This window comes from Schistocerca serialis, chromosome 2 (assembly GCF_023864345.2).
Source record: "Schistocerca serialis cubense isolate TAMUIC-IGC-003099 chromosome 2, iqSchSeri2.2, whole genome shotgun sequence".
In the NCBI taxonomy this organism is placed as follows: domain Eukaryota; kingdom Metazoa; phylum Arthropoda; class Insecta; order Orthoptera; family Acrididae; genus Schistocerca; species Schistocerca serialis.
The window spans coordinates 540,919,583-541,063,761 of record NC_064639.1 but is presented as its reverse complement, the minus strand read 5'-3'; the positions used below and the strand labels follow the sequence as shown (position 1 = coordinate 541,063,761).

At 43.4% G+C, this 144,179-nt stretch overlaps 1 protein-coding gene across 1 annotated transcript; it reads left to right on the top strand.

Moving 5' to 3' along the window:
• Positions 1-51,480: 51,480 nt before the first annotated feature.
• Positions 51,481-118,787, top strand: LOC126456191 (brachyurin-like). Its single transcript, XM_050091945.1, has 7 exons — positions 51,481-51,525; positions 60,555-60,630; positions 68,991-69,132; positions 75,674-75,852; positions 90,322-90,420; positions 98,170-98,312; positions 118,532-118,787. Exons 1-7 carry the CDS (start codon positions 51,481-51,483, stop codon positions 118,703-118,705), a joined length of 858 nt encoding a protein of 285 aa, XP_049947902.1. The 3' UTR covers positions 118,706-118,787.
• The last annotated feature ends 25,392 nt before the right edge of the window (positions 118,788-144,179 follow it).

Below are 144,179 nucleotides of genomic sequence, written 5' to 3'. Positions count from 1 at the left end.
GCCGATTTCGTAGATATGAGTCAATTGGAACAAGGGCTTCAAACACACTATTGGTCTTTGATACATATTCCAAATCCACCTGGGCACTGGTTGTGAAGGTAAAGACAGGGAAGCAAATCGTGTAGGTGTTTCAACACTTGCGCACAGGGCTGAATCGATGTCGTGACAGTCTTTAAATTGGAGGTGAATTCTACAATAGGCATTTCAAGCGGGAAGTGGAAAGATACGGAATAAATGAATGCTCAAATTTCTCCCACATTCTGGCGAGTATTATTGAGCTTTTCAATAGGATCATAAAAAAGCGGATGCTGATGAAATTTAACCTTCAAAGATCGTACAAGTAGCTAGATATTCTCCCACAAATGATTGAGCAATACAATCAAAGTAGATAAGGGCAGATTAAGAGGAAACCTATTGATGTACCTGATATTGGAATTCTGACTACAGTGTTCGATCTTATTAAGATGATGGATCTATACCAGTAAATATGATCTGGTACATACTTCAAAATACAAAGCTGCGATTGACAAGTCTTACTTGCCGAACTGGTCAACAGAAATATTCATAGTTTTCAAAGTACAAAGCACAAATCTGAGAACTACATCTTAAAGGAGGGTAAAGATAAAGAAGTTGCCAGAAGTCTTTACACTCAGGAATTACTGAAGAACTCTGATCCACTTGTGTTTCTAATAAAGCTTATTGTAAGACGTCGAGGGAACAAACTATTTAAGCGGCTAGACTTCCCATCAAAGAACAACAGGCATACAAACAGATCACATAAACCTCAAACCATACAACAGCGTAACATGAGTACTTGGAAGCACGTGTTACTCTCAGTAAATTACCAGTAGAACTGCATTTCCCTGGATACAACACGTGTTGTTCTGCAATGAAGCTGAAAAAAGTATCCATCATGAAGATAAGGGAATTACTGTATTAGTCAACACCTGCAAGGATCAGGGTACTGCTTACACAACAAATAAAGAACATCAGACTGCAGATCGAATATTAGCTGATCAAGCCAGGCAAATACGTTTAAGTCAGAGGCTGAAATCATAGTTGATAAAGAAATATATGCCAAGCTGAAACCATGTACATGTACGATATGTCTATCTTTTAAAGTGTCTGTATGGTTCTATGCAGTGACCTTCAGACATCTATGCGTATCTGGATTAGCAGACACTGCTGACAGTGTAGGCTAGTGGTGTGCTGGACTAACTTTCGAACCAATTATGAAAGAATCTTATCGTACACTAAAGAAAAAGAAAAGAACTGCCTATAGTCAGTGCCGACAGCGGCTAAAAGTGTTTTGAAGGAGAAAGAAAGGAAAAAATCTTGTTAAAATGTCTAGGAGTCTAACAATACCTAAGACACCTAGTGGAACCTCCAGCATTGACTAGAACATCGGCTGTCGGCTCTCTGGCTGCAGCATCTACTGCTATAGCCCGAACAGCTAAGACTACATCAATTGTAGAGGAGCACTTCAGAAATCTCAAATGCATGATAGGGTGATGGAGGCCATTGCTGCCGGTAAAGGACTATATTTAGAACTACACAAGAAATGACATGGACTGTTTCTAAAAAGCAGTTCCCTTACTGTACTAATAGGCAGTCAGCTTACAAATATACATTTGCTTAAATTTGTCGAGAAACCCAATCTGTAGCAAGGTGTTTGAACAGAATCTGTTACGAAAGACGTTGTGGCAATTCAAGGAATGAGACATTGTCACTACAGGTGTTGCAAGTTGATAAAAAAAGAAAAAGAAACAAATACAAGAAACCAAATACGATCTACTACTTTGACTGTTATGATTTGACACCAACTGAAGAACTGTGTTGAATCTTTGCCGACAGGAATCAGGTGTTGTACAAATTTCGACACTACCAACACTTCGATGCATTGGAATTATGTAGACTCTCAAAATATACATTCTGCATCAACTTCAGACCTGAATGGATTAAAAAAGTCAGGATGGGTCATAGATGGATCGATAGATGGTCTCTTTAGCGCCTGTCTCTCATTCAGAATGTTAATAAGCTTCTTTGACGATAATAAACATGTCTTTATGAATGCCAAACAGGAGCTGCCTCTAGTTCAAGGTGCCACAGATAATAATTCAAATGTTCAGGGAGCCCAGAAGAAGTGAATAATACTATGCTGGATAAATTGATGTGGAAAGTTTCCGTGTATCAGTGCACCTGACACTTTTGCATCTGTTAAATGCAGGTGCTCAGCTAACACTAACTTTCCGTTCACGAGAGATTTTACGAGTATCTAGTTCTTCCAGTGACATCCAGATAATCATGGATGATCAAGACAGCTGTTCAACTAGAAATGCGTCGTTTTATAATTCTAGTATTGCAAAACAGTAGGAAGGGGAATCCAAAAAAAGATTTGAGCCTATTTGTTGACTGTAAACTAACCACTGCTAAAGTGTACTTAAATGCTGAGTATTTTCCATATGATAGCTTGCAGCTTGACTGGCCCAATAACAATGTTGGTCTACTGTATGCTATGTATGCAAGTTTTCGTTCTTCTTATTAGGAGGGGAATGAATTTGGCTTTGTACTCAGCGGTCAGACGTTTAAAGAAGTAACGCTCATAAGGTGATGGACTGCTCAAAGCAAAATGAGGTCATCAAAACTGGAACTATAGAGCATGTATTGAATTTGAATCATCACGAAACTTCCCTACAGGTATCTCAGTCTATGCATTATTGTAACACAACCATACTGTAGGTTACTCACCTCTCACAGGAATCGCAAAACATGCACTATAGTCTTAAAGATATTACATCACAAGCACCATATCTTACAATGGCTTACTTCATTGTGGATATACAGAGGTTTCATGACAAGTCTTAGCAGTTTCTGTTTAAAAATGCATTCACTGTATTTTCTAGTTCCGAAGAAGTATAAACGAAGTATTCCACAATCGTCGTTTCGCCCAAACCACTTAGTACGCTGTGCTAAGACTCATCACACCACTACATGGCTGACTTGCTATCATCATGGAAAATGGAGGGAGCATTGTATGAAAACATGCCAACACCACTCTGAACCTATTATCATAAAGAGACCATAGTTTATATGAAAGACCATAGAAAAGTGTTGTGGCTGCATATTATCTTCAAAAGAATACTGAAGAAGCAAAAAGTGCATGATTTTCAGTGTAATATTCTATATGCTTATTATGCATGACAACTTTCGTTCACATGTGCGACGAAGTGCCAGTGGTAAAATACTAGGTGTTTCTCCCACACCTGTGAAAAAAACTGCATTATCTGTTGGTATAGTATTATATTTGCTTATTACACGTGACAGCTTCCACCCAAACGCACAACGTAGAGATGGTGGCGAAATAGTAAATGTTTTTCAGACACACACTGCTGATATGCACAAGCTGGTAGTTTCACCATTGTCATTACTCTAACGGAAAGTCGGAACAGGCATTGAAATAGTATTATTTGCTTACTACATACGAGGGTCACTCCAAAGGAAATGCACACTATTTTTTTAAAAATCCATCTTTTATTCTACATTTTTGAAAGTTTTACAGTGTGTAGATACATCCTTTAGGAACATTATTTTCATTCCTCTACATAATTTCCATCCCTCTTAACTGCCTTACGCCATCTTGGAACCAGCGCCTGTATACCCGCACGGTAAAATTCTGGACCAACCTTTTGGCAGCGTGCACAAGGGAGTCATCATCTTCAAACCTTGTTCCACGAAGAGAATCTTTCAGTTTCCCAAAGAGATGATAGTCACACGGGGCCAGGTCATGACTATAAGGCGGGTGTTTCAGTGTTGTCCATCCGAGCTTTGTGATCGCTTCCATGGATTTTTGACTGACATGTGGAGTTGCATTGTAGTGCAACAGCAAAACATCCTGATTTTGCCGATGTGGTCGAACACGACTCAGTCGAGCTTGAAGTTTCATCAGTGTCATCACATATACATCAGAATTTATAGTGGTTCCACTCGGCATGAAGTCCACAACCAAGAGTCCTTCAGAATCGAAAAACACCGTAGCCATAACTTTTCCAGCAGAAGGTGTGGTTCTGAATTTTTTTTCTTGGGTGAATTTGCATGATGCCATTCCATTGATTGCATCTTCGTCTCTGGTGAAAAATGATGGAGCCACGTTTCATCACCTGTCACAATTCTTCCAAGAAATTCATCTCCACCATTCTCGTACTGTTCCAAAGGTTCGCTGGAGACCGTTTTTCTTGTTTCTTTGTGAGCCACTGTCAACTTCCTGGGAACCCACCTGGCACAAACCTTTTTTAACGCCAACACTTTCAGTATTCTGCAAACACTTCCTTCCCCTATCCCAACGTAGCGTGACAATTCGTTTACTGTGATGCATCTGTCAGCAGTCACCAGTTCGTTAACTCTCTGCACATTGTCTGGAGTGTGTGCAGTGCGAGGGCTGCCGCTGCGAGGACAATTCTCAATATTGCCGTGCCCGCTTTCATCACGTAACCTGCTTGCCCACCGACTGACTGTAGTGCAATCGACAGCAGCATCTCCATACACCTTTTTCAACCTCTCAGACATTTTGAAGTCTGGATATTTCCCATTGTCTCGTTTTCACAGCACAGGAATTCTAAGACAGCACGTTGCTTCTGACGAACATCAAGTGTAGCAGCCATGTTGAAGACATGCTGTGACGGGGCCACTCACGGTAACAGGTTGAAATATGTTTGAAAACAAGCGGGAAGGATGTATCTATACACTGTAAAACTCTCACACATGCAGAATGAAAACTGTATTTTTACAAAAAAGTGTGCAATTATTTTGGAGTAATCCTCGTACATTTATCTCTCTACCAACGTCCGACCAAAAGACTATCCACAAGCAGGAAGTTGCATCATCAGTGTCATACTACTAGCAAGTTGCAACAGGAAAGCAGGGGCCACCTACAAATAAACCACATTGAGCAGCTCCCGTCTACTTCAGTCTGATGATCACTGATGGCTATTAATATATCAATATGAAGTCTCAGTCTGAGTGCTGTAATGGTGCTCTAATCATGTCTTAATTTATCAAGTGATGACAACATACTGTCTCAACTCTTTGACGATCAAAGTGAAGTGGATGGGTGCCAGGAGGTGCCGTATTAAAATTCGGCCGAGCTTTACGAATCGTTTATTCATTTCCACTAAAGTGCTTCGTTGACCTCGGTCCGCGTCACACGCCCCGCAGTGCTGTGACCACTGCCCCAGCGACCTGTGCAACATAACGCTCTGTCGTGCCGGCCTTGTTCGCCAGCTGTAGAGTCCCGATTACGTCAGGATGGCTGCGCCCGCAGCCGACTCAGCGTCCACCATCCACGTTGACGCCGCGCTGCCCCGCCGGGAGCTGTAGGCCGGCCCCGTTGCTGCCTCTTCCTCGGCTGGCGTAGCTAGGAACGCGGCAGCAATGACCGCCCGCGATCCGGCGTTCGAACTTGTGGCCCTCGTCTCGGGAGTCTCCGGCATGTGCCGGGAGCAGAGACGACTGCCCGCAGTAGCGACCCGAAGAGTGGCCTGCCCTGGCTGGCTGCGGACCCTGCTTGGCCTCAGAGGGTCGAACCAGTGACCCGCCGTGGACTGGGATGCTGGCGCCCCATCTGCTGCCGTGTGTCGCCGGTAGTGTGACACGCCCCGCCATCCAGAAGAGCTGTGACACTTAAATGAATCTCATTAGAAAACAACACCTATTTATACTCGGATGTGCACTTCTGTTTCGCTAACACATTGCTCCAAGTCATGTACGCCCCGTACCCCAGTTGCGCCAGTGTGCCCCCTTTTTCCTGTAACTTGCAACATGCAAACCGCTGCGTTTACGCTTTTCAGTGGTACGATGGCCACTGAGGCCTCCATTCCACTTCACAACCACTGTTCAGCGTAACTTACTGCAATCCGGTCTGCACCTGGCTGTAACTTGTGCGCTCCAAAATATTGCACCAAATCTAACTGCCCTATCTTAAACTGTGGTGCCGCTACATTATTCCCCTCTTTGGAAAGACCCAGACCCTGGGTCGTCCTTTAACTAACTCTTAAACTTGTCTGGATTGGCACTTACGACATACTTACTTACCACTAGAAAACTTAAATGTGGTCTCGTGCCCCCTTAAAATCAACACGTAAAGCAGAACGTAAAAATTTCTTACTGGACGACCACCGCTTCATCCACCCCTTACCTACTCGTCTCACGCCCTCGGTATCCAATCCACTGGGACTTGGACTACCCTCGGATCCCTCTGGGAATTGGCTCTCAGCCTGATCAGAAAGAAAACAACTCATGACAAAGTTAAGGCTGCGATGACACTTGGCACAGAGGTGCTCAAAATGATCGTTATTTGCCTTTGCCTTTGCCTTTCCCTATACTGCACGACATATTGAACAAGCTGTTCGGCTGATATGCGTCCCTCTTGCTCTAAAACGAACTGGTTTATGGATCTCAACAGACCTGGATCCAGAGTTTGATTTAACAAGGTCAGATTCTGCCTTGGCAAAAACTCTAAAGTGGTTTCTGGCCAGTACAGCTATGGCTGAATAACATTCAATTACGTGACTCCTGAAATTGACGCTGGCATATGGAAGGTTGGTCGTTATGTTACACTTAGTCCCACTGATTAAAATGCCGCTCCCCTCGAGCTTTATACGTTTCGCTTCCGTAAACACTCCTTGCTCACAACAACTTCCTGCTACTACCAAATTCTCGTAGGTGGAGAAAATCCAATGCATGCCGACCCCTTGCAAGCTCAATTTTGTCTCCACGTTGACCCTTGGACAGTCTATTCTTTTTCCCCTAGCTAAAAATAACTACACCGTGCATGTGTCCCATATTTGTAGCTTCACAGGTTTTCCTCCAACATTCACTATTTTTGATCCAAAGTCAACATCGATTGTGTAACTACTTTCATCCTTAAATTTTCATTATATGAACTGGTGTAATAAACACGACTTTTCTGACCCAGCACTGTACATTTAAACAGGGAATCGTACGACTCTGACATCGTCCAACACATATTTATTACGGCTTTGTCGTAAAATTTACTCCGACGCATTTATCTCTCCAGAACTGCGGTTGATCTCTCCTCCAATACTGCACATACGTCCGACGCTACACTTCCCTTTTCAGTGTCCTGAGGACAGGGATCACCATCACCCTTTCCCCCTCTTTAAAAAGACTGCTGCCCCTAGGAGGCTCACAATACACGAAAACACATACAAAATACAATGCCTAATTACTCTACACAAACCCAATGATACACATAACAAGAAAATAAAAAACAAAACTACAAATACTCTACTACTTTCTAGATCGTAAAGCATACGGTACTTCATGCTGTACTCTATCTTCCTGGTTTTCTCTATGCTTAGCACCTCTCTTCACACTCTCTACCTTCCTCTTTCCTTCCTGTGACACGCCTGGAATCATATCCGGGCAACCCTTAAATTGCCGTAATCGCCCAACGTGTACTATCGTCGTTCTGTTTGGCAGCTGAAGCTTAACATTAACGGGAGATGTGGTTTCAACAACTTGGTATGGCCCTTGATACCTCATGAGAAACTTCTTCGTTTTCCCTTTTTGCGTATAGGGGTTGGACAGCATTACCCATTGCCCCACCCTATACTGCAGTAAACTTCCTTTCCGCTTTACTGCGTCTTCCTGCCTTTCCAAACCCTTTGTATTCACCTTTTGTACTCGTTTCCAAACATTCATAATTGTTCTCTCGAATTGATGTATAGATTCACCGGTCCTTCCTTTCTGTAGCTTCAGTAAATCAAACTGTGACGGCATTTTTCTCCCGTACACTACCTCATATGGAAACAAACCGGTAGTTGTACGGACTTTTGCAATGTATGCGCATACAATATGCTTCAAATACTCCTCCCACTGATGATGATGAGAATCCACATAAAAACTCAGCATCTTCCCGATTGTTCTATGTACCTATTCTGTCCTTCCGGTGACCTGTGGATGCAACGCTCTCGTCCTCAACTTCTTTACGTTCAACAATTTACCAGTTCCTTCATTAAATCCGACAAGAAGTTGGTCCCTTGGTCAGTAATTATTGTCTCTGGTACACCAAACATCAAAATCCAGTTGTGTACTAACGCCTGCGCGACCATTGCTGCCTCTTCATTTGGAATAGCCACCATCTCCACATACCTTGAAAAATGGTCTATCTGTTCCCAGATGGTGTTCGCCTAAAAGGTCCTAAGACATCCATCCCCAGGAAAGAGAATGGACATGTTGCTTTCGGTGATTGTTGTAGCTGTATCTGTTTCCGACTCAAACCTGCTCTCTGCGCACATGGTATGCAATTCTTGACATACTGATCCACTTCTCCTTTCCTACCTCTCCACCAATACCTCTCCGCCGCTCTCCTATTCGTCGGTCTACACCCTCCATGACCGGATAACACGTGATCATGTGCTTCCTTTAAAACCTCATCCCTCAACTTCGCTGACACTACTACCCTTTGCCCTAACTTCGTTTCCCTGCACAGAAGACCGTCGTACAAATTAAACTGTGGCTGTGTCCGATACAATTTACAATAGTTGTCCGCGTCCTGTAATATTTTCCATACTGCTAGGTCATAATCTGTGGTGTCACCGCCAGACACCACACTTGCTAGGTCGTAGCCTTTAAATCGGCCGCGGTCCTTTAGTATACGTCGGACCCGCGTGTCGCCACTGTCAGTGATTGCAGACTGAGCGCCGCCACACGGCAGGTCTAGAGAGACTTCGTAGCACTCGCCCCAGTTGTATAGCCGACTTTGCTAGCGATGGTTCACTGACAAATTACGCTCTCATTTGCCGAGACGATAGTTAGCATAGCCTTCAGCTACGTCATTTGCTACGACCTAGCAAGGCGCCATCATCATTTGCTATTTATCTTGTGATGCATGTACCGTCAGACCGATGTTCACCAATTATGGATTAAAGTTAAGTATTCCAGAAACTACGTACCTTTTTTGCTAGGCTCAATTCCTTGTCATTTTCCAGACCTCACGCCAGCCTGCGTGAGCTTAAACGCGTGCCTTTCGGCTACCCGTCATTGTGGATTGGCTGTCTTGCCAGTCCACAACATAACCTATGACTTCTACTTTCGCCACCTTCCTACTTAGTGCATTCGCATTACCGTGGCTTTTGCACCACCTCGTAGTCGAATTCACTAAGCCTCACAGCCCGTCTAGCGAGTCTAGTGGACGGATCCTTTGAACCCCAAGAACCACTTCAACGCAGTATGATCTGTCGCTACCCGAAATCTTCTCCCATATAAATAACATTTAAAATACGTGATTCCATAGATTACGCTAAGCATCTCCCTCTATGTTGTCGAGTAATTCTTCTCTGCTGCATTCAAATGCCTAGACGCATAGGCTACAGGATGTTCTTTCCCATCAATTTCCTGACTAACAACACACCCTAATGCTTGATTCGACGCATCGCATGCTAGTATAAACTCCTTTTCCAAATCTGGAAACACAAGAACCGGACTTGATGTTAACACTTCTTTCAGTTTGCCAAACGCTTTCAAACACTCTTATGCTCTTATGCGTTAACTATTATGCTCTATAATACCGTCAGCAAGCTGCTGATCAATGAAATCTTCCACAATCGGCTGCAAATACCTCGGTATCATGTATGGTTCACGGTAAACCGGTGCTTCATTACCAGTTAGTATGCTATGCTGAACTAATGGAGTTGTTGGTAACGGCCCTTGTCGGAAAAACAAATCCTGAAATTCCCATAATAATTCTTCCATATTCTCTCTTTCTTCTCCTTTCAAATGCTTAATTTTCTCACGCAATTCAGGTCCATCGGTAGTTAGTGGTTGTTCACTTCGCTTTCGTCTCGAACACCAGTCTTCATCATGTGGCACATCCAAATTTGCTGCTAAAACTTCTTTCGTCAAATTCGCGTCTACAGAGCTAAAATTATTTACGTTCACGGGGACTACTCGCCCGTCGTTGCCCTCCTGTGCGCGTACAACACTACGTTTTACAAAATAGCCCAGTGAACCCAAATCTTCATTATCCTCCAATGGTTCAATAACACATATTGTACCCACAAGTAGATTCTGCTTCACACTTACCCAAAGCGACTTCCCGATGCCACTAGACACACACTCATGCGAACTAACCTAAGTACATCACACAGATCCATACCCGAGGCAGGATTCGAACCTGCGACCGTAGCGGTCGCGCGGTCCGAGACTTAAGTGCCTAGAACCACTCGGCCACACCGGCCGGCTCATGCGAATTAAGCCTTAATGCTAATGTAGTGGTTAAATTGGTTTTTTCATTACGTTTAACGCCCCTCGCGACAGCTCTGCATTGACAACAGTTTCCCCTAGCTGAAGTAACATTCCACCAAGTTCCACAGTTTGTTGTCCAAGGTCAATTTTGGCATGATGTTGATGCAAGAAATCTACTCCTAGGATCATTATGTAGCCCTCGCTCACCCATGGTACTATCTCCATGTATGCATTAAATCGGACTTTCCCTATCCGAAAGTCAACTGTCACCAACCCCAAAGGCGTGACCTCCTTATCCGCATTCCACGTAACATATAACGTGGTGGTTCTAACTTCCTATGTCCCATTATATTCTTAGTAGCCACTGACACTTGCGCCCCTTTTTTCAATAAAATTCCTACGGATCCTACCACTGAACGTTCCACCTCTGCATGCGTATTCGTAGCATTGTAATTAAACGGGAGCTCCTTTAGGTGGGTCTTGGGCCCCCTCTGTGAATTAACGCTTGTCCACCTGTCCTATCTCCATTTCTCCATCATCCACGCTGCTGATTTCCACCCCTTCCTCTATTCCTTGATGACTGGCTGCATTGCCTCTGCGCATGTCCCGTACGATCACACTTACAACATTTTATGCCCGCTGCAACTACTGTTTGCCTCTCGCGTACTCCTGTAGCCACGTCTATTTCCTCACACTGAATTGCCAGCTGAATGGCCGAATACAAATCTTTCAGAGTCCCTTCACGCACTTTCCGTGACATATGAGCCCGTAACCCTCTCAAAAATATATCAAGTGCCCTTTGCTCGGCCTGCTGCAAAAGAACACTATTCGCTTCATCGCTCTGACCCAACTCGTAAGTGTACTCATTAATTTCCCTTATCCTATCCACAAATTTCTCCACCGTGTCCCCCTGTCTCTTTGTCATTGCACTTAACCTCTCACTAATGTACCGAGCGCTATTCTGTTTCTTGTACCTTTGTAAAAGACCTTCCTTTAACTGCTTAAACTGTCCTGCCTTCCTTAAGGCCTCAGAACACCTTACATATGTTTTCGCTTCACCCGTTAATCTAATCTTGTCTATATGTAACATCTGCTCATCAGACCAACCATTCATCACTGCTGAAGTCTCCAAGTCCTCCACAGAAGAACGCACATCCTCAGATGCCTTGCCAGAAAACGGAATAATCAAACTTGCGGCGGCTGAATCAATCCCCTGCACCCTAGGCAACAACAACTGATCAGATGCGGTTTCCCGATCACTTCTAGATGTTAACTCATTTCTCAACTGAGTATTGTCCGCTATCAATTGTGTTACCTTTTCCATCAAAATCCGCACCGTTTCTGGTTCCGACACACCTTGCGTCCTTGAGTCCGCCATTGTGTTGCTTTCGTACTCAGTTAGTCGTTTTGTTTCAGGACTAAGTACAAGAACAATCTGACTTCCTACAACTCCGTATCATCATACTGAGTAACATCATATTAAAATTAACACAAAAGTAATTAAATGCCACGAAAAACGACGTCTTACTGTCCCAAATACACTAATACTTATTCTGACAAAATAAATAATAAGTATACGCAAAACATCTAAAATGAGGCTTCGGGCAAGCCATAATCAAAACAGCAACAAGACAGAAAACGTCTAACACTCAAAAGAAAATTTTTAACAGCACTCACCACATGTTGTGACTGTACTGTAGGCGGTGGGATCGAACGTCGTACTGGACAGACGACGTCCGTTATTCTTACACCAAATGTAGTGGATGGGTACCAGGAGGTGCCGTATTAAAACTCGGCTAAGCGTCTCAAATGATTTATTCGTTTCCACTACAATGCTTCATTGACCTCGGTCAGCGTCACAGGCGCTGCAAAGCTGAGGCCACTGCCCCAGCGACATGTGCAACGCACCACTGTGTCATCCCAGCCTTTTTCGCCAGCAGCAGAGTTCCGATTACATTGGGACGGCTGTGCCAGCAGCCGACTCAGCAACCACCATCCCCGTTGACTCCGCGCTGCTCCGCTGGGAGCGGTAGGCTGGCCCCACTGCTGCTTCTTCCTCAGCTGGCTTAGCTTGGAATGAGGCGGCAACGACCACCCGCGATCCGGCGTCCGAACTTGCGGCCCTCGTCTCGGGAGTCTCCGGCATGTATCGGGAGCTGAGACGACTGCCCACGTAGCGAGCCGAAGAGTGGCCCGCCGTGTCGGCCTCAGAGGGTTGAACCAACGACCCGCTGTGGACTAGGACCCTGTCGCCCCATCTGTCACTGCCTGTAGCCTGACAGTGCGACACATGCCGCCGTCCAGAAGAGCTGCCACACTTGAACCCCCGCATTGGCCTTAGAGGGTCGAACCAGTGACCCACTGTGGACTGGGACGCTGGCACCCCATCTTCTGCCATGTGTTGCCGGTAGTGTGACACGCCCCGCTGTCCAGAAGAGATGTTACACTTGAATAAATCTTGTTAGAAAACAACACCCTGTTTATACTCAGTTGTGCACCTCTGTTTTGCTAACACATCGCTCCAAGTCAGGTACACCCCACACCCCGGTTGCGCCAGTAGGCCCCTTCTTCCTGTAACTTGCGTCATGCAAACTGCTGCGTTTGTCTTTTCAGTAGTTTGATAGCCTCTGTGGCCTCCATTCCACTTCGCAACCGCTGGTCAGCATAACTTACTGCAATCCAGCCCGCACCTGGCTGTAACTTCTGCACTCCAAAATATTGCACCAAATCCAACTTCCCTATCTTAAACAGTGGTACTGCTACAAAAGTGATGCTTTATAATACTTCCATGTTATGAATAATTTATAAAAAAACACTGTAGTAATTGTTTATTGGACGCTTTCCGTTATGGATGATCTGAATGCTCTTACAGACATATGTAAGTATGGCATGGCATCACTACATCTTGGTGATGGAGCTATAGCTTTCCTGCCACTCAGAGTGGCCAGGCGGTTAGAGGCACCATGTCACAGATTGCGTGGCTCCTCCCACCGGAGGTAGGAGTCCTTCCTTGGCCACGGGTGTGTGTTGTTCTTAGCGTAAGTTGGTTGAAGTAGTGTGTAAGCCTATGGACAGTGGCCTCAGCAGTTTGGTCCCTTAGGAATTCACACACATTTGATTTGCTGGAGGGCAAAAACAAGTATGCATTTTATGTGTGTCTTAATTTTTTTATTCATACTTCGATGCAGTACTCACATGTTCTCATGTTTTCTATAGGTGCATCTACATTGAGCTGTCAGGTTGTCAAACATGCTGTGCCCCTTCACCACAGTCTCATATAATACACAAGGTAGCCGCATCTATACAGGCTGGTACGTCACACCCACTTCGGTCCTTGCATATGGAGTGGTGAAACCAAATCGGACCATCGAACTGGCATGGCCCATCAAGTGTAGCAAGTTTGCCATGATCATCGTGTATGACACTGTCACGCAAACCTTGATAGTCACCTTTACTGTGCTCAGTTTGCAGTCGGTCACTACTTACTCCTTGAACTATACAAATTATTTAAGCCAAAACCACAATTTGAACATTTTTATGGCTCTGCCTGACATTAATTAATTCTGTGTTGAAGCTTGTGTGTGTGTGTATGTGTGTGTGTGTGTGTGTGTGTGTGTGTGTGTGTGTGTGTGTGTTTCGAGTCAATTACACTGTGTTTCACTCATGTTTTATTTTTTTCTCATCTATTTCATTGTGAAGCACTATATATTGAGATGGCACTATTGTTGTTTCACTGTCTACAAGCTGGAAAAACAAAGATGGTGGACAGTAGCACAGTTGAAAGTGTAAAAACAAGATGGCTGACAGTGGAAGAGTTGAAGGTGTTTCTGGTAGTTGTTCTGAAAATGTTAGAGGTGTCTGTGCATTTGGTGTGCATGTGTGTGTGTGTGTGTGTGTGTGTGTGTGTGTGTGTGTGTGTGTGTGTGTGTGGTGGTAGTGGAGGGAGAGCTCTACAGGTTGGTCTTACCTAATAATTCTTTGAGGCCAGAGAATAGGGTTCCACTGCAGAGAGCTTTGTATTCATTTATCACTTGTTTTCCTTCCACTATGACTTTTTGTATTTTTTGTGGGGGCTGTTGTTGAGTTTGAGAATTTTCAAGTTAGTATTGATGTTTGTTGCGTCATGTTTCTTGTCCATAAGGTGTTCAGCAAATGTGGAATGACAACTGTTACTTTTTAATGTTCTTATGTGTTCTGTGTATATGGTATTAAAGTTTCTATTTCTCTGTCCTATATAAACTGATTTGCAGTCCTGACACGTTAGTTGATAAATACCAGATTTGTTGTGTTTGTCTGTGCTTGTGTTGGCTATCCTTAGTTTCCTCTGTGTGTAGTTGTCTGTCCTGTAGGCTACTTTTAGCGCTTGTTTTTTTGAGTATGTTACCTATTCTGTGGGCTGCTTTGTTGTTGTAGGTGAGAGTGAACCACTTGTGTGTCGTTGTGGGTGTTTCTTGCTCATGTGTGCTCATATGTGTGTTCTGAGTGTTTGTAAGTTGCTGAGGAGGTTTTTGTTTTTGTGTGTTGGGTGTCCTTTTGAATTTTGTTTTAATTTTGTCGTTCAGTTTATCTACAGTATTTGTGTCATATCCAATTTCTACAGCTATTTGTCTGACTGTCTGTAATTCATTCTTGTAGTTGTTTCCAGTGAGTGGAGTTTTGCTTAGTCTGTGTAGCATATATTGGAATCCAGCTAGTTCGTGTGCAATTGGATGATTAGAATGTTTGTGAATGGTTGTGCTGGTGGTAGTCACTTTGCTGAATATAGAATTGGTGTTGGTTATTGTGTCTGTATATTGTGAGGCCAAGGAAGTTTAACCTTTTCTCCATGTTCTGTTTCTCTTGTGAATTTTATTTTTGGGTGTTCTTTGTTTATGTCATTGTGGAGTTGTTGAATGAATCTAGAAGACATATGATGTCATCTACATAATGGCATCAAGACATTATCTGGTATTGCTTGGGTCTTACTATTGTTTCGAATATTTTATTTTCAATTTTATTGAGAAAAATGTTGGCTATTAGTCTACTAACTTGTGACCCCATTGGAAGCCCATATTCTTGTGAGTAGAACTGATAGTCAAATGCAAAAGAGTTTTCCTCTATGCTTAGTTTTATGAAAGGTTTGGGAATTTTTGCTTGTTCTTCTAATTTGTGTTTGATAATGTTGATTTTTCTCTGGTGGGGATATTGGTGCACATAGATGTGACGTCAAATGATGTGAGTGTGGGTGTTGTGGATATGTTGATGTCTTTGATTTGTAGTATGAGCTCTTCGGTGGTGTGTATGATTCTGTTATTTGTGTATATGTAATGTTTCCATAAGTATGTGCGCATTTCTCTCGCTAAACGGTATGTGGGTACACTATTGAAATTGACAGTTGTTTGTACCATAATGCCCTCCTTGTGCAGCTTCAGTAGGCTGTTCACTGTGGGAGCCTGGAGGTTCTTTTGTTTCAGATTTGTGAATATCTGTGTGATATTTTTTAGAAGTGTTAGTGTGTTTTTGTGTATCTTTGTGTGGGGTCATTGGTTGGCTTTGTTATGTTGTTATCTTCCAGAAATTTTAAGGCTTTATCCTTGATTTCATCTTGTTTTATTATCATAGTGCTGCCCTTGTCTGATCTCGTAATGACTGCCTCATTGTTTTTAAGTTTGTCCTTTATTATTTTCGAGGGTTTTTCTTCTTCAGTTTTTGTTACAGTCCATATGTACTTTTTGTTTTCCTTTATGATGCATATTATTTGTTCTCAACTAATTCTCTTGTCAAACCTGCATTGAAGTTTGAGTTACTGTTTCTTTCTTGTTGTTTTATGATGTATTCACTTTCAGTGATAAGATTCTCCACTGTCTTGTGTGTGTTGACATTGTATTTTGGGCTTTTTCTGGAAGACTTTTTTTTGGTTAGTTAGGTGTATGTCAGTAAGGCTGAACATACGTTTGTAGAATGTGTGGCTTGTTTCCTTTCTATTTTTATGTATAAAGATTTTATTTTGTTTCTAAAGAATGTTTAGTTTTTGGTGTTGTTTATCCGTTTTGTTTTTATTTGTGTTTTGTTTGGATGTTTCATGATATCACTAAATATTTCAGAGATTTTGTCGTGATATCCATGTTCCAGGTGATTTTCGATTAGTTCAGCATTGGGTTACTGCTTTTTTTGTATGTAGGTATCTAATATCTTGCTTCAGCCACTCGATTTCGGCTTTTTGTTTGACATGTCAGTCATCAGGTAACATACTGTTTACATTTACATGTATATGTTAAGGTATTGAGTTAAGTGAAAGACAAATTCTATTGAATTTTTTATTTAAAATAGTTTGATGTAACTTCACTGTGGTGTTCTGGAATTTGTTGCAGAGCTCACTCGAAAATGCATGGCAGGGCATCAAAATACTCATCTTTGGGTTCTAGCTCTTTTTCCTGTGTTTGTTTTAACATATGTTATTGGATAGGCTCCGCCTTTATCAAAACACAATTTTGTTTTTTAACCCAAACTTGTGTCACTTCAGGGGACTTTTATTTCTTGGCTGTTAAAGATAAATAATGTTCTTCACTGTTTGTATACATGTAAATATTAGTTTTTAAAACTCGTAATTACAGATATTTGAAGTAAACACGTAAAATTATCGGTTCATACCTTTTAACTACAGGGTGTGGTTTTCTTCATGTATTATGTTTCTAAAGTGACTGTTTTGTTTCACAGTTTACCGTCTCATTCACTTAAACCTTAAAATAGATAAATTATTTAAGCCAAAATCACAATTCGAAATTTGTTATAGTTCTGCCTGAAATTAATAAATTGTGTGTGGAGGCTTTTGTGTGTGTGTGTATGTGTGTGTGTGTGTGTGTGCTTGTGTCTATTTACATTATGTTTCACTTACACTTCCTTTTTTCTCATCTTCTTCCCTTTGAAGCACTGTATATTGGGCTGTCACATGTCATTATTTCACTATTTACTAGTTGTAAAACAAATATGGCGGACAGTGGCACAGTTGAAGGTGTGAAAACAAGATGGCTGATACTGGAACAATTGACAGTTGAAGGTGTTTCTGGCAGTTGTTCTTAAACTTTCAGAGGTGTCTGTGCATTTTGTGTGTGTGTGTGTGTGTGTGTGTGTGTGTGTGTGAGTGTGTGTGTGTGGTGGGGGGGCGAGAGATCTATAGGATGGTCTATAAAAATAGACACACACACACACAAACACACACACAAAATATACACAAATAACAGAAGAATACACACCACCAAAGAGCTGATATAACAAATCAAAGATATCAACATACCCACAACAGTCATACTCACATTATTTGACAACACATCCATATACACCAATATCCCCACCATCAACATCATCAAACAACAATTAGAAGAACAAGCAAAAATTCCCTAACCCCACATAAAAGAAATAGCAAGCATTCTAAAACTAATCACAGAGCAAAACTATTTCTCTTTTGACAGTCAGTTCTACTCACAAGAAGACAGGCTACAATTGGGGTCACCAGTTATGGATTCATAGTCAATATTTTTCTCAAATACGTTGAAAATAAAATATTTGAAACAATAGTAAGACCCAAACAATACTGAATAATATATTGGTATCGTTATGTAGATGTCATCATATGAATTCTAGATGAAACACCAAGTCACTTCCAACAGCTCCACAGTGATATAAATAAAATACACCCAAAAATAAAATTCACAAGTGAAACAGAACACAGACAAAAGGTTTAGCTTCCTTGGCCTCCCCCACAAAAAATACAAAAAAAAGGTCATAGTGGAAGGAAAACAAGTGATAAATGAATACACAGCTCTCTGCAGTGGAACCCTGTTCTCTGGCCTCAAAGAATTATTAGATAAGACCAACGTGTAGAGCTCTCCCTCCACTGCCACCACACACACACGCATGCACAAACACACACACACACACACACACACACACACACATACACACACACAAAATACCTCAAACTTACTGTCTCTCTCTCTCTCTCTCTCTCTCTCTCTCTCTCTCTCTCTGTCCCTCTCTATCTCTCACACACTCTCTCCCTTTCTACAAAAACAAAAAATGTAATAATAATATTAATAATGAAAAATCCTCAAACATAGTCCCTCTCTCTCTCTCTCTCTCTCCACACACACACACACACACACACACACACACACACACACACACACACAATGCACAGACACCTATGCAAGTTTCAGATCAAGCATCAGAAACACCTTGAACTGTTTCACTGTCAGCCATCTTGTTTTTACACCTTCAACTGTACCACTGTCCGCCATGTTTGTTTTTACAGCTGGTAACTAGTGAAACAACGAAAGTGACAGCTCAATATATAGTGCTTAATAATGAAGTAGATGAGAAAAAAGAAAAAACTAGAGTGAAACATAATATAAATAGACACAAACGGACACACACACACACATGCACACAGAATTAATTAATTTCAGGCATAACCATAACCATTTTCACATCGTGATTTTGGCTTAAATAATTTGTCTACTCTAAGGTGTAAGTGGTAGCAGAAGACAATCTGTGGAACCAAACAGTCACTGTAAAAACGTAATACTTCAAGAAAACCACACCATGTGGTAAAAAGTTATGAATTCATAATTGTAAGTGTTTTCATCAAATATCTATAATTACGATTTTAAAAACCATTATTTAGATATATACAAAAGTGAACAACATTCTTTATCTTTAACAGCCATAATATAAAACCTCACTGAAGATGCTGATACTGCAGTGGAATGTGTTTGGGTTATAAAACAAAACTGTATTTTGCTATAAGTGGACCCTATCCAAAAACATATGCATTGTTAAAGCAAACACGAGAAAAAAGATCTTCAACCCCAAGATGATTATAAGGAAAACTATCTATATGCATTGAGGGTAAAAACTTTTTACAAAAGATACTTCCTCTGCACTACTACTCTCCCTAGGGATTTTAGCTTCACCCACGTCCTGCACCCCATCTAAAATCAAACAATTAAAATATGTGTAGTAATCCTATGCCCACTGTTTGTAAATCACTTCATTGCTGGACTCCTTACTTCTAAACTCAAAGAAATTGGAAGATTTTAGTCTGCCAGTACTTTGTGACTGACCATTGCCACAATAATAGTAATTTGTGTAAACTGTCATATGAGCCATTATGTTGTTAGTGTTGTGTGGTCAGTTCCTTCAAGAAAGGACAGTTTAATACCAAAGCTTCTGATCGTTTATTGGCTGACTGGTTTCAGGATTTGCTTATTTTCACAAGCTATCTATTACAGAGAAGAGCATTTGCTACGATTAGATGAGTAAAATGTGGATAATGAAGACATCAGTGTTAAAATGATTCATATGGTAACTGCTTACGTATCAGTATGTAAGATATGGAACTAACGATGAATCTTTCTCCAATGGGGAGTTCATCATGACGCTTTTTAAATATAACCCACATGTCCTGTGGATACACCATATATTCCATTAATGCAGTGGTTTCAACTGCCTTATGCATCACTGCTGATTCTTCCATCTTTTAGGGACAGTTTCCTACCACAAGAGCAACAAAGTACCCTGAACCTCTGTCCGCTCCCCCCCTCTCTTTGACAAGGCTGTTGTCAGTACGAGAGTGACTTCATATGCCGGAAGTCTTCGGTAGCCATTGTTGATAATTTTTATTCAGGAGGGAAATCGTGTCTAGGGTGGAAACAGGGACCAAAGATGTTTTAATTGATACTCAAAGAAGCTATCCCTAGACCCTGTACTCGTAGATAATACTTCTTGAGCATTTATGTCACAATTGTATCATGCGAGAGAAGTTTATGTAACTGAAACTATTAAAAAAAGGGATTTGCTATTCGATGAATGTAAAACAACTAGCAATAATCTCATTTTATTAACTGAAAGAACAGTTTCAAATCAGATTGTCCTCAACGGCGTTATTGAGAATTTCACTAAAATAAGAGCACAAAATCATCTAGTGCAAAAATATCAATAATAAATGCTATCTCGTATTAAGCTTACTAAACTAACTGATATTACAACCGTACAAGTTTTGTTTCCAGACGTATAACATAATAAGTAACTTTCCTATCCCATTCTTTATTCTTTCTTTGCATTTACCCGATGGTCGCTGTGGTAAATGCTGATTCGTATTCTGACTCATCTGGATCTTGAAGTGTGTATTTTACAATTACTAGAGCACATGGCACACACATTATAAATGACTTTTTTTGTCAGCCATTACATCTATATCACTCATTTTTTACAAAATGGATACTAGAAATAGATCAATATCCAAGCAGATCGGGGGCCTCATTTACTTTCACCATCCCGGACCTCCGACTGTCGTAGTGTGCCCTTGATAATACTACCCAAGAAATGTGCTGGTCTGCAATATCCTCGACTTCCTTCATTACCTTCGTAGAGCGGTAATCTCTATAACTTTTCTTTCGCAGACTCGGAAAGGGCGTAACCACAATGGAAACATTGTAGCTTACAGCCTGAGACATTCGCTTACGTCGAAATTCCACAACTTTACGCCATAGGACAGGAAGTAGCAAAATTCTGTACATAACAATAATATCTGAATACCCAAAGAGAGTACTAAAGAACGGCGAAATTCTCTCCAGGCATTCCGAATCAGCAGCTCCTTGAGCGCACTTTGCGACACTTGACTTGCGCAGGATTATCTCGTGCATCAAGACACCTCCCTTTCTTTCTCGTGAGTGTTCTGCGAATATATGACGATAGTTTATGTACTCCAAGAACGCACCATCCTCACAGGCCTACGACGTAAATCAGACGTAACTCCACTTTCGACGCAACAGCTGCAGACCACATTTTACATTTTTTAAGAGAGAGTGGTTGCTCCAAAGCAATTGCTCATCACAAATTCTTAGGGAGTGAGCACCATTTCGTGGTACGCAAACTACGATAAGCCGTCACCTTTTCTGCGGTCTGGCACCGATGCGTACTAATACTTTTTATTCATAAGAGCTACACATTTAATTCTCTCAACATACTATACTGTTTTAAGCTTGTCCGCATATGCAGGGTACCCCAAGACGAATCATCAATATGCAGTGATATCTCAGGAAAGATCTAATAAACATTGGCTCTAAAATGCATGCCTCAAGAGCTGCCAGCATTTTTTCATCTCTGGTACTGTGAAACAAATCTCTTCTATTGCATTCTCCTTGCTATCCATGTTTGAAGAGTTGGTGGTATGAACAAAAGGAAACAAAACCTAGTAAACCTGGCATCCAAAGTGCTGTGAGCACTTGTTCATTTTCGATACTGTGAAATATGCCTTCGACTGAGGGAGTGCATATAGCTCTTTGCGGTGTGCATTTTAGGGCCCATGTTTACTAGACTTTTTTTCTTGTTTTGGTCCCTACTACCTCTTCCCAAAAGCTGGAAAGTAAAGAGCACGCAGTAGAAGAAATTTCTTTGACAATATCGAAGATGAACGAGTGCTCAAGGCTCTGAAAGGCCCACGTTTACTGGACTTTTTGCTTCGACTGATCGTTCCTGTCACATCCCTGAATATTGACCATTGCTTCAAGGTCTTTCTGTATACGAGGGTGGATGAAAAAGTAATTGAGCCGTGTGTACTTCCATCTTTCCACGGCTCGTTTCCTGAGCGTTGTGTGGAGCCAATATTTTGGGTAATCGACAGTGTTTGGGCACGATCGGGCTCTAGCATCTCGTTGCTGTCTTTTATTGCTTCGCTTCTATTTCGTTTTTCCGCGGTTGTTCAGCGTTGGTCTTTTATGAAGCTCTTTTGTTTGAACTCCAGCCCGTAGTGTTCCCACTATCGATTACGAGTTCTGTCTTTGGTGTACTTAGACACCGTAGGTTGATAACACGAGCGACTCACGTGTTTACTGCAGCAGACTCTTTGGCCTGTACTATTTATAGGCGAGCGCGGTCACGCTGGAGGAGGTTGTCGCGCAGTGGACTTCGCGTCTGCTCTGATGACATTCTGCCTTCCGCGTACGGGTGTTGTCATCGAACCCGCACTTCTACCCGTGGAGGAACGCCGGCCTGGTTGGGCCCTCTGTCCGCTCTTCCTGGTTGTCCGCGGGAGGCGGATGGCAGTCTAATCATCGCCTGCGTCGAAGAAGGAAAACAAACAGTAACCATCACGGGGCGGTGGAGCCGCCGTTCGGCGAGGGTTTGAGTCCGAGAGCAATTCGGCTAGGTCGGTGTCTGCCGGGACGGCTCAGAATTGTGCGCAACAGTCCCGGACAAACGACGAAGTGCGCCGAGGGAAAGGAGAAAAGAAGTGTGAATGTTTCAAGTTGATCGTCCTTTGGGATTGAGTCCATCCAGTCGTCTTTCCCGCCTTGTGGCCACCGCTGTGGCAACCCTCTGTTCTGTTCACTGGTGCAATTCTGACAGTGCAGATTCCTCCACGCATCGTTGCTATCCGGTGTAGTGGTGTATTTTGGTAGTTATTTGTGGATGTTTGCACTTCTATGTTTTGGTAGTTCATCCTCCCACCCTTTGGTTGCAGAGTTTCGGGTGGGAAGTTAGTTCCTTGTCTCCAAAGATCTAGTGCTGTATTATTAAGGTTATTTCTAGTGCAGTCTAGTGTTCTGTTAATCCCTGGGTACGTGTCCACCATATTATTTACGCTGTTTTTATTCTAAGTGAGTTGCACTGACAGTAGTTGGGGGTTCGAGTCCTGTCACGGAGCTGATAAGGGGTCACATTGGTTTCGGCTTGTTAGTTGGAGGGTGTTGCCTTAGATGTTTGTTAACATTGGCATGTCAGCGTTGTCTAGCGCTACAGGGACCTATAGAAGAACATTGTGCTGATTAGGGAATGTGGTTACTTATTCTTGTTTTCATTTCGATACCTGTATTTGCGAAGGCAACCGCATGAAGTAAGATCTGTTCTGAAGCTGTGCTGGATCTTGCGCTCTTGGGATTTTTGGTTTTGTTTTGATCCCGACTATTTGGGTGTCAGGAATATGGAACTATGTTGTTAATGTTTGGCTTGGACAGCGGATACGCGGCTAGTTTAGTACGTGTGTGGTGGCATGGGGTCCTCGTGAAGGCGTGCCCGCTAGATTGCTATTGCGTCTCTTCAGAGTGTAATTTCCACCTTACTAAAACCCCCTTGTAAAAAGAGAGGAAAAAAACTTAAGAAATACCTTCAGTTTGCATGAACTATCTTACCTGTCGCTTAAGTAAATATCTGCTCAGTGATTAAGCTAATGGGAGCACCTATCCTAACAGCAACTAGCGCACTTCTGTTATGGTGGCCCTCGTGCCTATTTTGGTCCGAAAGATTGTATAAACAGGCTTACATGTTCCGTATCGAACTTCTGATGTTGTTTCTTGAGTGATTGTGGATTATTAAAATTGATTATAGTGCGAACGTTGTGTGTTACCAATCGAGCTTATAAGTTATTAATGTGGTTGGCTGGAATGTAATAGGAAAGTTTAAGGACCATAGGTTGTCCAGGTAGAAATTTTGAAGGCATGCTGTGTTGTGAATTCATGTATTTATGTTTTACATTGCAATGAGAATTTAAATGTGGTAAACCCACGCTTTGTGATTAATAATTAAAGGTTTAAGTGTGCGTTCACTTAGCGCTTACTTATGTGTTGTGTTATTATTTTTAAAATTTATAATAGGCGTTTTAGTTTCTTAAATTAAAGCCTTTCCAATTCGAAAGTGGTGGCCCTCCCACTTTGGGCAATTGTAAGCATTGAAGCAGGATTTACGTGGTTGGTGTTATGTATTTTATGTTATGAATAAATTATTTATGTGATAAATCACGTCTGATATGTCAATTCCTCGCCCCGTCCACACCTTGGTCGTAGTCTTTCAATATTAAATGATCAGACCACCGTTCCAGTAATATCTTCTGTGTCATAAAAAACATAATAATGACAGTCTAGAAAGAAACAACATCAAAGAATCAGAAATAGCAGGAATAAACCGTTTTAAAAATAAAATACTAAATTTGGAAGGCTTTCAAAGAAGAAGAAATAAAAAAATCGGGAACATGGACAGAAGAAAGGAAAAGACTTCATAGGGAGAAAATGAGGGAATACTGGAAAAATAGGAAACAACAACAAAGGAAGAAGAGGAATTGAAGTTATTAACGTCATCCTAGTTGGTTAATACGAATGTAAAAAAAAAAAAAAAAAAAAAAAAAGTCACAGCGGGACTCAGACCACAGAGTGAACTGTTCTCCACATGCTACTACTTTTCAAAATAGTTACTGTGTATATAGGGTGAAGAAAAAATGCTGCACTTGTAGGTCGGCACGCAATTCTTCATCCAGGTTCAAGATTAAAGTTTATCTAGGAAAATGAAATTGCGTAGCTGTTGAAAACACATGTATGAAAACAAGGATCTGGCAGCAGTCACATCGTGCAGCCTGTCAGAATGTGCAAATGAAAGTGTATCATCCCACACTACCCTACCAGCCGTCGTAGCTCACTGAACCCCCTCCACGTGACAAGCTAGTAGTTTGTCCTAGTTCCACCTTCTCCGTTTTTCCCGTTCAGTGTCGCGTGAGTTATTGTGCGCGTCGCATTGCTGTTGCCTTATAGTGTCTGGTGTTTGTGCATCGCTTCCTGACGCTATTGATGTCCAAAATGCTTACCATGTTTATTCCACGTACAGGTACTGTCAGCTTCAGCTTTGACGAATCCACACGGCGTGTGCAGAACACATCTTCAGAGATATGCGACTGTTTGGTGGACGAGATTAGGGTCACTATACATCAAGTGCATTCTGCATACTTTGACTCAGAATGATACGTGCTTCTCGTTAAATTTCTCGACCCGCTTCAGGTTGACATAATATTGTTACAACATTGCTATCATGTCCCCTTTAATCATGATTATGGTTCGTCTAGGATGGTTCTTCTTGAGAGTGTAGAAGTTGCCTATACAAATGTTCGGGTTTGTGATCTTCTGCTCGAGGTAGGTGACAGTTTTCTGAGATCCATCCTTCTCTCTTAAGGGAATACACGACATATTCGGAAGGAATGCTGGCCCCCTCCACACCGCTTACAGGTCGGTAGGGAAATTCGGTCAGGAGAAATGGTGATTAAAAACGTATTCCCTCTCGCTTACAGGTATGTGTTTCTTGATTTCATATTACTTATACCGGCCAGGAGAGAACCTGCTTTACTTGTAATCAGAGCACCACCTCTGTACCAAATGTCCATATAATATAGTGGTATTAAGATCCGCTTACGAACAGCGTTAAGAATTGACCAGCTGAACTTCTCCCACGGGTTTCTTCATCTGAGCCAACCCCAATTATTGAGGGTCAAAGCGGACCTTTGAGGGATAATGCTCGTGATTTTGTCCTGCAGTTGACAAGCCTTTTTCCTTGGCTCACCCTTCGAATAGCTCTCGATTGAAGCGCGCTATTCTCTGCCCTGGGTTGTGGGTGAAGACGCCATGGAAGCTTCTGCACCGGACCACAGTGTTACTGATAAATCACCTGATGATTCTTCTGTTATCGAAGCCAACCCGTCGGTGCCGCCTGTTAAGGGACCTGTTTCAGAGCCCCACTTGTCCCCTCCGGCTCTGTAGGATACCTCTCCTGTTGTCTCAACTTCCCAAACTATTTCTGCCCATTCTGTCGCAGCCTCTAGGTCACAACCTCATATTGAACATAACTTGATTGATTCCCTCTCAATCTGAAACAGACTTTCTGTGTCACCCACACACACGACCGCATGAGGTAGGGGCAATTACAAGGAGCCATAGTAAACAACGTATCCAGCCTGAGAGAATCGCATCACGGAAGAAGGAAAAACAGTTTGAAGTTGGGTAAGATGTTCACACTTCTTCTCCCTCCATTTCGTCCATTGATTTTGCCATCGATACAGGTCCACAGCTCCGTCATATTATGGTTCTGTAATTTTGTAGTTTTTCTTCCGGTTCAATTGTCTATGCAAGCATATACTTTTCTCACTTTAAATGTTAACAGAAATGATTCTGAAATTCGGCTCGTCGCTTTGCAGTAGTTTATATATGACTCTTGTCCAGATGTTACTTTTTTGTAGGAAGTATTGTTTGACCAGTTTTCAAGTCCTGGTTTCTCAACCTCTTTTAATGACGTTTCTGATCTTTCTACTGGCATTGCCTTCTTTTACAGGGAAAGAATTGCATTACTAGATATCCAAGTCTTCGAAAATGGTAAGGGTATAGGATATACCTTTTGTGCTCTCACTTCACCTCTTCTTTACGTCCCTTCTGGCTCTGGTCCCTTCTATGGAAAGCTCGCGTTTCTATAAAGGGAAAGTAATTTATCTGTCTCTAAATCCCCTTCACCGAGCGAGGTGGCGCAGTGGTAGCACACTGGACTCGCATTCTGGAGGTCGACGGTTCAATCCCGCGTCCGGCCATCCTAATTTAGGTTTTCCGTGATTTCCCTCAATTGCTCCAGGCAGATGCCGGGATGTTTCCTCTGAAAGGGCATGGCCGACTTCCTTCCCCGTCCTTCCCTAATCCAATGAGACCGATGACATCGCTGTTTGGTCTCATCCCCCAAAACAACCCAACCCAAATCCCCTACAAAATTTTTGTTGGGTGGTGATTCTAACGGTGTTTCCCAGCCGGTGGATCAGACTTTTTGTAAAGAGCTTCCTCACATGGTGTACTCTTTGCACCTACATGAAGCAGTATTCTACACTTGTCCGATACACTTATTTTACTGCCACACCTACTAGTCTACTTGACCACACTTATCTTTCAGAATCTTTATGCGGGGTCAGCTTTTGGTCACTGACGTGACACCCGCCATTTTTACTGATCATTGTACCGTAGCCTTCACCTTTAAGTATGTGCATTAGCCGGTAAGTTGTTCCGTCTTGCCTGGATTATCAATACAGTCTATCTACGAGGCCGTTCTCTTGGTGTTTGTAATTCATGAAGTATGGTTCCCGTTCCCCTGTGCTATAGAAAGGCACTCGTCTATTGTGGAATGGCTTACACTGCATTCCAAACCAAAAATTCGAAAACCTCTCATGCGTTTGTGTGTCGTGAAAGCGGGAGACGTCCGGCAGACACAAGAATTCTATTGTTCTGTATTACGTAAACTTTACGATACCGGTAGTCAAGCTCCTCTATGAATTACGGATGTACTACGAATTAAAGGCAAATTACAATTTCAGATGGAGTGACTCCGGACGAGGTGTCAAACGCGTTCCTTTTTATAAGACGAATTGACTTCGCCATCTTATCCGCATGCGGGCGCGCAGGCAACGCTTTTGCGCTGCATCCTTTGCTAACGCCGATGGTCGAGTGTCAACATCCCACTGTGACATTTTCAATTTTCTATTTGGCTACTTTACCGTATTGTAAGATGTCTTCATTCCGACAGGAAACTTTCCTGATGAGTTATACCCTTTGCTGAATTGCGTCGTCACCCTGAGTTAATGAAATTTTTGAGTGATTTCCGCAAGGACAATATATATTATGTTACCGGATCTCAATCATGCAAGTCACCTGGGTTGGATGGTGTTCCTAAAGGATGTTATTTTCATTTTTGGCCTCTCATGGGTGGAACAATAATGTCGGTGGCAGAGAAGTGATGTTGGGTGTCTCGCTTCCTGCTAAATTCAGGGAAGGTAAAATGGTACTCATCTCGAGAACCACGGGTCGACCTGATCTTGACTCACTTCGTGTGATCACTCTCCTAAACTTCGACTACGAAATTGTTGCTCAATCTGTAAACACCCTTCTCTGTAAGTCTCTCGACAAAATCATTGCCGTTCACCAAAGTTGTGTGCCTGGACGCACGATATCGACTTCTGTTATCGAACGTCGAGATGTCATTTCGGTGGCTGTGGCCACTAATGTCTCAGGGGACCTGCTTTTCTCGGCTTCCACATCGCATTTGGCCATGTCAGCAACAGTTTTTTTTGATCGTTTTCACTGCTTTGTTCTCGAAACCCGGGCTTCACCATATTGCCATGCAACTACGCAGCTGGATTTTACTGGGGGAACGATTTCGGGGCCGAGTATAGGCCGATGATGTTATGGTTTTATTACGAAATGATGACGACATTTCTCGGCTCATGGATACCTTGGATTCCTTTTGTCGCCTTGCTGCTGGCCACATGGAGGCACTAAACTAGCGAGACATTAAGGATCGTGTGTAAAGAGTGATTTGTGAACAAGAACGCTGTTCCCTTAGCCTCCTTCACAAAGTGTGGGTCTTAGACTCCTATATTTTCAGTAAAGTGTATTACATAGCACAGATTTTTCCGCTTCCCGTGATGATGGCCACAGACGCTAACTATCCGATCACTTCTTGTGGCAACGACACATCTTCGGAGTTCAATATGAAGTGGTGGCCAGGCCCTGAAAGGTCGGAGGATTAGGTATTCCTGATATGGAAGTGAAGGCATCCATCTTGTCTGTACGATGCATTGTCTTAACATGTATACGGGAGCCGTATCCATTACATTTCGTTTACTTTCTTGTCTCTTTCTGGTCAGTCTGTCTCCTCCCCTAGATGTTGAACGGATTAACAGTAAACTGCGACGTATCTGCGAATATTTTATACTTGTCAGTTTCTTAGCTGCTGATACCCTTTCAAAGACGCACCTCACTACTGGACTCTTATTATCCCATTGGAGTAAACCGTCTTGCTTCTCCCCCGTTGAAACAGCTCCACTCTCAACATCCTGGGAAACTATTTGGTCTCATTTTAGTCTCCCTATATTACCGATGGAGATCGCTTCGCCAATGTATAGGAGTGAACCCTGCCCACTCATCCAATACAGGGTGCCTAGGAAGTTGTTTCCTCGGATACTTACTAATGGAGTTTATTACAATAAGTTAAATTGACAATACTTCAGTTTGGGTCGCAAGCAAATGACGACATGTAAATAATCAATGTCCATCGATATATACAATGTCCATGCAAGCAGATCACATAGTTTTATAAGTCACTGCTACAGAGTTTATACCTCAGCTCGTTTTCTGGCTCTTCTAGTGCCCGTCTTCTAGTGCGTCTTCTAGTGCGGCAGAGGCTATCTAGAGCGGCGATTATATTCTCTTCGTCTCCTGTCATGGTGCGATTCTAGCGTACCATTGGCTGACTTCGTCCCACAGCCTTCTCAGCTGTTACGTTTCAGGCCGACCTGTCGGAGCTTGATGTTATGCCGGAACATTCCTCTCCACCAAAGCCATGGACCGTCGTCGCGTAGGAAGCGCGACAACGGCGGGGGAGGTTGAAGGTGGACGCTGCGCTGGACCGGAAGCTGTGGCTGCAGGGGACGTCAAGCTTCCAGCCCTACCCCGCCATCCGGCCTCCGCTCTAGCGGAAACGTCCCATGGAAAATGACCAGAAGGGTACGCCTCCACCTTCGGAGGCCAAAACCAGGTGGGGTAGGTGTCGGTTGTTACGGTATGGGCGGGTCCAGCTCCATCCGTAGGACGAGAGGAGGCGGAGGTGGCGAAGGCTCCGTCTCCATGGGGTCGTCCCGCTGTGTCGTGATGACACCCACTGCTGCTGTGGCCGCGCTGTCCTTTGGATCCATTAATCTGGGGGATTAGACGCAGAAATATCATCGGTCACGTGACAGCGTTGAAGGTGACTGTGATGTCGACGCTGCAAGCCATCAGGACCTGAAATAAGATACATGCAAGCACCAACTGACGGACGATCTCGTATGCTGCCACTAAAAGCCCTGTAAAGGACAATACTATGGGGCGCAAAGTGATACTTGCTGCCTTCCTTCGGCACCTTATGCTGAGGAGGGTGGAGCAGGTGGAGCAGTGTCCGATGGCGGCGGCCGTAAGCAATTCCGCCGGCGAAGGTCCCTTTCGTGGGTGAGAACGATGGGAGGCAAGAAACAGTTGCAATGCTTGATCTCTGGTGTGTGCGGAGCGAAGTTTGGCCATCTTCTGCTTAAAGGTTCTGACAAAACGTTCCGCTTCGCTCTTTGACAGTGGATGGAACGGTGCACTAGTTAGATGTTGTGTGCCATTACGTTCACAGAATATTTCAGATTCATTTGACGTGAACTGAAGGCCGTTGTCTGACACTATGACTTCAAACCTTAGAGGCAAAATATAGAGGGCAACATCTGAATTGTGCTACGTGACGTTGTCGGGTTCCTTAGCACAGCGAAAGTAAACTTGCTATACGAGTCAACCACAACCAACCAACGAGTGTTCCAAAAAGGTTCTGCAACGTCTATGTGCACTCTTTACCATAATGATTGCGAGTTAGGCGAAGCAGAGAATTTTTGTGGCGGAGCGGATTGATTTTCCGCACATGCGTGACACTGTGACGTCATCTGTTCTGTTTGGTTGCCCATATCCTACCAAGTACAGTGTCGACGTGCTAACTGTTTCGTACGAACAATTCCCCAGTATCCTTGGTGAAGAAGCTGCAACACTTCTTTTTGCAAAGCTTTCGGGATCAACACACGTGACTGTCTACTGTCCTTTTGAACAAGAATCACACCTTTCTGTGCAGCGACGCTACGCCGACGGGCAAAATATCGGTGCACCACAAAGTTCTTTATGCTACGCAAGGAACGAGGCCAAGGTGTGCGAATGTATGTTAGCAAAATTTTCAAATCTGAATTAGCTCCCGTGGCCTGAGCCCTATAGTTTAACAGAAAAGACTGAAGCGGTTCAGTAGCCTGAGCATCGATGTGACAACAAGATGCAGCCGAAGCGTCAAAATTGGTATCAGGGCCAATCGGAAGACGTGAAACTACATCCGCATTACCGTGTTGAGCTGTCGGGCGATACACAATTTCGTACTGATATTAAGACAACAACAAAGTCCATCTTTGATATTTTTGGGCAGTTCGTACAAGAACCGGTTTCGTCGAATGAAACAAGGACTGCAAAGGCTTGTGATTCGTTACTAACGTAAGTAGAATTTTCTGCCACACAAATAATGGTGGAATTTGGTGACACCATACACAACAGACAAAGCCTCTTTCTCAATTTATGAATAGTTACACTGAGCTTCGGACAACACTTTTGATGCGAAAGCAGTAGGCCTGTCTTTATCACCTATTCTTTGCGAAAGCACTGCACCGATTCCGTAAGAGGAAGCGTCAACTTGCAATACAACTGGTTTGTCAGGATCAAAGTGTACTAAACATCGATCAGTAAGCAATGCATCTTTAAGTTTTTGAAAAGCTACTTGGCACTCATCTGTCCAAACAAAGGGGACATCTTGTGACACAAGCGATGCAATGGAGCTGCGATTTGTGTAGCACTCGGTATGAAACGAATGTAATAGTTCATTTTCCCTAAGACTGACTGCAATTCTGTGACACTGCGACCAACTGGCAAATCTTGTTTGGCTTACAAATGCGACTGAAGATAATGTACACCTTGACTGTTTATGACATGACCAAGATACTGCAGCTCAGGTTTTAAAAAAATCACGCTTGTCCAGTCTACTCTTTAGTCTTGCATTAGGTAACACACGAAATAAAGAAAGCAGATTTGCAATATGTTCTTTTGGTGGACGACCCGCTGCGACAATATCGTCCAAATGGTTTGAACAGTTTGATACTTGCGTAGTCAGTTGTTCCAAATACCATTGGAAAATAGCGGGTGCGGAAGCACTACCAAAAGGAAAACGCAAGTATTTAAACAAGCCCAAATGAATATTTTCTACACACACTTTTTGAGATTCTTCATCGAGCTGCTTTTGAAGATCCGCTTTTCGAAAATCAGTTTTTGAAAAGTAGCGATCTGCGCCTGATCTGTCCATGAGATCCTCTGGTCGTAGCAATCGATAGGTATTAATCACAGTTTGTCGGTTGACTGTAGACTTAAAGTCATCACAGAGGCGAATGAGACCTGAAGCATTGTGGTACAAAGCCCATTGACTAGCTTGTGTGGGCGCAATAGCTCCGCTGTCTTGTAATTCTGTCAACAGCGACTTTGTCCCGTAATGCAATGGGTTCTGGCTCGGCAAAATTTTGGCTGAGCATTGTCTGTTATTAGAGTAGTAAGGGCAACAAAATTGTTAGCTTTGCCTAAACATTAAGAGAAAAGTTCTGGGAATTCTTTTAGCAAGCTAGCTACACTGTATTTTGCATGGAATGCAGACACTGACAACACATCATCCTGAATGTTAAAGCAAAACAGATCAAGCGAATCAAGACCAAATATGGTCTCACAATCGGTGACTGGTGCACCGTAAAAGTCACTGCTCGCATATGTCAGCTATACATGGCAGGCAAACAACATTTTCCGAGAACGGCAATGTATTGCCCATTATAAGCCGTCAGTTGCATGCTAATGTGAGACAGTCGTGGGGAGCCTAACAGTTCATATGTGTGACGATTTAGCAATGTGACAGGGGCACCCGTCTCCAACTGAAATTTCGCACGTTTCCCACAAAGGAGCAAATGAATAAAAAGTTTGTTGGACTGGCGTATCACTGAAGAAACTGTACGCTTCCTAGTTTTGAGCCGGCCGCGGTGACCGTGCGGTTCTAGGCGCTCCAGTCCGGAACCGCGTGACTGGTACTGTACGGTCGCAGGTTCCAATCCTGCCTCGGGCATGGATGTGTGTGATGCCCTTAGATTAGTTAGGTTTAAGTAGTTCTAAGTTCTAGGGGACTGATAACCTCAGATGTTAAGTCCCATAGTGCTCGGAGCCATTTTGAACCTAGTTTTGATAATGCCTTTCGCAGACTTTGAATATACTGCATTAATGACATGGGCCTTGTGACTACATTTTTATGAGTGGTCCGAATTATTATGTTTATTCCGTTACAAACATATGAATTCTACATGTCCTTTCTTGCCACAAGCGTAACACTTAGTTTCTCAGGAGGAGCAGTCTTGATGCTTGTGCCATGAATAACACCGAGGGCAAGACTTAATTCTGTTCATCTGTGTAGATTACGTGGTGTGGAGAGGTGCTTATGCTGTGTGGCGAGTGCAAGCTGCCACTGAATGGGCCAGTCGCAAACAAGGGATTCAACCTGACAAATTGATGGCTGCTCAAATTTATCAGCCGACAGGGCACCTGAATCATACTGATCTAGTATTTGTATTACTTGCTGAAATGATGGATCGGACTGTTTCAAAATCTGTTCTCTGATTTTGACATCAGGTACCTTGTACATCATCACATCACGCAACATAACATCTGAATATAAAGCACCACAAGCCCAGTTGAATTTTCATTTCCTCGTCATACCCTGCAAATCTGTTGCCCACTCGTGATAAGTTTGTTCTGACCGTTTTTTACAATTAAAAAATTGATACCTAGCTGCTACCACATTCACCTGTTGATCATAATCTACAACCTGATCGTACGAAAGTTCACATGGAGTGGCGTTAGGGAGCAGTTTATGTGTTAGGAGGAACACTGTACTTCCTACTGTTGAGAGGAAATAATGGCTTTCCACAGTACCTGGTACATTGTGAGCGATGATGTAGACTACAAACTGTTGCAGCCACTCGAGCCACTAGCTAGTCGATCTACCCATCTAATCTTTAGCATTCTTTTGTAGTACCACATTTCAAAAGCTATTTTCTTTTTGTGCAGACTGTTTATCGCTCACGTCTCACCCGCAGACACAGATACACTGCTGACAAATACCTTCAGAAAAAATTTACTTCTATATTCGATGTTAGCAAGTATCTCTTCTTCAGAAACGCTTTTCTTGTTTTCTTGTCATTGCCAGCCTACATTCTATATCCTTTCTACTTTGCTCTTCATCAGTTATTTTGCTGCTCAAGTAGCAAAAACCTGTCTATTATAATCCCTCTCTGGTCTTTCGTTCCCATTGATACGGCGTTATTGAAAAACGCGAACATTAGCAAAGTGCTGACCACTGGTTCGCATTGTTGGTCAGCACCAGAAAGAAGGGCGGGGAGATCCGATAGGAGAGGAACCGTTACGCCGTGGAGGAGTTCACTTGGTAAACAAACCCCGACGTGTGACGGGCAGGTCCCGCGCCACGTGGCAGCGCCGAGAGGACAGTGGCACGGGCGCGGACTATTTATCAGCGCGCGGACAGGTGTCTCCGCCGTGATAGATAACGCACCCGCCGCACAAAGCGCGCGCACCTGTCGCATAGAGCGCGCCGCGCACCGACGCACACCACGGGCGCGAGATTTATTCGCAGCAGGCGCCGGGATTCCTGCGGCCGACAGAGCGCGCTCCAATTGCGGCACACAGGAGGATCGCTGTCGAAGGAGAGCCGTCTCAAAGAACAGCCGCCACGGGAGCTCTTACCGCGAACAAAGCGCGACTGGGGGCGCGGGCGGGGCACTGCTCCCGGACACTGGGACGTGAGGCATCGTCCCGGTAGGCGCTGAATGCGCGACAGCCCGCATTACTCACCGAGCTCTCACAGAAATCCCGACGTAATCATCAATTCCAATGCAGATCTCCGCTCTCATTCTTCCCTCTCGCTGATAACTTCATAATGCGATCAGATCGCTGCGTCTGTTCCGTACGTACACATTTACGCCCTGCACACGTTGGTTTGTCTGCCTTTGAAAGTACATACAGTATATTGTATGTCCCGCTACGTAGCTTTTTAGGTCTCCATAGTCACTGCCTGGACTTGTTACTGTGCTGCTACACTCAAGGGCGGATGTAACCTCACCACGAGAAGTGATATTAAAATGAAATTGTAATTTTTTTTTTAATCTGCGCCATAGTTAAGCGTACACATTTAGACCCCAGGTTAGTAGATTTACTTTCATTATATCCATTGTGGGTGACGAACTGTGACTGTGATATAAATTGGCGATTTACCCGGTTATGAATATGCAACCAGTCGCTTTTTAACGATTTATTCAACCAAGAACATGTTTTCGAGCCACTGCAGGCTCATCAACAGATGGAGGTGTCCGCGGCTCGTGGTCCTGCGGTAGCGTTCTAGCTTCCCGCGCACGGGGTCCCGGGTTCGATTCCCGGCGGGGTCAGGGATTTTCTCTGCCTCGAGATGACTGCGTGTTGTGTGTCTTTCATCATCATTTCAGCCTCATTCACTCGCATGTTGCCATAGTGACGTTAAAGAACTTGTGGAGCGGCGGCCGAACCGCCCAGCGAGGGGTCTCCCGGCCACAAATGCCATACGCTCATTATTATTAACACATGGAAGTGTTACAAGAACATTACGTTGTGGACCAAGTGTAGCTAGATGCAGTTATGGTGCACAACATGTTCTTGTAACACCTCCATCTGATGATCAGGTTCGCCGTTGAATAAATCGTAAAAAAAGACTGGTTGCATATTTGTTACCAGATAAATCGCCAAGTAGATTTATTTACATATTCCCCAACCCATCTTGCTTTGGGTGCCTGGGAGAGTGTACTTCTCACCGTACCAGTGTCTCGTGCTCCCCCCCCCCCCCCCCCCCCATCCCCGACTCCCTTCCATCATTTCGGATTACGAGCTCCAGATATTTAGGGTGCGGAGAAACAATTTGACCAAAATTGTAGGGAAGAAAGACAGGAATAAACGAAGGAATTTGAGTATAGAAACTAGTGGTCGCAGTTGAATATTAACGACACAATGTCAGTGTGAAAACGGTGGTCAGTTTGAACACTTGCTACGACATACTTACGTTAATTAAGCGGTGGCAAGTACGAGGGTCACTCCAAAAGAAATGCACACTATTTTTGTAAAAATACAGTTTTCATTCTGCATGTTTGAAAGTTTTACAGTGTGTAGTACATCCTTCCCGCTTGTTTTCAAACTTAGTTCAACCTGTTCCCGTGAGTGGCACAGTCACAGCATATCTTCACGATGGCTGTTACACGTCTTGACGCTCGTCAGAAGCAACGTGCTGTCATAAAATTCCTGTGCTGTGAAAACGAGACAGTGGGAAACATCCACAAGAGGTTGAAAAAGGTGTATGGAGATGCTGCTGTCGATCGCAGTACTGTTAGTCGTTGGGCAAGCAGGTTACGTGATGAAAGCGGGCACGGCAATATTGAGGATTTTCTTCGCAGCGGCAGGCCTCGTACTGCACACACTCCAGACAATGTGCAGAGAGTTAACGAATTGGTGACTGCTGACAGACGCATCACAGTGAACGAATTGTCACGCTACGATGGGATAGGGGAACGAAGTGTTTGCAGAATACTGTAAGTGTTGGCGTTAAAAAAGGTTTGTACCAGGTGGGTTCCCAGGATGTTAACAGGGGCTCACAAAGAAACAAGAAAAACGGTATGCAGCGAACTTTTGAAACAGTACGAGAATGGTGGAGATGAATTTCTTGGAAGAATTGTGAAAGGTGATGAAACATGGCTCCATCATTTTTCACCTGAGACGAAGAGGCAATCAGTGGAAAAGCACCATGCAAATTCACCCAAGAAAAAAAAAAATCCAAAACCACACCTTCTACTGGAAAAGTTATGGCTACGGTGTTTTTCGATTCCGAAGGACTCTAGCTTGTGGACATCATGCCGAGTGGAACCACCATAAATTCTGATGCATATGTGTTGACACTGAAGAAACTTCAAGCTCGACTGAGTCGTGTTCGACCACATCGGCAAAAGCAGGATGTTTTGCTGTTGCACGACAATGCACGGCCACATGTCAGTCAAAAAACCAGGGAAGCGATCACAAAACTCTGATGGACAACACATAAACACCTGCCTTACAGTCCTGACCTGGCTCCATGTGACTATCATCTCTTTGGGAAACTGAAAGACTCTCTTCGTGGAACAAGGTTTGAAGATGATGACTCCCTTGTGCACGCTGCCAAACAATGGCTCCAACAGGTTGGTCCAGAATTTTACCGTGCGGGTACACAGGCGCTGGTTCCAAGATGGCGTACGGCAGTTGAGAGGGATGGAAATTATGTGGAGGAATGAAAATTTTGTTCCTAAAGGATCTATCCACACACTGTAAAACTTTCAAACATGTAGAATAAAAGATGGATTTTAAAAAAATAGTGTGCATTTCTTTTGGAGTGACCCTCGTATGTGTACAAGAGCATATACTTTTTGCATTTCCTATAAACGTTTTAGGACACAGTGACACGTGAAACGTAGACATGTGATTGTTTTCATTTCTAAAGAAGCGATTAATGCTATCTGAGTACCGCACACGTTTATGTGATGCTTTTTTAAGTTTTTCTTGTTCTCTTTCGGACGATTGATTAGTCCAAACATTTTGTTTACATTTTCTGTGAATTGCATTTCATTTTGAGTAAAGACATCCGTAAAGACATCCACAGATTAGATTTCAATTACGTTCCTGTAGCGGCGAAAATATGCAACCGCAACCCCTAGTCCCTATATTCAAATTCTTTTGTTTGATTCTGTCTTCCTGCCCCACATTTTTGGCCAAATTCCTCTTACCACACTCTGTATAAGGGCGATCAAAAAGTTCTCGTTAGAGACAGTGCAGACCGGAATCGGTATACTAATGAGGCAAACTCGCAGGAAGCAGTGAGGCAATCATCCCATCGGTACACCAGGTTGAAGATACTCTTATGATAAATCAGTGTCCTGCCACGCATATTCTTCCGAATAGAATCGTCGAGTCTCCAACGCTTTGTTTTTACGGGACCGAAGGCTTGATAATCGTATGGACAGAGACCAGGACTGTAGGACGGGAGCGCGGGTTTCACCCACTTCATTTGGATGTCCTTCCAGATCGATCGGCGCATTGTGTCGAATCGTGGCCAGCACCGATCTTGGCGCACCATTCCATAACGGTGCTTTTCAACAGAGATGCTGCCCTATCAACAACACAGTTTGTGGTGCCGGTCTTTACTTGTTTTATGATTGTTGTGTTGTTTGTGACTAAGACTGTGGTAATAAGGTAATGTCGCTTGGGAGGAGAAGGCTCGAAGAAGTTTTATTCTGAGGCTCCTCCTCCCCAATGACATCCCGCATAGTGTTCAAAATATACTGCACACAAGCAGTAATGTATTGCTCGTCTTTTTGTGTGCAGACAGAAGTATATTCTCTTCTCTATTCAAAGCTACAATCAATGAATTTTATATCTCAGAAACGTGTTATGTTATTTAAGGAATAATGCATTCAAGTAGCAATGAACTACAGTCTATTCGATTTCCACTAAAAAGTTACAAACATAAGTGTATTTCTCATGTAAAGCTAAAATTCATGCATTCGATGTATGAAGTGCTCAATCAGCATTTTATCTGTATAATCTGTGTAAACATACATCAGCACAAACCATTTCAGATGAGAGTACCTCGAGGTTGTACCGAGACCTTCTCATCTGAAATAGGTAGAAATGCGCCGTTGTTAACCAACGTGCTATTTAGACTGTATTACACATCGAAATACAGCATATCACTTCCCTCTACATACTACAAATTATTTTCACCACGCTCATTGTGTTACATATTCTTTTTTTATTTTTCTTTGACATTTGCATTATATAAATTATATTCTCATTAACTAGGTAGTAACAAATTATATGAAACGATTTTAACAATTTTTAAGCATTCAATTCACTGTAACCTCAGAATAATCTTTATATATAATGTTTTTATTACATAAAAAGCATTAACAACTGTATACCAATGAGAATGTAGCAATGAGAAGTCTTTGCTATTAGATTCAGAAGCATCCGACCCATATTACATTTCAAGGCGGTGGCTTACTCTGTACTGTTAATGAAATAAATAAATAATAAATTCTTCATTTTCCGATGGATGTCTCCTGGTGTTTGTCCTTCAGCAGCCTACGCTGGTAGGGTTACCAAATTTCCCGGTTTATCTGGTTTTTAATGCTCTATTTCAGCTCGTGGTTGCAAATTTATAAAACAATAAAAAACCCTAAATCTTGGACTTTTATGTCAAGTTGTTGTTCAATGATGTCAAATGGCTTCTGGTGGACTGAAATCGAAACTGGCCACATATTGGCACATATAAAAGCAGGTTGGCAACACTTCAGGCGATCGTCGACTGTCGTGGTATGGTGATTTGATGGTGTGATTTCGTGAACAGTCGTTCTGGAGATGAGTGTTCTCAAGTTGTGAAAATTGTGTAATAAGTTTTTGTAATCCCTGCTCACAATGCAGCTGTGGAAAGGATGTTTTCTTATTAAGTATGTATTGAACTGATGAAAGAAATAGGCTTTCTGTACAGTTTGTAAATAATTTGTTAAAGATCTCGCTTGTTCTCGATACTATGATAACATCAGATCCAACAAAGAGGTACTTAAGAATGCCGAAGAAGAGTGACATATCTTTTCGCAAAAAAGTAGTTGTTTTTCACATAAAGATTGTTTGTAATACCCTCCGCTTTTTTCATTTGGGAATGTTGTAAACCTACATGCTGATGTGTTTTGGACACATTTGGCAATAACGTCGCCGTAGTCTGAGTCTCCGCATCTATTGCAAGCACGTCAGAAAGACACGAATGCGCCACTAATCCCCTGCCTACATCTCATTTCTTATACACCCATATCGAAGCCGCATCACATTTCAGCAACGCCTACAATCGGAAACTTTGTGATCGTCTCTTATATTAGGACGGTTTCTCGATTTGCCACAGCAGAGAGCGTTTCGCGTCGCCCGTACAGCGGGCACTATCCGCTTTGCCCAATTGTTGCCATTCTGTTATTGTAACACTCTCGCCCAAAATTCATAGCCTATCGAGTTTTCCAGTTTCGTGGGTGATGAAACGATTTTGAAAAATAATACCTTTCTTCTCTGAAAACCAGAGGACAAGACGTAAGGGGATCCTCGTATATTTTATGGAACAGTTTTATTTTATTTATTTTATGTTTCTGTCTGTTTTACTTCATTTCGGAACTAAGATTAATGAAGTAGCATAATAGCATTATCTGAGAGTGAGATTAAATTATTTGAGCTTATTCACCAGTTCTCGTCCATATTCGACTCTTTTTGACACTGCAGCTGTAATGTTAAATTAGAAAATAGGGAGTGTATCCGCGTCAGTCGCTTTGCTTGATAAGCACAAAGTAATTTGAAGGTCATCCATCATCTTCAGGTGGTAAATGGAAGGCACTGATTAATCTAACTAAATTAGTTTTATCTTTTTAGGCAAAGAGAAATGACATTTTATGGGCTGCCGTACTTGTTGATGCAATGAGAACTCTTGAGCAAGTGATAGCTTATCTGTCCTCGATTTTTTCCGAATATCTGTATGCACTTGCATCGTTTGGTTAACCTTTCTGTGTCATTTTGTTTATATAGCCGCTATAACAATTTTCTTTCATAACTATGTGTAAATTTTCTGGCACACCTGTGACTGGGTACACGTATTTGCATGTGGCATTTAGGCATGTTATGCCGATGTCACTCTACAATAGAGCGAGTCTCCTTTTACTGGTAACTTCAGATTCTTTAAAGAATAGTACTCCCACGTAGAAAACATCTAAAACAAGACTTTATAGTTGAGTCAGTTTGTTAAATATTTTACTTAAGCATGTAAGACAGAAAAGGTTTGAAATTATGCTTCAGGTTTGAAACTTTCTGGCAAATTAAAACTCTGTGCCAGACCGAGACTCCAAATCGGGACCTTTGCCTTTCGCGGGCAAGTGCTCTACCATCTGAGCTACCCAAGCACGACTCACGACGAAATCTCATTCTGGAAACATCCCCCAGGCTGTGGCTAAGCCATGTCTCCGCAATATCAGCGGATACTCCGCTTCTAAGTGAAAATCTGATTCTGGACGTTTCAGGTTTGTTGGAAGTCGCTAAGTGCTCTCATTATGCAACACTGGATGGACATAGTATGGTAATTAGTGGCTCATTTTAAGAATAAACTCGTTTTGCACACATCTAAATGTCTACGACGCCATTTCTTCTGAACAATATGTCGTACTGTGATACAATTTTTTGGAGGTACATGCGGATACTGTCTGTAAACTGTGTTGCGAATAGAGTCGGCAGTAGCGAAATAATAAATTAAAACGTCATATCTGTTGCATGAATAGTGAAAACGTAGTAAGCGATAAACTCCTTTCCTTAAAGTAAAGATTTGAAATTATGCGCAAAGTTTGTTGAAAGTCGCTAAGTCCTTTCAATCTCAAATACAGGATGAATAAAGTCCGGGTATCTGCACACCGTCAGCTACGCCGCCACAAGAGAAACACACATTTCTTAACTGTAATACTTGTCTAATTGCACTAAACTTTTAACACAAGATTATACCTCTTACTGAAAAAATTAAATTTTTAAATTCGGTCAGTATTTACGCCGAATGTTGGAAACCAAATTTTGTTGCCCTTGGAAGCCGTTAGACAGGCAACCTGCTACTGGAATTGGGGCCCGGAGTAGTCGCTTCCTAATATTTATCACTTTCATTAAATCTGTTGTTGTTTCATTGCATATACATATTACCAGTTTTACCGCTAGTCTTGAGTAAACAGATTACCCATATTTTAATTAGAATTCAAAATTTTAAATGAAATTACCTCCTGGTATGTTTTTTATTCTAAAAAAGAAACCTTAAGTAGTCAGATATTTTCTTTAGAGAAAGCGTAATGTTCTCAAAAATTGCAACGAATCGAGCGTATTTTGTTTAACTTCATACACAGGAAAAAATTAATTGTGAGTCTTAGTTATTGGTAATAAACTCTGGGGCATTCACGTAGACCCGTAGCCGTCTGACACGGCAAGCAGCTTGGGCGCGCTAATTGAGATGTCCGGCAAAATGACCTCCCTTGTTTGCACAGGCCACTGTGTGACTTATGACGGAGATACTGATTTGAAGGGGGTACCGATCGAAAGCGGTGTAGGTGCCATTTCCAGTAGGCGCAATGGTTTGGCTAGGTGAACATCGTGCAATTGTTGTGGAGTAGGAAAATCGTAATGATGGTTCTGTGAAAACTACCCAGCGAGCATTTCACATTCGGTTCGAACTTGGCTGACATTGTTCTGTTCCTGATGGAAAAACTATTATAGGCTGGGTATGAAATTTAACAGCTTCTAGGTCTGCACTGCAAAGAAAATCGGACTTTACCAACGCCGGAAAATGTGGTGCATGTGAGAGTGTCCGTCCAGCAGTCTCCAAACCGTTCAGCACTTAAACTGAAGCTGCCCTGGGATTGCTTGATAGTAGTGCAAAAAGAGTACTGTGCAGAGATCTTCGCATGCATCCATCAATTATGTGAGAGAGATTTTGAAACTCGCAGAGTTGTGTGGAGGAAATTCTTCAGAACATTCCCCTTGGTGCTCTTTTGATTTCTTCTGATGAGTCTCTCTGCTACTGTAAATAAATAAAACTCCGCTACGTGGAACAGAAAGCCCTCAGGAGCTCAGTTTGGTGTGGCGTTGCTGAAAACGGTTTGTGGCGTTATTTTTTGCAGAAGGTGGCGTAACGATAACGGTTACTTCAAATCACTACTCTCACACGATAGAGACCTTCCTCCAACCTAATTCAAACCAGTTTGTTAGGGACCATAAAGAGGGAGAGGCCTGGTTCCAACAGGATGGAGTCACGGCTCACACTTTTCGACGTTCTCTGGAAACTTTGAGGGAACTGTTTTTTGGACATCTCCTCTCATTATGAGGAGGGAAATATAAACCGATCAGTGTACAAAGATCACACCACAACCCTGGAAGCACTTAAGCAGGCAGCCACCCACGAAGTGGCTGGCATTCCCCGGAAACGACACGAAGAACTATGGGCTACTCCACGGAATGGGTTTGTCATTCTGTCAACGTTGGAAGACACCATTTACCAGACGTAATTTTTGAAACGAACTAACGTAAAATGGTACAGTATTTGCTGTTCACAAGTAAAAGTATATTCTCTGTATCTTTCTTTGTTTTCTTGTAACTATCTTTGGAAATACGGTAGGTCTTTTTGCCGGACCTTGTGTATGTTTGTACAGCGAAAGTGTAGACACATAGTGCTACGTATGTTTTTCAGGTTACGGACTAGAAGGCTCCGTTGAGCGACGCACCGCAGGTCCAAGTTGATCCTATTAGCACTGCTTCAGCGTCATTACCTACTGATTACGCTTCAGCTTAGAGCATTAACTACGCAAACGACGCTGGTCTACATACTGGAGCTAAACTTTGAGACAAACGACTTGACACCATACTTCAAAGTCAGTGGGAACCTCCTGCTGAATACAAAATTCCACATTCATATAGCAACAAGGAAGGGAAATTTTAAAAGCGATATTCGAAAAGAGAGCATTTAAATACATACAAATCATGGTTAGCTTTGTCATCGTTACACAACGATTAGTTTGCAAAGTATGTCGTTTCTTTCGCGCGTACTCTTGCTCATCACGTAGGAATGAAGCTAAACACACTAGTGATCGTACTCACGACAAAATGCTCTAAGATCATTAGGAAAGAAGGGGACTTGAAATACCATAGTTTTTGAACGTACTGACAGATTTATGATTTCTTAAAAAAAAAATCTAGTAGATACCCACAGAGTGAAAAGAGCAAAACGAAACAGAAAAGAGTTGTACTTTTCTTTGCAAACCGTTATTTTCTTGGGAGGCGGAACATACCTTTTAGAGAGCATCGTGACGATGACGCTGTTTTCTCAAAATAAATCTAATGAAGATAAGATAAAGAAACTGATGAAACTGCGTGTCGAAGAATGTGAAAATACGGCATTAGCGACACAATATAACAATGATAACAAAGGAGGTATATTACTTAGTAAAACTGCTCAAAATGACTTGATTGAACGCCTTGGGGAACAAATTGTTACGCGAATACAACCCTAGGAAACGGATTCTACAATGTTGGAATTAATGGCACCAGTAGTCACAAAACTCGGCGACAATTTTTCTGGTATATATTTGCCAAGCTATGAGCAGAAAAGATTTCATAGGTTTTATCAGTACCCTCCCCCCCCCCCCCCCCCCCCCCATAGCCAGAAAGAACTTTGTGTAAACCAACTCCCAAAGTTCACCACAAACGAAAAGTAGGCAAAGGACTTCTAGTGACAGTGATCAACAGGAGTCTATTGAATATGACAAAGATGGCAATATTTGCGACAAATATAAAACAGACGAAGAACATAAAGGTCCCTGAATGGCTGGAGTAAAACTACAGGGTGTTTCAAAAATGACCGGTATATTTGAAACGGCAATAAAAACTAAACGAGCAGCGATAGAAATACACCGTTTGTTGCAATATGCTTGGGACAACAGTACATTTTCAGGCAGACAAACTTTCGAAATTACAGTAGTTACAATTTTCAATAACAGATGGCGCTGCGGTCTGGGAAACTCTATAGTACGATATTTTCCACATGCGTAGCAATAATATGGCGTAGTCTCTGAATGAAATTACCCGAAACCTTTGACAACGTGTCTGGCGGAATGGTTTCACATGCAGATGAGATGTACTGCTTCAGCTGTTCAATTGTTTCTGGATTCTGGCGATACACCTGGTCTTTCAAGTGTCCCCACAGAAAGAAGTCACAGGGGTTCATGTCTGGCGAATAGGGAGGCCAATCCACGCCGCCTCCTGTATGTTTCGGATAGCCCAAAGCAATCACACGACCATCGAAATATTCATTCAGGAAAGTAAAGACGTCGGCCGTGCGATGTGGCCGGGCACCATCTTGCATAAATCACGAGGTGTTCGCAGTGTTGTCTAAGGCAGTTTGTACCGCCACAAATTCACGAAGAATGTCCAGATAGCGTGATGCAGTAATCGTTTCGGATCTGAAAAATGGGCCAATGATTCCTTTGGAAGAAATGGCGGCCCAGACCAGTACTTTTTGAGGATGCAGGGACGATGGGACTGCAACATGGGGCTTTTCGGTTCCTTATATGCGCCAGTTCTGTTTATTGACGAAGCCGTCCAGGTAAAAATAAGCTTCGTCAGCAAACCAAATGCTGCCCACATGCATATCGCCGTCATCAATCCTGTGCACTATATCGTTAGCGAATGTCTCTCGTGCAGCAATGGTAGCGCGCTGAGGGGTTGCCGCATTTGAATTTTGTATGGATAGAGGTGTAAACTCTGGCGCATGAGACGATATGTGGACGTTGGCGTCATTTGGACCGCAGCTGCAACATGGCGAACGGAAACCCGAGGCCGCTGTTGGATCACCTGCTGCACTAGCTGCACGTTGCCCTCTGTGGTTGCCGTACGCGGTCGCCCTACCTTTCCAGCACGTTCATCCGTCACGTTCCCAGTCCGTTGAAATTTTTCAAACAGATCCTTTATTGTATCGCTTTTCGGTCCTTTGGTTACATTAAACCTCCGTTGAAAACTTCGTCTTGTTGAAACAACACTGTGTTCTCGGCGGTGGAATTCCAACACCAGAAAAATCCTCTGTTCTAAGGAATAAACCATGTTGTCTACAGCACACTTGCACGTTGTGAACAGCACACGCTTACAGCAGAAAGACGACGTACAGAATGGCGCACCCACAGACTGCGTTGTCTTCTATATCTTTCAAATCACTTGCAGTGCCATCTGTTGTTGAAAATTGTAACTACTGTAATTTCGAAAGTTTGACCGCCTGAAAATGTACTGTTGTCCCAAGCATATTGCAACAAACGGTGTATTTCTATCGCTGCTCGTTTAGTTTTTATTGCCATTTCAAATATACCGGTCATTTTTGAAACACCCTGTAGGTAAAGCTGTGTTAAACTCCGAGACGTCTTGACCTTAGTAAATGCTTGGTATTGCAACAGATGAATGCTCTGTCATGAGTTACGGGGTTGTGGGAGCAGTCACTATAGCCAGGAAAGAATGTAATAATGCTGAACGAAAACCTTGTTTTTTATCATTCTTTAAACCTTTATATTTTCAAGTGCTCTGACGTGTAGCTTGTGCAAGTATTGCGAAATGCAGGAGGAGGAGAATAGTGTTCAACATCCTATCGACAACGAGGTCATTAGAGACGGAGCACAAGCTCGGATTGGGAAAGGATGGGTAAGGAAACCGGCTGTACCTTTTCAAAGGAAACATCCCGGAATTTGCCTGAAATTATTTAGGGAAAGCACGGAAAACCTAAATCAGGATGGCCAGAGACGGGTTTGAACTGTCGTCCTCCCGAATACGTGTTCAGTGGCTAACCACTGCACCAGCTCGCTCGGTAATAAACTTAGTTGGGATGATTACAGAGGTTATCCCTTGATTTATGGCTTCGCGAAAAAGAAATGCTGCGCTCATAAAGCATGTGGGGAACCAGCTAGTGAAGCAAGATGAGTAGAAAGGCATCTGTATGTAGACAGCATTGAAAAAATTGTGTCGCGCCTTGAGGAAATTTCGCAATGCTCACATTTTTCAAGTAACAGCTCAAGCTTAGTACCCTTTATATTCAATCAGCAATCGGGAATTCATCGTAATTTTCTTGTGACCTGCTGATATGCTCAGCCCAACATTAACTCTCAACAGGTTATCAAAAGAACTGAGATCCCTACAGGCACTTCCTTGGTTTTGAAATCAAAGCGTGAAATTGCGGTTGGCGAACTCATCCTGTTGTACGATCAAGCCAAAAACTGACAGCACCACTCAAACACCCAGGATCACACCTCGACAAGTTAAAAGGCCTAACGCTGCTCCATCAAGTACGGAAAGTTATTTTAGAATTAATGTCTTTATCCCTGTTGTTGACATAATAAACATAGATCTAGAAAACAGACTCCCTAAAGGTATCCTACAGTCTTAACACATTTCTATTAAAATTCTACCCATCTTCAGGAAGGCCCATGGAGTCAGTGATTAGCGACGCATAAGCTCTGGCTACAAAGTACTACAACGTAATTTTGGGGGGGGGTGAACGTGACAGCATTTCTAAACAGAGGGCAGAGATCAAGTTGTGGTTGGTAAAAGATGTAAACAAACACGTCCGCCAGGCTATGCAGTTGAGTCTTTGCAGTTTTGCTTTCCAGAAATTTACCCTTCAATTACATCTTCAATGTCGATCATTTCTTTTCTTCCCATGTCAGCTGCAACAGCAGGAAGTTCTTTCTCGACAGTGAAACTCGTTAAGACTTGATTGAGAAACTGTTGGGGCAAAACTGCTTAACAAGACTTGCTTTTTTTGTATATCCATAGAGACATCACTATTAATAAACAAAAAAATATGTACATATAGGTATTTATATTGAGAAGGGCAGAAAGAACAGAAAATATATGATTTCTTAAGTACAGATAACACAATACCAGTTGATCATCCGTGATATAAAAACCTATATTAATTAACATACACACTCTTAAAGTACTCTTCATTTTTAAAAAAAATAAAGAAAGTGTAAATCATATGGTAATCTGCATGAAACACCTCTAATATATACTCTACGACTAGATAATCAGAGCCAGTCTTAGTGGCCGAGCGGTTCTAGGCGCTTCAGTATGGAACCGCGCGACCGCTACGGTCGCAGGTTCGAATCCTGCCTCGGCATGGATGTGTGTGATAGATTAGTTAGGTTTAATTAGTTCTAAGTTCTAAGGGACTGATGATCTCAGATGTTATGTCCCATAGTGCTCAGAGCCATTTCAACACTTTTTTAGTTAATTAGAGTGAAAAATATAAACATTATCTTTTTTTTTGTAAAAAGATCCTCTATGCCAGATTTTAACGAGACATTGTGTTAAAAACAAAGAGTATCACATTAAAAACTACTGTTTTATGCATCTTCAATTAAGCTTTGAGTTAATGTAACGGTGTAATGTCATTCTCACTGTTTACATTCTCCTTCTTTCGAGATAGTACATTTTTATTTGCACTGTGTTTCAAGATGAGTGCATGGGGACAACACAGTAGGCCTGAGACCACGCAAAACGCTAACTTGACTGAACACTACTGAATTTCGGACATAAGCTCTGCCACGAGAACGGGGAGCGAACCTTGTTTTTAACATTAGTCGAGAAACCCAGGATGATCTGAAGACCATGGAAAAACACGTGCTCCGTAAAATGAACAAGAGAACTCATGGAATGCAAACTTGCTCTACAAAAGATTAGGAACTTAATAAGTGAAAGTAAAATGCAAAACATCTGCATCACAGACAATGGCGGGAAACTTTTGTTCATAGGACAAACAAAAGAACGACCATGAACACCGCAGTGCAGTTAGTATATGTTGTTGCACAAGCGGTGTTGGTCCAAGAAGTCCGCTTGTATCGGGAAATTGGAAGATTGCCTTTGTTCCGTGCCCTAGAGCCAGTCCTTCACAGCTAAGGGAACGTTTGGGGCTAGTGTTATTTGTCAGTGCTGCCAACCCCTAAACTGAAGCTACGCTGCTTATTAGCGAAAATATGTCGCAAGTTCGGTGCACCAGGATACGAAATGCACTGGCAAGCATACTACGCGTGCGTCAAATTGCGTGAAATGAAAGCTACTGAGCACCAAAATTCATTTGATGTCCTGGGTATTGTGTAGAACATTACTATGCACAAAGGTTCCCCTCGATTGTCTATGACATATATGTTTTGCATTTTCCTCTTACTTATTAAGTCGCTAATCTTTTGTGGAGTAAGTTTGCAACCCATGAGTTCTCTTGTTCAGTTCACGGAGCACGTGTTTTTCCACGGTCTTCAGATCATCTTGGGTTTTTCGACCAATCTTAAAAACAAGGTTCGGTCCCCATTCTGACGGCAGGGCTTGTAACACCTCCGTTTTTATCCTGACTTCATCAGATCGAATAGCAGCCCAATATTTATTATTAACATGACCGTGAACCTAATGGGGCTGGTAATCGGAATTGACTGCTACGGAAGTTGTTACTTTCCAGTTCGTCCTGTTCAATACTATAATACTGAATGTCTGGTAATAAGGAACACCAACACAGTTTTACTAATTACGAACTTATATTCTTCTCAAAACACAAAAAGGAGACAGCCACTGCCTTCCCACACATATCTAACTACGGCTAATCTCAGCAAAGGCTTTCTTCATTTTCCATTATCGTCACACGCTAAATCATCACTGCATCCAACACTGCAATCCAAGGTTAGGCCGGCGCAGTAGACGCGAAACCAAATATCGGCACTAGTAACATCACTGATCACTTTCATAATGACACTTCATCACTTTCCCGGTATTAATTTATTATTTAGGGGTCTAACGACGGCGATGGTGACACCCTTCTCGGTTAAAGACCCTGTATTTCAACAATGGCCTTCACACACACCATTCCCGCCAACCACACTGGCGCATCTTCACACTCGCTCTCGCAACACGTCACAATCGATTGTTCGCCCTATCGACCTGTGCCGAGTGCAAAGTTATAGTAAGGGCCTACGGACCCCTTACAAGCTAGTATCCGAAATTGACTACTGATCGGTCAAGTTAGCGTTTTGCGTGGTCTGAGGCCTACTATGTTGTTCCCGTGCACTCATCTTGAAACATAGTGCGAATAAAAATGTAATATCACGAAAGAAGTACAATGTAAACAGTGAGAATGATATTACACCGTTACATTAACTCAAACACGTAAATCCACTTCATTTAGTGGATATTCATGGAGTGTCCCTAATGGACAAGTTTCAGAGTCATCCAACTGCGTCCGCGTTGTAGGAAACCAACGCCCGGCACTAGGCTGCACCCTCGGCAGCAATGTTGAATTTTTATGCAGATGTGAGGTTAGCGAAACTTTTCACGGTGAGCGTGGCAGCGTTCCGGACATTAGGTGCAGGCCGCTGTGGCCGAGCGGTTCTAGTCGGTTCAGTCTGGAACCACGCTGCTGCTACGGTCGCAGGTTCGAATCATGCCTCGGGCATGGATGTGTGTGATGTCCCTAGGTTAGTTAGGTTTAAGTAGTTTTTAGTCTAGGGGACTGATGACCTCAGATGTCAAGTCCCATAGTTCTGAGAGCCACATTAGGTGCTGTCCAGAGTGTCTGCACCTATTTCAGTGATGGTGCTGAGACAACTCTTACCCAGTAAAGGGAAGTGAAAACCGGGTCAGTGTAGGAACACCGTCGTGTTTATCCACGGAAACAGTGAGGAGAAGTACTAACAGTGCACATTTCAACATTCATCCAACTGCACTACACGTCTATACGACAGTACCCTGCATCCACAATAATTAAACGCCGAGACGTTTTTCTTTTACAACATTTCTTGCACAATTTTACAACATTTTTTCATAGTGTAATGTCTATGAGTCCACGTTTTGTGTGAATAAACCACTGGTTGCTTTAATTCTGATGCTTCACTTCTTCGAAGATGTTGAATGTAGTATGCATTTTGGAAACAGTATCTTCTTTAACGCACACATGACGACTCTCTTATCTTTAGACCATTTAAAACCAAATCTTGTAAACAGATTTTTTTTTTCTCTGCGTTACCTTACTACGAGGAGACTTCGAAATGTAAGATACGCATGTCCCCCCACGCTAAGTGGGAGGACACGTGTGACGCATTGTCAGAAGAGAGTGTTTCATGCAAACGCAGTTCTGCAATTGCATATTTTCCAACAACGATGACATTTGCACACCGTTTCTCGAATAGATCAGTGACCAACGATCAGATTTCTGTCGTCGAGAAACTGAACGATTGGTGGAACGCTCCAATTGTTGTTTACCGAGAGTTGGTGATTATATGAAAAGTAGTGTCATGTATGTATGTGTCACTTTAGAGTCTAGTGCAGCATTCAACAGAAGTTACTTGGTCTGCGATAATAATGTGTAGCTTAATTTTTAAAGAAACCACGTAACTTTAAAGTCCAGTTCAAGCAAAGTTATTATTTCTTCGTATTGTTGGTAATCACAGAAATTTCTGCCTAGTAACATAATTGTTCATATCGTTAACGGAATATTTGCACTTTGTGGAACATCTCATGCAAGTTTCTGAGTTTCATGGCATTTTTTAAACAACGTACCTAGCAGTCAGGAGAGGGGACAGTGGAGATTAGGCCTATTGAGACGCTAGAAACGGAAGTTCATCTATGCCATGTGTGTAGCTCCGAGTAACGGGTTCAAATAATCTAAATTTCAGTTGGTTGTGATAAATCTGATCCTCAAAATGGTGTGTAAAGTAAACGTTTAACTGAAATAATGCAGTACGGACTTAATTTGACGCTTTACTTCTACCTCAACATTTTTGTTGTGCGACTGGCACACCGTACAGAAAGTGCGTCATGTGCTTGTCATAGGAATGAGCAAATGAACCTTTCGTCTTTCTTATCATGTGTTGCAACATCGGTGTAACTAATCAATGTGTTAAGATGCTTGAAGACGTTTTCAAGATCCTCGTATTTCTCAAGTATCTACTCAATAGTATCTGTTGTTGTTGGCGGGTTTTTACCGAAGGCCAGCCATCTGGGTAAAGAGATTTGCGATTCGGCACTCACCTATATAAAGCTAACGGCGCGCCCGACCCGTGCAGTCGCCGCAGCCATGAAGACGACGCCTGTTCTCGCGCTCGTGGCAGCTCTTGTCCTGGTGAGTGCCGCGACAACGAGCCCGTCATGTCTAACTGTTCTGCAGTCGCTGTCTGTTGAGGACGGCAAATTAAGTGTTTAATGCACACTTTCTTTTGTTCTTATATCATTTCTCCATCCATAAGCTGTAAACAGTCCTCATATATAATGAAGAGTGAAAAAAACTGCTTCACCTGCCTAATATCGTGTAGTGCCCATGCGAGCACGCAGAAGTGCCGCAACACGTCGTGGCATGGACACAACTAATGTCTGAAGTAGTGCCGGAAGGAAATGACACCATGAATCTTGAAGAGCTGTCCATAAATCCGTAAGAGTACGAAGGGGTGGCGAGCTCTTCTGAACAGCACGTTGCAAGGCATCCCAGATATGCTCAATAATGTTAATGTCTGTGGCGTTTGGTGGCCAGCGGAAGTGTTTAAACTCAGAAGAGCGTTCCTGGAGCTAGTCTGTAGCAATCCAGGACGTGTGGGATGTCGCATTGTCCCCCTGAAATTGTCCAAGTTCGTCGGAATGCACAATGGACATAAATAGATGCAAGTGATCATACTGGATGCTTACGTACGTGTCACTTGTCAGAGTCATATGTAGACGTATCATGGGTCCCATATCACTCCAACTACATACACCCCACACCATTAAAGGGCCTCCACCAGCTTGAACAGACCCTGCTGACATGCATGGAGTCATGAGGTTGTCTCCACGCCCGTCCAAGTCCATCCGCTCGATACAATTTGAAACGAGACTCGTCCGACCAGGCATAATGTTTCCAATAATCAACGGTCCAATGTCAGTGCTGACGGGCCCAGGTGAGGCGTAAAGATTTGAGTCGTGCAGTCATCAAGGTTCAAGTGTGGGACATCGGCTCCGAAAGCCCATATCAGTGATGGTTCGTTGAATAGTTCGCATACTGACACTTGTTGATGGCCCAGCATTGAAATCTGCAGCAATTTGCGAAAGAGTTGCACTTCTGTCACACTGAACGATTCTCTTCAGTTGTCGTTGGCCACATTCTTGCAGTATCTTTTTCCGGCCGTAGCGTTGTCCGAGATTTGATGTTTTACGGGATTCCTGATATTCACTATAAACTCGTGAAAAGGAGAAGTGCCCATTTCATCGCTACCTCGGGGATGCTGTGTCCCATCGCTCATGCGCCGACTATAGCACCATGTTCAAACTCACTTAAATCTTGATAACCCGCCATTTTAGCAGCAGTAACCAATGTAACAACTGCGCCAGGTACTTGTCTTACATTGTCTTTTCGTACTGAACCCACATGAACCAATTACCCGGATATCCAGAACAGGGAAATATGCTCTTTAGTAATTACTTTCAGAAACAAAGATTGTAGTCGGCATGAGAAGCAAAATGTTTTATTCTTAAAACGTAAAAACATCTGCATATGTGAAATAGGAAAAGGCCTGAAAAGTATTTTCCTCACTACAACAACACAAAGGCGAAATTTTAAGCGTACCAATTATATCACTTATTTTTGTTAATCGTCGCTCAGTCCATCAGCCTCAATAAGAATGAGAATCAGAAACTCCGTCTGAGCAGGGCTTGGAAGGTCTAAAGGTACCGACGACTGCCGTGTCATTCTCAGACAACAGGCGTCACGGGATGCGAATATGGGTGGGCGTGTGGTTAGCACACCTCTCTCCCGGCTGTTGTCAGTTTTCGTGACCAGAACCGCTACTTCTCAGCCAAGTAGCTCCTCAACTGGCCTCAGAAGGGCTGAGTGCACCAAGCTTGCCAATTCGACCCGGCAGACCCTGACAGTCACCCGTTTAAGTAGCCCAGCCCCACAGCGCTTAGCTTCCATAATCTGATGGGAACTGGTGTCACCACTGCGGCAAGGGCATTGACATAAGAATCAGAGCAACATATTAAAAATCATTGTCGCCAAACAAAGTGCAGTTATGAGACAGTAGCTATGCACCACGGCGGTACCCACGGTTATACAGTTACACACACACACACACACACACACACATATATATATATATATATATATATATATATATATATATATATATATGTATGTGTGTGTGTGTGTGTGTGTGTGGATGGATATGTGTGTGTATGCGAGTGTATACCCGTCCTTTTTTCCTTTTTTACCCCCTAAGGTAAGTCTTTCCGCTCCCGGGATTGGAATGACTCCTTACCCTCTCCCTTAAAACCCACATCCTTTCGTCTTTCCCTCTCCTTCCCTCTTTCCTGATGAGGCAACAGTTTGATGCGAAAGCTTAAATTTTGTGTGTATGTTTGTGTGTCTGTCGACCTGCCAGCACTTTCATTTGGTAAGTCACATCATCTTTGTTTATATATATATATATATATATATATATATATATATATATATATATACTGTGAGTATCCCTAGTTCCTTAAATAAGTGCCTGCAAGATGATCTTGGCTGGGTTCCAGCTATTATTCTGATTGCAAGCTTTTATTCAATGAACACTACAGGGTTATTACAAATGATTTAAGCGATTTTTTTAGGCATTCACAAATGTTCGATATGTGCCACTTTAGTGATTCGGCAGACATCAAGCCGATAATCAAGTTCCTCCCACACTCGGCGCAGCATGTCCCCATCAATGAGTTCGAAAGCATCGTTGATGCGAGCTCGCAGTTCTGGCACGTTTCTTGGTAGAGGAGGTTTAAACACTGAATCTTTCACATAACCCCACAGAAAGAAATCGCATGGGGTTAAGTCGAGAGACCGTGGAGGCCATGACACGAATTGCTGATCATGATCTTCACCACGACCGATCCATCGGTTTTCCAATCTCCTGTTTAAGAAATGCCGAACATCATGATGGAAGTGCGGTGGAGCACCAACCTGTTGAAAGATGAAGTCGGCGCTGTCGGTCTCCAGTTGTGGCATGAGCCAATTTTCCAGCATGTCCAGATACACGTGTCCTGTAACGTTTTTTTCGCAGATGAAAAAGGGGCCGTAAACTTTAAACCGTGAGATTGCACAAAACACGTTAACTTTTGGTGAATTGCGAATTTGCTGCACGAATGCGTGAGGATTCTCTACTGCCCAGATTCGCATATTGTGTCTGTTCACTTCACCATTAAGAAAAAATGTTGCTTCATCACTGAAAACAAGTTTCGCACTGAACGCATCCTCTTCCACGAGCTGTTGCAACCGCGCCGAAAATTCAAAGCGTTTGACTTTGTCATCGGGTGTCAGGGCTTGTAGCAATTGTAAACGGTAAGGCTTCTGCTTTAGCCTTTTCCGTATGATTTTCCAAACCGTCGGCTGTGGTACGTTTAGCTCCCTGCTTGCTTTATTCGTCGACTTCCGCGGGCTACGCGTGAAACTTGCCCGCACGCGTTCAACCGTTTCTTCGCTCACTGCAGGCCGACCCGTTGATTTCCCCTTACAGAGGCATCCAGAAGCTTTAAACTGCGCATACCATCGCCGAATGGAGTTAGCAGTTGGTGGATCTTTGTTGAACTTCGTCCTGAAGTGTCGTTGCACTGTTATGACTGACTGATGTGAGTGCATTTCAAGCACGACATACGCTTTCTCGGCTCCTGTCGCCATTTTGTCTCACTGCGCTCTCGAGCGCTCTGGCTGCAGAAACCTGAAGTGCGGCTTCAGCCGAACAAAACTTTATGAGTTTTTCTACATATCTGTAGTGTGTCGTGACCATATGTCAATGAATGGAGCTACAGTGAATTTATGAAATCGCTTCAATCATTTGTAATAGCCCTGTATTTTTCCTTACTGATGAATAATCCCAAAATGTGATACCATAAGAAAGTAGCAAGTGAAAACTGGCATAGTAAACTAATTTACTGATACGTTTATCACCAAAATTTCCAATAACCCTAACAACGTAAGTAGCTAAACACAAGTGTTTCATCAGTCTGCTTCTTCCAGTTCAATCTCTCATCAATGCACACATTCAAAAATTTTGGATTGCACTGTGTAACCTACAGACATCTGTTCTTGCTTTATAATTATTAATGGTGTTATACCATTTACTTTACAGAACTACACGTACTGTGTTTCATTAAAATTTAATGAAAGTCCATTTGCAAAGAATCGCTTAATAATTTTCTGAAATACATTATTTACATTGTCCTTGGCTGATTCTTGTTTTTCAGTGTGATTACTATACTTGTATCATTACCAAAACGAACTAGCTTTCCACCTTCATGAATGCAGAGCGGCAAGTCGTTAAAGTATAGTAGTTAGTAGGAAAGGGGTAATAAATTAAAACGACATAAATGATGTGCTAGTTTTTTCACGCGTCTCAGTATTTGGCGTCGCATCTCCTGAAGAATGTGTCATACAATGACATATTTTTGTAGGTATATTTAGTGGTATATGTAACTACTCTTTGGATAATTTGTCGCTAATACAGTCAGCAGTAAAGAATTAGTAGCGTTAAAGTCAGGCTTCATGCGATAATTTCACTGTATGAACAGCGCATATTCAGTAAGCGATAATTTTTTTTTTCTTTCTAACGCGCTTCCGCTCGTTTCTTGTGTCTGTTTTGTTCAAGTGTGGTTTTGAATCTCTCAATGTGGAGTTTCGAGGTGAGCGGGTAGGGAGACCTGTCAGTGTTAATGTGTGCCCCTGTGGCTAGTGTTAGAGCACAAATTAAAACAATCATCCTATCAGTAAAAGCTACTTTAATTTGAGACGACCTTGAAATCTGGCCCTGTTTTATAAATACCCCCTGTTGTTAATACTAGAGCACAAATTAAAACAATCATCATATCAGGAAAAGAAGGAACAAGGATAAACTATAATGATATACACTCCTGGAAATGGAAAAAAGAACACATTGACACCGGTGTGTCAGACCCACCATACTTGCTCCGGACACTGCGAGAGGGCTGTACAAGCAATGATCACACGCACGGAACAGCGGACACACCAGGAACCGCGGTGTTGGCCGTCGAATGGCGCTAGCTGCGCAGCATTTGTGCACCGCCGCCGTCAGTGTCAGCCAGTTTGCCGTGGCATACGGAGCTCCATCGCAGTCTTTAACACTGGTAGCATGCCGCGACAGCGTGGACGTGAACCGTATGTGCAGTTGACGGACTTTGAGCGAGGGCGTATAGTGGGCATGCGGGAGGCCGGGTGGACGTACCGCCGAATTGCTCAACACGTGGGGCGTGAGGTCTCCACAGTACATCGATGTTGTCGCCAGTGGTCGGCGGAAGGTGCACGTGCCCGTCGACCTGGGACCGGACCGCAGCGACGCCCGGATGCACGCCAAGACCGTAGGATCCTACGCAGTGCTGTAGGGGACCGCACCGCCACTTCCCAGCAAATTAGGGACACTGTTGCTCCTGGGGTATCGGCGAGGACCATTCGCAACCGTCTCCATGAAGCTGGGCTACGGTCCCGCACACCGTTAGGCCGTCTTCCGCTCACGCCCCAACATCGTGCAGCCCGCCTCCAGTGGTGTCGCGACAGGCGTGAATGGAGGGACGAATGGAGACGTGTCGTCTTCAGCGATGAGAGTCGCTTCTGCCTTGGTGCCAATGATGGTCGTATGCGTGTTTGGCGCCGTGCAGGTGAGCGTCGCAATCAGGACTGCATACGACCAAGGCACACAGGGCCAACACCCGGCATCATGGTGTGGGGAGCGATCTCCTACACTGGCCGTACACCACTGGTGATCGTCGAGGGGACACTGAATAGTGCACGGTACATCCAAACCGTCATTGAACCCATCGTTCTACCATTCCTAGACCGGCAAGGGAACTTGCTGTTCCAACAGGACAATGCACGTCCGCATGTATCCCGTGCCACCCAACGTGCTCTAGAAGGTGTAAGTCAACTACCCTGGCCAGCAAGATCTCCGGATCTGTCCCCCATTGAGCATGTTTGGGACTGGATGAAGCGTCGTCTCACGCGGTCTGCACGTCCAGCACGAACGCTGGTCCAACTGAGGCGCCAGGTGGAAATGGCATGGCAAGCCGTTCCACAGGACTACATCCAGCATCTCTACGATCGTCTCCATGGGAGAATAGCAGCCTGCATTGCTGCGAAAGGTGGATATACACTGTACTAGTGCCGACATTGTGCATGCTCTGTTGCCTGTGTCTATGTGCCTGTGGTTCTGTCAGTGTGATCATGTGATGTATCTGACCCCAGGAATGTGTCAATAAAGTTTCCCCTTCCTGGGACAATGAATTCACGGTGTTCTTATGTCAATTTTCAGGAGTGTATATAAGATTTACTCTATGAAACTAATATTATAATGTACAATAGCGATCAAAAAGTTTTCGTTCTAAGGCCATAATAACACGTTGTCTATATGTCGGTGCTCGTATATCCATATGAGTCACACTGGGTTGCATACCGATTGCAGCGAAGTGCTCAGACGGAAAGTTGTAACATTAGATCAAGATGGCTATTTAGTTCCTTTTAACAAAGAACACGAATCATTCATACGATCTACACCTACATCCATACTCTCCAAACCACCACCAGGTCCATGGTATAGGATACATAACGTTGAACTTGGTAATTCGGTCTCTGCTCGTTCCATTTATGGATGGTGCAAGGGAAGAGTGACTTCTGAAATCTCCCTGTGCACTCTATAGTATGTCCTAATTAATGCTGGTCAATGAAATATTTTAAAGGAAGCTTTCTGGGGACAGCTGGCATCTAATCTGAAGCATCTACGAGATCTGGTTTTACAGCGTTTTCATGGCGCTCTCAATCGAGTAAAACAAACCCTTGACTATTCGGCGAAGCGGTGTGGGGTGGGAGGGGGGAGGACTGATTCCCTACAGTTTATGGCCCTACACTGTTTCTGCCGTTTACTCTATGATGTCCAGCTTGCTGGCATATTGGCCTCTCATTTAGCTCTGCATGAAATTCAAGATAGGAAATTGTATTCGAGGTAGTTAAGTATTGGCAATCACTGAAACTGACTCACATTTCATTATTCAGTGGAGATTAATTTATTCCGAATAGATCTAATTTTACCTAAGTTTGGAAATAAAGGTCGCTAAACAATATGTGTTATAAAGTACTGAACATATTAAACTTCCTGGCAGATTAAAACTGTGTGCCCGACCGAGACTCGAACTCGGGACCTTTGCCTTACACGGGCAAGTGCTCTACCAACTGAGCTACCGAAGCACGACTCACGCCCGGTACTCACAGCTTTACTTCTGAACATATTACTGTCTTAAATTCTTGTGTCCTTACCGAAACTTCCACATTTAGAACCAGTAACTATAATTTGCTAATAACTTTTGTAAATTACAGAAGGAATTGAACCATATCTGCGTCTGATATGGCGTCAATCTTGAAATCTTTCTCTGTATTATTTCGTCGAATAACTAATATTTCGTCTTTTGAATAACTTGGTTTTTGAACAGTTTCCTCTCGCAGTGTCTCAGTACCAACAGCCACTGTACTTTCAAACTATCTGCTATGTACATATATGGAAAGATTGTTGCCAAGACTCTGCCGGCCGCGGTGGTCTCGCGGTTCTAGGCGCGCAGTCCGGAACCGCGCGACTGCTACGTTCGCAGGTTCGAATCCTGCCTCGGGCATGGATGTGTGTGATGTCCTTAGGTTAGTTAGGTTTAAGTAGTTCTAAGTTCTAGGGGACTGATGACCACAGCTGTTAAGTCCCATAGTTCTCAGAGCCATTTGAACCATTTTGTTGCCAAGATGCTGGTTTGCATGAAGTAATTTCTTGGAACCGAATCGCAGAAACTACCTGTGGTGTGCGCACTGTAAGACCTTCGGTACACACACCATTAGATTATTTGACTTGTCGCTCTAACGAAGTAGGCGAGTGTCAGCAATATGTCTCGTGGTCTTATTGTGGCGTGTTTATCTTCTGCCGTTAGGTCAGACGATAGAAACGCCACTTGCACGCTTAGAGTAACAGATTGACAGTGACCAACTTGAAACAGAACTTGATTAATTTTCACACACATTTATTAAAATAATAAAAAGCATAGACATTATGTAACTTGATTCTGGATGCTATTTACAATTGACAATATGAAGTTCCTTTGGTCTTGGTACGTTAATCTTATTCTCACATATCTCTGACAATTGACAAAGTGTCTATACATTTATCTTCATGGCTATGTACAGGAATATGATAATCTTCTTAGGTGCAGACTGAAACTTGACTATAGGCTGGTACAGACTAATGCAGATTGGTACAGACTGGTGCAGACAAATGCAGACTGACTAATCGGAGGTCTGTACATTCGTTATAATACCTTGCGCGTTCAGGTATTACTGCGTGAGTGTGATCCGTGAGGAGAAAAGGTTCTACGATAGCAGCAATCTCATTGGCTGCGTTACATATTAATACACGGATCGGCGGAAGCAGAATTTGGTCCGTCTCTAAGGCAGTGCCATCTCGTAGTGCGGAGATGGACTAGTGCTGCACCTGCGCTGTTGTGCTTAGCGGGGCGCGCTCTAGTGGGAAAGTTGTGTACGCACTGACTACGCGGAACTAGGTACACAACAAAAAAATGGTTCAAATGGCTCTGAGCACTATGGGACTTAACATCTATGCTCATCAGTCCCCTAGAACTTAGAACTACTTAAACCTAACTAACCTAAGGACAGCACACAACACCCAGCCATCACGAGGCAGAGAAAATCCCTGACCCCGCCGGGAATCGAACCCGGGAACCCGGGCGTGGGAAGCGAGAACGCTACCGCACGACCACGAGATGCAGGCTATGTACACAACACTACCATTTTCGCCTCAATTGTTCTCCTTTCTTCTGAGCTATTAGCGTTTAATGATGTCTAAGTATATAATGGAAAACAGTGTAGCCTCTTACGAATTCGACCACAATATATTGGAACACTCATAAGTTAGTTACCTGCGAAAGACTCCTAATGGAACAACGTGTTTGCACCTGTTACGAACAGACGAAGATCACATTGCACAGTGAGAGAAAGAAGATTGTTTTTGTGGATTATTTGCACAGCGAGAGAGAGAAGATTGTTTTTTGTGGATTACCTGCAGTGTCCTGTGCTGACCGACAACTCTTGCGTTGCAGGCCTCTGACGCCAGGAGACTGGAGGCAAATGCACGTCCCAGGAAGCTCCCGTTTTCTGCTGCCAGGAAGGCCCCAGGTAACAAAACACTTTTTCTGCTGCCAGGAAGGCCCCAGGTAACAAAACACTTTTCGCACATAACGTGGTTCACACCTTGTCTCGTGCAGTTATCTCTAGGCATCTAGATACGCTGCCTCACAGCTGATAAAAATTATTTCTGCAAGATTTAATCATATACTTGGAGGCATATTTGATTATTTCATCGAAGTCGAGGTTTCTAGAGAAGTGGCGCTCTGCCTAAAGTGATTTATGTAAATCACAGAAGCCAAAAATCAGTTACGCCAGACGATGATTCGAATACCGCTTCTACCTGATACGAGATAGGTTTTCCAACTACTCCTAAATATTTAGATTACAGCACCTATACAATTCAAATGTCTCTCTTTCTTTCTGTGAAAAACCATTTCTTGCTCTTTTTTTCAGGGAACAACGTGAAATTTGCAGTGATGTATTTTCCTTATAATTTCAAGGCGTAGTAGTTATTATACAGGCTGGCGCACGAAATGTGTTACCAATTGTTTCTTTCACAATTTACGACGCGCATTAGATATCCCGCTAGGATCTCTACAGCAGTACCAGAAGAGCTTGCAAAAACAAATGAGTTACGAAATGACGTGTAATTCACGATACTGGCTGTAGGAGACTAGTAAGCAGCAATGGCTGACAATGGAAGACTGACGACACAGCAAGGATCGGCAATTGTGTTACTTTTTCATGAAACGAAAAGCATTGTTGTGACTCAGAGACGTTTTCGACAACAGTTTAACACACGATGGGTCCCTTGCAAGAAGACCATCCACAGGTTGTACGATAAATTTGTACAGGAAGGAAAAGTATTGGAATCGAAGCGACCTCGGCCTAAGCCTGTTTTTTCGCCGGAGAATATTGAAGCGGTACGAGATGCTGTACAGAGAAGTCCCGGGAAATCGTGTAGAAAGGCAGCAGTGCAACTGGGAATATCCAGACGCTCCGTTCATTCTTAAAAGTGACCTCCATATGTACCCATACAAGATGACCTGTGCACAGAAGCTCACTGAAGAACACAAGCAGCAGAGACTACTGTTTGCTCCGTGAGCGGAGGATAGGGAAGAAACTCTCAACAACGTTTGATTTTCAGACGAGGCGCATTTTCATTTAGACGGTGTGGTTAACAAACAAAATGTACGCTTTTGGGCCACTGAAAACCCACAAGTGCTTCATGAACGACAACATTATGTTCCGAGGGTTTCAGCGTGGGCAGCAATTTCGAGTCACGGACTTATTGGACCCTTTTTTTTTTAAGAAACTGTGAACAGCGAGCGTTATTTGAGCATGCTTCGCAATAGCTTCATTCCACAGCTTCTTGCTACTGCCTTGCCCTTCAACACGCAGTCGTTCATGCAAGATGGAGCAAGGCCACATATTGCAAACACTGTGTTGGAGTTTTTACACGAGCATTTCGACATGCGGATCATTTCACTCAGGTTTCCAGGTCGCTTCAATGACGGACAAAATTGCCCCCCCTCCCCCCCCCCCCCCTCAATAGTCCAGACATCAACCCATGTGACTTTTTTCTTTGGCGGCACCTAAAGGAAAAAAATTTCCCGAAACGTCCACGAGATTTAATGGAGCTCAGAAGACTTATTCTTCAAGCTTGCTGTGAAATTACGAAAGGCATGTGCCGTAGGGTAATCACTAACTTCAGTGTCCCTTTGAAGGAAGTTAGGAAACGAAATGGTGGACATATTGAGCATGTGCTGAGTTAGAACAAATCTCCATGGACGGCTCTTCATTGTAGTATATGTTCCCTTCAGATTGTATTGACAATAAAGTTTATATTTAAAACAAAATGGTAGCACATTTCGTGCGCCACCCTGTGTTATTGTCTCATCATCTAATAGTTCTGGCCGACCTTTGGCCAGCAGTGTATGTATTGTAGTTTCTTATAGGCCTGCCCTTGAACTTTACTAAATAATTTACGTTTAACCAGTTTTTGTGAAACCAATGTATGTATTTTTTGTGGCGGTGTTCGTAGCGACAAACAATTCGCTGTAGAAACGGCTTACGAAGTCACCGCCACACTTTTAATAGCGGGCCGACCGGTCCGCTGGAACAGTGAACAGAAAGATGAAAACCCAAACACTCTGATTAAATAAAAGTCGGTACTTATCTTTATTAACGAAGATACAGCAACACAATAGCGAACTCCGTGTCTACAGAAATCTGTCTAGTTCGAGTCGGAGCGGCTAGGTCAGCGTCGGCTGACGACAAACAACAACTCTGCTGCGATGAACACACGACTGACTAGCAAGTACACAATTCGGTGGCGAGTATACAACTGATCGGCGAATACAGAACTGTCCTAGCGCTCGCGACTCCAGCGCTTAAGAAACCAGAAGCCAGCGGTGGCGCGCGCAGACTTGCGGCGATTTCCTGTCTCGCTGGCGCTGCTTATGCGGACGGCGTCCGGACGTTGATGCTGCCAACCTTTTGGCAGCGGGCTCGGGTGGCATTACTGGCTAGGATATAACAGTATTAAACAGACCATGAATATGCATTATTTCTTCCCAGACTAAAACATAGCTTTCACTGCGACCTCGTCGGTCATGACCGACAGTAACTGATGTCAGGATTATTCAGAATAAACGGGAATTATAAATTACTGAAAACACGCTGCATTTGATATCTGGAACTGAGAAAGAAAACTGAATGCGAAAGAACCAGTTGGCATGCACGGGAATGCATTAGAAGAAGAGAATAAACGAAAAGACTTAAGGAACGTACGTTCCAGATTAGAAGAACGAATGACGAGAAATGTGGTACAGCGTCACGTACGATAATATAAAGTGTTAACAAATTTTATTTCATTTCACACAATTATAAATAATCATTCTCGATGGTGTTACAAGTTTTTTATTTATGAGGGCGTACTGGAAAGTCTCTGAATTTTTTATGGGAAAACTCTGTAAAATAATTAAAGTAAACAAATTTTAGAAATGTTCAAATGTGTGTGAAATCTTATGGGACTTAACTGCTAAGGTCATCAGTCCCTAAGCTTACACCCTCCTTAACCTGAATTATCCTAAGGACAAACACACACACCCATGCCCGAGGGAGGACTCGAACCTCCGCCGGGGCCGGCCGCACAGAAACAAATTTTATTAACATTCAACAATGTTCTTCATGGCTACGAACTTGTTTCTCAGCGTAGTCACCCTAGCGACGGACACATTTCTCTCAACGAGAGGCCTGTTTCATAACGGAACGATAACCTCACGTCTGGTTGCACCACTTCATCAATATCAAAGTGAAGTCCTCTAAGGTGTGCTTTAAGTTTTGCAAACAGAAGAAAATCGGATGAGGTCAAGTCGGATCTGCAAGGAGGACGATCGATACCAGTGACCCCAAGGCGTCGCCTGTTGCAGATGTCACAGGGCACTTGTGCGATCTGGCTTAAGAAGACGGTGCTCCACATGTGGAAGAACTCTTCGAATTCGTATTTTCCGTTTTCTGGGTGTCACGTAGTACAGCAGTGACATAGTTACTTTACACACCGCCCTGTTACACTCTACAATTCGGAGCCCTCTATCAGTAGAGGGTTGTATCTTGTCTACGAACCGAGAAAGTTGATCGAGCAATATGCATGACGCGATACCTCAACTGATACTGAGAACACAGCAAAAAATTTTGAGTCATTAGTACTTACCGCACTTACTAATAGTAACAAGCTTTTCATTACATATTAGCAATGCTCTAGGAAACAAAGCAAACAAAGTTATGCTCGCTTAGCATCGACAATATCTACATGTTTTTTAAGAAAGTCGAACTGACTACTAGCATATCTTCCATGTAGATGAATCTCGTGACATGGAGCACTTAGTAAGGCACTGGATTCGCACTCGCGAAGACCAGTGTTAAGATCAACATACATCGAAAAAAGTTTTGCATTACATCGGTTATGAGAGCTCCGGAACCTGTACAGAGATCGACATAAACATCATTTCCGACCTTTTTATTGCTCATGAAAACCACACATTGCATGTTGTACCACCATACAGCGGGACCTTCAGAGGTGGTGGACCAGATTGCTGTACACACCGATATCTCTAATACCCAGTAACACGTCCTCTTGCATTGATGCATGCCTGTATTCGTCGTGGCATACTATCCACAAGTTCATAAAGGCACTGTTGGTCCAGATTGTCCTACTCCTTGCTCCTCAGAGTGGTTGGTGGGTCACGTCGTCCATAAACAGTCCTCTTCAATCTACCCCTGGCATGATCGATAGGGTTCATTCTGGAGAACATGCTGGCCACTCTATTCGAGCGATATCGTTATCCTGATGGAAGTGACTCACAAGATGTGCACGATGGGGCGCGAATTGTTGTCCATGAAGACGAATGTCTCCTTAATATGCTGCCGATATGGTTACACTGTCGGTCGGAGGATGGCATTCACTTATCGTACAGCCGTTACGGCGGCTTCCATGACCATCAGCGTCGTACATCGGCCCCACATAATGCCACCCCAAAACAGCAGGGAACCTCCATCTTGCTGCACTCACTGGACGGTGTGTCTAAGGCGTTTAGCCTGACCGGGTTGCCTCCAAACACGTCTACGACGATTGTCTGGTTGAAAGCATATGCGACACTCATCGTTGAAGAGAACATGATGCCAATCCTGAGCGGTCCATTCGGTATGTTGTTGGACCCATCTGTACCGCGTTGCACGGTGGCTGCATAGATGGACCTCGCCCTTGACGTTGGGAGTGAAGTTGCGCATCATGCAGACATTGCGAACAGTTTGAGTCGTAACACGACGTCCTATGGCTGCACAAAAAGCGTTATTCAAGATGATGGAGTTGCTGTGAAGGTTCCTCCGAGCCATAATCCGTAGGCAGCGGTCATCCACTGCAAAAGTAGCCCTTGGGCGGCCTGAGCGAGGGATGTCTTTGGCAGTTTTTGTCTCTCTGTACCTTCTCCATGTCCGAAAAACATCGCTTTGGTTCGCTCAAAGATGCCTGGACACTTACCTTGTTGAAAGCCCTTCCTGACACAAAGTAACAATGTGGACGCTATCGAACCGCGGTGTTGACCATCTAGGCATGGTTGAACTACAGACAACACGTGTCATGTACCTCCTTCCTGGTGGAGTGACTGGAACTGATCGGCTGTCGAATCCCCCGCGTCTAATAGGCGCTGCTCAGGCATGGTTGCTTACATCTTTGGGCGGGTTTAGTGACATCTCTAAACAGTCAAAGGGACTATGTCTGTGATACAGTATCAACAGCCAACGTCTATCTTCAGGATTTCTGGGAACTGGGGTGATGAAATATTTTTTTGATGTGTGTATGAATTATTCTACTTGAATTTCCTTATTTCTCTCTACAGTTATGTTCTACCCTTAAAGCCCAATGTGTCTAGTGCAAGTTAAACTCGAACTTTCATTCCATCGTCCGTCCAATAATCAAGATCAACTGGCACTGAGAGATGCTTCCATTGGCGCTGTAGCATCAGATGGGATGAAATGAGCTACCATCAAAGCGTTTGACCAATTCTAGTAGTCGGTGCCTTAAACTCTAATATTACGATCGCCTTAGTAGCATGGTGGTCACCACTAAAAAATGAAGTAGCTGTGTTCGGTGCCGTATCGTTGACTAAACCTTCAGTGACGTGTTCGCGAACAAGCGTGACACCTTGTCTACATCTACATCTACATGGATACTCTGCAAATCACATTTAAGTGCCTGGCAGAGGATTCATCGAACAACCTTCACAATTCTCTATTATTCCAATCTCGTATCGCACGCGAAAAGAATGAACACCTATATCTTTCCGTACGAGTTCTGATTTCCCTTATTTTATCGTGGTGATCGTGTCGCCCTATGTAGGTCGGTGTCAACAAAATATTTTCGCATTAGGAGGAGAAAGTTGTGATTGAAAATTCGTGAGAAGATTCCTTCGCAACGAAAAACGCCTTTCTCTTAATGATTTCCAGTCCAAATCCTCTATCATTTCTGTGACACTCTCTCCCATATTTCGCGATAATACAAAACATTTCTTTGAACTGTTTCGATGTACTCCGTCAGTCCCACCTGGTAAGGATCCCACACCGCTCAGCAGTATTCTAAAACAGGAAGGACAAGTGTATTGTAGGCAGTATACTTAGTAAGTCTGTTACATTTTCTAAGTGTCCTGCCAATAAGTGCAGCCTTTGGTTTGCCTTCCCACAACATTTTCTATGTGTTCTTTTCATTTTAAGTTGTTCGTAATTGTAATACCTAGGTATTTAAATTTACGGCTTTTTGATTAGACTGACTTATCGTGTAACCGAAGTTTAACAAGTTCCTTTTAGCACTCATGTGGATCTCACACTTTTGGTTATTTAGGGTCAACTGCCACTTTTCGCATCATTCAGATATTTTTTTCTAAATCGTTTTGCAGTTTGTTTTGATCTTCTGATGACAATATTAGTCGATAAACGACAGTGTCATCTGAAAACAAGCGAAGACGGCTGCTCAGATTGTCTCCCAAATCGTTTATATACACTACTGGCCATTAAAAGTGCTACACCAAGAAGAAATGCAGATGATAAGCGGGTATTCATTGGACAAATATATTATACTAGAACTAACATGTGATTACATTTTCACGCAATTTCGGTTCATTGATCCTGAGAAATCAGTACCCAGAACACCCACCTCTGGCCGTAATAACGGCCTTGATACGCCTGGGCATTGAGTCAAACACGGCTTGGATGGCGTGTACAGGTACAGCTGCCCATGCAGCTTCAACACGATACCACAGTTCATCAAGAGTAGTCACAGCTGCATTGTGACGAGCCAGTTGCTCGACCACCATTGACCAGACACTCTCAATTGCTGAGAGATCTGGAGAATGTGCTGGCCAGGGCAGCAGTCGAACATTTTCTGTATCTAAAAAGGCCCGTACAGGACCTGCAACATGCGGTCGTGCATTATTCTGCTTAAATGTAGGGTTTCGCAGGGATCGAATGAAGGGTAGCGCCACGGGTTGTAACACATCTGAAATGTAACGTCCACTGTTCAAAGTGCCGTCAACGCGAACAAGAGCTGGCCGAGACGTATAACCAATGGCACCCCATATCATCACGCCGGGTGATACGCCAGTATGGCGGTGACGAATACACGCTTCCTATGTGCGTTCACTCCTATACCTCCAAACACGAATGCAACCATCATGATGCTGTAAACAGAACCTGGATTCATCCGAAAAAATGACGTTTTTCCATTCCTGCACCCAGGTTCGTCGTTGAGAACACCATCGCAGGCGCTCCTGCCTGTGATGCAGCGTCAAGGGTAACCGCAGCCATGGTCTCCGAGCTGATAGTCCATGCTCCTGCAAACGTCGTCGAACTGTTCGTGCAGATAGTTGTTGTCTTGCAAACGTCCTCATCTGTTGACTCAGGGATCGAGACGTGGTTGCACGATCCGTTACAGCCATGCGGATGAGATGCCTGTCATCTCGATTGCTAGTGATACGAGGCCGTTGGGATCCAGCACGGCGTTCCGTATTACCCTCCTGAACCCACCGATTCCATATTCAGCTAACAGTCATTGGATCTCGACCAACGCGAGCAGCAATGTCGCGATACGATAAACCGCAATCGCGATAGGCTACAATCCGACCTTTATCAAAGTCGGAAACGTGATGGTACGCATTTCTCCTCCTTACACGAGGCATCACAACAACGTTTCACCAGGCAATGCCGGTCAAGTGCTGTTTGTGTATGAGAAATCGGTTGGAAACTTTCCTCATGTCACCATGTTGTAGGTGTCGCCACCGGCACCAGCCTTATGTGAATGCTCTAAAAAGCTAATCATTTGCATATCCCAACATCTTCTTCCTGTCGGTTAAATTTCGCGTCTGTAGCACGTCATCTTCGTGGTGTACCAATTTTAATGGCCAGTAGTGTAGTTAACTAATTGAGGCAAATCAGTAAATTCCCATGCTACCCAATCGTTGACATGGAATCGAGCACATAAATCTCACAAAACCGGAAGATAGGGTAAATGTTGATACGCTTCGTCATCATTGTAGTCATTATAGGCTGCAACCTATCATATTGACAAAACAAGCAGTACGAAATTGCAGTGCCTGTGTTCCTCCGAATGTGTACTGGGTCTAGCCATGAGACGTGGTCGGGTGGCTGAGGTTAAAGCGACCGCGACTGCTCGCGTAAAGCGGGAAATCCGGTTTAGACTCTCGGACCAGTACAATTTTTCACTGTTGTCATTCCGTTATACAGCTGGAAGTGGCTCATACTTGCAACTGCTAGTACATTTCGGACAGGTTACAAGGTACTGGTGTGTTCTGCACTGACACTTGCCTTGCCCACACTGAGACTCGCTCTGCCAGCAGGGGGTCGCATCGTTGGAGGCTCCGACGCTGCGGAGGGCCAGTTCCCCTTCCAGGCGGGCCTCATGATCGACGGCTCCGGCTTCTGCGGCGGCTCCCTCATCTCCACCACCGCCGTCCTCACCGCTGCGCACTGCGTCGACGCGTAAGTACACACATTTTTCTTTATTTTTTTATATTTTCTTCACGAATATTCTCAGAAATTTTATACTCAAAATTAAGGCCTGTGTTTCATACCGGTAGACCTCTCTTGGCCAGGAATGACCACTTTGCTTTGTATATCCTCCTTGCTTCGTCCGTCATGGGTGATTTTGCTTCGAAGGATTCCTTACTTTCATCTACTTCGTGACCAATTTTGATGTAATGTGTTTCGCTATTCTCATTTCCACTGCTTGTCACTACTACATTCGTCTTCCTCCAGTTTACTCTCAATCCATTTTCCGCATTCATTAGGCTGTTATTTCCATTCCACAGAATCTGTATTTCTTCGTCACTTTCACCAAGGATAGAAATGGCACTAGCGAATCTTATCACTGATATTCTCATCATCATCATCATCATCATTTAAGACTTGATAGGTGGCATGAGCCCCCTCTCATATTTCTATTTTACGATTTTCGTCTCTAATTGCATGCGGTGAAAAGTTGCTATTCCTTCACACGCGGACTTCCCACGCAGAGTCTCTCGTCACCCGGGTGGTCCAGTGACAGGCGGGCTCTCCTGATCTGGAAAGGGTTAAGCCGACGGGTGTGAGGAAGTCGAGTGAATGCTTTGCAGACGCCGACATTGTCAAAAGACACGCCCGGAGGGGTCTGAAGTAGCAGCTGGGCTAGAGGTTCCGTTACTTCGCAGAATCTTAGCGAAAACACTTTCTGGCGGGCTACCAGCGAGGCGTGGGAATGACTTGTGTACCCAGGCAGTTGTGGCGGGAAAATTCCCGCGCTTTCTGCAAATTAGTAACTGTGATTGACTGGCTCAGGGCATAGCTCCGTGACGTAGCAAAATCAGCGCAAAAATTGGCGCCAAGAATCTCCATTGGTGGAATGGTAGTGCTCCAGCAATGGAGTGGAATTTTCCGCCGGTTTTCGAGTTGCTGATTGGAACGTTTAACCACGGCCACTGTCGTGGGGGCGGGAATGTTGTGTGTTCGGCCTGTACGGGTGCTCTAGGTAGTCGGCTCTTGCCTTTCGGTCGAGGACGTCGAAGCAACCAGCCATCGCCTCCGGTACGCCAGATCGTGTTCTGGCAGTTAAGAAGACAGTTTGGTAATGTATGTCCGCAGCACCGGCAGATAGGGATTTTCCTAGGTGATAATCAGAGCTCAGCAGAGTGCGCCTGTTCGTCTTTTTCTAACTTTGTTCTGTCTTGAGTAGCAGCAATTAATGTTGGGTTAGCTGTCTGTCTCTCTTAAGATTTGAGTGGCAAGGAATTGGCTCCACATACCACTTCGTCATAAACCTCACAATCTAGTTTAGGGACAACTTCACCTTCACAGCGTTTGTTTGTGTATCCAATTTGAGCCAATTTGATGTATTATAAATGTTTCATGTGTTTTTGTTTATTATTTTGTGTTTAGTCTTAATAAATCATATTGTTATTTTGGACAGAACTTTCATTCTGTTAATCGGTAGAGCAACCCATCATTTCTCACTACGTTAATGAAACCTTCCTTTATTTAACTTATTTATCAAATTAAATTATTGCAGGTGCCAAACTCTTTTCTACTCCACTTGCAGGGTTGATTACAGTCAGTTCGCATATATTTTTTAATCCTTGAGCAACAGCAAAAGTCGGAGTTAGAATAGGGGGGGCTTATAGCATCATTTACATGTGTAGATTCTAGAATTTAGTGTTAAATACACTGCTAGCCCCGGCACCTCGCAGACTGATTATGCCTTTCAGCGTTCAGTCTGAAGCATTGTACCCCTTATAAAATTCTTCCATGATCCCCTATTCAGTGCTAACATTGGTGCCTCTTCTGATGTTAAGCCTGTTACTTCAAAATCATTCTTAACCGAATCCAGGTACCTTCTCCTTGGTCTACTCCTACTCCTCCTACCCTCTACTGTTGAACACATGAGTCTCTTGGGTAACCTTGCTTCTCCAATGCGTGTAACATGACCCCACCATCTAAGCCTGTTCGCCCTGACTGCTACATCTATAGAGTTCATTCCCAGTTTTTCTTTGATTTCCTCATTGTGGACACCCTCCTGCCATTGTTCCCATCTACTAGTACCTGCAATCATCCTAGCTACTTTCATAACCGTAACCTCAACCTTATTGATAAGGTAACCTGAATCCATCCAGCTTTCGCTCCCATGTAACGAAGTTGGTCGAAAGAGTGAACGGTGCACAGATAACTTAGTCTTAGTACTGACTTCCTTCTTGCAGAAGAGAGTACATCGTAGCTGAGCGCTCACTACATTAGCTTTGCAACGCCTCGCTTCCAGTTCTTTCACTATGTTGCCATCCTGTGAGAATATGCATCCTAAGTACTTGAAACCGTCCACCTGTTTTAACTTTGTTCCTCCTATTTGGCACTCAATCCGTTTATATCTCTTCCCCACTGACATTACTTTCGTTTTCGAGATGCTAATCTTCATACCATAGTCCTTACATTTCTGATCTAGCTCTGAAATATTACTTTGCAAACTTTCAATCGAATCTGCCACCACAACTAAGTCATCCTCATATGCAAGACTGCTTATTTTGTGTTCACATACCTTAATCTCACCCAGCCAGTCTATTGTTTCCAACATATGATCCATAAATAATATGAACAACAGTGGAGACAGGTTGCAGCCTTTTCTTACCCCTGAAACTACTCTGAACCATGAACTCAATTTACCGTCAACTCTAACTGCTGCTGATTATTCTTTCATCATGAATTTTAACCGAATTGATGGACCATTCTTTCATTTCCGTCATTGCTTCATAATTCTATAGATAGAACACTAGTCGCGAGAGGCTTCATCCCTGTCTTACACCCTTTTCAATCTGAGCACTCAGTTCATGGTCATTCAGTCTCATTGTTCCCTCTTGGTTCTCGTACATATTATACATCACTCATCTTTCCATGCACGTCACTCCTATTTTCTCAAAATTTCGAATATCTCCCACTATTTAACATTGCCTAGTGCTTTTTCTAGATCGGCAAATGCTATGACCGTATCTTGACTTCGTTTCAGTGTTAGTTCCATCATCGAGCGCCAAGTGAAAACTGCCTCTCTGGCTCCTTTATCTTTCTTAAACCCAAACTGATTGTCATCCAACAGAATCTCATTTTCCTTTGCCACTCTTCTGCATATTATTGTTGTCAGCAGCTTGAGTACACGAGATGCTAAGCTGATTGCGCGGTAGTTTTCGCCCCTGTCTGCCTTTGCTATCTTTGGAATTGGGTCGGTGTTATTTTTTCGGGAGTCTGATGGTACGTTCCCGGTCTCATAGATTCTACACAACCTTGAATAGTCGTTTGGCTGCTATCTCCATAAATATTTTTAGAAATTCCGATGATACGCTATCTACCCCTTCTTGACTTCAGGTCTTCCAGAGCTATTTTAAATTCCGTCTGTAATATTAGATCCCCTATGTCTTCTTTATCGACTCCAATTTCTTCTATCACGTCATCAGCTTCGCCCACCCCTTATAGAGGCCTCCAATGCACTCTTTCCATCTATCCGCTCTCTCCTTTGCATTTAACAGTGGAATTCTCATTGCACCCTTAATGTTACCACCCATGCTTCTAATCTCATGGAAGGTTGTTTTGACTTTTCTATATGTTTAGTAAGTCCTTCCGACTATCGTTTCCTTTTTTAATTTCTTCTCATTTTTGGTAGCCATTTCGCCTTGGCTGCCCTGCATTTCATTTCTAAGTGTTTTATATTGATTGGTGTATCGTTGTCTTTCCCTGAACATTTCTTTACTTCGTCCGGTCGTCGATGGACTGAAGTACTTCCTCTGTTACCCAAAGTCTCTTCGGAGTTACCTTTGCTATACCTATGTCTGACTGTCCAAAGTCTGTGAGTGTCCTTTTTAGAGATGTCCACTTCTCTTCAACTGGACTGCCTACAGTGATATTAGTCATCGCAGATCCACGTCATTAGTGAACTTGAAACGCATCTCATCATTCCTTAGTACTTTAGTATCCCACTTCATGCCATACTGATCTTCTGTACAATTCTGTATCACTGCAGTCTTGATCATTACTAAGTTGTGATCTGAGTCCATAGCCGAACATGGGTAGGCCTTAAAATTCAATAACTGATTTCGAAATCTCTGTCTGACCACGAGCGCAGGAAACTTCCCGTGTCTCTTGGTCTTTTCCGAGTATACCCCCTACTCTTGTGATCCTTGAACAGAGTTATTCGCTATTAACATCTGAAATTTATTGCAGAGTTCAAATAGTTTTTCTCCTCTCTCGTCCCACATTCTCCCTTTAACCTTCCTTCTATTCATTCCCCAACAATGGCGTTCAATTCACTCACGAGTACATCACCAGTTGCTCTCTCCCAAACTATTGTGCAAAAGTTCAACAGTGTATACAGTATCAATTACTGAACGATTTCATCAGGTTACAAAGAAGGGTCTTCGCTTTTCATCGTCCCCTAGAGTTATACTACACCAATGCTTGCTAAGCTCAGGCAAAATTGGGACATGACATGAGCACCAACAATTTGCCCACGTTCTAGATCACTTAGCTCCGGCATAATGCACCTACAACCACGCAGATACTGTTCTGACCACTACTGACACTTGCAAAGTACTGAGAACGTTGCACAGTGTGCTGTTTCTGGTCAAATACAACAGCGCAGCCTGGAGGCTTGGCTATCATCTAAACATGTGTTGAAGCTTGTATTTCCATATTTTTGTCCAACACTGTTTGTACCGCGGGGATAGCTTCGAGATGATAGGGAAGGGGGGCGGGGGGCGCTGTGCTTCGCTTTTGAAGGATGGAGGCTTTTGAAAGATAGTATCAGGGCACTTGGAGGATCAACAGAAATGGGACTGAAGACAGAGCAATGAAACAGGACTTCGGCAACAGCATTGACGTTCACTTCAGTATCTCCATATACACTATTCCTATATCACAGTAAAAGTGGAGTAATCACAATTTTCTGGGTATCTTTTGCGTTTGCATACTATTCTTTTTCGTTGTACACTACACTACTTACCTAGATCCGTGGATGCGGCCAGCCACGAATTCATCTCAGAGTAGCAATCTACGTCCTCAATTATTTTCTATCTCTGTCTTCCTCTACAGTTTTACCCTCTACGGCTCGCGTTGGTACCATGGAAATTATTCCCTGATATCTCAGAAGACGTCTTATCATCTTTCCCTTCTTCTCGTCAATGTTTTTGCCACATATTCCTTTCTTCGCTGATTCCACGGAGATCCTCTTCATTCCTTACCATATCCGTACATCTAATTTTCAACATTCGTCTGTAGCACAGTTTACAGTATTAAGTCTAAAAGGCTAAGGAATCCTTTCAACATCTATAATACGGAGTACAACGTGTTGCTTAAAAACTTCTTTTTTCTCATGTATTACTCGTGCTACACAAAAGCGTGAGGCCTACAACGTATGATGGATGAGAATATGGACTGGAATAAGCTCCGTGTGCCACGATAAAAGTACGTACAAATATTATGCCATGTTATCCTAAAATTATCCATATCGTTAAATGGCGTTTAACGTGTACATGTCCGCCGCAACAGTATTGCGTTAGGGGTAGCTTAGGGGCAGATGTTAATCCTTAATACCTCATCGCTCTGTAGCGTCGTTAGGCGAAGTTTCTGGACATGGGTTCATATCCTTAATTTGTTCCTCGGAATATCCCTTGTACTACTTCGATATTTGTCGGTGTCATTTTGTTACATAGTGTACGTTTCGCACGAAGGTCATTAAATTACGAGTAGAGAATTTTGGGTTCATACAGAGGGGTGCGCCGGCCACCGTGGCCGATCGGTTCTAGGTGCTTCAGTCTGGAACCGCGCGACCGCTAAGGTCGCAGGTTCGAATCCTGCCTCGGGTATGGATGTGTGTGATGTCCTTCGGTTAGTTAGGTTTAAGTAGTTCTAAGTTCTAGGGGACTGATGACCTCAGATGTTAAGTCCCATAGTGCTCAGAGTCTTTTCCCACATACAATCCATGAATGGAGTATAAGCGGTGGAAATGCTATTGTACACTACGAGAATTAACCATTAAGTTTTAATTACCTTGCCGGAAAAAGTTAGGTAGTCAATTTTTTGTACGAAACTCAAGGAAGTCACTGCGCCACAGCACCGTGGAACGCCGCTAGAGAGCCCAAAACTAAATGACGAAGCCCATTGATAAAAAGAAGTACCGTGCAGTTTTCGACAGCAGAGGAAATGACAGAGATGTGTCAGGTCAGTCCAGAAGATCGTATAAGTCGTACTACAGGCACGGGGTTTCAATGTGTATAACGACTGCAGACATATACAGGCTAACAAACAAGTATTAATTATGTAACAATTTTTTCCAAGTGATATTTCACATTTATGGTTAGTCCTCGTACTATAATGGCACGTCGAGTAAAGTGGAGCTGTTCCATTAGAATATGTAGTACTGTTTGTCATTATGAACCTAAGCATAAACAAATACATAATTAGTGGCTCGTGATCCCGCGGAGAGCAGCATGCGTGTTCTGACGATGCCACCTTGCAGCGGCAGCTACTTCACTGTGCTGCTGGGCTCGACGTACTCGCGCCCCACCTCAGGAGACAACAGCCAGTCGTTCGCGACGACTGACACCGTCAGGCACAGCGGCTTCTACACGCCGGACGACAACGCTGCCTTCTATGACGTCGGCCTCGTCAGGTGGTCGCAGCCCATCACCATCACGGGTGAGTACACGGACGCACCTGTTGATGATGCAGCCGCATTATGTGGAACCATCCCAAACTGTTAGTTGCCAAGCCTCGAGGCACTGCCCTAGGACACAACGAAAGTAAAATGTACCTACGAGTGACATTGAGTATCGAAGGTTTGTTTGGCCTTTCGTGTACTGAAATACACTCTATCTATCTATCTATCTATCGCTTGCGTCCTTATCCCGCGGTTGGGCAGGGTCGGCGTGCTTAGGTACGGATTTGGCAATGTTAATGTTAAGGGGTTGCTGGATGCCCTTCCTGCCGCCACCCCATACCCAGTGTACCTCAGCTGTCTGCGTCGAGTGTAATCCATGGAATAGTGCAAATGTGTTCAGATGTCTGCGAATCGTGTAACTGAGGCGGGACGTGGGGACCATCCCGGTATTCACCTAGGGGGATGTGGAAAACCACCTAAAAACCACATCCAGGGTGGCCTGCACACTGGCCCACATCGTTAATCCGCTGGGTGGATTCGATCTGGGACCGGCGCGCCTACCCGAGTCCACAAAGCAGCAATTTAGCGCTCTCGGCTAACCTGGCGGGTACTGAAATACACTCTAAGCAAACAGAAAGGATTCACCACGAAGCAATCGTCCGATTGGCACGGAAATCGGTAGAGGTGAAGTACTGGTGCAGACAAACAAATGATTACACCTTCAGAAAAAGTGAATGACTTATTCAAGAGGAAGAGCTTCATAAATTGAGCAAGTTAATATTGCATTAGCCCACCTCTGGTCCTCATTTAGGCATTTATTCGGCTTGGGATTGATTGACAGAGCTGTTTGAGTCCATCTGAGGGATGTTGTATCAAATTCTGTCCAACTGACGCTTGAGATCGTAAGGTCCCTGAGCTGGTTGGAAGGCGCTGTCCACAATGTACCAAACGTTGTCTATTGTGGAGGTACCCGGCGACCTATCTCGCCAAGTCAGGGTTTCACAACCACGAAGACAAGCAGCAGAAACTCTCGCCGCGTGCGGATGGACATTACCTAGATGTAATGTAAGGCCGGGATGTCTTGTCTTGAAGCGCTACAAAACAGACTGTAGAATATCGTTAGCGTGCAGATTTATTGTACAGGTGCCGTAGACGTCGACCAATGGTGTCCTGCTATGAAATAAAATCGCACCCCGGACCCTCACACCTGGATGTTGCGCCATATAGCGGGCGATAATCAGCTTGGTATCCCACGGCTGTGTGGGACATCCCCAGGCATGTCTTCGGCCTACATTCCTACTGACTGGAGTAGAACTGCCTTCAGTGACGAATCCCGCTTCGAATTAAGCCCCGACGACCATCGAAGGCATGAAATTTCTTGGCAGATTAAAACTGGATGGAGGACCGAGACTCGAAGCTGGGGCTTTGCCTTTCGCGGGTAAACGCTCTACCATCGAGATACTCAAGCACGACTCACGAGCCGTTCTCACAGCTTTACTTCCACCAGTACCTCGTCTCCTACCTTCCAAACTTCACAGAAGCTGTCTTGCGAAACTTGCAGAACTGGTACTCCTGGAAGAATGGACACTGCGGTGACATGGCTTTGCCACAGACTGGGGGATGTTTCGAATGAGATTTTCATTCTGCAGCGGAGTGTGCGCTGATATGAAACTTCCTGGGAGAATAAAACTGTGTGCCAGACCACCCACTCGATAGGCGGTGCACAGTTTTAATTTGCCAAGAAGTTTCATATCAGCGCACGCTCCGCTGCAGAGTGGAAATCTCATTCATCGAAGACTTGTCTGGAGACGCAACAATCAGCAGTGGGACAGCTGCCTGACTTGGCGCGACAGCCAAGTGTGATGGTCCAAGCTGCGATTTCATTTCATAGCAGGACGCCTTTGGTCGACGTCTACGGCACTTTCACAGTACTGTGGTACGCCGACGATATTCTACAGCCTGTTTTGTTGCTCTTCAGGACAAGCCATCCCAGGCTTACACTTCATCTAGATAATGCCCCCCATACAATGCGAGAGTTTCTACTGTTGTCTGCGTGCTTGCCAAACCCTACCTTAGCCGGAAAGGTCTCCCTAATTGAGAACTTTCGGAACATTACAGGCCAATCCATCCAACCAGCTCTGGATTTTGAAGACATAACGCACCTACTGTACAGAATTTGGCACGATATCCCACAGGAGGACTTCAAAGAATATCAATCAGTGCCAAATCGAATAACTGCTAGCATAAGTCCAGAGGTCAACCAGTACGTTAAAGCCTTGCTCAATTAGTGAAACTCTTTCTCTTGAATAAATCGTCCAGTTTTTCTGAATGTGTAATCATGTGATGGCCGCACATGTCCATCACATCTACGGATTCCCGTACCATTCGAATGACTCCTTAGTGGTGTATCATTGATTTTGCCTCAACGCATATTTCACAAGTGAGCGGGAACTTTCACAGCTTCGGACAGGATGCATACATTTTCATCCACATCCGTAGTCTGAAAATCACTGTGAAGTGCCTGCCAAGGATTTCTTCACGTTCTATCCAAGTAAGGACTTCGGGAAGAATAAATGTTGTAATTATTCTAATCTTTTCCTCACGATACCTACTGCAGCTGTGCATAGGGAGTAGTAGCATATTCCTAGATTCACAACTGAAAGCGCCTTTCTCAAGATATGAGAAATATATTCGCGACTGCGAATATTATCAAACTCCAGCTGCACAATGAACTGATAAGGATGAATGCATACATACATGTCTATCAGACTTTATAGAGTACATCTTAAAAACACATGCACTGTAAGATGGTATTACATGCCACGACAAAGCCACGACAATAATCACATGTTGGTACGTAGTATGTAATTTATAACAGAGAACTATTTATATATAACAGTTTATACGTGGTAAGAGACACAGCAGAAAATAGATCATTATTTTCAATCCGTTATATTATGTAATAAAGAGTTTTCCTAAAGCTAAGTTTCATCAGATGTAGCTCCTTAACTATTGATACTGAAATGTGTCACTTCTCACTGGAAATAAATTGGTATTCTCATTCCTTATAATTCTGTTAATTCCAATGCTTTGTCATTATATGTTAAAAAAAGTGTTTCCAATATGCACTGAAGTCTAGTATTGATAAAATTGTTTATAACATATCACATTGTTACATTATCTATAGAATTCTATTGCAGCACTCTCATTTATAGATTAATTGTGTCTAATACTGTTTGTTATACAATAATCAGTCTAAGTTAATATTCCACCACGAATATGCGTTTACATAACAAAATGACAGCATCTGGTGACATTTAGTAATCACAGGTATCTTATATTTCAATAGGTGAATGGAAGGCAAACATCACTTCATGAAACTGAAAACAAATAGTTAACATTATAGAAATCCTTTCTGTGTGTGGAGTTTGTCTAACATCAGAAATGGTTACAATTGAAGTAACAATTGAGCTGGAAGCACAAGATCATTACTCTTACTATTCCTGTACAAGCCATTAGTATGTGACCTAATGGTTGCTCAGTGCCATGGTCAGGAAAAGTATATTCCATTTAATTAAACTGATAAAAGAAACTTAATGGAAATAAAGGTATGAAATTCTCTTTGTTCTTGTGAATATTGAAGACCAAAGAATACTGATGTTTTACACAGAAACAATAAGATTAATACTACATGAGCCATTTGGAATATGAGCCACTACCATACAAAGACCTGCTCTATTGGCTGGCAGTGAAAACTACAAATTGCAGAACCCCTTTGATTAATGAAATACTGACTTTGTGAACTGGATTGCTATCGAAAACAGCATGTAAAGAGAACGTAAACTGCCCCACATTAATCATAATCACATACCACTCCGCAGTTCGTTCTATTTTAGTAACCTTGAAATTTTCCTTTTCAAATTTGGCACACGTAATTCGTAAATTTAGAAAACATTACCTCGTCCTCCAGTACAGACACATAGAGAAATGTTACGTACAAAACTCGGTATTACTTCTAACGTAGTAAAGTTAGGCGGCTTTCATACATCACTCTCCATATTTCTCAGTATAATTCAATGCAGCCCACTCTAATTAGCACACCATATCACTCACAAGCAAAAGCACACATTCACTCCAGAACTGAGTCAAAAGGAAAGGAATGAAGGGGGTTGTTTTATTTTGCTTCACACTTGTATTCCATGTGAGCCTTAGCAGTGCTCTCAGTTCCCAATGGCTATGTCCGCTCTTGCAGCAAAGGTCTTGACTAAGACAAACTAGTATAGCAGAAGCACCAGTAAGTACACGGAAAACTGATGGTTAAGTGTAGCTATGGTAGCAAGGATTGCTTGCGAGTAGAAGATTATGTAAGTTGACAAATTATAACAACTTTCAAGGTCTCAGCATAATGAAAGCCCAACCAATCGTACATGAATGTTAGTGAATGCCCACGCAAAATATTTCCCTGTCACTACCATTAGTCATAAAAGAAACAAAGAATTTACGTAGTTAGAGAAACAATTAACTTTTTCAGTGCAAAGCAATATTTAATTTTTTTCCTACTTTTGGGAGTCACCGTCATGTGGAATTATCTAAATGATGACTTACTCGCCGTTTGACTTGTTTTATTTCCTTTTCGGCAGTATTCCAGCTATTTGTCAAGTGCTTCCTTATTTTCAGTAGGGTAGTAATGAAGCCCATGAAAAATGGCTGCATAGCCGAAATTTGAATAGTGGCTGAAAGGGAACAAATTATCATTTAGATAACATTTCAGTAAGTCAACTAGCCTCTGGAATAGTGATTGCTGTTACCCTGCCTTAAAATTTTGTTATTGAGATTGATAGTCTAACAAAAGCAACGACTAAGGAACGAAATGATGACTTTGAACTATTAAACGTTCGGCAATACATGATTATTACAGACACTCTGTTGCATTACCTTTTTGACTAGAATCTGTCTGAAAAGTTCGGACGCACACAAAATTACCTAGCATCAGCAAGAACACTCCACTACTTTCTCTTACAAATTTCTTTTGTTGAAAAGGATATGTGCCTATGTGCCTATCTGACTGCTCACCCCAAGTGGATGTTTACAAAAATATTGTGACTAATAAAATTTTCCTGACTATTGCTGTTATAAATGTCTCAGTCTTAGAAGCATTGAATAGGGGTTTTATATTTGATCCACTGCCTGCATGTATACTCACGAGATCAGATACGATACACTACCATCTTATCTTCCCTTTCCCGTCAAATAAAGACACTGAAAATTGTTTCCACCACTTGAAATGGCTATTGCCTTATCAATGAACACCGTACTTTCGACAGTTAGCAGTCAGCAAGCCGGACATAGTATCTTATTGATACTGTGATAGAATGAAGTGGCATAACCACAGAGTATCAGTTACATACAATTCGAATTGTAGGTCTCGATTCAAAAGTAGGGCTATAATACTTATAAAAAATTTGTCTCAGCTAGAACGGAATACTACTAATATCACTTAGATCCATAACAGCTTGGACTAATACAGTTCATGAAGATTGTATAAGGACAGCGTGAGTGTTGACAGACTTGCCGGGTTTTGCGAGAGTGTTTTTGAGGTAATACTGAAAGGCAGAGACTTGAAGAAGGAAACCGTATACTCGTATATCACGAAAATCTGCTAGGAAAGGCCACTGGACCTGATGGGATACCAGTTCAGTTTTATACAGAGTACGCGAAGGAACTTACCCCCCTTCTTGCAGCAGTGTACCGTAGGTCTCTAGAAGAGCGTAGCGTTCCAAAAGATTGGAAAAGGGCACAGGTCATCCCCGTTTTCATGAAGGGACGTCCAACAGATGTGCAGAACTATAGACCTATATCTCTAACGTCGATCAATTGTAGAATTTTTGAACACATATTATATTCGAGTATAATGACTTTTCTGGAGACTAGAAATCTACTCTGTAGGAATCAGCATGGGTTTCGAAAAAGACGATCATGTGAAACGCAGCTCGCGCTATTCGTCCACGAGACTAAGAGGGCCATAGAAACGGGTTCCCACGCAGATGCCGTGTTTCTTGACTTTCGCAAGTCGTCTGATACTGTTCCCCACAGTCCTTTCATGAACAAAGTAAGAGCATATGGACTATCAGACCAATTATGTGATTGGATTGAACAGTTCCTAGTTGACAGAACGCAGCATGTCATTTTCAATGGAGAGAAGTCTTCCGAAGTGAGGGTGATTTCAGGTGTGCCGCAGGGGAGTGTCGTAGGACCGTTGCTATTCACAACATATATAAATGACCTTGTGGATAACATCGGAAGTTCATTAAGGCTTTCGCGGATGATGCTGTAGTATATCGAGAGGATGTAACAATGAAAAATTGTACTGAAATGCTGGAGTATCTGCAACGAATTGACGCATGGTGCAGGGAATGGCAATTGAATCTCAATGTAGACAAGTGTAATGCGCTGCGAATACACAGAAAGAAAGACCCTTTATCATTTAGCTACAATATAGCAGGTCAGCAACTGGAAGCAGTTAATTCCATAAATTATATGGGAGTAGTCATTAGAAGTGATTTAAAATAGAATGACCACATAAAATTAATCGTCGGTAAAGCAGATGTCAGACTGAGATTCATTGGAAGAATCCTTAGGAAATACAGTCCGAAAACAAAGGAAGTAGGTTACAGTACACTTGTTCGCCCACTGCTCACCAGTGTGGAATCCATACCAGATAAGGTTGATAGAGAAGATCCAATGGAGAGCAGCGCGCTTCGTTACAGGATCATTTAGTAATCGTGAAAGCGTTACGGAGATGATAGATAAACTCCAGTGGAGAACTCTGCAAGAGAGGCGCTCAGACGCACAGTAGCTCGCTACGGGCTTTTGTTGAAGTTTCGAGAACATACCTCCACCGAGGAGTCTAGCAGTATATTGCTCCCTCCTACTTATATCTCGAGAAAAGACCATGGGGATAAAATCAAAGAGGTTAGAGCCCACACAGAGGCATACCAACAATCTTTCTTTCCACGAACAATACGAGACAGGAATAGAAGGCAGAACCGATAGAGGTACTCAAGGTTCCCTCTGCCACACGCTGTCAGGTGGCTTGCGGAGTATGGATGTAGATGTAGATGTAGATGTAGAGAGGCAGTTTCAGTCCCTGGTATACAATGTTGTCCAGAATCCCTACATATTACTCCCTCGAGACAGTGAGTAAGGTTAATTATATCTCGCCCAGAGGCATCTATGCAGTTATTTTTCCAACGTTACTTCGATGAATGGACTTTTAACACATAAGTAACTTCTTCCATGCATCACACAGTAAACGTATGTTCAGGTACGATCTGTGTTGCAGTTCGTCTATTGTAGAGGTGGTATGATAAGTTGTAAAGTTCACCCACAATAATTAGCGACCCACATAAAAGAGCACGCTGCTCACTTTGGAGCGCTGTGGTGGTGTAGAATTGATACCAGAAGTTCATGTGACACTCCACCTTGATGTGCCATGGCAGTGAAGCAGTGTGTATGTACCACTCTATTGCATGACATCAGACGAGACAGGCTGCAAACTTGCAGAAAGGAGATACCGTGATTCTACATGCCATAATCAAACAGAGAAAAAAAAATTCCCAATTTGTTTATGTATCACTGCGAAATTTTTAGCATGTCCTCAAGGGATGGTGCACCAATTGCAGCGATGTAGCATTTCCTAAGATCAGTTGTTATAGAATAATCCTAACTGGCAGGGGACTGGATATTAATGTCAGAAGCAAAAAGTTCCTAGCCCGACTAACATTGTGCTGTCAGTAAGTGCAGGTCCATCTCAAGCAGTTCTTAAGCAAATACTGTGAAGAAACTCCATGCAACAGACATATGAAGCTGGGAACCTCGCAGAAGGAACTATTGCTCACTCTGGTACCTAAAGCTGCATGAATTCAATTGGCTAAACAACCCATAAACTGGACATAGGCCGACTGAACTGTTTGGTCCTATCTAATGAAAGTTAATAATACCAAAAGAATCGCTATTTAGAGTCCTGCTGTGTAATGTCTATATTCCTATTCCAGTTCTGTATTGTGCTAAATTTTGGTGGCAATTATGTATGAGGCTGACCAAATTACACGATACACAGAGATGGCAGTGATCAGTGTGAAAGAGAAGTAAGAGATTAACATACGGTCAATTGTTACATGGCACTTTTTCCCCAAAACTCTCACAGAACATACACTCCTGGAAATTGAAATAAGAACACCGTGAATTCATTGTCCCAGGAAGGGGAAACTTTATTGACACATTCCTGGGGTCAGATACATCACATGATCACACTGACAGAACCACAGGCACATAGACACAGGCAACAGAGCATGCACAATGTCGGCACTAGTACAGTGTATATCCACCTTTCGCAGCAATGCAGGCTGCTGTTCTCCCATGGAGACGATCGTAGAGATGCTGGATGTAGTCCTGTGGAACGGCTTGCCATGCCATTTCCACCTGGCGCCTCAGTTGGACCAGCGTTCGTGCTGGACGTGCAGACCGCGTGAGACGACGCTTCATCCAGTCCCAAACATGCTCAATGGGGGACAGATCCGGAGATCTTGCTGGCCAGGGTAGTTGACTTACACCTTCTAGAGCACGTTGGGTGGCACGGGATACATGCGGACGTGCATTGTCCTGTTGGAACAGCAAGTTCCCTTGTCGGTCTAGGAATGGTAGAACGATGGGTTCGATGACGGTTTGGATGTACTGTGCACTATTCAGTGTCCCCTCGACGATCACCAGTGGTGTACGGCCAGTGTAGGAGATCGCTCCCCACACCATGATGCCGGGTGTTGGCCCTGTGTGCCTCGGTCGTATGCAGTCCTGATTGTGGCGCTCACCTGCACGGCGCCAAACACGCATACGACCATCATTGGCACCAAGGCAGAAGCGACTCTCATCGCTGAAGACGACACGTCTCCATTCGTCCCTCCATTCACGCCTGTCGCGACACCACTGGAGGCGGGCTGCACGATGTTGGGGCGTGAGCGGAAGACGGCCTAAAGGTGTGCGGGACCGTAGCCCAGCTTCATGGAGACGGTTGCGAATGGTCCTCGCCGATACTCCAGGAGCAACAGTGTCCCTAATTTGCTGGGAAGTGGCGGTGCGGTCCTCTACGGCACTGCGTAGGATCCTACGGTCTTGGCGTGCATCCGTGCGTCGCTGCGTTCCGGTCCCAGGTCGACGGGCACGTGAACCTTCCGCCGACCACTGGCGACAACATCGATGTACTGTGGAGACCTCACGCCCCACGTGTTGAGCAATTCGGCGGTACGTCCACCCGGCCTCCCGCATGCCCACTATACGCCCTCGCTCAAAGTCCGTCAACTGCACATACGGTTCACGTCCACGCTGTCGCGGCATGCTACCAGTGTTAAAGACTGCGATGGAGCTCCGTATGCCACGGCAAACTGGCTGACACTGACGGCGGCGGTGCACAAATGCTGCGCAGCTAGCGCCATTCGACGGCCAACACCGTGGTTCCTGGTGTGTCCGCTGTGCCGTGCGTGTGATCATTGCTTGTACAGCCCTCTCGCAGTGTCCGGAGCAAGTATGGTGGGTCTGACACACCGGTGTCAATGTGTTCTTTTTTCCATTTCCCGGAGTGTATTTCATGATGATATATGCCATCCCCTTTGGTCAATATAGTAGATATCTTGATCCGCATGTAACTGCAGACAGTATTCAGTACTACCAGTGACTGCCGAGTCAATTGCTTCTTTCCTTCCTTTCTTTTATTATGATGAGGTCTTTGTTATTTTTTCTGCAGGCCTGAAAGATGGGGAAACATAGAACTTCACTTAAGGCCGCTGGGAGAAATGTGTTCCCTTGCTGAGGGTTGACTTTCAGTGCAGGTAGTCGAAAGTGGAATTCGCTATATCTGCCAAAAAGCAGCATTGTTCAAGAAACAGCGAAGAACCCTTATAAGACAGATAAGAATCTAAGCCAAGTGCAGCCCTTCAGAGGTGGTGCAGCATGAGAATCACCATTTGCCTTGGCAGCCATGCCACGGAAGAACGTTCATTTTACATCGTTGTAACAGGCTTTCTGACTGGCTCATAGTGTTTATTTCTGTTGAGTTCACGATTTCTCGTGTGTGTCTTCTTGTATGCCTTTCAATTAATCAGCTTCAGAACTTTGCCATAGGGTGGGAGAGTTTTTCTGGCTTCCCCATCACACCACACCACTGGTTAATAATAGTAAGGTCAGACCTCGGGAAGTCTGCTGCTAGGCGTCGGCGAGATTCCTATTTTGCCAGAAACAACTAAGTTTCAGAGTGTTAAGCCAGGGAACAATTATAGGCCACTGATCAAAGAGTAATGATTTGCTGCCAGAGGAGACTAGCTGTAGTATAGAAGGATGTAGCATAGTAGTGAGTACACAGAGTGAGCTGGACAGAATTCCCAGTCGTTACTGTCACTGCCTTCCACCGTCGCACTGCATGAGTGTAGTAAGAATGGTCGCCAATACGGTAGGAGCACGATATTAGTTAATTGCCATCAGTGACTAAGTGCACAGTTTTAAAATTTCGCAGCCAGTTCGTTGCTTCCATCAAGCACACTGCCGATCTTACTGGTGTTCGTATTTGTCTTTCTGGGTTAATTCTCTAAACCAATAACCATTCTTTCAATCATTGACCATATCGACGATTTATTCTCATAATCATGTTTTTATCGTACTCATTAACCCGTACCAAAGTTAGATTTCACAGTTACAATCCCATGTCCGTTTTTGAAATGTTCGTCTGCTTATCTCAGTGGGTAATTTATATGTGGATGATTTATGATAATAAAGATGATTGTGTTTCTATTATAGACAGATGATCCCTTCCTCTCTCATTTATATATATACGACATCAAACTCAGAAGTCTAATTGGAATTCGTCAGTCTGCTACATTTTGGTCGGTGCAGCTGAACGTCAAGAGCAATCATCTTCTAAGAGCCTGTCATTGGCCTCGAGTCACGTACCAGTACACGTTTTTTGACTAAGGAAATAATTGGGGGAGGGAGCAAACATTATAATAGTAATAACAATAATAAAGATTTCATGTTTCACCGATGTGTCACCACCTGTGAACAATGACGTACACCAGTGGGCCAGACGCAAGAAACTTTCGCATGATGTGTCATTGCCAAATAACATAGCTTGACCAAAAGTGGACAGCGCATAGAAAGAACTGCTACAATATGGCGTGTAAGGTATCTGAAAGAAGTATGCAATGAGACGAACAGAAATTACACTTTCATTCTAAGACAATAGTTTTACTAATCCACCGCGATTCATGATAGTTCCCTGGAAATTACAAAAGGCGGGACATGGTTCTTAATAGGGTGTGTGATCACCAATGACAGAAATGAATGTCTGCAACGTGCTCTCACGCTAGTCGTAAGGTTGGTAAGAGGTTCTTTTGGCAGGGCGTTACTTTTCCTCAACCACTACGGTTGACAACTGGTCCATGTGGAGGTGCTGCAGTAGATTGTTCCTGCGTGCAATAAATGAGGATACGTTCACCACTGTCGACGATGATCGGTTTGGTGGTGCAGGTGTTAACAGTGTGGAGATGCATAACGTTGCGTGCGGGTACTGACCTCCAAATCTTTCAACACTGTACATTCCTCAATTTACTTTATTGTGACCCTGTACCCCATCCCCATGTCCGTATTTTCAGCAGTGCAGTCTGCCTTGAATTCGTTTTTATGGATGGCAACTTGCGACCGCGTCGATCTACGCAGGTTGAGGAGCTCTCAGAACGAGAAGCTACTTGATGACTGGACTGGCCTGACTGTTTCCCTCAAGCACGTGTGGGATACATAGGGGAGACACTTTGCAGCATGTCCACATGCACGAATGACAATCCAGCCGTTGTCAGTCGCGCAGGTGGAGAAACGGAACGCCTGGTCACGTGATCCCCTTACCAACCTTGTGGCCAGCATGGGAGCACATTGAGGAGCATGTACTGCTGTCATGTATGATCACACACGCTATTATGATGATGTTCGGCATTTTTAAATATCCAGGGGTCCGTCAGGAGTCGCGATGACATCAGTGAAATTATCGTATTGGAATACAAATGTAATATTTGTTCCTCTCATTGCGTATTTCTTTCAGATACTAATAAATGAAAAGCACTAGTTTGCTTTTGTTCTACAATATTACTTTTATTGTTTTAACCGGTTTTTGGCTTACAAGGCCATCTTCAGACAGTTACTGAGAATTGTCACCAAAGAAGTTACAATGTTTGTAAACAACATTGGAAGAGAAGTTACACGTCTAAATTGAAGCAGAAACATTCAATAAGTAACATCTTTGACAGTTTGATGGTAATGCAATATAAAAAGTAAAACATTTGAAATGTAAATAAATAAAAATAAAATCGTAGTAGACAGGTAAAAAACTTTAACACTAAGTAGGAACAATATGCCAACATGACAGTTTCTATCAATAAACAAAACTAATAAAATAAAATTAGTACTTGACAAGCCTACTTCAGGAGGTGTAAAACATGGCGAGTGCTACACAAACCAATTAAAAGAAGAAAGAATTATCAATGTAGCTACAGAATATATAAAGAACTTAAGCAATATCAGTAAGATAAACAGAAACGAACAAATGGAAGAAAATGGAGGAATGTGAGGGAACACACCGTTAATGCAATCTTTGAGAGTAGCAATACACGAATACAAAAGGAGCAAACAGGAAAAACATTAACATTACACTCAAAACTGTGACTATGTAACAGTTTGCATTAAATAAATGAACCAAGTAAAATAAAAAAATATTTGATGAGACAACTGCAAAAGGTATTAAACATGGAAAGATTAACAGTTACCATATAGAAGAAAGCCTTAACAATTGACATGGATGACGTAGACAGTTTCAATAAAATAAAAGAACTTAATCAATATTGGAAAATTGGAATATGTAGGAGCAGACAGTGTGGGAAGTAATGAAACACAGAGATGATTGTGTGAAGTTTAGTAGAGGGGAACTGTTGAGCTGTGTCTTATCATTTAGGATTACATCAGGACTGTGAGCTAGATGTTTGTTAATTTCCAAGGCTTGCGGCAGGTTGAGTGTTTGGCCTTTGTTTGCTAAGTGAGGGACGTGGGAGTCTGGCTGGTTGTTGTGACCCTCACTCAGAACTTGCTCAGCAAATACGGAGTTAGAATTCTGCAACCTCCAGCTGCGTTTGTATTCAGCCAGGCTAGTTGATATGCCTCTTCCTGACTGGCCAATGTAAAATTTGTCACAATCAGAACAGGTAATTTTGTATACGCATTCTTGGTTAATAACTGGATCTTATCTTTGCTATTGAAAATACACTTACGTGTTTTATTGCAATAGTTCTTTCTACTCATAGTTCACATTTTATCAGGATATGTTACTTGGCATTGGTACATCATACGAAAATGACTTTCGCCCTTGAGTTTTGCTCATCTGTGCACTCGTAGAGTATTTGTACCGAGGGGTGTGAGGTCAGCTCATTGCGTTCCTGGTCCGCAATATTCTCTTCCTCAAGTCGAAGCCCCTAGTTCTTCAAATATCTCCTGAATTCCGAAATAAATCTTTCGTTACGCATTGGAGTGCACGTTGTTCTGAAAGTTCATGGCTGATTAAAACTGTATACTGGATCAGAACTCGAAATTTTGAGGTTTACAGCCACCGTACACACCGCTACAGAGTGAAAGATTTACTCTGGAAATAATATCCGAGGCCGTGGCTACCCTTTTTCTCCGAAATACCCTCTATTTGAAGAGTACTAGTCCATTAGGTTACGCAAGAGCACCTCGTTAAGTTTTAAAAGTAGGTCGCAAATACTGGCGGAAGGGAAGTTGTGGGGGTTGGTCGTGATTCGTGCTTGGATATGTCAGTCCGTATGAGGACTGTCCGCGAAAGGCAAAGTAGTGGGTTCGTGTCCGGGTCTGGCACGCAGTTTCAATCTGCCAACAAGGTTCGACTGTGCAGTTGTCTTCGTGACGGTCAGTGCAGCTTCACTTAGTCCACACACTAACCGAAAATCCATCGTACGGGTCGTGCGAATCGAACTTACATGTTATGGTCAAAGACGCTAACTACTCGGCAGGACGTAAATAGACAAGGTCACGTTAGAAAGGGGACTGTTGAGAAACGTTGACTACGGAATTTCACAAAGAACAGTTACCAAATATATTTCGATGTTTATGTCCCTGTAGTTTATACACGAAACTGATGGCCGGCCGCGGTGGTCTAGCGGTTCTAGGCGCTCAGTCCGGAACCGCGCGACTGCTACGGTCGCAGGTTCGAATCCTGCCTCGGGCATGGATGTGTGTGATGTCTTTAGGTTAGTTAGGTTTAAGTAGTTCTAAGTTCTAGGGGACTGATGACATCAGATGTTAAGTCCCATAGTGCTCAGAGCCATTTCAACGAAACTGATGCACTCTGTTTCCCGCAGCAAAGCACACTAGAGTCTAATGACAACTTCTTTGTTTCTTCTCTGCAGATTACGTGACACCGATCAGGCTACCGTCGAAGGCACAGGCCAGCGAGAGCTTCGCCGGCTGGGACGCAATCGTCTCTGGTTGGGGCCTCACAAGCAACGGTGAGTACGGAGTGCCAGCTGTAACGCCTGGCGCTACGCTACCACTCAAGACTTTTCTACAGTTCTTTTAAAAGACATGATTGTCGCCTTCGATAAAATTATTTATTTATAAAATCCACGACTGTAATTACCCACTTTGGCTAAAACACTAAAACTGGACTGTGTTCTACCTGAAATTGGTCAAAGGATGATATTTCAGACGTCGACTTTATAAACAAGTAATTTAACAGACGAAGGTAACTATGATATCTTGTAAGTGCTGTGCATTCCTGTGAACATGATTCAGTACCAAATAACCACCTTCCTGAAGCTCTAAGCCTAACTGTATAGTTCTCACGATTTGTAAATGTCATTCAGTGTGTCTCATGATAAAGGTACATTCATAGGAGGAGCTTGGACCAGCACTCTTGTAAATAGCTAAACAAAGAGACGTATGTACAGATTCCTTTCATGTAAATGGTCCAATGCACAGTGAAACGGCAGGAGCTTGCACTCCAAGCTGAGAGGTGATCGCTGCTTGTAGGATGTATTAGGTTCGTGCATAGGACCGTACCGTTCCCGTTTTGCGTGTTAATATTCCGCTTACTATGTGTTTATTTATAGTATTTACATATTGTCAATTTCAGATAGTGAATGGAGCTGTAGGTGCTAGAAAATGGAGTGCCAAATGGAGAAATTGGAACATTTACGACATTTTCTTCTCATTGAGTTCAGTAGAGGGGTGACAACAGCGGCAGCAGCCACCAACATTGGCGCCCTTATGAGGATAATACCAATAATCTTGTTCATGCACCACAATTTGATGAGGAGTTTCAGTGCCTAACACTCTCACATTTCAATGATTAACCTTTCCAGATAAATGGAAGGCATTTCATCATTGAATATGAGCTTGGAGACTAAATGTTCTGTCTCAAGTGCTACCTGCATTGTGATGCAAAACAGAAAGTGCTATTTTAAACTGTTAAATGAGCTGCAGACACTGCAGTATGAAATGTTACCACCAACAAAGAATCTTCCCCAGAATTTGCTGTGGTATTTGAAGTTCGTGACTTGCATGGGCCGCTGATTTTTTTAGGACTGCGTAAGAGACTTTTCCTCACTCTCTACATGGTTGCATCGGAAACACTTGGTCAACTAGTAGTTTTTTGTTTACAGAGACAACCAGTGTCCGTAAACTGTTGATACCAATGCACAGTGCTCTGGTTGCATGGCACTTCTTTTCGATAATTCCTTGTGAATGAAAATTGCGTTGTTGTAACACATAAACATCACACAAATTCCAACAAAAAAACTGTTTTCGTGCTTTGTCATCATTTTGTCAAGACACCGTCGTATCGCCAACAGTGGACACAGTGTAAACTCTGTGATTTTACCATTTTACTCATGAATCAATCATATTTGAACATTTAATATTTTTGAAAATTGTGAACTTTGTAAAAAATGAATAATTTATATTAGCCCTGTACATTGCAGATATATGTATTCAAACTGAATGATTACTTTCTCTCTACAGTACCTGTTCAAAATGTCAACAGTCTAGTGATCTCAACAAATTTTATAGCAATTTATCATTAACTGAATCTACCATTACAGGATATTCGCGTAACTCTTTGGCAAATTTTGAGCTCATATCTGTGAACAGATCCTATAGACATGCTAGAGGGGCAATAACTTACTAATTTGAAACGATTTCCTTTATAAACGGTGTTGAAACGTTGGAACGACGTTGGAGCGCAAGAGACTGTCACCATTTGCCAGTGACGGTACAGGTAAAAGGACCAATAGGACTCTTCTCCTCGAAAACATACAGTCCTACGATAAATACCCGCACCACACAGTCGCCTTCGCAGAGTGAAGTACTACCGTTTGATGTGTGAGAGGACTTTCCGTTGCTCATATTCTGCAATTCTGCATATTGACATTCCCTTGGAGATGGAAATGGGCTTCGTCTGTCCATGGATATTCATTGTCCACTTCAATGCGTGCAAGAAAGTCCTTAAAGAATGTTTGTATCGCTGGTAGGTCAGCAAAAAGGAACTCTGAACATGGGTAATTTTGTATGAATAGCAGTGCCGAATGTTTCGTTGGATTTTATGTACTGTGCTCCAAGGCATTTCCAACGTTGGGCCATATCCTCGTGCACCACATGTTTGGAAAAATACTCTCGACCCCTCCTGCAAAGCTGTGGGCACATCTTTGACTGACGTCGGATCAACTGCTTTTTTCCCTCTGCCACATGGACTTGAAAAGAACCTCTCATTTCGAATTTTGTAATCATTTTCTCAAGACCTCAGCAGACATCAGACCAATACCTGTTTTCGTGTCCTTGAGTGTCCGGAACTTCTGCCGCACAATCACCGTTTTCGTAAAAGAACTTTACCAGCAGCGAGCGGTGCTTCATGGAGACAGCCATGTTGGGCGTCTCGCACGCAAATTGAGCACAAACAGAGGAACGAACTTACAATGAAATCTAGGCCTTCAGCTGCTTACAGGCGTTGATAAATATCAACAGGGACAGTTGGAATTGCGTGCCACAACCGCGACTCGAACCGGGGATTTCCTGCTTACATGAGAGACGCTCTATCCGTCTGAGCCACCGAGGACACAGAGGATAGTGCGGCTATAGGGACTTATCTCTGGCACGCTCCGCGTGAGACCCACATTCTCAGCTTATTGTCCAAAACACTACGTTTGTAGTGCCCCTGCCACTATACTCATCAATCACAGCAGTCAATCTTCCGATTCCCGTAAGAGTTCGGGCAATGCGAGTGCATCCGCACTGAAGAAGATCATTGGCCGGAAAACCTTATCTACACTACTGTCCATTAAAATTGCTACACCACGAAGCTGACGTGCTACAGACGCGAAATTTAACCGACAGGAACAACATGCTGTGATATGCAAATGATTAGCTTTTCAGAGCATTCACACAAGGTTGGCGCCGGTGGCGACACCTACAACTTGCTGACATGAGAAAAGTTTCCAACCGATTTCTCATACACATACAGCAGTTGACAGGCGTTGCCTGGTGAAACGTTGTGATGCCTCGTGTAAAGAGGAGAAATGCGCACCATCACGTTTCCGACTTTGATAAAGGTCGTATTGTAGCTATCACGATTGCGGTTTATCGTATCGCGACCTTGCTGCTCGCGTTGGTCGAGATCCAATGACTGTTAGCAGAATATGGAATCGGTGGGTTCAGGAGGGTAATACAGAACGCCGTGCTGGATCCCAACGGCCTCGTATCACTACCAGTCGAAATGACGGCATCTTATCCGCATGACTGCAACGGATCGTGCAGCCACGTCTCGATCCCTGAGTCAACAGATGAGGATGTTTGCAAGACAACAACCATCTCTACGAACAGTTAGACGACGTTTGCAGCAGCATGGACTATCAGCTCGGAGACCATGGCTGGGGTTAAAAGTCATTTTCTCGGATGAATTCAGGTCCTGTTTACAGCATCATGATTGTTGCATCCGTGTTTGGCGACATCGCCGTGAACGCACATAGGAAGCGTGTAATCGTCATCGCCATACTGGCGTACCACCTGGCGTGATGGTATGGGGTGCCATTGGTTACACGTCTCGGTCACTTGTTGTTCGCACTGATGGCACTTTGAACAGTGGACGTTACATTTCAGATGTGTTATGACCCGTGGCTCTAGCCTTCATTCGATCCCTGCGAAACCCTACATTTCAGTAGGATAACGCACGACAGCATGTTGCAGGTCCTGTACGGGCCATTCTGGAAACAGAAAATGTTCGACTGCTGCCCTGGCCAGCACATTCTCCAGACCTCCCACCAATTGAACACGTCTGGTCGATGGTGGTTGAGCAACTGGCTCGTCACAATACGCCAATCACTACTCTTGATGAACTGTGGTATCGTCTTGAAGCTGCATGGGCAGCTGTACCTGTACATGCCATCCAAGATCTGTTTGACTCAATGCCCAGGCGTATCAAGGCCGTTATTACGGTCAGTGGTGGTTGTTGTGGGTTCTGATTTCTCAGGATCTATGCACTGACATTGCGTGAATATGTAATCACATGTGAGTTCTAGTATAATATATTTGTCCAATGAATACCCGTTTATCATCTGCATTTCTTCCTGGTGTAGCAATTTTAATGGCCCGTAGAGTATATGAAAATGGTATCTGTTCTTTCAAACATGTCCGAAAGAACAGATACCATCTTCATATAAACTGAGGAACAGCTGTATGCCTCGCGTCTATTGGTACACATATTCTGACATTTACAGCCCCGTCTCTTAGTCAAATTTTCGTTAGCTTTTTGTCCCCCATGATGTTTCCACTGCTCCTACAGAGATAGCATTCTCAGCAGTGGTTCTCTTTCTACAGCGTTTTGAAACTGACTCTAAATAATGAAAAGTGTGAGGTCATTGTTATGAGTGCTAAATGGAATCCGTTAAACTTCGGCTGCACGATAAATCAAATCTAAAGGTCGTAAATTTCACCAAATAAGTAGGAATTAAAGTTACGAATAACTTAAATTGGAAAGAGCACATAGAAAATATTGTGGCGAAGGCAAACCAAAGACTGCGTTTTATTGGCAGAAAGAAAACGTAACAGATTACCAAAGAGACTACCTGCATTACGCTGGTCCGTCCTCTTTTGGAGCACTGCTGCGCGTTCTAGGATCCTTACCAAATAGGATTAACGAAGTACATCGAGAAAGTTCAAAGACGAGCAGCACGTTTTGTAGAATGCCTAAATAGAGGAGAGAGTTTCACTGACGTGATACAGGATTTGGGGTGAACATCATTAAAACAAAGACGTTTTTAGTTGGGCCCGGATCTTCTAACGAAATTTCGATCACTTTCCTGCACCGAATGCGAAAATATTTTGTTGACGCCGACCTACATAGGGAGAAACGATCATCGTCATAAAATAAGGGAAATCGGGCGTCGCAAGGAAAGAGATAGGTGTTCGTTTCTTCCGTGTGCTGTTCGAGATTGGAATAATAGAGAAGGTGGTTCGATGGATCCTCTGCCAGGAACTTAAGTACGATTTGCAGTAGAAATGTAATTATGGAAATCCTGTACATTGATATTTATATGTCGTGTGATTAAAGATTTTTATTCTTTTGATTTTATATCCCATGTGTACAAGAAAACTTCGCGCGAATTTTAGTTGTGGTTAAGGAAAGTAATTCTACAAGTTATCTTGCGGAAATATACCATCACCACTAGGGAAGACGTCAAGCATGAATTGAAGCAGGTGTTCATCAATTATGTTCACGTACTGCACAGTTGTCACGGTGCCGTCGATTACTACGACGAAGCCAAAGTAAATGTCGCGCACAGCATAATACTGAATCCACTGGCCTACACTTGTGGCACAGTGCATGGTTCATGCAGCCAAATTTCTGGATGACAGCGTGTCCAAATACCATCATCTACGTCTACATGTACATAGATAATGCGCGAGCCACCGTAAGGCGTGTGGCAGAAGGTAACCTGTACCAGCACTCGTCATTTCCCGTCCTGTTACACTCACAAATCGAGCGAGCGAAAAACGACTATACGCATCAGCCATAATTCCTCGTATCTTATCTTCGTGGTCCTTAAGCGCGATGTATGCTGGCTGGAACAGAATCGTTCGGCAGCCAGCTTCAAATGCCTGTTCTCTAAATTTTCTTAATAGTGTTGCCCGAAAAAAACGCTGCCTTTCCTGCTGTGATTCCCATTTCAGTTCCCGAAGCGTCTCCGTTACACTTACGTTTTGTTCGAACCTACCGGTAACAAATATAGCAGCCCTCCTCCAAACTGTTTCGATGCCTTAATTCAATCCGACCTAGGACGGATCCCAAACACTTGTGCAGTACCCAAGAATAGGTCGCACCAGTGACCTATATGTGGTGCTTCCCTACCACGGTTTTCACACGCTCGTTGCACAGATATTTAAACGACTTGGCTGTGTCAAGCTGGACACTAGCAGTACAGTATCCGAACACTACAGGTTTGTTCTTCCTACTCATCCGCATTATGTTACATTTTTCCACATTTAAGACTAGCAGCTATTCCTCACACTAACTGGAAATTTTGTCTAAGTCGGCTTGTATCTCAATTTCGACACTATACGCACACCCTGACCTGGTATAACAAGCAATGTGATTCATCCAACCAGGTGACAATTTTCTGTTGATCCGCCATCCAATATTGATGATTCAGTACCCACTGCAGCCATTATTGACGATGGCATTGGGTCAATACGGGAAATCGTTAGGGTCGTTTGCTGTAGAGCTGTGGATCCTGTCATGAGATACGCCGCAGAACGCCGCCAATCCTGCTACAGGAGCCGGGAAAGCCTCTGACCCCCATGTTCCATAATGAGAGGTAGACGTCTAATTTACTGTAGCTTATTCGTTGTTGAAACCTCCTTCAACCACTTTGCGCAGATGTGCACGACAGTAACGCGCTAAGAATGGACCGGCTTCATCCTTTCCAAACTACAGGCCCAGTCTGCAGTTTGTCAGAATCACTTACGTCAGTGTATTCCCCATTTACAGCCGTATCGTCCGGCCACAACTGTGTGAAAAGGCTCGTAGTACTAGAAAAAATGAAATATTAGTTCACTTTAATATATAAATGAATACAAGATTTACTTAACTTTGACACACTTCTTGCAGTAGTAGCACTGGATAATTTACAGATGTCATGGGCTAGCAAAGCATTACTTGAGGCATTAATTAACAAAACTGTTCTCTTTGAGTACAATGTTCAACATTGGTAAAGGTATATGTCCATCTGAAGCTTCATGAACACTGTCTACTCGGTGTTGTTGATTCCTAAAGCTGAGGTCTCGAACTGTGCCGAGCACGACGCTATATTGACCTCAGTGTGAGTGCGCTGCCGTACTGAGATGGGAAGCGTGGTCTTGAGGAGCGCCTCCCATACGTCGTTGCAGAATGCAGCGAACGATAGCTAAAGTTTGTGGTATCGACGCGCATTGCCAACTTTAGTGTGGCAACACGATCTCTAGACGCTACCAGAATAATGATTAACCTCTAATTTCTGCTCCTCTTATCTGCTTTCCTCATCTAGCCACGCATAGCTGCACCCACCATCAGTAGACAACTTACAACTCAGCCTGAAAGGAGCAAACAGTTCGATGACCACAGGCACCAGTTGTACGGTTACCAAATAAGCCACGAGTAGACTGAACTGCCGATTAAGCTTTATGCAAATTACAAAACTTTTAGACGAGCCACCTAAAATACGGCGAGAAAATTTATGACGAAACTGTATAAGTAGACGTTAACAAACGCTTGCATCTGTTTATCATCCACCGTTCTCGACATGGAGAGCGCTTAATAACTTGAGAAATGGCGTTACGTGGTGCAATACTAACCTGAGAAAGTAGGGATATAATGAGAGAGATTCCTTTCAGTGTAGTGGAATACAAGATCATCAACATCTAGTGATATGTCAAAAAGTTGGCAAAACTTGCAAGGTAGCAGGTATTATCCAAGAAAATGACAAAGCCATCCATGTGACTAATTATTAGAAATATGCGATATAGTTGATTCCCGTAACAGCACCAGGCGGCATTCAGTCTTGTGGTAGGGTTAGTAGTCATCATAATGATTTGGCTCATCTGTGTAGTTTTAAGACTGCGCTATTGAAGTTTCTGGATGTCGTTTTCTCGTATAGTAGTTGCATGACAATCTCTATGCTTCATCAGTTGCTTGTCTTTTCAGTATGTACACGATTCTGTCTTTGTTACAGATGCGTGGACGGTTAGTTCGTACCTGAAGTACATCAATGTGAAGATCTGGACAAACGCTGACTGTCAAAATATCCACGGTAGCGACCTCGTGGACGACAATGCTATATGCGCTATGGGAACACAGGGTCAGCTACCATGCAATGTAAGTCTACATCGATAGAATTTTGGCCTTTTCGTGGCGTTCCTAGTTAAGACAGTGACGCAACCAGATTCATCGTTGGCTAAATACTATCACATAAAAGCAAGTTCATAAGTAATATTGCATTTTAGTATAGGAATTATTCTGAGTAGTCGACATCAACATTAATTTTTATTTATACTTTGCCAAACCCATCTTTAGCAAAAGGTTTTGGTAATAAAACGCTGCAGATAGAGTAATAGTTTGGATCAGTGATATGATCGAAACACATACCGAATGTGACAATTGACGGTTTGACAGACCATTTGCTTCAACTGACATTATAAGCGCACTTTTCTGGAGTGTGTTTCGTCTATGAACTATAATGAAAATAAAAATATGTTAGAAAGTGTCAAGTACAACATAAACTATTCTTCCAGTGTTCGTCCTCCAATCTTGAAGTGAGTTAAGGCCTTCGCTGTAGAAGTATATTTTGTAAGTGGGTCGAGCAAAGCCTATCGAAATGTTCATCCATTTGTTATAACTGAGCAAGTCCATCGAAGAAGTATGAGAGATAACTTCAGTGTATATGACCGAATATTGACTGACCAGCCATCATATTTTTATTAATGGAAATTCTAAAAGATGAAAAGAATTTAATTTTGAATGCATATATTTTTAATTTTAGATTCCTGTTTCAATCCAAGTTACGTGCAGATGGATGTTAGTTTCTATTTTAAGGAATAATAATTGCTTCAATATGTCGGTCAATAAGAAAGGAACACAAGTTTTCTGTACAGAAAAATACTGACCCATTTTCGTAATACCAGGTGTCCGAAAATATTGCTTCGCAATTTTGAACAGTTTCAGAAATTCACCATGTTAGTTACAGAAATATCCTTTATGTACTGTCGGTAATTTCTAGAGAGCGCATGTTTTAAGTACCAATTTAGAGAAGTAATGAGAAACGAACCTTTCCCGTCAGAATAAATGACTTGTAACGAACACATGTAAATCACAGCGAGCCACCATTTGTACACACATGTGCTGACAGGAAGACTAAGGGCGTTACATTACACAGATGATCCACCATAATGGCGAAAACCTTTAGAGGACCTGAAGAACAGCTTTAAATTTGAAAGCAATGAAACTCAAGAATTGCATCCGTCCATGGATGCAATGAGAACTCCAGCAAAGCTTGAGAGAGAAGAATAGTGTCATAGGCAGCATCTTTTAACGCCACCAGAGGAGACAGGGCAAATTCCCAGCAGAAAAAAGGCAGTCACGTTATCTGTTCACAGCTGAAGCGTTTAGTCATCAACGATCACCTACAGATGCAATAAGGAGCACTGAAGTTCAAATAGTTGTAGGTAAAGAGAGCTGCCTAAAGCGGGAAATGAGTTCAACCGAAATCTTTTCAAACGATCTTACAGTGTTCAGAAAGGATAGACTAAATACGATTGGTGGTGGAGTATTTATTGCTGTCAGAGGAAGTTTCCGTTGTAGTGAAATTAAAATATATAGTTCGTGTGAAATTATGTGGGTAGAGGTTATACCTGACAATCGGACTAAACTGTTAATTGGATCGTTTTGCCGACTACTGATAGCCTTGGGAGCGGCAGGCTTGACAAAACTCCACCATTTGGTGAGCAAGACGTATGAGACAGGTGAAATACCCCCAGACTTCAAGAAGAATGTATTAATTCCAATCCCAAAGAAAACAGGTGTTCACAAATGTGAAAATTACCGAACTAACAGTTTAATAAGCCACGGCTGCAAAATACTAACACGAATTCTTTACGGGCGAATGGAAAAACTGGTAGAAGCCGACCTCGGAGAAGATCAGTTTGGATTCCGTAGAAATGTTGGAACACGTGAGGCAATACTGACCCTACGACTTACCTTAGAAGCTAGATTAAGGAAAGGAAAACCTACGTTTCTAGCGTTTGTAGACTTAGCGAAAGCTTTTGACAATGTTGACTGGAATAGTCTCTTTCAAATTCTGAAGGAGGCAGGGGTAAAATACAGGGAGCGAAAGGCTTGTACAGAAACCAGATGGCAGTTATAAGAGTCGAGGGCAATGACAGGAAAACATTGGTTGGGAAGGGAGTGAGACAGGGTTGTAGCTTATCCCCGATGTTATTCAATCTGTATATTGAGCAAGCAGTAAAGGAAACAAAAGAAAATTGAGGAGTAGGAATTAAAATCCATGGAGAAGAAATCAAAACTTTGAGGTTCGCCGATGACATTGTAATTCTGTCAGAGACAGCAAAGGACATGGAAGAGCAGCTGAACGGAATGGACAGTGTCTTGTAAGGAGGACATAAGATGAACACCAATTAAAGCAAAACGAGGATATTGGAATGTAGTCGAATTAAATCGGGTGATGCTGCGGGAATTAGATTAGGAAATGAGACGTTTAAAGTAATAAATGAGTTTTGCTATTTGGGGAGCAAAATAACTGATGATGGTCGAAGTAGAGAGGATATAAAATGTAGACTGGCAATGGCAAGGAAAGCATTTCTGAAGAAGAGAAATTTCTTAACATCGAATATAGATTTAAGTGCCAGGAAGTCTTTTCTGAAAGTATTTGTATGGAGTGTAGCCATGTATGGAAGTGAAACGTGGTCAATAAATAGTTTAGACAAGAAGAGAATAGAAGCTTTCGAAATGTGGTGCTACAGAAGAATGCTAAAGATTAGATGGGTAGATCACATACCTAATAAGGAGGTACTGAATAGAATTGGAGAGAAGAGAATTTGTGGCACAACTTGATTGGAAGGGATCGGTTGGTAGGGCATATACTGAGGCATCATAGGACCACCAATTTAGTATTGGAGGGCAGCGTGGAGGGTAAAAATCGTAAAGGGAGACGAACAGATGAATACACTAAACAGATTCAGAAGGATGTATGTTGCAGTGGGTACTGGGAGATGAAGAAGCTTGCACAGAATAGAGTAGCATGGAGAGCTGCATCAAACCAGTCTCTGGACTGAAGACCACAACAACAACTTACTCCCCGGCACAGAAGATATAGTTGCTGAACAGTTCAAAGAAAACTTGAGTCTCATTTCAAATAAGTACCGCGCTCATACAATTATAGTCGGTGGTCCCTTCAATCTACCCTCGATATGCTGGAAAAATTATACGTTTAAAGCCGGCGGCAGACATAAAACGTCATCCGAAATTGTACTGAATGCTGCCTCAGAAAATTATTTTGAACAATTAGTTCATGAGCCCACTCGAAGCGTAAATAGTGACGAAAGCATACCTGACTTTTTAGCGACAAATAATCCTGGACAAATAGTGATTATTGTGACGAATACCGCGATTAGCGACCACAAGGCAGTTGCTGCTAGGCTGAAAACCGCAACTCCTACAAACATAAAAAAGAAACACTAAGTATATCTATTTAAAAAAAGCTGATAATAATGCTCGTAACGCCTTTTTAAGAGACCGTTTTCACTCCTTCCGATCTGATCATGTAAGTGTAGAAAAGCTGTGGAATGTTTTCAAAGAGATAGTATCGACAGCAAGTGAGATATATATACCACATAAATTATATAGTGATGGTACTGATCCCCCATAGTACACAAAACGGGTAGGATCGTTGTTGCAGAAGCAACAAAAAAAGCATGCCAAATTTAAAAGTACCCTAAATTATCAAGATTGACAAAGTTTTACAGAATTCGAAATATGGCGCGTACTTCAATGCAAGATGCTTTTAATAATTTCCACAACGAAATTCTGTCTCGAAATCTGGCAGAAAACCCAAAGAGATTCTGGTCATACATAAAGACACTAGTGGCAAGACGGAATCAATACCTTCACTGCGCGATAACAACGGTGAAGTCACTGATGACAGTGCTACTAAGGCAGAGTTATCAAACACGATTTTCCGAAACACCTTCACTAAAGAAGACGAAGTAAATATTCCTGAATTCCAATCAAGGACAACTGCCAAGATGAGAAACATAGAAGTAGATATCCTAGGTGTAACGAAGCAGCTTAAGTCACTTAATAAAGGCAAGGCCCCCAGTCCAGACTGTATACCAGTCAGGTTCCTCTAAGGACATGCTGACAAAATAGCTCCATATTTATCAATTATATACAACCACACGCTCACAGAAAGATCCGTACCTAAAGACTGGAAATTCTTCAAGTCACACCAATACCCAAAAAGGGAAGAAGGAGTCATCCGCTGAATTAGAGGCCAATATCTTTAACGTCAGTTTGCAGTTGGTTTTTGGAACATATACTGTATTCGAACATTATGAAGTACCTCGAAGAAAACGGTTTATTAACACATAGTCAGCACGGTTTCCGAAAATATCATCCTTTGAAACACGACTAACTCTTTATGACCATGAAGTAATAAGTGCTGTCGACAAAGGATGTCAAATTGATTCCATATTTTTAGATTTCCAGAAGGCTTTCGACACCGTTCCTTACAATCGTCTTCTAACCAAACTGCGTGCCTATGGAATATCGCTTCAGTTGTGCGACTGGATTCGTGATTTTCTGTCAGAAAGGTCACAGTTCGTAGTAATAGACGGAAGGTCATCGAGTAAAACAGAAATAATATACGGCGTTCCCCAAGGAAGTGTTATAGGCCCTCTATTGTTCCTGATCTTTATTAACGACAAAGGAGACAATCTGAGTAGCCGTATTAGATTTTTTGCAGATGATGCTGTTATTTACCGTCTTATAATGTTATCAGATGATCAAAACGACTTGCAAAATGATTTAGATAAGATATCTGTATGGTGCGAAAAGTGGCAATTGCCCTAAATAAAGAAAAGTGAGAAGTTTTTGACATGGGTTCTAAAAGAAATCAGCTAAATTTCGATTACTCGATAAGTCACACATATCTGAAGACTGTAAATTCAACTAAATACCTAGGGATTACAATTACAAATAACCTAAATTGGAACGATCACGTAGATAATATTGTGGGTAAAGGAAACCAAAGACTGCCATTCATTGGCAGAACACTTAGAAGGTGCAACAGGTCTACTAAAGAGACTGCTTACACCACGCTTGTCCGCCCTATTCTGGAGTATTGCTGTGCGTTGTGAGATCCGCATCAGGTGGGACTGACGGATGACATCGAAAAAGTGCAAAGAAGGATGGATCGTTTTATGCTATAGTGAAGTAGGAGAGATAGTGCCACAGACATGATACGTGAATTGGAGTGGCAATCATTAAAACAAAGGCGTTTTTCGTTGCGACGGGATCTTCTCATGAAATTTCAATCACCAGTTTTCTCCTCCGGTGGCGAAAAAATTCTGCTGGCACCCACCTACATAGGGAGAAATGATCATCACGATAAAATAAGAGAAATCACAGCTCGCACAGAAAATTTTAAGTTCTCGTTTTTTCCCGCGCTCCTTTCGAGGGTGAACGGTAGAGAGACAGCTTGAAGGTGGTTCATTGAACCCTCTGCCAGGCACTTTGTTGTGAATAGCAGAGTAATCACGTAGATGAAGCAGCGTGCTGTGACGTCTCGTGTATCTGCAGGTCATGCAGGAATTCTGGTTACAGAAGATATTACGGCATGCTGCTTCCTTCTGCGGTCAATTAAGGTAGAAATCTGTCAACTGCAATGAGATAACCGTATGCCACCTTCATCCTCTTAAAGGACTACGCGTTTTCGCCTCTACCCCCTCAGAATTGTTCACGATAACTCTTTAGGGGGCGTGCAACGCTTCTATTTCTGGTTGTATTATAATGTATATTCTCATTAGGCATACAGTGGACTTGGCCTTCCCAGATGAATCGATAATATAAAGTTAATTACCGGGATATTCCAAGAAGTGCGGTAGGACCATTACGGTTTACAGTGTATATAAATGATCTAGTACAGGGCTTCCCAACCTTTTCAGCTGGCGGACCCCTTCTTCAGTCGAAAATCCATGGCGGACCCCTAGTCACTCAAGAGCACAGAAACTTTAAATTTCAGAGCGAAACCCATGGGAATTGAAAGCTTCTTAACGCAAGTGCCATGTTCCCAATGCCCCCACTCCCCCCAACCCCTCCGCCCCCCCCCCCCCCCCCTCCGCCCGAACTATCAATAGTCTTTGGTTTTGAGATGAATGATAACAACTTGAAATTAACGATCCAATTTGAATTCCTACTGTATCCAGACACTTACTAGTGGATTTACTCCCTTTGTTCAACACATTATAGTCTGATTAAAATTACTTGCTAATTGAAATTTCACTCGATGGAGCTGTCTTCCTCCAAGAGCAATCAACGTCACGTCCAAACTGTTTGCTGTTGATAAGCTACCGCTTATGGTCTGTTCACTTCCACTATTTGGCTACTGTTGTGTAAGGAGCATGCATATTTCGTAACAATCGTGTGTGTGTGTGTGTGTGTGTGTGTGTGTGTGTGTGTGGTTTTTCGTGAAATCCGAAGAAAAATGTTCAAATGTATGTAAAGAATTCCTTTGGTCGTCCTCCCTCCTCATTCATTTCAACCGGAAACTTCCCTTGTTGTGAAGGCGATGGAGAAACTGCAGCCTTCTTCAATAATCCTGACTTCAACCACCGATGCATGTTAGCAGTAATAAACTGGTCAAAAATCGACTTATGAAATAGGTAGTGCACTGACAAAGCAAGTTTAACATTTAATGATGCCTGGGGCCCATACGCGCCAGCGAGCGCTGTGATTGGTTGAGAAAGCTCGCTCCGGCGCACAAACGCGTATTGCTGCGCAAGCAATCGATCAGAGAAGCTGCATTCTCCGCCACTAAACTGTGTATACGTTCTCAATTAGGAACCGCAAAGGCTGCTTGGGGATACGACCTGTTCACAAGAAAAAAAAATAGTGATGAATTTGATTTTCACATTTTTATTCAATAATTTTACTCATTATTTTACACGATTTGGTGAAAGGTGGCCGCGGACCCCCTAGGCAGAGCCGGTGGACCCCTAAGGGGTCCGCGGACCACACGTTTGGAAGCCCTGATCTAGTAGAAAGCGCCGGAAGCTGTTTACCACTGAACGCAGACGAAGCGGTTGTCTATAAGAAAGTAGCAACGCCAGAACACAGCACCGGTTTTCAGAATGACCTGCAGAGGGTTGATGAATGGTGCAGGCAGTCAGACACGTTGACTGCCTAGCTAAGGTGGAGGAGCTTAAGTGGAATGAGCGCGTAAAACAAATAATAGGAAAAGCAGGTCCCACGCTGAGATTCATACGAAGAATCTTAACGAAATTCATCTCATCCACAAAAGAAGCGGCTTATAAGGTGCTTGTTCGACTGTTTATCTGTATGGGATCCTTACCAGGTAGGATGACAGGAGAGATAAAGACGATCGAACGAAGAACGGCATGTCTCGCCACGGGATCGTTTAGTCAACGCAAGAGCCTTACAGGGAAGCTCAACAAACTCCGGAGGCAGACAAGAGAAGCATTGTGAATCACGGAGAAGTTTGTTATTGAAACTTCAAGGAAACACTTTCCGGGAAGAATCGGACAATATATTAATTCCTGCCACACATATCTCGCGAAATGACAACGGCTAGAAAATTCGAGAAATCAGAGCTAATACAGGAGGCTTACCGATAATCACTGTTTCAACGCGCCATTGGCGAGTCGAACAGGGTAGTAGCCCCCGCCACGCACCGTCAGATGTCTTGAGGAATATGATGTAGATTTAGTGGATGTCGGTATTTTCAATTATATTAGTAAAGCGTTCAACATGTAGTGCTTGTCTAATATCGGCATTCCCATTACCGTCCAACAACGAATATCCCGCTACAAAGCAGAGGCACTTCTCCGATGATTCGATTAATCGTAATTGATCAGATGTTAGGGTGGAACATTCGCTGCCATACTTTTCAGAATTTAATTAATTATTCTTTCAGAACGGCTCTCTTAAATGTAAGTTGCGTGGTTCCACAGAAATTTCTGGGACTAGGCAATTTTAGCTCTACGTCATCCAAGTTCGGAAATTTAGAATTGCACACTAAATATTTAAATTCTCTTACTTGTTCAATGATTTGTCCATCTATAACAGTTTTGGCCCTTATGAGTAACAACCCTTGAAATGCCCCACTTTTGTTTTATCTACCAGTACTCTCATTCCGTATTTAGTGGCAGTTTGACTCAACTTTCATCCTGCAATTTGTGGTTCTTCTGTTATAATCTGATCATCAGTAAACAGCATCATGTCTCATTTAATATGATAAACCATTTATGAATGATATCGTCTTGAAACATCGAACAGTATGGGGGACAGTGGACAGCTTTATCTAATTCCTTGATTAAAGTCAACAGAGTCTGTCCTATCTCTTACAGTGCAGATCCTTATTTTATTATTTTATGAAATATGACTGAATTGCCTTAATCAGGGGTGCTGGAATTCCCATTTCCTTAAGTGAGTCCTACAGCGTTTTCCGCTTTTCCTTCTCAGACGCCTCTTTATAATCGTAAAACCATCATATGTTCGTGATCTAAATTTTCTTCTTTTCTCACTTACATGTGCAAAGTGAAAAGACAAACAGAACATGATATACCTCTTCCAAGACCATGTTATACATCTAACATACTTGTTTCCACTATTGGTATTAATTTCTTGTTAATAATTTTAGCAGTGTGTAACAAGGATTTACCAGACTCATTCCTAGGTAATTTGCACATTGTTATTTATCACGTTTCTTGTAAATTCCGCTTCATTTTATTCATGTGGCACACGTCCTCTCTGCCAGCAAGCATTCACAAAAGTTAAAAGTCTATGCTTTACTGGATCAGCTATATAGTTAATCATGTCCATGTTTATATTATCAGTGTTCGGTGGCTTTTTGTTCTCTGTTTCTTGGATTACATTCCCCAGTTGTTATCAGACCTATAGATTCACTAATATTGCTGTTTATTTCTGGCATTTCGTTATCAATTCATAAAAATTTGAATTACTTTAACCATTTCCTTTCGCATATTATATTTAATTGTAAAGCACCTCGTGCTTGCTCATTCAAGTCCTTCATAACTTTGTATGCTTTGTTTTATCTTATATGAATATCATGCTCTATTTCACATAGCATATCGATCCGAACTTTACCGTTTAATTTTTCGTATTTCTTTATTTCCTACAGCAGTTTTATTTTTATAATTCTCTCTGTAATTCATGTTATTAGATGACGAAAGGTTATTAGATAAGTCTCCTTTTTGTCTGTTATTAGCTCGCTAATATGGTCGTTCCAAATCGTTAATTCCCTATTAGAATATATCTTTTTTTATTATTCCTAATGCTTCAGCAGGAGTGTGTGATATAATTTCTTTAATAGTACCGGTATTACATTCTCCATTTTATTGTTACTTACCGGTTTCATTTCACATTTCTCATTTTGTTTCTTTCGGTATAACAATTTGATACTATATTCCTGGAGTAGAAGCACTTTATAAATTCTTACGTCCTACTGGGTGCTTATACATAGTTCCTGTCGTCTTTTCTTTCTTTCTTTTTTAAGAAAAAAATTTGTCACTTCTTACTAAATAGTGATCTGATAATCCATCCAAGCTTCTGTAGGCTCTTGTGTCTTCTATTCTTAGCCGCACATTTTATCTGCAAGTTCATTATGAAAGGTGTGCTTCGAGATGCCTATGTGAATTTACAGATGTTTAAAGAAGGTGTTTGTTACTCTTCACCCATTACGTATAGCAAATTATGTTACCTTCTTACCATTGTTACTCAGTATATTTTCACCCCTGTACCTGCTATATGCTTAACAGGTTTCTTACCCACTTGGTCTTTTAAGACCTGTTCTCCCGTTCTGCAATAAAATTCAAAACACATTATATCAATCACGGCTTTCTCCCGTGCATATATGTCAGTTCCCCCTCCCCCTTCAGACAAAGCAACTTTCAGAATCTATTTTACCAGTACATGCAGGGACACGAGGTGAAGACGGTACAGTAAATAATGACGACTTCAAGACATCTTGCTCTGTAGATTCAACTGAAAGTTGCGTGAATTCTGATAGTTTTGTACAGAGTATGGTGTAGATCTAACAGTTTCGCTTTATTTGTAGTGTTCACATGATCAGAAACGACTTAGTATGGAAAGCTAATCAGCTGCACCTGCTTTCGCTAGTGAGTACAGCGTATGTACACTATGTGATCAAAAGTATCCGGACATCCCCAAAAACATACGTTTTTCATATTAGGTGCATTGTGCTGCTACCTGCTGCCAGGTACTCTACATCAGCGACCTCAGTAGTCATTACACATCGTGAGAGAACAGGATGCGGCCCTCCGTGCAACTCATGGACTTCGAACGTGGTCGGGTGATTGGGTGTCACTTGTGTCATACGTCTGTGCGCGAGATTTCCACACTCCTAAACGTCCCTATGTCCACTGTTTCCGATGTGATAGTGAAACTGAAAGGTGAAGGGACACGTACAGCACAAAAGCGAAAAGGCCGACATCGTCTGTTGACTGACAGGGACCGCTGACAGTTGAAGAGGGTCGTAATGAGTAATAGGCAGACATTTACCCAGACCATCAGACAGGAAATCCAAACTGAATCAGGATCCACTGCAAGTACTATGACAGTTAGGCGGGAGATGAGGGATTTCATGGTCGATCGGCTGCTCATAAGCCAAACATCACGACGGTAAATGCCAAATGACGCCTCGCTTGGTGTAAGGAGCGTAGACATTGGGCGACTGAACAGTGGAAAAACGTTGTGTGGAGTGTCGAATCACGGTACAGGGTGTGGCGATCGGATGGTAGGGTGTGGGTATGGCGAATGCTCGGTGAACGTCATCTATCAGCGTGTGTAGTGCCAACAGTAAAATTCGGGGGCGGTGGTGTTACGGTGTGGTCGTGTTTTTCATGGAGGCGGCTCGCATCCCATGTTGTTTTGCATGGCACTATCATAGCACAGGCCTACATTGATGTTTTAAGCACGTTCTTGCTTCCCACTGTTGAAGAGCAATTCGGGGATGGCGATTGCATCTTTCAAAACCATCGATCATCTGTTCTTAACGCACGGTCTGCGGCGGAGTGGTTACACGACAATAACATCCCTGTAATGGGCTGACCTGCACAGAGTCCTGACCTGAATCGTATAGAATAGCTTTGGGATGATTTGGAACCCCGTCATAGTGCCAAGCCTCATCGAGCGACATCGATACCTCTCCTCAGTCCAGCACTTCGTGAAGAATCGGCTGCCATTCCCCAAGACACCTTCAAGCACCTTATTGAATGTATGCCTGCGAGAGTGGAAGCTGTCATCAAGGCTCAGGGTGGGCCAGCACTATACTGAATTCCAGCATTACCGATGGAGGGCGCCACAAACTTGTAAGCCATTTTCATCCAGGTGTCCGGATACTTTTAAATCACGTAATGTACGATGAGAGCGCTGCGGCCGGCATCGCGCAGCAGGGTCCGTCAGTCCCGCACACTCTGGCTTGTTGTTTGGAGAGATGGGTGCCTGGCATATCGATCAGTAGCGCATCGTTAACTATCCTACTGAGTATGCGTTTTCCTCTGTTTTGTTATTATGTGTAGCTTCGGTTGATTCTGGTCCACGGCCTTTTGGGCGGAGATGGTCTTTTCGTTGTGTATTGTATTTCTTAAATTGGGTGAGAGTGAATCATCCGGATTAAATGGGTTACTTTTCCAGTACCGAAAGCATACAAACGATTCGAAATTACGTTCACATACGGGTGCGTGGAAACGTACTTTGGCACTTGCCTGTTTTTCTCAGCGACTGTTGAGGTTTAGTGAGCATGTGATTCTCGACAGACAGAGATATGGCGTATCAGAGACTGGAACCTTTAGCTAGCTGGAAGAAACTTGTACAAACACTTATGCTTCCTATTATTGAAGTTATCCCGCAACGTCTTTCTGAGGAAAACTCACGGTGCCTGGCACTGGATTCGAATACCAGTGGTTCGTTGTATCTGTGATGTTCGACTCCTCGATCACATTTCACCATCATGTGCACAGCTATCTTGACTGCGCGCACAAAAACACAGAGATTTCCGTACCTTCTGTCTTCTCTACCGTCTTATCAATGAACAGTGTCCATATCTCTCACAGACTTCAATCCTCCGAAAAATACGGCTGAAATACCAATTCCCAGAAGACCAAAATCGTTTTTGTCGCTCCATCCTTTAGCCGCCTTGTCAAAGACCTTCTCAGTGGCACGAACCCCTCTCTGGAGCAGCCCCCCGCATTACATTAGAGAACTAAATAACATCTCCAGCTTAAGAAGACCGGGAGAGACACATCTGCTGCAGCAACAATAAGGAATACGCTTGCGCCTGAATGCATTCGTTATCCTTGTATATCCCTCTTTCCAACCTGATCTTCCTTATTTACCACTACTCTTAGCCGATGAAGTCTCCTTAAATTTCCTTTTCCCAGAATTCGCTGTATCAGAAAACATGTATTCTGCGCACCTATAAATTCCTCTTATATCTGTCACCGTCCAGCACAATGCAAATCTTTGTTCACGACCTTCGTGCGCAGAGCATGAGACATACGCGACAAGGATAGTCTGCCTCCGAACTGCAGCACTTGAGAGGAAAACCTTCCGCGGGAAAGGCTATCCTAAGACGCAGATAAGACGCGCTTTCCAGCCGAGCAAGAAGAAAAGACTACGCGCTTGGCGGTACTTCCGTACGCTGGGCCGCCCACGCCAAAGATTTACAGGATATTAGAAAAGAGCAATATTGAAACCCTCTTTCGCTCATCGGGCAAGATCGCGAATATGCTGGGGGTGAACGATAAAATAAGAATACAGACACCTGAAGCCTACAGTATCATCGGCGAGTGTGGCAAACAATAGATCGACAAGACGCAGCGAAGTACACTACTGGCCATTAAAATTGCTACACCAAGAAGAAATGCGGATGATGAACGGGTATTCATTGGACAAATATATTATACTAGAACTCACATGTGATTACATTTTCACGCAATTTCAGTGCATAGATCCTGAAAAATCAGTACCCGGAACAACCACCTCTGGCCGTAATAACGGCCTTGATAAGCCTGGGCATTGAGTCAAACAGAGCTTGGATGGCGTGTACAGGTACAGCTGCCCATGCAGCTTCAACACGATACCATAGTTCATCAAGAGTAGTGAATGGCGTATTGTGACGAGCCAGTTGCTCGGCCACCATTGACCAGAAGTTTTCAATTGGTGAGAGATCTGGAGAATGTGCTGGCCAGGGCAGCATTCGAACATTTTCTGTTTCCAGAATGGCCCGTACAGGACCTGCAAAATGCGGTCGTGCATTATCCTACTGAAATGTAGAGTTTCGCAGGGATCGAATGAAGGCTAGAGCCACGGGTCGTAACACATCTGAAATGTAACGTCCACTGTTCAAAGTGCCGTCAGTGGGAACAACTAGTGACCGAGACGTGTAACCAATGGCACCCCATACCATCACGCCGGGTGCTACGCCAGTATGGCGATGACGAATACACGCTTCCAATGTGCGTTCACCACGATGTCGCCAAACACGGATGCGACCATTATGATGCTGTAAACAAAACCTGGATTCATCCGAAAAAATGACGTTCTGCCATTCGTGCACCCAGGTTCGTCGTTGAGTACACCATCGCAGGCGCTCCTGTCTGTGATGCAACGTCAAGGGTAACCGCAGCCATGGTCTCCGAGCTGATAGTCCATGCTGCTGCAAACGTCGTCGAACTGTTCGTGCAGATGTTCGTTGTCTTGCAAACGTCCCGATCTGTTGACTCAGGGATCGAGACGTGGCTGCACGATCCGTTACAGCCATGCGGATAAGATGCCTGTCATCTCAACTGCTAGTGATACGACGCCGTTGGGATCCAGCACGGCGTTCCGTATTACCCTCCTGAACCCACCGATTCCGTATTCTGCTAACAGTCATTGGATCCCGACCAACCGAGCAGCAATGTCGCGATACGATAAACCGCAATCGCAGTAGGCTACGATCCGACCTTTATCAAAGTCGGAAACGTGGTGGTACGCATTTCTCCTCCTTACACTAGGAATCACAACAACGTTTCACCAGGCAACGCCTGTCAACTGCTGTTTGTGTATGAGAAATCGGTTGGAAACTTTCCTTATGTCAGCACGTTGTAGGTGTCGCCAGCAGCGCCAACGTTGTGTGAATGCTCTGAAAAACTAATCATTTGCATATCACATCATCTTCTTCCTGTCGGTTAAATTTGGCGTCTGTAGCACGTCATCTTCGTGGTGTAGCAATTTTAATGGCCAGTAGTGTATTTCGCAGCACTGCTCAGAATACGCAAGGAGTGATCGCCTACGCCAAAAGGAGAAATCTACAATGGCGGAAGACAGTCTCAACATAAACTATATGTTTGATTTCGGACAAACAAAGCTGCTGTGCAGGGTTAACGGTTTGTGGGAGTTGATATTTAAAGGGGCTGTGGATATACGGGTCCATGACAACCTTGTCCACCGAGATAGCGGTTTCCAACTTAGCACCGCGTGCGATGCAGCCATAACAAAAATATGGCAATAACGCTCCGATGCGAAACCGGCGAAGGCAGCGGACTGAAAGGACAGGGCCCACCCGTACGCGACGCCTGCACCGGTCAGGATTGGCGCTGCCGGCGCAGACGAGGCAGAGGATCCTGCGGCCCAGAGACTGTAAAGAACCGGACAGAATACGAACCTAACACTTCGCCTGAAGATGACAAATAGGAAACTTGTTGAAACGTGTCCGCAGAACGAGGCCTTGACGCGGGTGCTAGTCCGAGAAGACTTCAACAACTGTCTTTAGTGTTATTAATGGTACAATTACTGTTAGTACTAATATTATTAATATCGTTATTATCACTATTAGTGGCAGCAGCTGCAGTGTTACAGATAATGCCAGTATCAACATCGTTAGTTCGTAGTCAGTATAGTTTATTCACTCTGCCGCTTCCGACTCAGATCATTGTAATACTATTTGTCACATTAAAATTGTATGTGTAAAACCCAGGTCAGATGTGTAAAACCCAGGTCAGATGTAAGAGAGAGCCTGATATCCTGATCAGATCAGGTTAAACATACAAAATAAATAAATAAAATTAGCGTTCACCGAACGATACCGATTTGGCAAGGTATAATAGTACAAATAAGTTATACTCGTATTTATTCCCGTGGAAGTATGAGAGATGCGTTTTTGTCTAATTACTTGCTACTGATTGGAGCTGTGTTTCTGTTTGTTATCGTCGTAGTAATTGATGGGAATTGCTAATAGACAACTGGAGGTGGCGAACTGAACTGTTAGCGGTGAAGAAATTCCAGTGCAGCGGCCAGATCTTGGAATCTTAAATGAGAGTAGTTAGATACTTGAAAGTCTATTAACTACTGACACTGATGCTGTAAGTTTAACCACGTCTAGAGAGTAGAAGCGAGGCTGGTAGCGCTGATTTAAACTGACTTTACACGTGTAGACGCGCAGAGAAATATCCCGTGTCCGTCAGTAAACGTTGTTCGTCTAAATCTGCGAAGTAGTACGTCGAGGATTATAGCTGCCGTCGCGGTAGTGATTCCAAGCGACACCACGGAAGATTCGAAGTATGGATGAAAGGAACGTTACACGCACACGGCGATCGGGGCCTTCGAGTCAGAGGTCGCTATTTCAGACTTTAGAAAGGTTCATTTGAAAGTGTTCCGTTAGTAATTATGACAGAAAAAATATTAGCAACAAATCACTCACCATGTGCTCCAGGAGGGAGCCAGAAAATGAGTGTCCAAGAGGTCCATAGATCAACCTTCTATGGGAAGCATGTTTTACACTTCACAAAATGGACATCGTCGACATTCAGGAAATGTTCAAAACAAACCATTACCTTGCACCACGCACACCGAATGAAAAATGGAGCGCTACAGTGCACACAACGCTTCACAAGATCAAGATAGAAGGCATTACAAATCGTGCAGGACGCTCAACTAAGTATGCGTATAGAATCATATTAGTATAACGGGGTGATGAGAACTGATGGAATGTGCTGGCACACAAACGAATGGGAAACAGCCTGTGGTGGAATTTATCGTGAAACTAGCTATTCTTTCAGGCGTAGCTGCACATAGTGCGATAACAAGTTTTACAGACACAGAAAAACAAACATCCGGAGGCTGAATCTGTCTAGTGGTTCCAGGTGGTATGAACTGCAGTGTCACGCACTTTTCAGGAGGGACAGTTTGCTCCAAAGAAGTATGATTTATATACGCAGACCGCGAATCAAGTAAAAGCAAGTTAACTTTGACCAGCTATTGGCTGAAAGCCGTACTCATAGCGTAGTTGTAGTTCTGCTAGTTCGTTTTTCCACTGTTGCTTGCTGTGATAAATATTCACTACTGCCCTTGCTGGGTCGCGCACATGATGGCGAGAACCTCCAACTTCTTGCACAACAATAAATAACTTCCAGAATGAGATTTTCACTCGGCAGAGGAGCGTGCGCTGATATGAAACTTCCTGGCTGATTAAAACTGTGTGCCGGACCGAGACCTTTTCCTTTCGCGTGCAACTGCTCCACTAACTTTTTTTTATTTTATTTATTTTTTTTTTTTTTAATCTCATTTTGTTCGCTATTGTTCGTTGGGTCTGCTCGGGGCGGACGTCGTAAGACATTCATTGAAGTTCGTTGTTGATCGATTGACTCAGTTTTTTTATTACAGAGGGCACATAACCCTCTGATCGAACACGCTGAGCTACCGTGCCGGCTTGTTTGGTCGTTGCGGACGTCACAAGACATCCTGTTCAAGCTCGATGGTTGATCTTTCCACTCAGTTTTTTATTACAGAGACCAACCCGCTCTCTGACCGAACACGGAAACTGTGTGCCGGACCGAGACGCATGAAGCACAATTCACGCCCCATCCTCATAGCTTTACTTCTGCCAGTACCTCGTCTCCTACCTTCCAAACTTTACAGAAACTCTCCTGCGAAAGCTTCTGTAAAGTCTGGAAGGTAGGAGACGAGGTAGTGGCAGAAGTAAAGCTGTGAGGACGGGGCGTGAGTCGTGCTTGGGTAGCTCAGTTGGTAGAGCACTTGCCCGCGAAAGGCAAAAGTCCCGAGTTCGAGTCTCGGTCCGGCACACAGTTTTTAATCTGCCAGGAAGTTTCAATAAATAACTTTCCAGCCAATTTTATATCCAGATTAACGATCGGCACGAATGCGTTAAGGCATTGATGTTAGTTGATCTTGACACAACTCTCTTGGTACCACTAACTTCCAGGTTACCTTTCGCATGCATTTCCTCTTCAAATTCTTGGTCGGAGTTGAAAACGGATTTCTTACTGAATGACGGGATAAACTTTTTATCTCGTCTACAAATTTTTGAGCCGATTCTTCAGTCTGCTGTGGCTCGTCAGGTTAACGCTTTGTTTGAAATTTTGTTGCCTTACTTCTACCAAGTTTGCAGTGCAGTTTAATGTTGTGCAGCCGTCCACTGCTTCCCTAGAAATCACTGAAATCTATGTCGCACGCAGTTTTACATGCAAAACGTAGTAGGTTACCATCAACCGCATCCTGTACGCTGTATCGAGCATCCTTGAGACGCACAAACACTAGTTTTTGTAACAAGTGCGTCTTGTCCTCCCTTGAATATCAGTAATTTTTCTTGTGCACTACACGGTCTTACTCTAAATCCATTCATATATTTTTTTCTTTTTTACAATACTGTACTATACTTCTTCCATGTACATAAGTATGATAAGTACCCGCTCCTACTACGTTTCACTGGAGACGGGATTTGTGACTCCCTGTCCCACAAGGAGGATGAACTACATGACTAGACACCTGTTTCAGTATCACTTTCATTTGTTAAGCACGTATCGTCTTCATTGTACTCCTCATGTACATTGTCCGCACAGTCCAATGTGTACGACACATTTCTCCGGCTCGTCTTGCAGAAAAGCTAATATGTGGGGCATCTGCGACTTCCTTCTCACTCTGCGAAATTCTTTGAATTTCCCCTACAGAATACGTGTAGTACACGTCACAAAAAGGACATCGTCGACATTCAAGAAACGTTCAAACCAATTCATTAGCTCGCACCATGACGAAATGTCAACTTCGGCGACCGTTGTTGTAGATACACTGAAGAGCAAAAGAAACTGGTACACCTGCTTAATATCGTCTAGAACCCCCGCGAGCACGAAGAAATGCGGCAACAAGACGTAACATGGACTCGACTACTGTCTGAAGTAGCGCTGGAGGGAATTGACACCACGAGTCCTGCAGCGATATCCATAAATCCGTAAGAGTACGAAGGGGTGGAGATCGCTTCTGAACACCACATTGCAAGGCATCCCAGATATGCTCAATAATGTTCACGTCTGAGGAGTTTGGCGGCCAGCGTAAGTGTTTAAACTCAGAAGAGTGTTCCTTGAGCCACACTGTAACAATTCTTCTAGTGTGGGGTGTCACATTGTCCTGCTGGAATTGCCCACGTCCGTCGGAATGTTCAATGGACATGAATGGATTCAGGTGATCAAACAGGATACTTACGTACCTGTCAGAGCCGTATCTAGACGTATAGAGGGTCCCGCATCACTCCAACTACACACGCCTCACGCCATTACAGAGCCTCCACCAGCTTGAACAGTCCCCTCCTGACATGCAGGACCGTGGATTCATGAGGTTGTCTGCGTATCCGTACACATCCATCCGCTCGATACAATTTGAAACGAGACTCGTCTAACCAGGTAACATGTATCCAGTCATCAACAGTCCAATGTCGGTGCTGACTTGCCCAGGCGGGGCGTAAGGCTTTGTGTCGTGCGGTCATCAAGAGTACACGAGTGGGCCTTCGGCTCTGAAAGCCCTTGTCGACGACGTTTCGTTGAATGGTTCGCAATTGACACTTGATGATGGTCCAGCATCGATATCTGAATCAGTTTGCGGAAGGGTTGCACTTCTGTCACGTTGAGTGATTCTCTTCAGTCGTGATTGGTCCCGTTCTTGCAGGATCCTTTTCCGGCCGCAGCATGTCGGAGATTTGATGTTTCACCGTATTCATGATATTCACGGTGAAATGGACATACGGGAAAATCCTCTCTTCATCGCTATCTCGGAGACTCTGTGTCCCATCGCTCGTGCGACGACTTCAACACCACGTTCAAACTCACTAATACGAGATCTTGATAACCTGCCATTTCCGTGGCAGTAACCGATCTGACAACTGCGCCAGACACTTTTTGTCTTACATAGGCGTTGCCGACATAGTGCCGTATTTTAACCGGTTTACGAATTTTAATACACAAGCCTATACCAGTTTCTTTGAGCTTCAATATGGACTGAATTTTTTACTTTGTTTATCGTTGCCATTGCAGCGTCACACTACTAACTTTGTAGCACTGTTGTGAGCAGTTAAACTACGCTGCGTAGCCTCATGCTGCGCTCGCTATTGGGTATCTTCAGTCTACATCTACATCTAAATCTACATCCATACTCTGCAAGCCACCTGACGGTGTGTGGCGGAGGGTACTTTGAGTACCTCTATCGGTTCTCCCTTCTATTCCAGTCTCTTATTGTTCGTGGAAATAAGGATTGTCGGTATGCCTCTGTGTGGGCTCTAATCTCTCTGATTTTATCCTCATGGTCTCTTCGCGAGATATACGTAGGAGGAAGCAATATACTGCTTGAGTCCTCGGTGAAGGTATGTTCTCGAAACTTCAACAAAAGCCCGTATCGAGCTACTGAGCGTCTCTCCTGCAGAGTCTTCCACTGGAGTTTATCAATCATCTCCGTAACGCTTTCGCGATTACTAAATGATCCTGTAACGGAGCGCGCTGCTCTCCGTTGGATCTTCTCTATCTCTTCTGTCAACCCTATCTGGTACGGATCCCACACTGCTGAGCAGTATTCAAGCAGTGGGCGAACAAGCGTACTGTAACCTACTTCCTTTGTTTTCGGATTGCATTTCCTTAGGATTCTTCCAATGAATCTCAGTCTGGCATCTGCTTTACCGACGATCAACTTTATATGATCATTCCATTTTAAATCACTCCTAACACGTACTCCCAGATAATTTATGGAATTAACTGCTTCCAGTTGGTGACCTGCTATATTGTAGCTAAATGATCAGGGATCTTTCTTTCTATGTCCTGAGCCCTGTTGCCTTAGCAGCTACTACTGCGGTTACATGGTAGACAAGATGTGGGGCATCGACTACTATAAACATCGTTGGCCTTTTGCGACCTCGCACTCCACGGGTTTCTTGCCAGTAGTGACCCTGCTGCAGCGCCGCCAGCTGAGCGACGTGTTGGTTGCAGGGCGACAGCGGTGGCCCGCTCAGCGTGCAGGAGTCGGACGGTCAGCGCACAGTGGTGGGGGTCGTCTCGTGGGGCACGGCCAACGACTGTGAGTCCGGCGAGCCGGACGTCTTCATGCGCGTCACCGCCTTCCTCGACTGGATCGGAGAAAACGCCGGCATCACCGTCTCGTGAGCTGCTTCAGCCGACATCAGCTACAACGCTCGGCTGTCGCCTTGATTCTGACCGTGCATCTATGTCTGTCCACGTGGCAGAGTCACAAGCAAGAGGAAACTGTACTATAATGTGAATACTGTTGTCAATTTCAGTAATTTACATGCACCAAAATAAAAATAAAAAATAAAATTAATATAAAACGAAGTAAAAATCAATATAGAGCAATCCTGAGCCAAGAAATGAAAATGTAGCTCTCATGGGTTTGCTGGTCCTAGTAAAATAATTTTAGAGTGTGTAAGTTATAGATCAAGATATGAAATAATTCAAAAGAAAGGAAGAGCCGTCATGTATAGCTAGCTTCCGCCACGATCAGTGGCCTCCTTCCTCTTGGCGTGTCAGAGTTGAGTGCTAAGTGCATCTGTTGTCTGTAGATGACTGTGACAGATCTGTTGTGATGTCTCAATAGGTTAGAGTCATAACTCACATGCTCCAAAATAATGAAAATTGAGATGCCGACGTATTCTCATATAGCTTTATACAAAGAACATAATTCACGAAACAATTATTCACATTTGGCACAAGATCCTTGAGAAAACCGGTGTTAAACTTCATGGTTAGTTTCAAAAGTCTCATCATCCGCGGGATCTTGTGAGTCTTCTCCCGTACCTCATCTTGAGCAATCAGCGATTAGCTCACTCAGCGCCATTTTCTTGTGGAGTAGTAAATATTGATGCCAGTGGAGTGTGTTTTCTGTTCTGTTCAGTTATCTTGGGGAATATAATTCAATAAAGTCGTTGGAATAAAACTGATTTGAGACACAAGTCATAGAAGAAAACGTTTCACCCGTTGAAGAAAGAGGAAGGCCAAGGAAACGTTCACAGCATCGAGAAATGTGGAAGCCAAATGAATGAGGTTAGAATATCCTGTTTTCTTCATTGTTTTCAAATTAAACTGATTCTTGTTATTGGCTTGAGTTGTTCCTCCACCTAAGAACGTATAGGACTCATTCTTTGGAACTTAACAGTGATGAATCGCAAATTCAATATTTTAAGTCCATTTTTGAAAAATAAACAGAACCTCACAGTGTAGTTTGTTCAATCATTATAGGTACAAACCTTCAGTGCTGCCCCAGTATCCGACATGTCAACACTGCGGAGGAGCATTTAATTGCTGTTCAGTTTCTATGAACGATATTAAAAACTTTCATGATCTGCATATCGAGTCGCAACACGATAGTTCCCGTGAAACCAACATGGACCAAACAGCTCAGTACCAAAACTCACAATATCCAAAATGGGGATTGTCAAAACTTACATGTTCCATAGCTCATTCACAAAACTCACATTATTCATAATATAACCTTAAACAATTGTAATTTCTCCATAAGCAAACATAATCTGAAATTTACATAATGATTTATAGCCATTCTTCTTGCACATACTGATGTCAACATATGGGACATGCGCACGACGCACGCAAAACACGTTTTTAGTCATTTGTGAAAATTTATGTTTTTGGAGCATGTGAGTTATGCTTCTAACCTACTCTCATGTTTGTGAGATATCAAGATGAGAGGAGGACACGGTGAGATGCCCAGTACCGCACACAGACTAGGCCTCTCGATTAATACCAAGGTGGCCATCAGACGATGAATCACCAACTCTCACTCCATGAATCACACCAGAGATGCTTGGAATTTAGTCTAGACCGCCGATCAGTGATCCAGAACTTTACATCACCAACTCTTCTTCCTCTGTCCACCAAATGTTGGCCATCCAAATTTCTTCCCTCATCAGGATTCGAGCACGGTGCCCCAGAGTTGAGCTCCACTACACATGCATGCGTTACCAATATGGTTTATGAAGGTGAGTAATTTGATGCAGGAAAGCTAGTGCAAATACTTTGTTTTCCAACATTACTTTGTCATTCCTATGTAATACTCTGCCACTGATTTTTGCCTCCCCCTCAAATAGGTCTCTGGAGAACCGCTTTGACGCAGTGGTAACCTCAGTTCCCACCATATCACTGAAGCTACGCCCTGCGAAGCTATGCTAGCACTTCAATGGGTCACCATCCAGGTCTGCCTGGTGGTGTTGGTCATTGGGCTGCGCTCACGCCTTGCGAGGCCTATTGAAGAGCTATATGAGTGAGAAGTACCTGCCTAGTCGCAAGAACTGCAACGGTGATGAGAGCGGTGTGCTGACCAGTCATTCCCTCCGTACCATATCGCCGTTCAGTGGTGCCTATTGGGATTTGGTCTGTTCGTTGAACCTTTAAGACTTGGCTGGACAAAAAAAAACTTAAATCTCTGAAAGTCTGAACTTATTCATTTATCTTATGTCATAAAATAAAATACATAATGATAAAAGCTTTTTGCTGTTCACTACAGTCACACTTGGATAAGGACTTTCTTACATACTAAATACTTATTACTAAAGTCATGATCATAATTTAAGGGTAATTGAAGAATGTGGTGCCACACAACATGGCACTACACAAAACTGGCGCTAATAGCATAGGCACATAGGGAACACATATGACACATGTCTGTGTCTACGGTATGCTCACGTAGGCATGCCGTACAACGGGTTGGCATACTACGGATGAGGTGGTCGAGCAGCTGCTTGGGTATAGCTTCCCATTCTTGCACCAGTGCCTGTCGGAGCTCCTGAAGTGTCATAGGGATTTGAAGACGTGCAGCAATACGTCAACGGAGAGCATCCCGGACGTGCTTGGTGGGGTTTAGGTCTGGAGGACAGGCAGGCCACTCCATTCGCCTGATATTTTCTGTTTCAAGGTACTCCTCCACTATGGCAGCTCGGTGGGGACGTGCGTTATCATCCATCAGAAGGAAGGTGGGACTCACTGAACCCATGAAAAGGCGGACATACTGGTGTAAAATGACGTCCCGATGCACCTGACCTGTTGCAGTTCCTCTGTCAAAGACATGCACGGGTGTACGTGTGCACCAATCATAATCCCACCCCACAAACCACTACCTCCATACAGGTCCCTTTCAAGGACATTAAGGGGTTGGTATCTAGTTCCTGGTTCACGCCAAATGAAAACCCGGCGAGAATCACTGTTCAGACTATACCCGGACTCGTCCATGAACATAACCTGGGACCACTGTTCCCATGAACAAGTACTGTGTTCTTGACACCAGGCTTTACAGGCTCTCCTGTGACCAAGGGTCTGTGGAATACACCTTGCAGGTCTCTGGGCGAATAAACTATGTGCGTTCAGTCGTCTGTAGACTGTGCGTCTGGAGACAACTGTTCCAGTGGCTGCGGTAAGGTCCCGAGCGAGGCTACGTGCATTACTCCGTGGACCTTTGCGGGCACTGATGGTGAGACGCTGTGGACGTCCGTACTGTAGCGCTTGGACACGTTTCCTGTCTGCAGGTATCATTGCCATAATCTTGAGATCACACTTTGTAGCACACGGAGGGACTGTGCTACGATCTGCTGTGTTTGACCAGCCTCCAGTCGCCCTGGTTTTCTACCCCTCATAACATCACCTATATGTGTTGTGTTCTTTGAGCCATTTACAACACACAGTTACCATTAGCACGTCTGAAAACGTCTGCCCACTTACTCGCTGCACAGTACTCTGACATGCACCAACACACCTCTGCATATGTGGACTTTGCCAGCGCCACCGTGCGACGGCCGCAGGCCAAATGCACCACATGCCCATACCCGAGGTGATTTACACCCGCAAACCGCCCACCAGAGCGTTGTTTCACCATGTATCGGCATTATCCTTAATTTATGAGCGTGAACGTAGATGTGCGAGTCTTTCAAATGTAAACACATAAAACCGAAATGCAAATTAACATAGTAAACGCTGATCCCTAATTACGTTCTCTGCGAGAACTTTAAAATACCATGTTCCATTTCAGAAGAGTCGCTTTCCTAGATTTATTAATTTATGCCGCAAGTGTGTAGGTCACGTTTGGCCTCCACACCAAGGTGCCCCACTGCTAGTCAACACTTGCAACTACGCTGTAGCTCTTTTGCCGGTTTGTTTCCATCTCCATTGGGTCCTCAATGACCGAATGCATGTTTCTGCTGAGGTGACATGCATTTCAAGTGGAATGGCACTTTCGGCAGACTGCCGCACTTCGCGTGCCCACACCACGGCCCAGCAACAAGCAAATGTTAAAATACACCCATCATGCTGGGTGGAAAGTAGGTTTGCCATAATTTATGGCCTCTCCGGTTCGTTTGACGAACACGTTTCGGGCGTTATCTGTGGCTGACGATGTCTCTGAGCCGGATGCAGTGGTCCACCCTGTTCCAGAGGGAGCTTCTCGGCCAGCAAGGTCTGGGAGCTCACAAAGGGTGGGTTCGATGGTAGCTGGGAGCTCCAACGTTAGGCGCTTGATGGGACCCTTTAGGAACACGGCTGCCAAGGAGGGAACGGAAGCCAGTATGCACTCCGTGCGCATACCGGGGGGGAGTCATTCCGGATGTGGAAAGGCTGCTTCCGGATGCCATGAAGAGTACAGGGTGCAGCCAACTGCAGGTGGTGACTCATGTCGGTACCAATTATGTATCTCGGTTTGGATCGGAGGAGATTCTCTTTGGTTTTTGGCGGCTAGCGGGAATGGTAAAGACTGCCATTCTTGCTTGCGATATAAAGGCAGAGCTCATCATCTGCAGCATCGTCGATAGAACCGACTGTAGTCATTTGGTGCAGAGTCGAGTGGAGGGTCGGAATCAGAGGCTCAGGCGGTTCTGTGACCGTGTATGCTGCAGATTCCTTGACTTGAGGTGGGTTTCCGGGTTCCGCTTCATAGGTCAGGAGCCCACTACACACAGGAAGCGGGTACACGGGTAGCGTGGGCTGTGTGGAAGGGACTGGGCGGTTTTTTGGGAGAGGGCCTCTGGGAACCACAGAAAGGGCGTCCGTCTAAAAGGGGGCAGGTAAAACACAGAAAGTTAGTTGTAGAAACTATCGGTATTGTAGTTGTAAATTGTCGTAGTTATGTTGGGTAAGAACCAGAGCTCCAAACCCTAATAGAAAGCACTGAAGCTGAAATAGTTATAGGTACAGAACGCTGGCTAAAGCCGGAAATAAACACAGCAGATATTTTTTCTTACGATCGAACAGTATTCAGAAAGGATAGATTAAATACAATTGGTGGTGGAGTATTTATTGCTGTCAGAAATAGGTTGCCTTGGTAGTGAAATTGAAGTAGATAGTTCCTGCGGAATAGTATGGGTAGAGGTTATACTTGACAATCGGAATAAGCTATTAATTGGGTCGTTTCAGTTGCTGAACAGCTCAAAGAAAACTTGAGTCTCATTTCAAATAGGTACCCCACTCATACAGTTATAATCGGGGGTGACTTTGAAATACCCTCGATATGCTGGAAAAATTATACGTTTAAAGCCGGCGGAAGGCATAAAAAGTCATTTCCTCAGAAAATTATTTTGAACAATTAGTTCATGAGCCCACTCGAAGCGTTAATAGTTGCGAAAGCATACTTGACCTCTTAGCAACAAATAATCCTGAACAAACAGTGAGTATCGTGACGACTACAGGGATTAGCGACAACAAGGCATTTGCTGCTAGGCTGAATACCGCAACTCCTATAACCATAAAAAAGAAACGCATAGGATATTTATTCAAAAAAGCTGATAAAAATGCCCTTAACGCCTTTTTAAGAGACAGTCTGAAGTCCTTCCGATATGATCATGTAAGCGTAGAAAAGTTGTGGAATGATTTCAAAGAGATTGTACCGACAGCAATTAAGTGATGGTACTGATCCCCCATGGTACACAAAACGGGTCAGATCATTGTTGCAGAAGCAGCGAGAAAAGCATGCCACATTTAAAAGAACGCAAAATCCCCAAGACTGGCAAAGTTTTGAACAAGTTCGAAATATATTGCCTACTTCAATGCTTTCAATAATTTCCACAACGATACTCTGTCTCGAAATCTGACAGAAAACCCAAAGAGATTCTGGACATACATAAAGCACACCAGTAGCAAGACGAAATCAATACTTTCACTGCGCGATGTCAACGGTGAAGTCACTCATGACAGTGCCACTAAAGCAGAGTTATTAAACACCATTTTCCGAAACTCCTTCACCAAAGAAGACGAAGTAAACATTCCTGAATTCGAATCAAGACCAACTGCCAATATGAGAAACACAGAAAGAGATATCTTCGGTCTCGCAAAGCAGCTTTAATCACCTTACTAAAAGCAAAGCTTCCGGTCCAGATTGTATACCAGTCAGGTTCCTCTCAGAGTATGCTGATACAATAACAACATATTTAGCAATTATATACAACCTCTCGCTCACAGAAAGATCCGTACCTAAGGACTGGAAAATTGCTCAAGTCACACCAATACCCAAAAAGGGAAGTAAGGGTAATCAGTTGAATTACAGGCCCGTATCACTAACGTCGATTTGCAGTAGGGTTGTGGAACATACACTGTATTCGAACATTATGAAGTACCTCGAAGAAGAAGATTTATAGACACGTACTCAGCACGGATTCATAAAATATCGTTATTGCGAAACACAACTAGCTCTTTATAATCATAAAGTAATGAGTGCTATCGACCAGGGGATGTCAAACTAATTCCATATTTTTAGATTTCCATTAGACTTTCGACACCGTTCCTCACAAGCGTCTGCTAACCAAACTGCACTTGGTCAACTAACTCTAGTTAACTTATGAAGCTTTTCTATAGCTGTCACACATGCACAAATAAGGTGTAGTCATTTTGACTGCAACGCAAAGGTGAGTAAACAAAATATCACAAACAACGCATACATACCGAAAGCAGTCTGTTTCACTTCTTTCAGAATCCAGCTAATTCCTCTCATTATCTGCATACAAATTTAATAAAGTTGTGACCTTATTGTTACCTAACTTTCTCCGTTTCTCTCTCTGAGCTACATTAAGGTACATCAGTATTGTCTGTGATTATGCTAAGATATTTGACTGAATGGAATCTAATCTGTACGAAATGGCCAATGTTCATCTTTTTGTTCTGGATCTAAAATACTTCAGTAAATACATTGCCAAGAAATGCTGTGCGATGAGAACTGCGTAAAACACAACGCTATTGGCAAGAGCTGTTACTGCCGAACCGTTTGAAAACTGTGTCAATATAAATTCGAGATATCAGTCAAGCGAGTTGTATTACCAGTCGGTGAAATTCTGAAATTTATACCTTTACCCAACTGTGAAACATGATGGATGTTCTGTAATACTCATGTCTGTGATACTCATTTTGCGATGCCAATCATGGTCTTTACTACGACTTCTAATCACTGTGAAGGAAACTGTATGTTTCTGGCACATGAAACTAATTGAGATGATCACATTCATTCGGGGAGATGTGTAATGAATTTTTCAACAAAATAGTGCCTCAAATGAGCTGGGAATGCCAAGATTGATTTGATGGATGGACGTATGAATGAAACAAGCTGCTTTCCTTCAAGCGACAGTAAAATGCAGTAAAATGAAAACGAAGACAGACGAAAAAAGTGAACTCTTTTTAATTCAGAAGTAATCGCCATAAAGGTTATTGCATTTATGCAACTGTGAGACAATACGTTTTCGGTCGCATATGGGACCATGATTCTACCAAGGCGTGCACCTCTTCGTCTGAAGCAAATCGAATGTTCTTCTTCACGTCTCCAAAAATATAGAAATCGTATAGCGAGAAACTGTGACTGTATAGCAGATGTCTAAGGGCTTCCCAACGAAACTACTTCAGCATACTCGAAAAAACAAGCACACCTGCTCCGGGAAAGTCATGATGATATTTTTCTTTGAGTGCAAGTGTTCACTGCTGATTGACTTTCTGGAACACAGTGCTACAATTAACGCACAACGGTATGTGGATACTCTGTAAAAATTGAAGCACATCATCAGATCCCAACGCCGAGGAATGTTGGTGGATGGGATCATGCTGTTGCAGAAAAGCCCGCCCATGTGTTGGCAAGGTTGTTATTCTCCATACAGCACCGATCTCTCCTCACGTGATTTTATGTTTTTGGAGCCATGAAGCAATACGTTCGTGGTTGTCGATTTTCTTTGGACGAGGAGATGCAAGCATGTGTTCTGAAAGCAACAGAAAACATTTTCCCATGAAGGCACTGACCACCTTGTCTCACAGTGGGACAAGTGTATTAACAGCTATGGCGATTACTTTTGAAATAATAAACAGTTCACTTACTTTATTTCATCTGTCTCGTTTTCATTTGACTGCGCGCTATATTTTCCTTAATTGGTGAATTATTCGTCTGTATTTGAAGAGACGAAATCTAATCCCTTCGTCTGACTTCGTTCAAAAACAGAACAAAATCGTCCCGAGATATAGCATGCAACTTCACTGACTAACATTCATGATTCATATTATTGCCAAGAGGACTCAGACTTTTCTTGCCCCTTATTAGGTAGATATTCCCCGTATTTTATAAAAGTCCTTTCTTTGGTAAAATAATGTTTGTAAATTAGACAGTATCCATGTTCGAAAGGAGTATGGGAAATATGTGACATGTGTTCTGTCCATATGTGATAGATTCAACATGCAAGGTACTGAATAGCCGCAGAGAATTTCGGAAGAACAGTTTCCCACTCACATAATCTGACATTAAAAACGTAAATTACAAGAAAATAAAGAGCATAGATTGCGAAGAGCTCATTTGGAGACCTCAGAAAGGTGTAATCTGTACACATAATAGATTGACAACCGTCAGTTAAGGAGTTTCTGACAACCAGAAAACATTGTCCATGGTGAGACCATTTGGATTGAGCTATGGCCGACTAAAGATTGACGTGGCTCCGTAGTACACATCTACAGCTACCAGTTAGTTCAAATGGCTCTGAGCACTATGGGACTTAACATCTATGGTCATCAGTCCCCTAGAGCTTAGAACTACTTAAACCTAAGTAACCTAAGGACATCACACAACACCCAGTCATCACGAGGCAGAGAAAATCCCTGACCCCGCCGGGAATCGAACCCGGGAACCCGGGCGTGGGAAGCGTGAACGCTACCGCACGACCACGAGCTGCGGACTACCAGTTAGTTCTATCGACATAAATTCCATCGACATAAATCAGACTGAATATGCTTCGAATGCACTAGGCCGAAAGACTACAGTCGTAACACGTCTATCAGGGGCCACTTACGTCGTCCACAGAATACGTATCTAGAAATGGAAGGCATTACCACATTGCTCCACAGTGCAGTTGTCAACAGGTCCAGTAAGGGCAGCTATTGTGTGTGGTGTGCCAGAAATGCATCAGTGCTCTAGGGGCAGATGGCCTTTGGCTGTGGTGAAGCGCGCACGCCTTGTTTGTGTCTCGCCTGTTGTGTTGCTTGCGAGCGAGCGCTCGTTTGTTTTCTTCCTCGTAGCGGCTTGTCGCAGAGTCCGACTTCATCGACCATCATGTCGTTTTCTTATCGCCAAGCCGCAACTAAAGTAACTTTTCCCTTAGATCACAAACGACCGAAGGCGTTTGAAGTAGAACGTTTTATACGGGATAAAATGCGTCTCCCGCCACAAGATGTTCTCGGAATTCATTTTTCGATCCTCTGTACTACTATATGGACAATGCTGGCGATTGACGAGCTGTGCTCTGTCATCGTGTGGCGTCACGCTAGCGATCTCAAGTTCTGATACTCTGACGAACATAATAGGAACTTTCGTGGTTGATCACGTTGGTTTTGGCCTCCCCACGTTGCGGGTTTTCGAGCTCCCGTTTGAAGTCGGGAACCGTCGGAGGTTATTGTGGCCGCCTTTAAACCTTCGGCAACGCTGTCAGTCACTGGCTCAAACGTGGAATACGTTCGAAACATACCGTATCCTCAATGGTGTCTTCAGGTAAAAACTGAATTACGGAAAACCGTGCTTTGCTACTGCTTGTTGCCCGCTGCGGGGCAGTCGTCATGTACGATGGCCAGCCGCGTACCTGTTCCGGTTGTGATCGGGACGGCCATGTCCTTTCTGAATGTCTCGGACGTAGACTAGTTCAGATACCGATTATCTACCTCCTCTGTTCTGCCATTTGGCCACATGTCGGTCGATAGCCGTCCGCCATCCGACACGGAACAGCGTGTTAGGAAGCAACGTGTAGGGAAGCAGCCTACTCATGCTGTAGTAAATTCACATCAGTTTCCATTGTGTGCCAGCCAGTCTGCTGTAACTAGCGCTGACGTCATAAATGTTGCGCAATACTTTAAAAATCAAGCAAATAACCTAAAACTTTTCTAGCATGTCAGAAATAATACTAAATTAATGTGTGTTAAATATCAGTTCGATAACTTCAGCCATTTTCGAAATTTGGACGTTTTTCTGGAAAAATCATTGGCGCAACAGAAAAGAGCTAGAGACTTCAAAATTTATATTTAGATTCATCTTTCATAATGATTTATTAAAAACAGTACTTTGGATTTCACAAATTAAGATTTTAGTGGAAATTCATGATTTTCTGGTTTTCATCTCAAAACTGAAGGAAGCAAGATAGATTAAGTAGGCTAATAAATAAGGCTAGGATGTTTAGATTTAAATAGGTTGGAGGTCCGCTATGACTATGAAGATGTGTAAAGTTTCTTTTGAATACCTATAAAATTATAGCGATAGCGGATCTCAAAAGGGCCAGTTCAGAGCTCATCTACTGCGTGCAGTGTAATTTAATTAATTCTCTCGCCCAAAATATTTAACTTAGCCACGTCAAAAATTTATTATCAATACTTACCTGCGTGCTGAATGCACGTTTAAATTAAGAGCTCCATCGGCCATCAGCAAAAGAAGCTATAAATTATTATGTAACTTGAAGTGGTGCGTTACTAGCCCAGCGGCTAGTCGGAAGAGCCAATTTGATCAGGCGTTCCGTTAGCCGTCCGCACCGCGGCTATATATATAAGAACGCTGCGCAAGGAAGCAAGGCCCCAGTTCTCTCCAGATGCTGAATGACACGCCATCTGTGTCGGGAGTCGCGTCGCGTCAGTGTCACTGCTACAAACAGCCTCGGGTGCCGTATTAAGTTACTAGAGATACGCGGAACCATGAAAACATTTCAAGTGAAGTGTTAATTCTGGGATGATTTTCATTATCTAGCTTCAGTTTGCGTATTGCCGTTTTTTCACGTGCCGTCGCGGGACAGACATTCTACCAAATATTTAGCGTGGCGTTTGATGAAATATTTTCATCAAATTATGGCGAGCATTCTTTCTAACATTTAATTCGGACATTTATAGTTGCATCAGCGCATTAGACTCTGAACTGCTCTGTTAGTTAGGTTGTAGGGATACTTGTGTTTTTTATCAGTGAATTTCAGAATATATTCAACTATTTTGGAAAACCGTTTTTGATTAGAAATCCCGGACAATCTCCTAATTCCTCAGAACTATAAGCTGCAGCTATAATGATATTCTCAGATAAAGTGGGCACTAGGATCACTAATTACTGGCTCCACGTTTTGTTAAATCACTTTCTGGGTGCTAAAAAGTAAATAGAGAGCCAGTGTTGAGAACGGCGAAAGACAGCATTAACAACATTCTAAAAGCCAGAAACTGATTCTACATGCAAGCATTTATCCAGCAATTAATCAGATTTTATAATTTTCAAAATTAACCGCCGCCCCACAAACGGTCGCCGAGGAAACGGAAGAGACAAGGCCATACACCTTCCGATCACTGCCTCCATCAGATGTCCGCACACAATAACGACCCTGCTACTGATGGAGTGCTGTCCTCAGACGCCCTGACACTTGACAGCGCGACTTCCTGCCCTGCCTGCATCTCAAGTCAGCTTCCCCCTGCGTCTAATGCGGTTGCCTCTCTTTCTGTGCCTGATGCTACCTGTCGGCGCTTCTCTGACAGTGATCCACTGAACTGGCCCCGTGAGACGTCTGTCTTCTGGGCGGACGACGTCCATGCTGATGATAGACACTCTGGAGCTGTACGGAGCGATAGGCCCACTTGATGGCGTCGGCTCCCTCTCCGTCACAGCGATGTGCCCGTCCACTGGGGCCTAACGGGGAGTTCTCTGTGCTTCCCCGGTGTTTTAATTGCCTGTCCCCTGGGTATGGCAGCTTTCCAGACTTATCACATACTCACGGTCAATATCAACACCATTCGAGTACGCCGCAAACTGGCTTTACTTCACGACATGCTGTGTGCCGCAGACGCTGTCCAAGATGCTACCCCAGGAGGGTGTAAAAATAAATGATAAAAGCTAAAATAAATATTTCACGCTGTCTGACTACCCCCTGAAGCAGATCTTAGAAACTCTTAATCGACTTTAACGTATGAATTACAGCCTAAACATAAATGAATGATTAAGGCAATACTACTAAATGATAAACGTTGTTCCTGCTTGTATATTTATTGTAGATTAAAAAAAACCTTTATTATGAAGTTTATATTTCCTAAGTAAAATTACTAATCAATTGCCCAACTCTGTCCCTTATTATGACTGCGCGATCTAATATCAATAACGTGAAATGACTGACATCATCCACGTACCACTAGAGGACACTACTTTCAAAGATGATCTATGGTGGTATGGAACCTCAGTGGAAATAAACTAACGTGATCACAGCTGTTTAGCTTTTATACCCCTAATAAGCAGAAGCAATTTGCGATATCACGGTATGTACTGCGTCAGGTGCGTCGAAGTGATGGTTCTCGTACTTGTCTGCGACGATGGAAGAACTCCAGCCACAAATAAACTCTTTCAAACATTAGGACGGCAGAAGGCGGTCCTGTGACTAATATACTCTAATACCGTCTTCTCCTCTCTGTGTTCTACAGACGAGAAACGCGAACTCCTAGCCACAAGGATGGAGTTCAGATAACGTCTCAGCGCAAGTACAGGGAGAGGAAGTGCTCTCAATTACTGAACGCTGAGTACTCAACGACGACTTCTAACACGGAGGTGAAGTCCAGAATCGTCTAGGTTCGCAACAGTACAGTACCTAACTGTTCTCACTATAAACTCTCCTGAGAGCAAAGACAGCAAGTCCATCTGTACCAGCAAAGCTGATATGGAGCGACCGTCACATACGGGCTCTCACAACGGAAGACCACGTCTGTCCACCGCTGGCTTCCAAGCAAGACTCAACTGCCCACCATCGTAATTCCAAAAACGAATCATACTCCCGAAACAACGGAATATTCTCCCTCTCTACAGATTCTTCCGAACGCCGACCAACCATATTTTTATATGAAGATGGTAGCTGTTCTCGAAAGAACAGATACCATTGATGACCGTGCAGATTCTCTAGAATAAATAATAATTAATTGAAACCTTCAGCTGCCGACAGGTATTGTTGACATACCTTGATGGGGACAGCTGAAAATGTGTGTCCCAACCGGGACTCGAAACTGGGATCTCCTGCTTACATAGCAGACGCTCTATCCATCTGAGCTACCGAGGACACAGATGAATAGCGCGACTGCAGGGACTTAACCCATTGCACTTTTCCCGTGAGACCCACATTCCCAACTGTCCGCAATCTACATACGTAGTGTTCCTAATAGTTACTTTGCCCATCAGACGTATGGCTCTTACATTTAGTGGCGGCAGGATCGTCAATGTCTATGTGCCATCTGGTTCGGGTGATCACCGTGAACGTTCCACCTTCTTCTCAAATACAGTAACGCCTCTCTTCCTGGGTCGGCAGGATGCATTGATCATGGCAGTCGATTTCAACTGCACCCAGACACCTAAAGACAATTACCACGTTACTCTCCGTGCGCGGCGCTAGCGATAGTTCTCCAGCACCTCAGCCTAGTGGATTCTTAGAAGCATGTTCATGGCGATCGTCGAGGGTTTAGGCGGTGCACTAGCCATTCTTCCGGCCGACTCGATCGTGTTTACATCTCCCGCTATATTGTCAGTGGGGTGTAGGATGCTGAAGTCCGACCCCTCGCTTTCTCTGACCATGACGCATATATCTGCGCCATCACGAAGGTGTGGCGCGGTCGTGGACATGGGAACAGAACACGATCCACCATACTTTACCCCACAGCCAGCAGTTCATCGAGACCACGTGGACAGCTTGTCGTCGACGCCGTGATGCGTATCAGTGTGCCCTGTCTTGGTGGGTGCCGTGTGCAAAGCCTGCCCTCCGAAAGGTCTTGACTGGTTACGGAAGGGAGGTTGCGGCGTAGCGGCGGCGGACTCTGTTTCACCATTCTCTTGGAATGTACTATGATGCCGTATTCGTCATAGCACCAGGTGATGGTGAATCGTGCTAAGGCACAGCTCACGTCCCACTCTCGCCGCCCCCTTGAAGGAATTGTGGTCAGGGCGCAAACACGATGGGTTAGTGCCAGAGCGTCCATCTACGTATCAGGTCATAGTGGAACGACGCCACCATCGAGAACTTTCCCGATGATGGGCAGTATCAAAGCGCTGATACCCAACGGGATATCGGGTCTGCCCTCCATGCATATTATGCTATGCTGTACTCTGAACAATGTACCACCCTGCCACCATTAAGGCTGTCTCCAGACTCTCCTTTCGCACGGTCCTGTGTATGCGACGATGTATCTGCTTGTTAACGTCACACGGGACGAAGTTCATGATGCTATCCAGGTGGGTTCTTCGAACAGGTCGTCTGGCCTTGGCGGCCTCTGGTGCCAATGTAGACGGAAATTTGTCAGGTCCTTATCTCACCTTTCGTGCCAATTCCAGACGGCTTCCTGGATGCCTTCCTCATTCCCATCCACAAGCCTCGGGGTACCTCACACATATGCGATTACCGCCCATTGACGTTACTCAACTGCGATACCAAGATCTTTACCTGGCTGTTGGCGGTGCAGCTTAGCTGAACAGCTCGGTTCGTGGTTTCCCCGAACAAACTTCCTTGTGAGGTTCCAATGACATTTGCACTGCCTTCTGTCGCTATCAGGACATAACTGCTCACATATGCCTGGAACTTTGGCAGCTCATGACGTCAGCCAGGCATTAGATATGGTCGATGACGATTACCTGCAAGGGGTTCTCCGCAATATGGGCTACCCTGATACTATCATCGACGTCGTAATGTGTCTCCCACATGGAGCTGTGTACTCTTCTGCGGCCGTCTCACTCCTCCTATCTCGATCAGTGATCAGTGCGTCAACGTTGCCCGCTCTCTGCACTGTTGTATCCTTTCGCCATGGAAGCGTTGCTCTGCGCCCTTAGTGAACGCCTCTCTGGGGTTTCTCTCTGTGACCACGTATTCAGCTGCACTGCTTATGCAGACGATTCCGTCATCGTTCTTCGCAGTGGTGCTGAGTTCAGAGAGTCACTGGCATGGGTTACCACTTACGGCGAAGTTTCTTGTAGCTGCCTTAACGTCCGCAAATCGGTCGCCAAGGCTATAGGTGCGGGTCACGGACAGCACTGCCCCTTTGCTTGTAGCTGATACTATTCTTTGCTTAACACTCGATTTTGCAAGTGATCTGTGGCGTACAATTGCGCCCAACTTCAGACGCCTACTAGATCATCGTTTACGAGCACTCGACCTTCTGCAACAGACACAATGGGTAAATGTGTACTTAGCGTGACGTATCCTCCACGAGGCACGGACACTTCCTATTCCGCCTCGCGGGATTAGCCGTGCGGTCTAGGCGCGGCAGTCATGGACTGTGCGGCTGGTCCTGGCGGAGGTTCGAGTCCTCCCTCGGGCATGGGTGTGTGTGTTTGTACTTAGAATAATTTAGGTTAAGTAGTGTGTAAGCTTAGGGACTGATGACCTCAGCAGTTAAGTCCCACAAGATTTCACACACACACACACTTCCTATTCCGCCATCCATGGCCTTCCGAAATGTAGCGGACTGGGTTCATTTGTTTGCGACGGCTAGCTGATCAAGGTAAGGTACGAAACCCTTACCCTCCCGCGCTGCAGGGGAGATTTAGATCTGTATCATGTGGCTGACAGAGCGGTAGCCCTTTTCATTGACTCTCACATGGCTATGTGGCATCGTTGTCCTACGTGCCGTACCAGCCTATTGATGGAGGCCCTTACACCACATTCTCTCTCAGCGCCTATCCAGCTTTCGGAAGTCCCTCCGCCCTTCTTTCACTTTCGCCACATTTTCCTCGAACTGAGCTACGTCCGTATTGTTATACAACCGGCTCATTTGACATCCACGAAGGCTATCTATGGTTTCCTTCAGCAGTGCAGGCCACCGAATGTGGTTGAGGGGAAGCTTCCCCACGTCGACTGGCGTGCCGTTTGGCGATTGGTGTGCGCTCCTTATCTTGGCACTGACTTCCAGTCTGCATGGTACCTTACTGTCAATCTGAAGCCAGTATGCCGGCCACGCCTTTACAGGTTTCACCGCCCGGACACCCAACTGTGTGTCGCCTGTGATGTTTTGGACACAGACGAGCACCTCCTAGGGCGCAGATCGGCGACAGGTTCAAATAAATGGTTCAAATGGCTCTGAGCACTATGCGACTTAACTTCTGAAGTCATCAGTCCCCTCGAACTTAGAACTAATTAAACCTAACTAACCTAAGGGCATCACACACATCCATGCCCGAGGCAGGGTTCGAACCTGCGACCATAGCGGTCGCTCGGTTCCAGACTGTAGCGCCTAGAACCGGTCGGCCACTCCGGACGGCTCGGCGACAGGTGTCTAGTTCTTGGTGCGACAGATGTTGTCCCCAATTACCCGTACGACTCCTCATCAGACGCCTACTCAATTGCTCCTCTTTGTGGACGCTGGATACTTCTCGCTAGGCGAAGACGAACTCTGTGAAGTGGATTTGTGGACACGCAGTTCACTAGATGTTTGCTGATGGCGAAAAAAGTATCCTTGATTTTTGGCAGTTCCTTGATGAATGCCATTGTGTAGTTGTCCGCAGTCGAAAACACAGACAGTTTTTCTTCAGTTTCCTTTGCAGTGCTTTCCTTAAGCCTCCCAGAGCTGGGGTGTTAATGCCACGAAGAGTAATCCCCGCCATCCACGCTTAGAACCGATATGTTATCTGGTCATCAGAATGTTCTTCTCGGGAAAAGCACATTTCGATAACTAAGGGGGGTAGCGTCTTTGTTAACTTATCAGAACCCGCCACCGCTTGAATTTTGATTGATAGTCAGGATTGGAGGTCAAAGACTCCCAACTTAAGGACTCACCCTCATTCTGCCAACGGGAGTCGCATTTGTTATGAATAGAAGAGTAGGGCAAGGTATGTATCACTGTGAACAATTCAGTGGTAGGGTTATTCTTATAAGAATCGATAGCAAACCAACACCAACAACGGCATTTCAGGTATACATGCCGACGTCGCAAACTGAATATGAAGAGGAAGATGGGAATCTTTCATGGGGGACTGGAATGCAGTAGTAGGGGAAGTAGTAGAAGAAAAGGTTACAGGAGAATATGGGCTTGCGACAAGGAATGACAGAGGAGAAAGGCTAATTGAGTTCTGCAATAAATGTTACCTCGTAATAGCGAATACTCTCTTCGAGAATCACAAAATACGGGAAGATTTCAGTTAGATTACTCTTACTCCATAGTCAGACAGAGATTCCGAAATCAGAGTCTGGATTGTAGCCTCTGTTCACAGTTTAGTAGTGATGAAGAGTAGGCTGAAGTTTAAGAGGCTAGTCAGGAAGAAACAATGCACAAAGAAGTGGGGTACGGAAGTACTAAGCAGTGACGAGATACACTTGAAGTTCTCTAAGGCTACAGATACGGCGATAAAGAATAGCTCACTACACACTACTGTTCAAGAGGAATGGACGTCTTTAAAAAGGGTAATCACAGAAACGGGAAAGGAAAACATAGGTACAATGAATGTAACTACGAAGAAAGCTTGGGTAGCAGATGAAATACTTCAGCTGATCGGTGGAAGATGGAAGAATAAAAATGTTCAGGGAAATTCAGGAATGCAGAATTAGAAGTCGCTGAGGAATGACATAAATAGTAAGGGCAGGGAAGCTAAAACGAAATGTCTGCATGAAAAATGTAAAGAAATAGAAAAAGAAACGATTGTCGGAAGGATTGACTCAGCATATAGGAAAGTCAAAACAATCTTTGGTGAAATTAAAAGCAAGGGTGGTAACATTATGAGTGCAACGGTAGTTCCACTTCAAATGCATAGGAGAAAGCGGATAGATGGAAAGAGTACACTGAAAGCCGCTATGAGGGGGAAGATCTGTCCGATTAGATATAGGAAGAAATAGGAGTCGATTTCGAAGAGATTGGGGCTCCAGTATCAGAATCAGAATTTAAGAGAGCTTTGGAGGACTTAAAGATCAAATAAGGCAGAAGGGAAAGATAACATTCCATCGGAGTTTCTAAAATCATTGAAGAAAGTAGCAACAAACAAGTATTCACGTTGGTATGTAGAATGTATGAGTCTGGCGACATACCATCTGACTTTCGGAAAAATATTGTTCACACAATTCCGAAGACTGCTAGAGCTGACAAATGCGAGAATTATCGCACAATCAGCTTTGCAACTCATGTATCAAATTACTTACAAGAATAATATACAGAAAACGGAAGAGAAAATTGAGGATGTGTTAGATGATCAGTGTGGCTTTAGGAATGGTAAAGGCACGAGAGCCGAAACTCTGACGTTGCGGTTGATAATGGAAGCAAGAATAAAGAAAAATCAAGACACGTTCATAGGATTTGTCGACCTGGAGTACAATCTGTGCATCTAAGAAGCAATTATGGAGATAAAAGAGAAGTCCAGGACTGGAATTAAAATTTAAGGTGAAAGTATATCAATGATTCGATTCGCTGATGATATTGCTACTCTGAGTGAAAGTGAAGATGACTTACATGATCTGCTGAATGGAATGGCCAGTCTGTTGACTGCAGAATATGGATTGAGAGTAAATCGAAGAAAGAAGACAGTAATGAGGAGTAGCAGAAACGAGAACAGCGAGAAACTTAACATCAGGACTGATGGTCACGAAGTAGATGAAGTTAAGAAATTCTGCCACTTAGGCAGCGAAATAACCAATGACGGACGGAGCAAGGAGGGCATCAAAAGCAGACTATCAATGGCACAACGGGCATTCCTGGGCAAGAGTAGTCTACTAGTATCAAACATAGGCCTTGATTTGAAGAAGAAATTTCAGAGAATGGACGTTTGGAACACAGCATTGTATGGTTGTGAAATATCTACTGTGAGAAAACCGTAACAGAAGAGAATTGAAGCATTTGAGATATGGTGCTACAGACGAATATTGAAAATTAGGTGGAGTGATGAGGTAAGGAAGGCGGAGGTTCTGCGCAGAATCGAAGAGGAAAGGAATATGTGGAAAACACTGACAAGAGGAAGTGACAGGATGATAGGACATCTTTTAAGACATCAGGCTGTGACTTCTATGGTACTAGAGGGAGCTGTAGAGGATAAAAACTGTAGAGGAGGACAGAGATTGGAATACAGCCATCAAATAATTGAGGACGTAGATCGCAGGTGCTACTCTGAGATGAAGAGTTTGGCGCAGGAGAACAATTCGTGGCGGGCCGCATATAACCAGTCAGAAGACTGATGACTTAAATAACGAAAAAAATGTCAGGGAATCAAACCTTATAATCACGTTCTACACGGCATCAGCAGAGGTACACCATACACGGTATGGAATTATTCGTGGATCATGAATTACGAATGATTTCTGGCGAAACTAGTGTGTGCATCATTGTCACGATGTTTCCAGACCAGCCATCCCATCGTTTGCGCCATACCTCAAGCTGTTTCAGGAATGTCAAACATCCCTTACCTTTCAATTACGAATATGCGTGTGCACGTGTCAAGTAGTTTTTTCCACACTACGCAGGGGCCCCACACGTCTTTATATCAGTATGTAATTGGATAAACTTGAAGATGACGTCTTTAGAGATGAGGCGCAGACCTTGCTCCACCTGTTCTACTGGGCTACGGATAATTGGAACTCTACCCATTCTGTAACTGCTGCAGCATATGGAGAGCTGTGCCTAGAGCCCGTGAGTTAGGCCAGCTATTTTCAACACTACCAACATTTTCTTTTAGATGAAGAACACGCCTGTCGACAGCGTGAAGCATTCTTATACAATTTCTGTGCTAGTTATTTATAAAGATTTTCTGCCGCAACCGTCATGTGTTTGACTAGACTGATTAGGGTTTAACCTTCTGCTGGTGACGAGGTCACCAGAAATGCACCTGTCTCCGATTGAGCTAGGATAGCGAATGAAATCGGTCTTTTTTGTTATGAACCATCGCGGCCTTTGCCTTAAGCTTAGTCCGGAAATCATAAACCACCTCGCTTGGTTCAAGCTGTGTGATTATTTTGACGATCTCATTCAAGCTTCATGTATTTGACCGTAATATTGTCACGCAATTATTTGGGTAAAGCATCGAATGTTTCCGTTAAGACTGAAACAAGTATTTCATCATATGTTGCCTTCAACTGTCCAAGTGAAAAGAATGAAATCTGTGATGTAATATAGTTACAACAGAATCGTTTTTTGGGTACATAGTAATACTTAGGTATCAAAAACTTCCAATGTAAATCTAAAGGATTTCTTGTATTATTATAAATTTGACTAATCAGAGGTCTACTTCACTCAAAGGTTTGCAAACGGCCATTTTCGAGGTACTTTTCTGGCATGTACTCATTTTAACGCGTGACTCCTATCTTAACTGTCCGCAAGGCTGTCCTTCATTCAACCTCCATGGCGTCTATGCCCTCCCCTCCCCCCTCGCCCCCTCCCCCCTCGATTCTTTACAGAATCTGGTCATAACACATATTGAGTGGATAACTTTCCTCTCTCTAGAGTATATACGTTTTTTACATCGACTATAAAATTTAGTTTTTATGGTATGACACGTCTCGAAATTTATGAAATTTTGTTATTTTAGCTTCTTCTCTTCCTTCTCCCCTCCCCCCTCCCTCTCCCTCCCGCTAAGGACGTGCATGCCCTGTATGGACATTATTTCCTCGGTATTGCATACCGTATCAGTACTCTCAATATGTAGTTGCAGCAACACACTCATAACGCAGGAACATATAAACATCACCATCGAACAGAAGTAGGATGTTTATTAATGTTAATACAGTTCCAAGATCTATCCGTGTTGTTGAAACTCAACAATCATTAAGATTCTACATAAAAATGAATTTCATGTCTTAACTAGCAAGTATGAACGTCTAAAATTAATTACAGACCTACTCTTTATTGAAAACTTGTTCTAATGGATTTCATGAATATCCCACACTTTACCGAAATCTTGCTTCGATGGACTTCATGAATTTTAACAAAACATATTTTTATTTCTGAGAGTCAGTTTCTCCATTCGCAAGACACTAAGATTTACGAACAGAGTACGAAAAAGAACCTACCGCAGGGAGCATTAAATGGGCAGTTAAGGGTACACATTTGATATATCAGATTTTGTCGACGTGATTGATTAGTGGTGTGTTTTCGAGTGTACAACCGAGCTGTTCTTTCTACTTTTATGCACAATGTTTACACGAAATATTGTGCATAAAATGTAATCAATAATCGGTTGTGCACTCGAAAACACACCATTAATAGGATACACGTAACTGAAATTACACAGCCGGCCGGAGTGGCCGTGCCGTTCTAGGCGCTACAGTCTGGAACCGAGCGACCGCTACGGTCGCAGGTTCGAATCCTGCCTCGGGCATGGATGTGTGTGATGTCCTTAGGTTAGTTAGGTTTAAGTAGTTCTAAGTTCTAGGGGACTGATGACCTAAGATGTTAAGTCCCATAGTGCTCAGAGCCATTTTTTGAAATTACACATTTAAGATAATTAATCCTTAATGCCGTATACTGATCCATTTATTTATGTTTGCAAATTTTACTGTACCTGGAGGCGATGCGATGCTGTATCGAAGCAGAAGTTATGGTACACACCGTTCACACTGACTTTATCCGCAAGTGGCTCACACACATAGCATCAGTCCCTGATTTTGAAACAGCTTTCCAGTTTAACGCGTCGATCATCTAAGACCTTTGATAAACAGTTTACTACCATCCGAATCTAATTCATCAAGTTACTTGCACATTTCTGGTTTGTGTTCATACATCATACTTTCACACCAACCTCTTTTCCGACTGAATTAGTGCCAGTAAACTGGAAACTTTCACCTTTTGAATATTCATTTACAACATTTATTCATAAAAATTGAAATAAGCATAGGTATTTAGTATACAGATAGCATAAAAAATGTAAATGTCGTGTGACTAGGGCCTCCCTTCGGGTAGACCGTTCGCCGGGTGCAAGACTTTCGATTTGATGCCACTTCGGCGACTTGCGCGTCGATGGCGATGAAAAAATGGCTCAGATGGCTCTAAGCACTATGGGACTCGACATCGGAGGTCATCAATCCCCTAGAACTTAGCACTACTTAAACCTAACTAACCTAAGGACATCACACACATCTATGCCCGAGGCAAGATTCGAACTTGCGACCGTAGCAGCAGCGCGGTTCCGGACTGAAGCGCCTAGAACCTCTCCGGCCACAGAGGCCGGCTGATGGCGATGAAATGACGATGATTAGGACAACACAACACCCAGTCCCTGAGCGGAGAAAATCTATGACCCTGCCGGGAATCGATCTCGGGCCGTCAGGATTGACATTCTGTCACGCTGACCACTCAGCTACCAGGAGCACAGAGTTACATTGTTTAAACCGGAAGCGACGATATGCAGTTAACTCGGTTAACTGAATTACACTGAGGTGACAAAAGTCATGGGATACCTCCTAATATCCTGTCGGACCTTCTTTTCCCCGGCGTAGTGCAGCAGCTCGACTAGGGATCCATTCAACAAGTCGTTGGAAGTCCCCTGCAGTAATATTGAGCGACGCTGCCTCTATAGCCATCCATAACTGCAAAATCGTTGTCGGTGCAGAGTTTTGCCCACGAACTGTCCTCTACATTAAATCCATAAATTTTCGATGGCATTATTTTGGGAGATCTGGGTGCTCAAATAATTCACTCGAATTGTGCAGAATCTTCTTCAAAATAATCTGTCATCTGCAGCAATGCCCCTTAGCGCCAAACAAGGCCTATTGTCATCCAAAAAATTGCATGTTTCTTAGGAAAATTGAGCCCTTGAATGGCTGCATATGGTCTCCAAGTAGCCGAACACATCCATTTGCAGTCAACGATCGGCTCAATTGGAGCAGAGAACCCAGCCTATTCCACGTAACCACAGCCCACACCAATACGGACCCGCCACCAGCTTGCTCAGTGTGCCGTTGACAACTTGGATCCACCGCTTCGTGGGGTTTGCGCCATTTAGGAATCCTACCATCAGCTCTCATAATACTGTTTTATGTTTTTTTAAAATATATTATTACTGATAAGCTTCACGGTAAATGATAACAGCCAAACAGTTGCAAGACTGTTTTATGTATCTCCAGTGCAGAATGTGATTTTCGTGTATTTTACTTCTGATGAAGGTATGTTTAATATACCGAAACCGTGGTCAAGAATTTTAATAAAGCTTTATTCTGTAACTGTTTGGCTGTTATCATTTACCGTGAAGAATTTCAACAGTTGCTGTTTCAGCCATGTTTAAAATCTTGAAATTACTGGTAAGCCAGCAGAATCCTCAATTTACTATCCATCTACGTATGTTTGTGTGTCTGCTTTGTATTTCGTTAAAATGGGTGAATAGTGATAGTAAGTAATAAAATCGCATAAGATAGCGAGTGTAAACGGCGTTCATTTCATGCTACACCTTATTGGGCACATGCCAAAATGATACTCTCAAAAACATGCATATCATCTTATCTTAAGCAAATACATAGTGACCCATCATTTTATTTGTGAGAAATGTATAGAATCAAGTATTGTAATTGAGGAATCCTATGTAGAAATTATTCCATGATGTACAACGAGTAAAAAATGTGAGCTGTTATGGATTCCTTAATGAGAGAAACTACGTCTTAAAGTGACATTTACTAACATTTTCTGGAAAATACATTGCTGGCATCAAAAGAACAGAAAACATTTCAACATCTATCAACTAATATAAAATGCGAGAATGGACGGCAACCAAATGGCACCTGTAATAAAAGTGTAAGAACCAATATCTGGTACACCATATGGTTTATGGGATGCGATACTGTTATAATATTAAAAAAATAAAATGTAAATGTAAAATAACGTGGGAAGATAGCGGTGAAAAATGTAAATGAATGTCTCTGAACCAGAAGGGTTTACACAAACAGTACGAGGCCACATTGAAGAGAGAATAGCATCGACATCAAATCGTACAAAAATTAACACTATGCTCCTAAAAAAGAAATGCTTGCGTTGATATGTACTCATCATTCACTACAGCGTACATTATTGGAGACATAAGGATGCGAAAACTTTGTTCTCACATTCACGTATACGTATCTGATGTTGAGCAAAATACATGATATGACTTTGTTTGAGGAAAGATATACAGTAATCAAACAGCAAGATTAAGAAAGGTACAGATAAAAGTTATTGCACGAAGTACGTAGAGTAAAGGTATAAGCTAGTATAAACTACTTATTAAGAGGAAACATGGGGTCAACAGGTATAAAATGCAGGGAGGGGCAGCAAACAAACAACACTTGCAATAAAAAGTGTAGGAACCACTATTGGGTACAGCATTTAGTGACGACATACAAGGTATTCTGTTGTCATGATTAAATAGTTTATAGAAGTATGAAATAACTATAAAAACCTGTGGGGACGGTTCAGTATAAGTCCAAATTGCCAAAGACAGGTGACACTGAAAAATGAAAACGAACAAAAACTGTAGTGCCGCATGCAGGTAGGAAGAACATCGAAATACAATATACGAAAACTAACATAACACTTTTTTTTAAATTTTGCAAGAAAATTTCTACTTTTCAAATCTTTTTGTGCATTTAGAAGAAACTCTGGATATTTGTTAAAAGTGGCATAAATTTCCATTTCTTAACGGATATACATCGATCTACTCTTATTAGTAATATGTGAAACATCTAGCGCGACCGCTAGCGTAAAGCGGGAAATTCGGTTTGCAGTCCCGGTCCGCCACTAACTTTCATCCTCGTTGCTGATGGTTGCTGGTTTTTCGCAAATGCTAATGCGTTTCATGTATTTCACAACAGTTGTAGCCACAACAGTGCCTGTCCTTTTAGAAATGCAAGTATGTCCGAAGGAATATTGCGTAGTTCTTCTGAACAACACAGGCATTTCAAAAGCGTATTTATCCACCAACACCTGACAAGCGACTTGTAGTTAAAATGTCTCCACTGTACGGCAGTATACACAATGGATGTACGATTGCAGGTTGTAGACACATGGTTGAAGACTTATCAAAGTTTGGGTCTGGCAGTGAGCGTCCACGGATAGCATAATGGTAAGGCGACCGCTCCCGATCAGCGGAAAATGGGTGTTCGACTCTCTGTCAGACACAGTTTCTCATTGTCGTCATTCCATTATAAATCTGATGGTTGTCCATATTCGCAACTACGAAAACATTTCATGCATTACATAACGGTTGTAGTCG

Coding starts and splice junctions, on each gene's coding strand:
- LOC126456191 (XM_050091945.1), top strand. CDS start 51,481: ATGAAGACGACGCCTGTTCTCGCGCTCGTGGCAGCTCTTGTCCTG. Junction 90,421..98,169: donor TTGGGGCCTCACAAGCAACG/GTGAGTACGGAG, acceptor TCTTTGTTACAG/ATGCGTGGACGGTTAGTTCG. Junction 98,313..118,531: donor AGGGTCAGCTACCATGCAAT/GTAAGTCTACAT, acceptor TGTTGGTTGCAG/GGCGACAGCGGTGGCCCGCT.